The sequence below is a fragment of the Aotus nancymaae genome, unplaced genomic scaffold (assembly GCF_030222135.1).
Source record: "Aotus nancymaae isolate 86718 unplaced genomic scaffold, 86718_ANA_hifiasm-v0.15.2.pri h1tg000028l, whole genome shotgun sequence".
Classification (NCBI taxonomy): domain Eukaryota; kingdom Metazoa; phylum Chordata; class Mammalia; order Primates; family Aotidae; genus Aotus; species Aotus nancymaae.
In genome coordinates, this window is record NW_026988441.1 from 1,213,652 (window position 1) to 1,355,244 (window position 141,593).

The following is a 141,593-nucleotide window of genomic DNA, read 5'->3' on the forward strand; positions in this document are numbered from 1 at the left end:
AGCACATACGCACAATGGAGACCACTCCTCCATAAAAGCAATAACGTCCTGTCACTTCCAGACACATGGATGAACTGGAGGGCATTACAGAGATTGCCATTTCTCCCCCATATGCAGGAGCTAACAGGTGGACCTCGTGAGAATGGTGGCTACCAGAGGCCAGGAAGGGAACGGTGGAGGGTAACAACAGAAAGAATATGTTTGTTTGTTTCTCTATTTATTCATTTATTTAGAGACAGAGGCTCTCTCTGTTGCCCAGGCTGCAGTGTAGTGGCCTGATCTCGGCTCACTGTAACCTCCGCCTCCTGGGCTTAAGCAATTCTCCAGCCTCAGCCTCCCAAGTAGCTGGGATTACAGGCACGTGCCACCACGCCTGGCTGATTTTGTTCTGTTTTGTTTTAGTAAAGATGGGTTTTCCCATGTCGGCCACGGTGGTCTTGAGCACCTTATCTTAAATGATCCCCCGCCTCAGCCTCCCAAAGTGCTGAGATTATAGGCATGAGCCACCACACCTGGCATATAAAGGTATTTATGTCCACTAGATTTGACACTTAAAAATGGTAAAGGTGGGTCAGACACGGTGGCTTATGCCTGTAATCCCAGCACTTTGGAGGCTGAGTTGGGCGAATCACGAGGTCAAGAGATCAAGACCACCCTGGCCAACATGGTGAAGCCCCATCTCTACTAAAAATACAAAAATTAGCTGGGCATGGTGGTGTGCACCTGTAGTCCCAGCTACTTGGGAGGCTGAGGCAGGAGAATCGCTTCAACACAGGAGGCAGAGATTGAAGTGAGCCGAGATGGTGCCACTGCACTCCAGCCTGGCACCTGGCGACAGAGTGACACCCTGTCTCAAAAAAAAAAAAAAAACGGGTAAAGGTGGTAAATTATATAGGCATATTTAACCTTAATCAATATTTTATCAAACATAGAGAAAAGGGCATGGGGGTTGCTGCTGATGACGTCTCTCTGTGGGTGAGAGGCCAGGATGGGCTTCTGGGAAATGGGTGAGGTTGAGGGGCTGACGGAACCTCTGATCTCCCCAAACTGAGCCCCGTCTCCCCTCCTCTGGGCCTGTCCTGACGGCTTTCTCCATCTGCCTGGGTGCCCGGAGCCCTGAATGCAGGCCGTGGAGGAGGGCTTGGAGGTGCCCTGTCTGCCATCCTGTGCCCTGACCCTGCCCTCACACCCAGGCTTCATCTTCTCTCTGCATCTGTCCACGCTTCCCTCCATCATCAGCAGGAAGTTCCTCAGCTATGGCTCTGGGATCATCAGACATGGGACAGGTATGGGGTTTCCTCACCTGTGACAGAAACGGACAGTGGGTCACTCGGGGCTGACCAGCGGTAGGGAGAGTCACGGAAAGAGCCGAAGCATCTGTAGGTCCCTCCGTGGGTGGCAGGGCCCAGAGGGAAGTGGGCCTGGAATGTTCCACTGATGCTGGGCACTGCAGGGAGACTGAGTTCAGGGGCCTCCCCTTCCCTGGATAGATGGTACATGTCAAACCAGGTCCGGGAGTTGCAGGACAAGGTCATGTTCTCTCCTGGCTGAACCGTGGGGCTCGGCTGGGCTGAGAGAGAAGGTTTCCCGTATCGACCTGGAAGGAGAAGAGGCAGTTTGCTCAGGAGGCTCTTCCTTGTCACAGCTCCCTTCACACCTGAGCTGAGAACTCACTCCCTTGCTCCATGAGCTGATGCTCTCTCTCACCCTCCACCCCGTCTCTCTTCTGTCTGTTTTCTCCTTCTACCTTCCCTGTCTCTCCCCTCACTTCCCCACCCCGGGTAGGTTTTCTGTTTTTTGTATTGTTTTACTCTCTCTGACCTTACTTGGATTGGTTGATCTTTTTCCTTGAATTCTGAGTCTCTCACTTTGTGTCTTGTTCATAACTTTCTGCCTATTTCTAACTATTATGTATGTCTCTGTCTATTTCTGTATTTGGTGTCTACAAATGATCTATCATCTATATCTATGTATCGTCTATCTATGTCTCTATCAATTGTCTATCTTTCTATCCATCAATCATCTATCTATCATCTATATATATGTATCATCTCTATTATCTCTGTCTCCCTCTCTCTACATATTCATCTTCATTGTCTCTATGTATCATCTATCATTCAATCAATCATCATTTATATATATACAACCTCTCTATGATCTACCATCTACCTATTTATCATCTATCTATCTGTATCTCTCCATCTGTCATCTGTGTCTCCACCTCCTTGTCTTTCTCTGCTTCTCCATCTCTCTAGTTCTCTTTGGAATCTCTGCAATCCGGCCCACATTTCCATCTTTCTCTCTCCCTGTGCCCCTCCCACAGGGCCCTGATTTTAGGGCTTTTCTCTGCTCCCTTTTATCATTCTCTCCACTTCTCTGCCCTCTTTTCTCTCTCTTTATGTGTCTGTGAGTCTCTCAATCCCCTTTCTCTGGCTCATTCTGTGTGAGTTTATGTCTTTGCATTTTGATGTCCCTGATTTCTCTCTGTGTCTCTCAGTAATGCTACAGTATGTGGGATTAGTTGGAATATGAACCTCAGAATCCAGTCTGGGGACCCCAAGTACACACAGCACACTGGGGTGGCTGTTCTGGGGCCATGGTATCCTGGGACGATTACGGCTCCACTGCACGGAAGGCAGGGCCCAACTCAGGTCAGAAATCTGGGTGTCTTTGGGTTCTCCTGGTAGAGAACACTTTGTGGAGGAAATGCAGAAATAAAACCTCTACCCTGTTCCAGGTGTCTGAGCAAAGCCAGCATGGAAGGACACCTCTCTCTGGGACATGTCTGTCTGTCTGTGTGTCCCCTCTACCTCTTTCCCTCTTTTCTCACTCCCTGTATGGCCCCCGTGTCTGTCCTCTGTTATGACGTGTGGTCTGGACTTGTGTCTCCTGTTTCTCTGTCTCTGCTGGTACAGACCTCACCAAGTCAGTCTCTCTCCATAAGAACCCCACGCTCATCTTCCTCATGAGCACCTGGGGCTTCCAAGTCCTGGATCATTCACTCTGTGTCCCAGTGACAACGAGAAGAATGTCTGGACACTCTCACCTGTGATCACAATGCCCAGGGGGTCACTGGGAGCCGACCACTCATAGGGGGAGTGAGTGACAGAACCGTAGCATCTGTAGGTTCCTGCAAGGTGAGTTGTCATGGGACCTATGGAGAAGTTGGCCTGGGAGCCTCCATCACAGGACTCTCCAAGGAGGCACAAGAGGTCCTCAGTGACCCCTTCTCTGTGCAGAAGGAAGTGCTCAGACATGATATCTGACCAACACTGCAGGATGACCGTCTCTCCTGATTTCACCAGGGGAGCTGGGAGGGCCAGGAGGGAAGGTTTTCTGTGGATTCCTAAGAAAAGAGATTGTGAGTTTAGAAGGCATCTCCCTTTCTCATCCCATCCATGGGACCTGGAATGAGTGAGGCTTCCCCTCCCCAGTGTCTGACTCTCTCCTCCCTCTCTGTGTCTCCCTGCTCTTTTCTGTGCCCTTCACCCCTGGTGCAGATCCCTCCCTCTGTCTCCCTCCCTCTTCTCTGTCTCCATCTCTAGCAGCCCCTGACTCCCTTCCCACTGGGCTCAGCCTCATCCCTTGAGCTGTTTCTGTTTCCCACTAATCTGTTTCTTCCTGTCCATGTGAGGGTGGAAGAGGAGCCACGACAGGCTGCACGTCCAGGATCTGAACAGCCTGGTTCAATCTGTTTTGGATAAATTGGAATCCCTGGCAGGAGGTATGAACTGATGAGGAAGGCGGGCAGCAGTTTCCACTTACCCTGTTCCTGGTGGGGACTGGGAGCCTCTCCTGCCATGTCTGTGCTTCTCCATGCTCCCAGCTTCCATAGGGCAGACCCTGGTGCTGGTTCCAGGAGCATCGACCCCTCCCTATGTGGATCAAGCCTGGTGGTGGCCTCAGCATCCCCCGCTTGCTGATCTTGGGGTGGCCACCCTTCTCCTGGTGTGGTTTCTTGACTTGTCCTTGCCCTGGGTTCCTGTGTTGTGTCCTGTTGCTGCTGTAGAAAATTATCACAATATGGTGGCAGGAGAGAACACACTGAGCCCTTCCAGTTCTGGAGGCAGAAATCGGACCCAATCCTCTCTGGGCTAAAATCAGGGCATCTGCAGGGCTGCATTCCCTCTGGAGACTCGGGGGAGAATCAGTTCCTTTGACTTCTCCAGCCCTTAGAGGCCACCTGCATTCATGGCTCCTGGCCGGCCTCCACCTTCAGAGCCCGCAGTGGCTGGTGGAGTCTCCCTCCCACTACGCTGCTCTAATCCCCACTCCCCTCTTCCTCCTCCTCTCATGTGGGCACTTGCGATGACACTGAGCACCGCTGGACAATCCAGGCGGCCTCCCCATCTCAAGGTCAACTCATCAACAACCTGAGCTCCATCTTCCCCCTTCAGTCCCCTGCCCTGTAACATAAATAGTCACAGGCTCCAGGGATGGGAATGTGGCCATCACTGGGGACAGTTATTCTTCCTACCATGGCACCCACTTCCCTGTATTCAATCCCCTTTACCACAAATACAGTCAGGGCCTGGGTGATTGGACCCTGAGGGACACCCCACCAGAAGCTCTGGGATTCAGGAGGTGGGACAGTGAGAAGCCCAGACAGGAGCCCTCTGACCTGTGACTATGATCTTCAGGGGGTTGCTGGGTGCCGTCCGCCCAGTGGGGGAGTGCGGGTGAAAACCCTGACATCTGTATGTCCCTGCGTGTGCTGCAGTCACGGGGCCCATGAGGAAGCTCTCCTGGAATATAATGCTGTAGAGGATGGGAACGTGGAATCTGTTTTCTTTGTACAGGGTGAAGTTGTTAAACCCACCACCATAGTGACACCAAAGAGTCACGTGTCCTCCTGGAGACACCACAGCGCTGGGCCAGGCTGACAGGAAGGGCTCGTCCTGACCACCTGGGGGAGGAGGAGGAGTCGCCTTAGAGAGGTAGATGTGGAGCCGCCCCTCCTTCCCTGTTCTCAGAGTATTCTCCTCCTTTCCATGTTTCTAAGGCTCCTACCACACCTGGGTGCCCAGGAGGGACCCATCCCACATACACATGGCGTCTCCCTACAGGAAACGTGCCAGCTGAGAACTTTGAGTAAGTGCTGAGTAAGAGACTCCTACTAGATTTTAATACTACAAGATTATTTATATAAAATGACACAAAGTTGACACAGGTGGAGGGTGCGATCTTTGTGAATGGAATATTAGCTAATGCGTGAACTACAGTAAACAATTGAGCCTCCATTAGAAGATCTGGAATGTCAGGTCATGGCTGTGGTTCCTGCACGTCTTCTGGTAGAATGACAGCAGCCACACAGCAGCCCTACCATCATGGAAACGCTGGAAGGTGTGCGTTACCCTGTTGTCCTCAGAGCCCTGCAGCTCCTAGCGCGGCTTCCCTCCCCTCCTCTGCTGATGACACCACTTCCTCCCTGCACACCCCAGCTTGGAGCATCCCAGTCTTCTCCAGGTCCCCACAGACTCAGCCAAGAGAAAGAAATGCTGGGGAGGGCTGGGACAGGACTGTGGCCAAGCTTCCGTGAGCTTCCTTTTCCTTGTTCACAAGGATTTCCACAGGGTTTCCCATGGTCAGCCCATCAGTCAATACACTATGCTGCCTGCCTCCCACTTCAGGAAAATCATCTTATGTGACGAGATGACAACCTAAGAATTGAGAAGGGCTCACCCATGAGTGGCCAGGCCCTCTGAACCAAGAAGAAACCTGGAAAGAAAGATCACGATGGACAATTCATCTACACATCACCCCCAGCCCATATCCCACCTCCAACCTGTTTCTCCATCTCCAGGTCCTTATCTCCACCCCAGGACCATATCTCCACTTCAGGCCCATATCTCCACCCCAGGACCATATCTCCACCCCAGGACCATATCTCCACTTCAGGCCCATATCTCCACTCCATGCCCACATCTCCACCCCAGGACCATATCTCCACTTCAGGCCCATATCTCCACCCCAGGACCATATCTCCACCCCAGGACCATATCTCCACCCCGGGACCATATCTCCACTCCATGGCCATATCTCCACCCCAGGACCATATCTCCACCCCAGGACCATATCTCCACTTCAGGCCCATATCTCCACCCCAGGACCATATCTCCATCCCAGGACCATATCTCCACCCCAGGACCATATCTCCACTTCAGGCCCATATCTCCACCCCAGGACCATATCTCCACCCCAGGACCATATCTCCACCCCAGGACCATATCTCCACTTCAGGCCCATATCTCCACTCCATGCCCATATCTCCACCCCAGGACCATATCTCCACTTCAGGCCCATATCTCCACTTCAGGCCCATATCTCCACTCCATGCCCATATCTCCACCCCAGGAGCATATCTCCACTCCATGCCCATATCTCCACCCCAGGCCCATATCTCCACCCCAGGCCCGTATTGCCATTCCAGGCCCGTATCTCCACCCCAGGCCCATATCTCCATTCCAGACCCATATCTCCACCCCAGGCCCATATATCCCCACCCCAGTCCCATATCTCCACCCCATCGCTCCCCGCCTCGATTCCCTCCAGGACTCACCGACACACGCCATGCTGACGACCATAAGCGACATGGTGCTGCCTGTGCAGACCAGCGGCCGTGCCCCAGCTCCCTTCAGCAGCGCACAGGATGTTGTGAGGGGCCCAGCCCGTGCCATTTACATGCTGACCACATCATGGGACGGTGACGTACGCAGGCTCTTTCCACCTTGCATGAGGCCCAGGGGGTGTTCGGTCAAGAGAGGAACACGGCTTCCTGGAAATAGTTCTGACTTACAATCATCACCTTGCATCCTTCGCTATGATCAACTTTAAACATGTCTCAGATCCAATCTCTTGTACATGAGATGATTGAATTCTGTGCTGACGTTAAAGACTTTTGATGTATTTTGTTGTTGTTGTTGTTGTTGTTGTTGTTTTTATCTGAGATTCAGACTCTTCTTCATGTGTAATATACAAAATACCTAATAGGTATTAATATTACTAGAGTAATTGTAACAAGAATCATTAACAATTTTCATACTTGTATTTCTAGTATTACTGCAGAACCAGTTAAAATTATTTAAATTCCCAGTGAAGGATTATGCAATTATTTACAATCTTAGAATTCCACTTTATTAGCAAAAAACAAAACATGTAAATTCTGGATCTTGTAGTTTTACCTAGAATTCATCTCGTGACCCAAGAGTCCAGAATCTAAACTAATAATTAGCTCTCTCTCTCCCCTTCATTTTAAATTTCACAGAAATATCCAGTAACACAATGCTATGAAAATCAACTTTCCCACGGCTAATTTTGAGTGTCAGAAAGAAAACTCCAGAACATTTTTTTTAATTTTCAATATATTTTTTTAATTAACAAATAATTTTACATACTTATGGGGTACGTATTTTGATATGTACAATGTATAGTGATCAGACAAGGATAATTAGAACATTTTAAGAAAAAATAAACTGATAACATCCTCCAACTGGGATTCCAGATCACTGCAATAACCAAGTCACCACACCTCCCCATCTACTCTGCTGTCATTCTGATCCCTATGTGAACCCTACTTTTCTGAAATTTGTAAGAATTTTTTCATTATATGTTGTGAATTTGTAGAACCCATCATTTATCTTTAAGTCATGGGGCCTTGCGATGTTGCCCAGGCTGGTCTTTGACGTCAGAGTTAAAGCAATCCTCCAGGCCCAGCATTCCTAGCAGCTGGCACTACGTCACCGTCTGCCACACCCACGTCATAACTTCTATGAAAGAGTCTCCGTGTCCACTCTCATGAAGATGCAGTACTTTATGTAATTTTATAGAACCCCTTAAAATTTGTTAGCCTGAGTCCTCTAATTTTTTATTATAGGTTATTTGGTTTGCTTTCTTTTTCTTGAGACAGACTTGCTCTGTCACCCAGGCTGGAGTGCAGTGACGGGAGGTCTGCCCTCTGCAACCTCAGCTTCCCAGGTTCAAGCGATCCTCATGCCTCAGCCTCTTGAGTAGCTGGGAGTACACGTGCCGCCACCAGGCCCAGCTAACTTTTGTGTTTTTAGCAGAGACAGGGTTTCACCTGGTCTTGAAACCTGACCTGAAGTGATCCGCCGACCTCAATCTCCCAAAGTGCTAGGGAAAACTTGGTTTTTTATAGCATTATTACTGGATATTTCTGTAAATTTTTTTTTTTTTTTTGAGATGGAGTTTCGCTCTTGTTACCCAGGCTGGAGTGCAATGGCGTGATCTCGGCTCACCACAACCTCCGCCTCCTGGGTTCAGGCGATTCTCCTGCCTCAGCCTCCTGAGTAGCTGGGATTACAGGCACGCACCACCATGCCCAGCTAATTTTTGTATTTTTAGTAGAGATGGGGTTTCACCTTGTTGACCAGTATGGTCTCGATCTCTTGACCTTGTGATCCACCCGCCTCGGCCTCCCAAAGTGCTGGGATTACAGGTGTGAGCCACCACGCCCAGCCTGTAAAATTTTAAATGAGGCAAAGAGAGAGAGCCATTAGCTTGGACTCTGGACTCTTTGGTCATGAGACAAATTCTAGATAAAACTACAAGATCCGGAGTTTACATGTTGTGTTTTTTGCTAATAAAACAGGACTCTATGATTGTAAATAACTGTATAATTCTTCACTGGGAATTTAAATCATTTTAACTGCTTCTGGCTTAATAATAGAAATTCAACCATGAAAAATTATAATGACTTTTTGTCACAATTACTCTGATAATGTTAATAATACCTGTTAGATATTTTGCATATTACACGTAAAGAAGAAGAGTTTGAATCTCAGACAAAAACAACAAAAATACATCAAAAGTATTTCACATAAGCACAGATTTTAATCATCTCATGTATGAGCAATTGGATCTGAGATGTGTTTTGAGTTGGTCATAGTGAAGGATGCAACGTGATGATTGTTGCTATCAAGGAACACTTGAGCCTGGGTAACTTCTAAAGAAAACAGATGTGTTTGGCTCACAGTTCTGCAGGCTGTACTAGAAGCATGGCACCAGCATCTCTTTCTTGTGGCGACCTCAAGCTGCTCCCACTCTGGCAGAAGGATGGGGGCCTGTGTGTGCAGAGACCACAGAGATCACAGGGCAAAAGAGGGAATGGGATGAGGCGGTAGAGCCTCCAAGCTCTTTTTAGCAACCAGCTCTCAGGGAACTAATAGAAAACTTGCTAACCCCGTCTCATGGGGGCAGCAGTAAACCATTCTTGATGGATCCACCCCCATAATGGAAACACCTCACAAAAGGCCCAAACTCCCACACTGTGAGTTAAATATCAATGTGAGGTTTGGAGGAGGTCAGACTTTCAAACTGTAGCTGTGATATCTCCAGCACATTCTCTGATTATTTTGAGAACTATAGCTGAGAAAGTAGGAGAAATCTGGGTCTCCTGCCACTTGGGTGCTGGTTCTAAAGAGACGTTGAGTGTGGTTACCTGGCAGTGAAGAGATGAGAGACGATCCCTGAAGAGGAACTGCCGTGGTCAGCTTCTTACTGGGTTCCCATCTTCCTCCAGGTAACCCCAGATACCTGCACGTTCTGATTGGGTCCTCAGTGGTCATCATCCTCTTCATCATCCTCCTCTTCCTTCTCATTCATCACTGGTGGTCCAACAAAAAGAGTAAGTCTCATGAAGCAGAGGCCGGAGACCTCAGGGCCGTGTGCGGAAGCGGGATGGGACCACGCGGGTGTGTGTTCCTCATCGGCGGGGTGGTCTCTGGCCCAAGGCAGGAGCTGCAGACGCAGGGCTTTCTAGAGAGAGCACCAGACACCCTATCCCTGCCTTCAGCTCAGAATCAGTGGGATGGAAATTGAGAGCTCTTCATGGGAGGGGTCCTTGTACCCAGAGAGATAGAATGTGTGAGTCAGGCTGTTGGCAGCTGAGGGGCCTCAGGCACCCATGGCCTCCCCCTGTGTGTTGGTGTCTGCACATGAAATGAGGACACAGAAGGGCCCTCCCAGGTGTTTTGATGACTTCTGTCTCCTACAGATGCTGCTGTAATGAACCAAGAACCTGGGGAGGACAGAAGAGTGAACAGGGAGGTAGGTCCTCCTCGGCCCAGCCTTGGGGATGGAGTCTTATTCCCTAATAGTCACATAGAATGTGAGCCCCTCCCTCACTCAACATTTCCCTCTCCAGGACTCTGAAGAACAAGACCCTCAGGAGGTGACATATGCACAGCTGGATCACTGCGTTTTCACACAGAGAAAAATCACTCGCCCTTCTCAGAGGTCCAAGAGAGCCCCAACAGAAACCAGTGTGTACACAGAACTCCCAAATGCTGAGCCCGGATTGCTGTCTTCTGTCCATGAGCACCATAGACAGGCCTTGAGGGGTCCTCTAGGGAGACAATGGCCCTGTCTCAAACCCGGCTTACCAGCTCCAATGTAACAGCACCTCGGACCTGAAGGCATGAGTCTGCATCTTAGGAGATCACTCTTCCTCACACCATGAATCTGAACGTGGCTCTCTCTTGATTACAAGTGTCTGCGGTCCTCACTGTCTGCTGGACAGAAAACACACTCGTTTGCTTAACCCACAATTCTCCATTTCACTTGACCCCTGCCCACCTCTCCAACCTAACTGGCTTACTTCCTGGTCCTACCTGAGACTGCAGTCACACTGAGGAACTCACAAGTCCAGACATACAAGAGGCTCCCTCTTAACACAGCACTTAGACACGTGCTGTTCCACCTTCCCTCATGCTGTTCCACCTTCCCTCCGACTATCTTTCACCCTTCTGTCATCAGTAAAACATAAAATTTTTTTATAATTTCAATGTAGGTCTCTCCTCTTTAAATAAACATGTCTGCCCTCATGCTTTAGGTAATGTGACTCTTTTTTTGCCTGAAGTTTCCCATGTTATCATTACTACGTCTATATAACCATGCATGTTCTCCAGATAAGAACAGCAAAAATACCTCAAAAGTCTTTAATATCATCACAGAATTCAGTCATCTCATGTACAAGAGACTGGATTGGAGACATGTTTTGAATTGCTCATAGTGAATGACACAAGGTGACAATTGTAATCAAAACGATTTCCAGGAAGCCATGTTCCTCTCTTGACCAAACACCCCCTGGGCCTCATGCAAGGTGGAAAGAGCCTGCGTACGTCACCATCCCATGATGTGGTCAGCATGTGAACTGCATGGGCAGGGCCCCTCACAACATCCTGTGCGCTGTTGAAGGGAGCTGGGGCGCGGCCGCTGGTCTGCACAGGCAGCACCATGTCGCTCATGGTCATCAGCATGGCATGTGTCGGTGAGTCCTGGAGAGAATCGAGGGTGGGAGTGCTGGGGTGGGGATCCCAGCCTGGAGCGGAGATATGAGCCTGGAGTGGAGATACGGGCCTGGAAGTGTAGACCTGGGCCTGGAGGCTGGGTCTCTGCACAGCCAAGAGCCCTGTTCCCTGCTGTCAGGTGGGCAATGAGGCTGAGTTTACCTTTAGCCCATCAAGGGCCTAGCTGCCAATGCGCACAGCCCTAACAGGACAGCAGGGGAGGCCTGGTTTGTGTGCAGATGAATCATCCATCATGATCTCTCTTTCCAGGGTTCTTCTTGGTCCAGAGGGCCTGGACACATGAGGGTAAGTCCTTCCCTAAACTTTAGGGTGTCATCACCCCACATAAGAGGATTTTCCTGAAACAGGAGGGAAGCCCTGTGGGGGAGTCTCTCATAAACTAGGAAGAGGGGACCCTGGGATGTTCGGCCTACAGTTCTGACCTAGCCCTTCCCAGCCTTTCCTTCCCTTGGCTGAGTCAAGCTCTGTGGGGACCGGGGTGAGACTGGGGTACTCCAAGCTGGGGTGTGCAGGGAGGAAGTCATGTCACTGGCAGAGGAAGGGAGGGAAGCAGTGCTAGGAAAGGCCGACACTCTGAGGACAAAGGTGTAACTCACACCCTCCAGCGTTTCCATGACAGTAGGGGCTGCTGTGTGGCTGCTGTCATTCTACCAGGAGAGGTGGGGGAACCGCAGCCATGAGCTTCTCATTCTAAATCCTCTGATGGGGGCTCAGTTGTTTATTGCGGTTCACACAGTGGCTGATACTCCATTTACAAAGGACCTGCCCCCACCCAATGTTTTCCTTGTGTTGTTTTATGTAAGCAATTTTGCAGATTTAAAATCTAGTAGGAGTCCCTCATTCAGAACTTACTCAAAGTTCTCAGTTGACACGTTTGTTGTAGGGAGACGCCATGTCTGTGCAGGATGGGTCCTTCCTGTAGCTCTGGGCACCCAGGTGTCGTAGGAGCCTTAGAAATGTGGAAAAAGGGAGAATCTTCTGAGCACAGGGAGGAAGGGGCCGCTCCACATCTTCCTCTCTAAGGCAACGCCTCCTGCTCCCCCAGGTGGTCCGGACAAGCCCTTCCTGTCTGCCTGGCCCAGCCCTATGGTGCTTCAAGGAGGACATGTGACTCTTCAGTGTTACTATCGTCTTGGGTTTAACAAGTTCATGTTGTACGAGGAAGACCGAATCAACGTTCCCATCCTCCAGGGCAGAATATTCCAGGAGAGCTTTCTCATGGGCCCTGTGACCCCAGCACACGCAGGGACCTACAGATGCCGGGCTTCTCACCCCCACTCGCCTACTCCGTGGTCGGCACTCAGTAACCCCCTGGTGATCAGGGTCACAGGTCAGAGGGCTCCTGCCTGGGCTTCTCACTGTCCCACCTCCTGAATCGCAGAGCTTCCAGGCCCTGACTGTATTTGGGGTAAAGGGGATTGAATACAGGGAAGTGAGTGCCGTGGTGGGAAGAATAACTGTCTCCAATGATGGCCACATTCTCATCCCTGGAGCCTGTGACTCTTTATGTTACAGGGCAGGGGACTGAAGGGGGAAGATGGACATCAGGTTGTTGATGAGTTGACCTTGAGATGGGGAGGCCACCTGGACTGTCCAGCTGGGCTCAGTGTCATCACAAGTGCCCACATGAGATGAGGAGGAAGAGGGGAGTGGGGATTAGAGCAGCGTAGTGGGAGGGAGACTCCACCAGCCACTGCGGTCTCTGAAGGTGGAGGACGGCCAGGAGCCATGAATGCAGGTGGCCTCTAAGGGCTGGAGAAGTCAAAGGAACTGATTCTCCCCCGAGTCTCCAGATGGAATGCAGCCCTCCAGATGCCCTGATTTTAGCCCAGAGAGAATTGGGTCCGATTTCTGTCTCCAGAAGTGAAAGGGCTCAGTGTGTTCTCTTCTGCTGCCATATTGTGATAATTTTCTACAGCAGCAACAGGAAACAACACAGGAACCCACGGCAAGGACAAGTCAAGAAACTGACAGGGTGGCCACCCCGAGATCAGCAAGGGGGGGGATGCTGAGGCCACCATCAGGCTCGATCCACAGAGGGAGGTGTGGATGCTCCTGGAACCAGCACCAGGGGCTGCCTATGGAAGCTGGGACCATGGAGAAGCACAGACATGGCAGGAGAGGCTCCCAGTCCCCACCAGGAACAGGGTGTGTGGACACTGCTGCCCGCCTTCCTCATCAGTTCATACCTCCTGCCAGGGATTCTGATTTGTCCTAAACAGATTGAACCAAGGCTCCAAAAGAGATTGGACCTCAAGGCTAAGAGCCTAGAAATGCAGCCTGTTGTGGTCCCTCTTCTACCCCCACATGGACAGCAGGAAAGAAATTTGTGGGAAAGAGGAACAACAGCCAAAGAAATGAGGCTGAGCCCAGTGGGAAGGGAGTCAGGGTCTGCTAGAGACAGAGACAGAGAATAGGGAGGGAGACAGAGGGAGGGACCTGCACCAGGGGTGACGGGCACAGAAAAGAGCACGGAGACACAGGGAGGGAGGAGAGAGTCAGACACCGGGGAGGGGAAGCCTCACTCATTCCAGGTCCCATGGATGGGATGAGAAAGGGAGATGCCTTCTGAACTCACAACTTCTCTTCCTAGGAGTGCACAGAAAACCTTCCCTTCTGGCCCTCCCAGGTCCCCTGGTGAAATCAGGAGAGATGGTCATCCTGCAATGCTGGTCAGATGTCATGTGTGAGCACTTCCTTCTGCACAGAGAGGGGATCACTGTGGCCTCCTGGAGCCTCGTTGGAGAGCCCCGTGATGGTGGCTCCCAGGTCAATTTCTCCATGGAACCCATGACGCCTGCCCTTGCAGGGACCTACAGATGCTACGGTTCTGTTACTGACTCTCTCTATGAGTGGTCGGCTCCCAGTGACCCCCTGGACATCGTGATCACAGGTGACAGTATCCAGACATTCTTCTCATTGTCAATAAGACACAGAGTGAATGATCCAGGACTTGGAAGCCCCAGGTGCTCATGAGGAAGATGAGCGTGGGGTTCTTATGGAGAGAGACTGACTTGGTGAGGTCTGTACCAGCAGACACAGAGAAACAGGAGACACAAGTCCAGACCACACGTCATAACAGAGGACAGACACGGGGGCCATACAGGGAGTGAGAAAAGAGGGAAGGAGGTAGAGGGGACACACAGACAGACAGACATGTCCCAGAGAGAGGTGTCCTTCCATGCTGGCTTTGTTCAGACACCTGGCACAGGGTAGAAGTTTTATTTCTGCATTACCTCCACAAAGTGTTCTGTACCAGGAGAATCCAAAGAAACACGTATTTCTGGCCTGAGTTGGACCCTGTGGCCTCAGGCCTTGTGGCACCTACAGATGCCGTGTTCATTATGACACCTCTGCCTTCCGTGCAGTGGAGCCATAATCGTCCCAGGATATCATGGACCCAGAACACCAACCCCTGTGTGTTGTGTGTATTTGGGGTCCCCAGACTGGATTCTGAGGCTCATATTCCAACTAATCTCACATATTGTGGCATTACTGAGAGACACAGAGAGAAATCAGGGACATCAAAATGCAAAGACATAAACACACACAGAATGAGTCAGGGGAAGGGGATTGAGGGACTCACAGACACATAAAGAGAGAGAAAAGAGGGCAGAGAAGTGCAGGGAATGATGGACAGGAGCAGAGAAAAGCACTAAAATCAGGGCCCTGAGGGAGGGGCACAGGGAGAGAGAAAGATGGGGATGTGGGACGGATTGCAGAGATTCCAAAGAGAACTAGAGAGACGAGAGGCAGAGAAAGACAAGGAGGTGGAGACACAGATGACAGATGGAGAGATAGAGATAGATAGATGATAAATAGGTAGATGGTAGATCATAGAGAGGTTATAGATACATGATGATTGATTGACAGATGACACATAGAGATGATGATGATTATGATGATAGATGATACAAAGGTAGAGAGGTAGACAGAGAGATAATAGAGTGATAGATGATGCACCGATATAGATAATAGATAGACAACCTGTGGATGGAACCAAATAGATAGATAGATCAATAGATAATAGATAGAAATATGCAGTTATGAACTGGACAGTGAGAGACTGAGAATTAAAGAAAAAGGAAGATCAAGTCAACCAATTCAAGGAGGGTCAGAGAGAATAAAACAAAAATGGAAAACATACCCGGGGTGGGGAAGTGAGTGGAGAGACAGGGAAGGTAGAAGGAGAAAACAGACAGAAGAGAGACCGGGTGGAGGGTGAGAGAGAGCATCAGCTCATGGAGCAGGGGAGTGAGTTCTCAGCTCAGCTGTGAAGGGAGCTGTGACAAGGAAGAGCCTCCTGAGCAAACTGCCTCTTCTCCTTCCAGGTCTATATGAGAAACCTTCTCTCTCAGCCCAGCCGGGCCCTACGGTTCAGGCAGGAGAGAACGTGACCTTGTTCTGCAGCTCCCGGAACTGGTTCGACATGTACCATCTAACTAGGGAGGGGGAGGCCCCTGAACTCAGGCTCCCTGCAGTGCCCAGCATCAATGGAACATTCCAGGCCCACTTCCCTCTGGGCCCTGCCACCCACGGAGGGTCCTACAGATGCTTCGGCTCTTTCCGTGACTCTCCCTATGAGTGGTCAGCCCCGAGTGACCCACTGTCCGTTTCTGTCACAGGTGAGGAAACCCCATACCTGTCCCATGTCTGATGATCCCAGAGCCATAGCTGAGGAACTTCCTGCTGATGATGGAGGGAAGCGTGGACAGATGCAGAGAGAAGACGAAGCCTGGGTGTGAGGGCGGGGTCAGGGCACAGGATGGCAGACAGGGCACCTCCAGGCCCTCCTCCACGGCCTGCATGGAGGCCCGCGTTCAGGGCTCCGGGCACCCAGGCAGATGGAGAAACGGTCAGGACAGGCCCAGAGGAGGGGAGACGGGGCTCAGTTTGGGGAGATCAGAGGCTCCCTCAGCCCCTTATCCTCACCCATTTCCCAGAAGCCCATCCTGGCCTCTCACCCACAGAGAGATGTCATCATCAGCAACCCCCATGTCCTTTTCTTTTCATTTTCAAAAATATTTACTAAGGTTACATAATTTACCACCTGTACCATCATTTTTAAGTGTAAAGTCCAGTGGTCATAAATACATTGATAAGGTTGGCGCGGTGGCTCACGCCTGTAATCCGAGCACTTTGAGAGGCCAAGACAGGTGGATCATTTGAGATCCGGGGTTCAAAACCACCCTCGCCAACATGGGGGAAATCACATCTTTACTAAAAATACGAAAAAAAAATTAACCAGGAATGGTGGCATGTGCCTATAGTCTCAGCTACTTGGGAGGCTGAGGCATGAGAACTGTGTAAGCCAGGAGACAGAGGTTACAGTGATCCGAAATCATACCACTGTTCTGTAGCCTGGGTGACAGACAGAGACACTGTCTCAGCAAATAAATAAATAAATATTTTTATATTCTTTTTTTCGTTGTTACCCTCCACCATTCCCTTCCTGGCCTCTGAGAGCCACCATTCTCTCTACCTTCCTGAGGTCCACCTGTTACCTCCTGCATATGGGTGAGAAATGGCAATCTCTGTAATGCCCTCCAGTTCCATCCATGTGTCTGGAAGTGACAGGACGTTATTGCTTTTATGGAGGAGTGGTCTCCATTGTGCGTATGTGCTACATTCTCTCTATCCGCTCATCCACTGATGGGCAGGTAGGTTGATGCCGCACCTTGGCTACTGTGAACAGTGTTGGGACAGTCGTGGGAGTGCAGATAACGCTTCAATACAGTGATGTCCTTTCCTTTGGGTTTACACCAGTAGTGGAATTGCAAGATCCTATGGAAATTCTCTTTTTAGGTTTTGTTTTGTGTTTCTTGTATTTTTGAGCCAGAGTTTCACTCTTGTTGCCCAGGATGGAGTGCAGTGGCACCATCTGGGCTCACTGCAACCTCCATCTCCTGGATTCCTGCGATTCTCCTGCCTCAGCCTCCCAAGTAGCTGGGATAACTGGCACCCACCACCATGCGCAGCCAGTTTTATTAGAGACTGGGTTTTGCCATGTTGGCCAGGCTGGTCTCAAACTCCTGACCTCAGGTGATCTACCCACCTTGGCCTCCCAAATTGCTGGGATTACAGGGGTGAGCCATGGCTACCGAACTTTTTATTGTATTTATTTATTTTATTTTATTTTTTAATTTTTTTTCTGTTCTCCAATTGTGGATAATTTTTCTGAGGCTTCAGATAATTCTGTTTATAATTATGTTTCTCTAACTTTGTGCAGAATTACTACAAAGGATATGAACACATAATGTGTCCACCAGGCTTCATTCTCTTTTTTTAAATTAATTTATTTTATTTAATATAACAATTAATAATTATTATTATATCAATATATTAATATTATTAATAATATATTATTTTAGAGACGGCATTTCTCCATGTTGGTCAGGCTGGTCTTGAACCCCCGACCGCAGGTGATCCACCCGCCTCTGCCTCCCAAAGTGCTGGGACTACAGGCGTGAGCCACCGCGCCCGGCAAACTTTTTGTTTTTTGAGGAACTTCCATACTCTTCTCCTTTGTAATGGCTGTACTAATTTACATTCCTATCGACAGTGTACCAGGGTCCTCCCTTCTCTACCACCTCGCCAGCATTCATTTTGTCTTTCAGATAAAAGCCAGTGTAATGGGGTGAGAAGATGGCTCACTGTGATTTCAGTTCGCATTTCTCTGATGACTACCGATACTGAGCACTTTTTCATACACGTGTTGGCCATTTGAATGTTCTGTTCGCTAAGTGTCTGTTCAGGTCTTTCACTAATTGTTAAAGTAACTGTTTCATTTCATTGAGCTTTATGTGTACTCTAGCTATTAATCCCCTCTCAGTCGCACACTCTGCAAATATTTCCTCCCATCGTCTGGGTTGTCTCTTCACTTCTTTGGTTGCTTCATTTGAGGTTCAGAAGCTGCTTAGTTGGATGTAATCCCAATGGTCTATTTTTGTTTTGATTTCTTGTGTTTTTGACGTTTTAAAAAAATATCTTCTCTGGCCGGGTGAGGTGGCTCACACCTGTAATCCCAGCACCGTGGGAGGCTGAAGCGGGCAGATCATGAGGTCAAGAGATAGAGACCATCCTGGAAAACATGGTGAAGCCCCCTCTCTACTAAAAATGCAAAAAATTAGCTGGGCATGGTGGTGGGCGCCTGTAGTTCCGGCTACTCGGGAGGCTGACGCAGGAGGATCACTTGCACCCAGGAGGCGCAGGTTGCAGTGAGCCGGGATGGCACCACTGCATTCCAGCCTGGCAACAGAGCAAGACTCTGTCTCAAAAAAAAAAAAAAAATGTCTTTCCTCAGATAAATGTCCTGGAGCATTTTCCCAGTGTTTCCTTTTACGCATTGTATGGGTTCAGGCTTATGTCTTTCACCCGTTTTCATTTGGTTTTTGTCTATGCTGAGAGGCAGAGGTTTCAGTTTCATCTCTCTGCATGTAGATATTCAGCTTTCCCTGCTCCATTTATTGAAAATGTTGTCCTTTCCTGATTGTAGGTGCTTTGCCCTTACAATCATCAAAGTTCATTGGATGTAAATGCATGGATTACGTCTATGTTCTTCCCTCTGCTCCATTGTTCTATGAGCCTTTCTTTATGCCAGTATCATGCTGTTTAGCTTACTACAGCTTTGTAACATATTTTTAAGTGGGAGAGTGTCATGCATCCAGCACCTGTTTTGTATTTATACCTCAAAATCTTACGACATGGGCATCGCTTTTGATGATTGTGGAGAAGGGGGTGCCAGGGCCCATTAAATAACAGTATTGGCCATTAGTTAACCTCAAAGATTTCCAATGAGTGGAGGATAGGCACCCTTATTTCCACACCTCTCTCCTGTCCGTTGTTCTGGAAATCCTTTAAGTAGCTGGCCTTCACCCACAGAACCAAGCTCCAAAAATGGTGAGAAAAGGATTCCTCTTATCTCTGCTTTTGGAAACCTGGGGAGGTTGGTACCTTGGATTCAAGCGTTGGCTCAGTGCCTCCTAGCCCAGTGATTGTGGGGTGGTCTTCTAACATCTCTAACCCTAAGACACTGCAACAGTGAAAGGTATCTGGGGTTAGCAAAGGGCTCACTGAAGTCTCCTCATTTTGAATTTCCACAGCTGAGACCTCCTTCAAGCTAAATGGATGAGTACAAATCTGACATCCTTCTCAGGGATAATGTGGTGGTTTTTATGCCTGCATTTCAAACTGGAGGACAAATTCATGGGGGCTTGTGAGAGGGAAGGGAAGGGAACATCTGATGAGCGCAGGGTGTTTCTGCAGGATTCCACTTACCATGGAATAAGCTCCTGTTGCTCATGATGCAACCCTGGCTGACTCAGCAGAGCAACAGTCTTGCAGTAAGAGAGAACGTAGGTCATCCACAGATATGAGGCTTCCACTCACTCGCTCGTTCAGCCCCTGCGCCGCGCTCTTACTGTGCAGTGTGGAACCCGTTCCTGTTGTTGCTGTAATAAATTTCCACAAACTTGATGGATGACAACAACACAGCTTTCCAAACTATCTTACAGTGTTATAGCTAGGAAATATGAAATGCATCTCACGGCGCTAAAATCAAGGTGACAGCGAGGCTGCCTTCCCTCTGAAGGTTTGAGGCGAGAATCTGCCTCCCACATTTCCCACCTCCTAGAGGCTCCCACATTCCTCGGCTCCTGGTCCCCTTCCTCCCTCTTAAAAGCACCCAAAGACTGGTCACGTCTCTCACACGGCATCACTCAACCCTTCTTCCTTACCACACCTCTTTCTCTGAATGTTACTCGCCTTCTTCCTCATCTTTCAAGGACTTTGGGATTCTATTGAGTATGCCGAGATAATCCATCATAATCTCCCTAAAATCATCGAGGATAACCTCCTTTTAAATTCAGCTGATCAGCATCTTCATTGCTCCTTTTCATGTAAAATAACATGTTCACAAGATATGGGGGCTAGGACACGGACATTTTCAGGGTAGGGCGGCATTCCTCTGCCTTCCACAAATGGTAAACAGGATGCATTTGTCCTTTGCTCTTAGGACACTGATATTGCAGGTGGTTAAATGGGAGGGCAGAACATGAACGCACAGGTGGGGCAATAATGAATGATCCATTGTGAAGCTACTGTGCACAAAATGTATTAATTTGTCTATTTATTTACTTATTTGAGGTGAAGTCATGCCCCGTTTCCAGGCTGTAATTCAGTGACATGATCTCGGCTCACTGCAACCTCCACTTTCCAGGTTCAAGAGATTCTCCTGACTCAGCCTCCCAAGTAGCTGGGTTTACAATCCCCTCCAGCACACTCAGCTAATTTTCTCTTATATTTTTTAGTAGAGATGGGGTTTCTCCGTGTTTTACAGGCTCTCTTGAACTCCCAACCTTAACTGATCTCACTGCCTCAGCCTCCCAAACGGCTGGGACTCCAGACGTGAGCCACAGCACCCAGCTGAAATTTAAAATAAATAATAGATAATGCTAAGCGTAAAATGTCAGAAGACAGAGTAGGTTCATTGATCGACAATATTTGTGACCTTAATGAAAAAAATGATTTCAACTCTTGGAAGATAGGTGAAAGGATTTTTCATGCAGAGTTGTCAGCTGTGAAGACACAAAGGTGCAAACAATCTTGTGTTGAAGGAAGAGGCTGTGCCTGACATGCTGGGAATGAGATGGGGAGAATTACAGGATGACTGTAGAGACGGGGAGCACGCTGGGTACACAGGAAAATAAGAGGGAAAAGGAGTGTGTGTTTTCTACTCACAGCCATTGGAATTCACCAGGGGCGAACTAGGAATCCCTACATGATTAACAGTGACACTCATTCCAGGGAGACAGAACACACACACAATGAATTACAGAAAGCAGGTTCATTACTAACAGACAAGCAGCAAGTGACAACAGGAGCTACGCTTCAGGGTGAGCCAGTCCCCTAAGGCTCAGAAAAGCTGCCCGGGACACACGGAGTCACCCCATATGCAGTGTAGCTGTGGGAACCGAAAAGCAGCCCCACCTGGGCTTTGCACCCTGGAGCCACAGGAAGCGCTGAGCTAAAGCCCTGCCTCACACCCTCCTCTAGGAAGAGCAGAAGAGAGCCCAGGCTGTTCTGGGACGTTCCTCCTGATCTCAGGACGTTGCTGTCTTAGTCCATTTTTGTTGCTATCAGGGAACACCTGAGCCTGGGTAACTTCTAAAGAAAACAGATGTGTTTGGCTCACAGTTCTGCAGGCTGTACTAGAAGCATGGCACCAGCATCTATTTCCTGTGATGACCTGAGGCCGCTTTCACTCTGGCAGAAGGAAGGGGGCCCTTGTGTGCAGACACCACAGAGATCACAGGGCAAAAGAGCGAGTGAGGTCGGGCCATGGAGCCTCCAGGCTCTTTTTAGCAACCAGCTCTCAGGGAACTAACAGAAAACTTGCTAACCCCGTCTCATGGGGACAGCATTAATCTATTCATGATGGATCCACCCCCATGACCGAAACACATCTCAATAGGCGCAAACTCCCACACTGCAAGTTAAATATCTAGGTTTGGAGGAGCCAGACATTCAAACTGTAGCAGTGGTATCTCCAGCACATTCTCTGATTACTGAGAACTATAGCTGAGAAAGCAGGAGAAATCTGGGTCTCCTGCCACTGGGGTGCTGGTTCTAAAGAGACGTTGTGTGTGGTTACCTGGCAGTGAAGAGATGAGAGACGATCCCTGAAGAGGAACTGCTGTGGTCAACTTCTTACTGGGTTCCCATCTTCCTCCAGGTTTCCCCAGACACCTGCACCTTCTCATTCGGTGCTCAGTGGTCATCATCCCCTTCACCATCCTCCTCTTCTTTCTCATTCGTCGCTGGTGGTCCAACAAAAGGAGTAAGTCTCATGAAGCAGAGGCCGGAGACCTCAGGGCCGTGTGTGGAAGCGGGATGGGACCACGCGGGTGTGTGTTCCTCATCGGCGGGATGGTCTCTGGCCCAAGGCAGGAGCTGCAGAGGCAGGGCTTTCTAGAGAGAGCACCAGACACCCTGCCCCTGCCTTCAGCTCAGAAGCAATGGGATGGAAATTGAGAGCTCTTCATGGGAGGGGTCCTTGTACCCAGAGAGACAGAATGTGTGAGTCAGGCTGTAGGCAGCTGAGGGACCTCAGGCACTCATGGCCTCCCCTTGTGTGTTGGTGTCTGCACATCAAATGAGGACACAGAAGGGCCCTCCCAGGTGCTTTGATGACTTCTGTCTCCTACAGATGCTGCTGTAATGAACCAAGAACCTGGGGAGGACAGAAGAGTGAACAGGGAGGTAGGTCCTCCTCGGCCCAGCCTCGGGGATGGAGTCTTATTCCCTAATAGTCACGTAGAATGTGAGCCCCTCCCTCACTCAACATTTCCCTCTCTCCAGGACTCTGAAGAACAAGACCCTCAGGAGGTGACATAGGCACAGATGGATCACTGCGTTTTCACACAGAGAAAAATCACTCAGCCTTCTCAGAGGCCCAAGAGAGCCCCAACAGAAACCAGTGTGTACATGGAACTTCTAAATGCTGAGCCTGGATTGCTGTCTCCTGTCTGTGAACATCATGCACAGGCCTTGAGGGGTCCTCTAGGGAGACAATGGCCCTGTCTCAAACCCTGCTTACCAGCTCCAATGTAACAGCACCTGGGACCTGAAGGTGTGAGTCTGCATCTTAGGGGATCGCTCTTCCTCACACCATGAATCTGAACGTGGCTCTCTCTCGCTTACAATGTCTGTGGTCCCCACTGCCTGCTGGACAGGAAACATACTCGTTTGCTTCACACACAATTCTCCATTTCACTTGACCCTGCCCACCTCTCCAACCTAACTGGCTTACTTCCTGTTCCTACCTGAGGCTGCAGTCACACTGAGGAACTCACAAGTCCAGACTAGAAGAGGCTCCCTCTTAACACAGCACTTAGACACGTGCTGTTCCACCTCCCCTCCTGCTGTTCCACCTTCCCTCTGACTATCTTTCAGCCTTCTGTCATCAGTAAAACTTAAAATTTTTTTTTTAATTTCAATGTAGGTCTTTCCTCTTTAAATAAACCCATCTGCCCTCATGAGTTAGGTAATGTGACTCTTTTTTTGCCTTAACTTTTGGTGTTATCATTACTATGTCCACATAACCCCACATGTTCTCCACTGGGTTCTCACCCCTGGACTGGGAGCTTCTGGAAGCAGGTGGAGTCTGATTTGTCCCTGGGACTCCAATTTCCATCCAAAGATGCAGCATATAGGAGGTTCCAAGGATCGTGAATCAGATAGACAAGTGCTGTTCCTACTCTCCGCAGACCTGGAAAGCTTGCAGGGTAATTCCAACATGAAACATTTGCAGGGTCATCGCCCTTGTTAGTCTCATCTCCACAAGGACACTTATCAAAACATCATCTTTCACATGATAAATACACAGTCGGTCCTCCATATCTGCAGGGTTTACAGCTGTTCGTGTAACAAAATATAAATCAAAAATATTCAGAGAAAAAAAATCCCCAATATTTCAAAAAGCATGAGTATGTTGAATGGACCCGAGTGAAGCTGTGCGTAGCCTGTATCAGGAATGCTAAGTAATCTGGAGAGGATCTGACATACACAGGAGGACGTGCAGGGTTATATGCACTCACTAAGCCATTTCATGTCAGAGGCTGGAGCATCTGCAGATTCTCACATCTCAGTGAGGATCCTGGAACCAGTCACCCAGGAATAGTGATGGGTGACTCCATATAATTTTACTTGTCAATTTAAGAAATGTATCATAAAAAATTTATGATGAGTCAGACCACAGTGCAATCAAGTTAGAACTCAGAATTCAGAAGCCAACCCAGAACCGCACAGCCTCATGGAAATTGAGCAACTTTCTCCTGAATGTTGACTGGATAAACACTGAAATGAAGGCAGAAATAAAGACATTCTTCAAAACCAACGAGAACGAAGACACCACATACCAGAATCTCTGGGACACATTTAAAGCAGTTTCTAGAGGAAAATATATAGCAATAAGTGCCCACATGAGAAAAAAGGAGAGATCTAAATTTGACACCCTATCGTCAAAATTGAAAGAGCTAGAGGAGCAAAATCAAAAAAACTCAAAACCTAGCAGAAGACAAGAAATAACTAAGATCAGAGCAGAACTGAAGGAGATAGAGACACGAAAAACCCTTCAAAAAATCAATAAATCTAGGAGCTGGTTTTTTGAAAAGATCAACAAAATAGACAGACCACTAGCCAGACTAATAAAAAAGAAAAGAGAGAATAACCAAATAGATGCAATAAAAAACGATAAAGGGGATATCACCACAGATTGCACAGAAATTCAAACCATCATCAGAGACTATTACAAACAACTCTATGCACATAAACTAGAAAAACCTGGAAGAAATGGATAAATTCCTGGACACTTGCCTCCTCCCAAGCCTAAACCAGGAAGAAGTCGAAACCCTGAATAGACCAATAACAAGGTCTGAAGTTGAGGCAGCAATTAACAGCCTACCACCCAAAAAAAGCCCAGGTCCAGATGGGTTCACAGCCGAATTCTACCAGACATACAAAGAGGAGCTGGTACCATTCCTTCTGAAACTATTCCAAATAAACCAAAAAGAGGGAATCCTTCCCAAATCATTTTATGAGACCAACATCATCCTGATACCAAAACCTGGCAGAGACTCAACAAGAAAAGAAAACTACAGGCCAATATCCATGATAGACATAGATGCAAAAATCTTCAATAAAATACTGGCAAGCCGATTGCAACAGCACATCAAAAAGCTTATCCACCACGATCAAGTAGGATTCATCCCGGGGATGCAAGGCTGGTTCAATATACACAAGTCTCTAAACGTAATTCACCACATAAACAGAACCAAAGACAAAAACCACATGATTATCTCAATTGATGCAGAGAAGGCCTTCGACAAAATTCAAAGGCCCTTTATGCTAAAAACTCTCCATAAACTAGGTATCGACGGAACGTACCTCAAATTAATAAAAGCTATTTATGACAAACCAACAGCCAATATCATACTGAATGGGCAAAAACTGGAAGCATTCCCTTTGAAATCTGGCACTAGACAAGGATGCCCTCTCTCACCACTCCTATTCAATATAGTACTGGAAGTTCTAGCCAGAGCAATCAGACAAGAAAAAGAAATAAAGGGTATTCAATTAGGAAAGGAGGAAGTCAAATTGTCTCTATTTGCAGACGACATGATTGTATATCTAGAAGACCCTATCATCTCAGCCCAAAATCTCCTGAAACTGATAAGCAACTTCAGCAAAGTCTCAGGATACAAAATCAATGTGCAAAAATCACAAGCATTCCTATACACCAATAACAGACTTAAAGAGAGCCAAATCAAGAACAAACTGCCATTCACAATTGCTACAAAGAGAATAAAATACCTAGGAATACAACTAACAAGGAACGTAAAGGACCTCTTCAAGGAGAACTACAAACCACTGCTCAACGAAATAAGAGAGGACACAAACAGATGGAGAAACATTCCATGTTCATGGTTAGGAAGAATCAATATCTTGAAAATGGCCATACTGCCCAAAGTAATTTACAGATTCAACGCTATCCCCATCAAGCTACCAATGACCTTCTTCACAGAACTGGAAAAAAACACCTTAAACTTCATATGGAACCAAAAGAGAGCCCGCATAGCCAAGTCAATCCTAAGCAAAAAGAACAAAGCGGGAGGCATCACACTACCGGACATCAAACTCTACTACAAGGCTACAGTAATCAAAACAGCATGGTACTGGTACCAAAACAGAGATATAGACCAATGGAACAGAACAGAGGCGTCGGAGGTGACACAACATATCTACAACCACCCGATCTTTGACAAACCTGATAAAAACAAGCAATGGGGAAAGGATTCCCTGTTCAATAAGTGGTGTTGGGAAAACTGGCTAGCCATATGCAGAAAGCAGAAATTCGACCCCTTCCTGACACCTTACACTAAAATTGACTCCAGATGGATTAAAGACTTAAACATAAGACCTAACACCATAAAAATACTAGAAGGAAACCTAGGCAAAACCATTCAGAACATAGGAGTAGGCAAGGACTTTATGACCAAAACACCAAAAGCAATGGCAACAAAAGCCAAAATAGACAAATGGGACCTAATCAAACTCCACAGCTTCTGCACGGCAAAAGAAACAGTCAATAGAGTGAATTGGCAACCAACAGAATGGGAAAAAATTTTTGCAGCCTACCTGTCTGACAAAGGGCTGATATCCAGAATTTACAACGAGCTAAAAAAGATATACAAGAAAAAAACAAACAAGTCCATTCAAAAATGGGCGAAGGATATGAACAGATACTTTACAAAAGAAGACATACATGAGGCCAACAAACATATGAAAAAATGCTCATCATCACTGGTCATTAGAGAAATGCAAATCAAAACTACATTGAGATACCATCTCACGCCAGTTAGAATGGTGATCATTAAAAAAACTGGAGACAACAGATGCTGGAGAGGATGTGGAGAAATAGGAACACTTTTACACTGTTGGTGGGAGTGTAAATTAGTTCAACCACTGTGGAACACAGTGTGGTGATTCCTCAAGGACCTAGATATAGAAATTCCATTTGACCCAGCAATCCCATTACTGGGCATATATCCAAAGGATTATCAATCGTTCTACTATAAGGACACATGCACACGAATGTTCATTGCAGCACAGTTTACAATAGCAAAGTCCTGGAACCAACCGAAATGCCCATCGATGATAGACTGGACAGGAAAAATGTGGGACATATACACCATGGAATATTATGCAGCCATAAAAAACGAGGAGGAGTTCGCGTCCTTTGTAGGGACATGGATGAACCTGGAAACCATCATTCTCAGCAAACTGACACAAGAACACAAAATCAAACACCACATGTTCTCACTCATAGGTGGGTGTTGAATAAGGAGAACACATGGACACAGGGAGGGGAGCACTATACACGGAGGTCTGTTGGTGGGGAGTGGGGTGTCAGCGGGGGGGTGGGGAGTTGGAGAGGGATAGCATGGGGAGAAATGCCAGATATAGGTGAAGGGGAGGGAGGCAGCAAATCACACCGCCACGTATGCACCTATGCAACAACCTTGCAGGTTTTTCACATGTACCCCAAAACCTAAAATGCAATAAAAAAAAAAAAAGAAACAACACTGTTATCACATCCAAACAAAAACAAAAACAAACAAACAAAAAAAAATTTACGATGAGAAGATAAAAAATAAGCAGTGTTTTTATAGTGTCAGAATACATTTACATGTATTTTTTCAGACAAATAACTCTTTGGTCCAGTGTTGTTTATTGAGAAGACATTCTATTCCACCTTAATCCACACGGCAGCTGTTGTCAACTATACAGGGACTGTGTGTACACAGATGTGTTTTACACACTGTTTTCTGCTCACTGACTGTGTCCACTCTCGTGAGGATGCTACACTTTATGTAACTTTATACAACCCCTTAAAATTTGGTAGCCTGAGTCCTCTAATTTCTTATTAGAGGCCATTTGCTTTCCTTCCCCCTCCCCCGCCTTTTTTTTTTTTGAGACAGACTCTCGCTCTCTCACTCAGGCCAGAGTGCAGTGGTGCGATCTCGGCTCACTGCCACCTCTGCCTCCTAGGTCCAAGTGACTCTTGTGCCTCGGCCTCCCAACTAGCAGGAATTACAGGCGCCTGCCACCATGCCTGGCTACCTTTGTTTTATTTTTAGTAGAGACGGGGTTTCACCATGTTGTCCAGGCTTGTCTCGAACTCCTGACCTCAGGAAATCCGCCCACCTCATCGTCAAAGTGCTGCTGGGGGAAACTTGATTTTCTATAGCATTAAGTTACTGGATAGTCCTGAAATATTTAAAATAAGGGAAAGAGAGAGAGAGAACAAACCATTAGTTTGGACTCTGGACTCTTGGGTCATCAAACTATAAAATCCAGATTTACATGTTGTGTTTTGCTAATAAAGTACAATTCTAAAATATGTAAATAACTGGAAAATCCTTCAATGAGAATTTAAGTAATTTGAACTGCTTCTGGCTTAGTACAAGAAATACGAGCAAGAAAAATCCTAGTGAATTTTTGTCACAATTACTCTAATAATGTTAATAGTACCAATTCGATATATTGTATACTACACATGAAGAAGAGCTTGAATCTCAGATAAGAACAGCAAAAATACCTCAAAAGTCTTTAATATCATCACAGAATTCAGTCATCTCATGTACAAGAGATTGGATTGGAGACATGTTTTGAATTGCTCATAGTGAATGACACAAGGTGACAATTCTAGTCAGAACAATTTCCAGGAAGCCATGTTCCTCTCTTGACCGAACCCCCCCTGGGCCTCATGCAAGGTGGAAAGAGCCTGTGTACGTCACCGTCCCATGATGTGGTCAGCATGTAAATGGCACGGGCTGGGCCCCTCACAACATCCTGTGCGCTGCTGAAGGGAGCTGGGGTGCGGCCGCCGGTCTGCACAGGCAGCACCATGTCGCCCATGGTCGTCAGCATGGCGTGTGTCGGTGAGTCCCGGAGGGAATCGAGGGAGGGAGTGCTGGGGTGGGGATATGGGACTGGAGTGGAGATACGGGCCTGGAAGTGTAGACCTGGGCCTGGAGGCTGGGTCTCTGCACAGCCGAGAGCCCTGTTCCCTGGCGTCAGGTGGGCAACAAGGCTGAGTTTAACTTTAGCCCATCAAGGGCCTGGCTGCCAATGTGCACAGCCCCACCAGGACAGCAGGGGAGGCCTGGTTTGTGTGCAGATGAATCATCCATCATGATCTCTCTTTCCAGGGTTCTTCTTGGTCCAGAGGGCCTGGACACATGAGGGTAAGTCCTTCCCTAAACTTTAGGGTGTCATCTCCCCACATAAGAGGATTTTCCTGAAACAGGAGGGAAGCCCTGTGGGGGAGTCTCTCATAAACTAGGAAGAGGGGACCCTGGGATGCTCGGCCCACAGTTCTGACCTAGCCCTTCCCAGCCTTTCCTTCCCTTGGCTGAGTCAAGCTCTGTGGGGACCGGGGTGAGACTAGGGTGCTCCAAGCTGGGGTGTGTGGGGAGGAAGCGGTGTCATCAGCAGAGGAAGGGAGGGAAGCAGTGCTAGGAAAGGCCGACCCTCTGAGGACAAAGTTGTAACTCACACACTCCAGCGTTTCCATGACGGTAGGGGCTGCCGTGTGGCTGCTGACATTCTACCAGAAGAGGTGGGGGGACCACAGACATGACCTGACATTTCAAATCCTCTGATGGGGGCTCAGTTGTTTATTGTGGTTCATGCAGTGGCTGATACTCCATTCACAAAGGACCTGCCCCCACCCCGTGTCTACCTTGTGTTTTTTTATGAAAGCAATTTTGCCGTATTAAAATCTAGTAGGAGTCCATCATTCAGCACTTACTCAAAGTTCTCAGCTGACACGTTTGTTGTAGGGAGACGCCATGTCTGTGCAGGATGGGTCCTTCCTGTAGCCTTGAGCACCCAGGTGTCGTAGGAGCCTTAGAAATGTGGAAAAAGGGAGAATCTTCTGAGCACAGGGAGGGAGGGGCCGCTCCACATCTTCCTCTCTAAGGCAACGCCTCCTGCTCCCCCAGGTGGTCGGGACAAGCCCTTCCTGTCTGCCTGGCCCAGCGCTGTGGTGCTTCAAGGCAGAAATGTGACTCTTCAGTGCTACTATCGTCTTGGGTTTAACAAGTTCATGTTGTACGAGGAAGACCGAATCAACGTTCCCATCCTCCAGGGCAGAATATTCCAGGAGAGCTTTCTCATGGGCCCTGTGACCCCAGCACACGCAGGGACCTACAGATGCCGGGCTTCTCACCCCCACTCGCCTACTCCATGGTCGGCACTCAGTAACCCCCTGGTGATCAGGGTCACAGGTCAGAGGGCTCCTGTCTGGGCTTCTCACTGTCCCACCTCCTGAATCCCAGAGCTTCCAGGCCCTGACTGTATTTGGGGCAAAGGGGGATTGAATACAGGGAAGTGGGTGCTGTGGTGGGAAGAATAACTGTCCCCAATGATGGCCACATTCTCATCCCTGGAACCTGTGACTGTTTATGTTACAGGGCAGGGGACAGAAGGGGGAAGATGGAGCTCAGGTTGTTGATGAGTTGACCTTGAGATGGGGAGGCCGCCTGGACTGTCCAGCTGTGCTCAGTGTCATCACAAGTGCCCACATGAGAGGAGGAGGAAGAGGGCAGTGGGGATTAGAGCAGCGTAGTGGGAGGGAGACTCCAGCAGCCACTGCGGGCTCTGAGGGTGGAGGACGGCCAGGAGCCATGAATGCAGGTGGCCTCTAAGGGCTGGAGAAGTCAAGGGAACTGATTCTCCCCCAAGTCTCCAGACGGAATGCAGCCCTGCAGATGCCCTGATTTTAGCCCAGGGAGAACTGGGCCCGATTTCTGTCTCCAGAAGTGGAAGGGCTCAGTGTGTTCTCTCCTGCCGTCATGTTTTGACAATTTTCTACAGCAGCAACAGGAAACAACACAGGAACCCACGGCAAGGACAAGTCAAGAAACCACACCAGGAGAAGGGTGGCCACCCCGAGATCAGCAAGGGGGGGATGCTGAGGCCACCACCAGGCTCGATCCACATAGGGAGGGGTGGATGCTTCTGGAAACAGCACCAGGGGCCGCCTATGGAAGCCGGGACCATGGAGAAGCACAGACATGGCAGGAGAGGTTCCCAGTCCCCACCAGGAACAGGGACACTGCTGCCCGCCTTCCTCATCAGTTCATACCTCCTGCCAGGGATTCCAATTTGTCCTAAACAGATTGAACCAAGGCTCCAAAAGAGATTGGACCTCAAGGCTAAGAGCCTAGAAATGCAGCTTGTTGTGGTCCCTCTTCTACCCCCACATGGACAGCAGGAAAGAAATTTGTGGGAAAGAGGAACAACAGCCAAAGAAATGAGGCTGAGCCCAGTGGGAAGGGAGTCAGGGGTTGCTAGAGACAGAGACAGAGAAGAGGGAGGGAGACAGAGGGAGGGACCTGCACCAGGGGTGATGGGCACAGAAAAGAGCAGAGAGACACAGGGAGGGAGGAGAGAGTCAGACACCGGGGAGGGGAAGCCTCACTCATTCCAGGTCCCATGGGTGGGAAGACAAAGGGAGATGCCTTCTGAACTCACAACTTCTCTTCCTAGGAGTGCACAGAAAACCTTCCCTCCTGGCCCTCCCAGGTCCCCTGGTGAAATCGGGAGAGATGGTCATCCTGCAATGCTGGTCAGATGTCATGTTTGAGCACTTCCTTCTGCACAGAGAGGGGATCGCTGAGGCCTCCTGGAGCCTCGTTGGAGAGCCCCGTGGTGGCGGCTCCCAGGCCAACTTCTCCATAGGTCCCATGGTGCCTGCCCTTGCAGGGACCTACAGATGCTACGGTTCTGTTACTGACTCTCTCTATGAGTTGTCGGCTCCCAGTGACCCCCTGGACATCGTGATCACAGGTGACAGTATCCAGATATTCTTCTCATTGTCAATAAGACACAGAGTGAATGATTCAGGACTTGGAAGCCCCAGGTGCTCATGAGGAAAATGAGCGTGGGGTTCTTATGGAGAGAGACTGACTTGGTGAGGTCTGTACCAGCAGACACAGAGAAACAGGAGACACAAGTCCAGACCACACATCATAACAGAGGACAGACACGGGAGCCATACTGGGAGAAAAGAGGGAAGGAGGTAGAAGGGACACACAGACAGACAGACATGTCCCAGACAGAGGCGTCCTTCCATGCTGGCTTTGTTCAGACACCTGGCACAGGGTAGAAGTTTTATTTCTGTATTTCCTCCACAAAGTGTTCTGTACCAGGAGAACCCAAAGACACCCAGATTTCTGACCTGAGTTGGGCCCTGTGGCTTCAGGCCTTGGGGCACCTACAGATGCCGTGTTGATTCTGACACCTCTGCCTTCCGTGCAGTGGAGCCATAATCGTCCCAGGATATCATGGCCCCAGAACACCAACTCCAGTGTGCTGTGTGTACTTGGGGTTCCCAGACTGGATTCTGAGGCTCATATTCCAACTAATCCCACATACTGTAGCATTACTGAGAGACACAGAGAGAAATCAGGGACATCAAAATGCAAAGACATAAACACACACAGAAAGAATCAGGGGAAGGGGATGAGAGACTCACAGACACATAAAGAGAGAGAAAAGAGGGAGGAGAAGTGGAGAGAATGATGGAAGGGAGCAGAGAAAAGCCCTAAAATCAGGGCCCTGCGGGAGGGGCACAGGGAGAGAGAAAGATGGAGATGTGGGACAGACTGCAGAGATTCCAAAGAGACTAGAGAGACCGAGAGGCAGAGAAAGACAGGGAGGCAGAGACACAGATGACAGATGGAGAGATAGAGATAGATAGATGATAAATAGGTAGATGGCAGATCATAGAGAGGTTATAGATACATGATGATTGACAGATGATACACAGAGATGATGATGATTATGATGATAGATGATACATAGGTACAGAGGTAGACAGAAAGATAATAGAGTGATAGATGATGCACAGATATAGATAATAGATAGACAACCTGTGGATGGAACCAAATAGATAGATAGATCAATAGATAATAGATAGAAATATGCAGACAGTTATGAACTAGACAGTGAGAGACTGAGAATTAAAGAAAAAGGAAGATCAAGTCAACCAATTCAAGGAGGGTCAGAGAGAATAAAACAAAAATGGAAAACATACCCGGGGTGGGGAAGTGAGTGGAGAGACAGGGAAGGTAGAAGGAGAAAACAGACAGAAGAGAGACCGGGTGGAGGGTGAGAGAGAGCATCAGCTCATGGAGCAGGGGAGTGAGTTCTCAGCTCAGGTGTGAAGGGAGCTGTGACAAGGAAGAGCCTCCTGAACAAACTGCCTCTTCTCCTTCCAGGTCGATATGAGAAACCTTCTCTCTCAGCCCAGCCGGGCCCCACGGTTCAGGCAGGAGAGAACGTGACCTTGTCCTGCAGCTCCCGGAACTGGTTCGACATGTACCATCTAACTAGGGAGGGGGAGGCCCCTGAACTCAGGCTCCCTGCAGTGCCCAGCATCAATGGAACATTCCAGGCCCACTTCCCTCTGGGCCCTGCCACCCACGGAGGGTCCTACAGATGCTTCGGCTCTTTCCGTGACTCTCCCTACGAGTGGTCAGCCCCGAGTGACCCACTGTCCGTTTCTGTCACAGGTGAGGAAACCCCATACCTGTCCCATGTCTGATGATCCCAGAGTCATAGCTGAGGAACTTCCTGCTGATGATGGAGGGAAGCGTGGACAGATGCAGAGAGAAGACGAAGCCTGGGTGTGAGGGCGGGGTCAGGGCACAGGATGGCAGACAGGGCACCTCCAGGCCCTCCTCCACGGCCTGCATGGAGGCCCGCGTTCAGGGCTCTGGGCACCCAGGCAGATGAAGAAAGCGGTCAGGACAGGCCCAGAGGAGGGGAGATGGGGCTCAGTTTGGGGAGATCAGAGGTTCCCTCAGCCCCTCAACCTCACCCATTTCCCAGAAGCCCATCCTGGCCTCTCACCCACAGAGAGATGTCATCATCAGCAACCCCCGTGTCCTTTTCTTTTCATTTTCAAAAATATTTACTAAGGTTACATAATTTACCACCTGTACCATCATTTTTAAGTGTAAAGTCCAGTGGTAATAAATACATTGATAAGGTTGGCACAGTGGCTCACACCTGTAATCCCAGCACTTTGAGAGGCCAAGACAGGTGGATCATTTGAGATCAGGGGCTCAATACCACCCTCGCCAACATGGGGGAAATCACATCTTTACTAAAAATACGAAAAAAAAATTAACCAGGAATGGTGGCATGTGCCTATAGTCTCAGCTACTTGGGAGGCTGAGGCATGAGAACTGTGTAAGCCCAGGAGACGGAGGTTACAGTGATCCGAAATCATACCACTGTTCTGTAGCCTGGGTGACAGACAGAGACACTGTCTCAGCAAATAAATAAATAAATATTTTTATATTCTTTTTTTCGTTGTTACCCTCCACCATTCCCTTCCTGGCCTCTGAGAGCCACCATTCTCTCTACCTTCATGAGGTCCACCTGTTAGCTCCTGCATATGGGTGAGAAATGGCAATCTCTGTAATGCCCTCCAGTTCATCCATGTGTCTGGAAGTGACAGGACGTTATTGCTTTTATGGAGGAGTGGTCTCCATTGTGCGTATGTGCTACATTCTCTCTATCCGCTCATCCACTGATGGGCAGGTAGGTTGATGCCACGCCTTGGCTACTGTGAACAGTGTTGGGACAGTCGTGGGAGTGCAGATAACGCTTCAATACAGTGATGTCCTTTCCTTTGGGTTTACACCAGTAGTGGAATTGCAAGATCCTATGGAAATTCTCTTTTTAGGTTTTGTTTTGTGTTTCTTGTATTTTTGAGCCAGAGTTTCACTCTTGTTGCCCAGGATGGAGTGCAGTGGCACCATCTGGGCTCACTGCAACCTCCATCTCCTGGATTCCTGCGATTCTCCTGCCTCAGCCTCCCAAGTAGCTGGGATAACTGGCACCCACCACCATGCGCAGCCAGTTTTATTAGAGACTGGGTTTTGCCATGTTGGCCAGGCTGGTCTCAAACTCCTGACCTCAGGTGATCTACCACCTTGGCCTCCCCAATTGCTGGGATTACAGGGGTGAGCCACGGCTACCGAACTTTTTATTGTATTTATTTATTTAATTTTATTTTTTAATTTTTTTTCTGTTCTCCAATTGTGGATAATTTTTCTGAGGCTTCAGATAATTCTGTTTATAATTATGTTTCTCTAACTTCGTGCAGAATTACTACAAAGGATATGAACACATAATGTGTCCACCAGGCTTCATTCTCTTTTTTAAATTAATTTATTTTATTTAATATAACAATTAATAATTATTATTATATCAATATATTAATATTATTAATAATATATTATTTTAGAGACGGCATTTCTCCATGTTGGTCAGGCTGGTCTTGAACCCCCGACCGCAGGTGATCCACCCGCCTCTGCCTCCCAAAGTGCTGGGACTACAGGCGTGAGCCACCGCGCCCGGCAAACTTTTTGTTTTTTGAGGAACTTCCATACTCTTCTCCTTTGTAATGGCTGTACTAATTTACATTCCTATCGACAGTGTACCAGGGTCCTCCCTTCTCTACCACCTCGCCAGCATTCATTTTGTCTTTCAGATAAAAGCCAGTGTAATGGGGTGAGAAGATGGCTCACTGTGATTTCAGTTCGCATTTCTCTGATGACTACCGATACTGAGCACTTTTTCATACACGTGTTGGCCATTTGAATGTTTTGTTCGCTAAGTGTCTGTTCAGGTCTTTCACTAATTGTTAAAGTAACTGTTTCATTTCATTGAGCTTTATGTACACTCTAGTTATTAATCCCCGCTCAGTCGCACACTCTGCAAATATTTCCTCCCATCGTCTGGGTTGTCTCTTCACTTCTTTGGTTGCTTCATTTGAGGTTCAGAAGCTGCTTAGTTGGATGTAATCCCAATGGTCTATTTTTGTTTTAATTTCTTGTGTTTTTGACGTTTTAAAAAAATATCTTCTCTGGCCGGGTGAGGTGGCTCACACCTGTAATCCCAGCACCGTGGGAGGCTGAAGTGGGCAGATCACGAGGTCAAGAGATAGAGACCATCCTGGAAAACATGGTGAAGCCCCCTCTCTACTAAAAATGCAAAAAATTAGCTGGGCATGGTGGTGGGCGCCTGTAGTCCCGGCTACTCGGGAGGCTGACGCAGGAGGATCACTTGAACCCAGGAGGCGCAGGTTGCAGTGAGCCGGGATGGCACCACTGCATTCCAGCCTGGCAACAGAGCAAGACTCTGTCTCAAAAAAAAAAAAAAAATGTCTTTCCTCAGATAAATGTCCTGGAGCATTTCCCCAGTGTTTCCTTTTAGGCATTGTATGGGTTCAGGCTTCCGTCTTTCACCCGTTTTCATTTGGTTTTTGTCTATGCTGAGAGGTAGAGGTTTCAGTTTCATCTCTCTGCATGTAGATATTCAGCTTTCCCTGCTCCATTTATTGAAAATGTTGTCCTTTCCTGATTGTAGGTTCTTTGCCCTTACAATCATCAAAGTTCATTGGATGTAAATGCATGGATTACGTCTGTGTTCTTCCCTCTGCTCTATTGTGCTATGAGCCTTTCTTTATGCCAGTATCATGCTGTTTAGCTTACTACAGCTTTGTAACATATTTTTAAGTGGGAGAGTGTCATGCATCCAGCACCTGTTTTGTATTTATACCTCAAAATCTTAGGACATGGGCATCGCTTTTGATGATTATGGAGAAGGGGGTGCCAGGGCCCATTAGATAACAGTATTGGCCATTAGTTAACCTCAAAGATTTCCAATGAGTGGAGGATAGGCACCCTCATTTCCACACCTCTCTCCTGTCTGTTGTTCTGGAAATCCTTTAAGTAGCTGGCCTTCACCCACAGAACCAAGCTCCAAAAATGGTGAGAAAAGGATTCCTCTTATCTCTGCCTTTGGAAACCTGGGGAGGTTGGTACCTTGGATTCAAGCGTTGGCTCAGTGCCTCCTAGCCCAGTGATTGTGGGGTGGTCTTCTAACATCTCTGACCCTAAGACATTACAACAGTGAAACGTATCCGGGGTTAGCAAAGGGCTCACTGAAGTCTCTTCATTTCAAATTTCCACAGCTGAGACCTCCTTCAGGCTAAATGGATGAGTACAAATCTGACATCCTTCTCAGGGATAATGTGGTGGTTTTTATGCCTGCATTTCAAACTGGAGGACAAATTCATGGGGGCTTGTGAGAGGGAAGGGAAGGGAACATCTGATGAGCGCAGGGTGTTTCTGCAGGATTCCACTTACCATGGAATAAGCTCCTGTTGCTCATGACGCAACCCTGGCTGACTCAGCAGAGCAACAGTCTTGCAGTAAGAGAGAACGTAGGTCATCCACAGATATGAGGCTTCCACTCACTCGCTCGTTCAGCCCCTGCGCCGCGCTCTTACTGTGCAGTGTGGAACCCGTTCCTGTTGTTGCTGTAATAAATTTCCACAAACTTGATGGATGACAACAACACAGCTTCCAAAACTATCTTACAGTGTTATAGCTAGGAAATATGAAATGCATCTCACGGCGCTAAAATCAAGGTGACAGCGAGGCTGCCTTCCCTCTGAAGGTTTGAGGCGAGAATCTGCCTCCCACATTTCCCACCTCCTAGAGGCTCCCACATTCCTCGGCTCCTGGTCCCCTTCCTCCCTCTTAAAAGCACCCAAAGACTGGTCACGTCTCTCACACGGCATCACTCAACCCTTCTTCCTTACCACACCTCTTTCTCTGAATGTTACTTGCCTTCTTCCTCATCTTTCAAGGACTTTGGGATTCTATTGAGTATGCCGAGATAATCCATCATAATCTCCCTAAAATCATCGAGGATAACCTCCTTTTAAATTCAGCTGATCAGCATCTTCATTGCTCCTTTTCATGTAAAATAACATGTTCACAAGATATGGGGGCTAGGACACGGACATTTTCAGGTAGGGCGGCATTCCTCTGCCTTCCACAAATGGTAAACAGGATGCATTTGTCCTTTGCTCTTAGGACACTGATATTGCAGGTGGTTAAATGGGAGGGCAGAACATGAACGCACAGGTGGGGCAATAATGAATGATCCATTGTGAAGCTACTGTGCACAAAATGTATTAATTTGTCTATTTATTTACTTATTTGAGGTGAAGTCATGCCCCGTTTCCAGGCTGTAATTCAGTGACATGATCTCGGCTCACTGCAACCTCCACTTTCCAGGTTCAAGAGATTCTCCTGACTCAGCCTCCCGAGTAGCTGGGTTTACAATCCCCTCCAGCACACTCAGCTAATTTTCTCTTATATTTTTTAGTAGAGATGGGGTTTCTCCGTGTTTTACAGGCTGTCTTGAACTCCCAACCTTAACTGATCTGACTGCCTCAGCCTCCGAAACATCTGGGACTCCAGGCGTGAGCCACAGCACCCAGCCGAAATTTAAAATAAATAGATAATGCTAAGCATAAAATGTCAGAAGACAGAGTAGGTTCATTGATCGACAATATTTGTGACCTTAATGAAAAAAAATGGTTTCAACTCTTGGAAGATAGGTGAAAGGATTTTTCATGCAGAGCTGTCAGCTGTGAAGACACAAAGGTGCAAACAATCTTGTGTTGAAGGAAGAGGCTGTACCTGACATGCTGGGAATGAGATGGGGAGAATTACAGGATGACTGTAGAGATGAGGAGTATGCTGGGTACACAGGAAAATAAGAGGGAAAAGGAGTGTGTGTTTTCTATTCACAGCCATTGGAATTCATCGGGGGCGAACTAGGAATCCCTACATGATTAGCAGTGACACTCATTCCAGGGAGACAGAACACACACACAATGAATTACAGAAAGCAGGTTCATTACTAACAGACAAGCAGCAAGTGACAACAGGAGCTACGCTTCAGGGCGAGCCAGTCCCCTAAGGCTCAGAAAAGCTGCCCGGGACACACGGAGTCACCCCATATGCAGTGTAGCTGTGGGAACCGAAAAGCAGCCCCACCTGGGCTTTGCACCCTGGAGCCACAGGAAGCGCTGAGCTAAAGCCCTGCCTCACACCCTCCTCTAGGAAGAGCAGGCGAGAGCCCAGGCTGTTCTGGGATGTTCCTCCTGATCTCAGGACGTTGCTGTCTTATTCCGTTTTTGTTGCTATCAGGGAACACCTGAGCCTGGGTAACTTCTAAAGAAAACAGATGTGTTTGGCTCACGGTTCTGCAGGCTGTACTAGAAGCATGGCACCAGCATCTATTTCTTTTGATGACCTGAGGCCGCTTTCACTCTGGCAGAAGGAAGGGGGCCTGTGGGTGCAGACACCACAGAGATCACAGGGCAAAAGAGCGAGTGAGGTCGGGCCATGGAGCCTCCAAGCTCTTTTTAGCAACCAGCTCTCAGGGAACTAATAGAAAACTTGCTAACCCCGTCTCATGGGGGCAGCATTAATCTATTCCTGATGGATCCACCCCCATGACCGAAGCACGTCTCAATAGGCGCAAACTCCCACACTGCAAGTTAAATATCTAGGTTTGGAGGAGCCAGACATTCAAACTGTGTAGCAGTAGTATCTCAAGCACATTCTCTGATTATTGAGAACTATAGCTGAGAAAGCAGGAGAAATCTGGGTCTCCCGCCATGAGGTGCTGGTTCTAAAGAGATGTTGTGTGTGGTTACCTGGCAATGAAGAGATGAGAGAGGATCCCTGAAGAGGAACTGCTGTGGTCAGCTGCTTACTGGGTTCCCATCTTCCTCCAGGTAACCCCAGACACCTGCGCGTTCTGATTGGGTCCTCAGTGGTCATCATCCCCTTCACCATCCTCCTCTTCTTTCTCATTCGTCGCTGGTGGTCCAACAAAAAGAGTAAGCCTCATGAAGCAGAGGCCGGAGACCTCAGGGCCGTGCGGAAGCGGGATGGGACCACGCGGGTGTGTGTTCCTCATCGGCGGGATGGTCTCTGGCCCAAGACAGGAGCTGCAGATGCAGGGCTTTCTAGAGAGAGCACCAGACACCCTGTCCCTGCCTTCAGCTCACAGACCTTTGCCTGATTCTGAACTGTATCCTCACATCCCTGCAGCCACTGACATCCAGGAGAAGGTTCCATGACAGGCAGAAAGTGGGAGACAGAATCAGTGGGATGGAAATTGAGAGCTCTTCATGGGAGGGGTCCTTGTACTCAGAGAGACAGAATGTGTGAGTCAGGCTGTTGGCAGCTGAGGGGCCTCAGGCACCCATGGCCTCCCCCTGTGTGTTGGTGTCTGCACATGAAATGAGGACACAGAAGGGCCCTCCCAGGTGCTTTGATGACTTCCGTCTCCTACAGATGCTGCTGTAATGAACCAAGAGCCTGGGGAGGACAGAACAGTGAACAGGGAGGTAGGTCCTCCTCGGCCCAGCCTTGGGGATGGAGTCTTATTCTCTAATAGTCCCGAAGAATGTGAGCCCCTCCCTCACTCAACATTTCCCTCTCTCCAGGACTCTGATGAACAAGACCCTCAGGAGGTGAAATACACACAGTTGAATCATGGCGTTTTCACACAGAGAAAAATCACTCGCCCTTCTCAGAGGCCCAGGAGACTCCCAACAGATACCAGTGTGTACATGGAACTCCCAAATGCGGAGCCCGGATTGAAAGTTGTCTCCTGTCCGTGAACATCATGAACAGGGCTTGAGGGGTCCTCTAGGGAGACAATGGCCCTGTCTCAAACCCTGCTTGCCAGCTCCAATGTAACAGCACCTGGGACCTGAAGGCGTGAGTCTGCATCTTAGGGGATCGCTCTTCCTCACACCATGAATCTGAACGTGGCTCTCTCGCTTACAAATGTCTGCGGTCCCCACTGCCTGCTGGACAGAAAACACACTCGTTTGCTTAACACACAATTCTCCATTTCACTTGACCCCTGCCCACCTCTCCAACCTAACTGGCTTACTTCCTGTTCCTACCTGAGGCTGCAGTCACACTGAGAAACTCACAAGTCCAGACTAGAAGAGGCTCCCTCTTAACACAGCACTTAGACACGTGCTGTTCCACCTTCCCTCCTGCTGTTCCACCTTCCCTCTGACTATCTTTCAGGCTTCTGTCATCAGTAAAACTTATTAAATTCTTAAAAATAATGTCAATGTAGTACTCTCCTCTTCAAATGAACATGTCTCACACCTCATGCTTTGGGTAATGTGACTCTTTTTTTTTTTGCCTAAAGTTTCAAGTGTTATCATTACTTGTCCACATAACCCCACATGTTCTCCACTGGGTTCTCACCCCTGGACTGGGAGCTTCTAGGAGCAGGTGGAGCCCGGTTTGTCCCTGGGACTCCAATTTCCATCCAAAGATGCAGCACATAGGAGGTTCCAAGGATCGTGAATCAGATGAGCAAGTGCTGTTCCTACTCTCTGCAGACCTGGAAAGCTTGCAGGGTAATTCCAAGATGAAACATTTGCAGGGTCATCACCCTTGTTAGTCTCATCTCCACGAGGACACTTATCAAAACATCATGTTTCACACTATAAATACAGTCTGTCCTCCATACCTGTGGGGTTTACAGCTGTGTATCAAACCAACTATAAATCAAAAATATTCAGAGAAGAAAATCCACAAAGTTCCAAAAAGCAAAACTATGTTGAATGGACACAAGTGAAGTGGTGCATAGGCGGTATCAGGAATGATAAGTAATCAGGAGAGGATCTGATGTATACAGGAGGACGTGCAGGGCTATATGCACTCACTAAGCCATTTCATGTCAGAGTCTGAAGCATCTGCAGATTTTGGCATCTGAGTGAGGATCCTGGATCCAGTCACCCAGGAATAGTGATGGGTGACTGTGTATAACTTTTATTTCTCAATTTTAAATATAAATCATAAAAATTTACAATAACAAGATAAAAAACAAGAAGTGTTTATATAGTGTCTGAGTAAGTTTACATTTATTTTTTTCTACATGAACCCTTTGGGGTCCAGTGTTATTTATTGAGAAGACATTCTATTCCACCTTAAAGCACATGGCAGCCTTTGTCATCTATACAGGGACTGTGTGTGCATAGATGTGTTTTACACACTGTTGTCTGCTCAGTGGCTGTGTCCACTCTCTTGAGGATGCTGCACTTCATGTAACCTCATAACATCCCTTAAAATTTGGTAGCCTGAGCCCTCTAATTTGTTATTATAGGCTATTTGCTATGCTTTCTGTTTTTTCTTAAGGCGGAGTCTTGTTCTGTCACCCAGGCTGAACTATAGTGGTGCAATCTCGGCTCACTGCAACCTCCAACTCCCAAGTTCAAGAGATTCTTGTGCCTCAGCCTCTTGAGCAGCTGGCATTACAGGTGCCCGCCACCAGACCCAGTTAATTTTTGTATTTTTAGCAGAGACATGGTTTCACCATGTTGGCCAGGCTGGTGTCAAACTCCCGACATCAGTTGATCCACTCACCTCAGCTTCCCAAAGTGCTGGGGGGGACTTCATTTTCTATAGCATTATGTTACTGGATAGTTCTGTAAAATTTAAAATGAGGGAGGGAGAAAGAGAGAGAGCAAACCATTAGTTTACACTCTGAACTCTTGGGTCATGAGACAAATTCTAGATAAAACTACAAAATCCAGAATTTACATGTTGTTGTCTTTGTTGATAAAATACAATTCTAAGATTGTAAATAACTCCATAATCGTCCACAGGGAATTTAAATTATTTTAATTGCTTCTGGCTTAATACTAGAAACAGAAGCATAAAAAAATTTTAAGGGTTTTTTGTCACAATTACTCTGAAAATGTTAATAATAATAATACCTATTAGATATTTTGCATACTACACATGAAGAAAAGCTTGAATCTCAGATCAAAACAACAAAAATGCATCAAAAGTCTTTAATGTCAGCACAGAATTCAATCATCTCATGAATGAGAGATTGATTGTAAGACGTGTTCTGAGTCTGGTCATAGTGAAGGATGCAATGTGACGATTCTAGTCAGAACAATTTCCAGGAAGCCATGTTCCTCTCTCGACCAAACACCCACTGGGCCTCATGCAAGGTGGAAAGAGTCTGCGTACGTCACCGTCCCATGATGTGGTCAGCATGTAAACTGCATGGGCAGGGCCCCTCACAACATCCTGTGCACTGCTGAAGGGAGCTGGGGTGTGACCGCCTGTCTGCACAGGCAGTACCATGTCACTCATGGTCGTCAGCATGGTGTGTGTCGGTGAGTCCTGGAGGGAATCGAGGGAGGGAGCGATGGGGTGGGGATCTGGGCTTGGAGGTAAAGATACCAGCCTAGAGTGGAGATGTGAACCTAGAGGTGGAGATCTGGGCCTGGAGTCTGAGTCTCTGCAGAGCCGAGAGCCCTGTTCTTAACTGTGGGCAACCAGGATGAGTTTACCTTCAGCCCAGCAAGGGCCTGGCTGCCAAGGTGCACGGACCATTCAGGGCAGCTGGGGAGGCCTGGTTTGTGTGCAGATGAATTGTCCATCATGATCTCTCTTTCCAGGGTTCTCCTTGGTCCAGAGGGCCTGGACACATGAGGGTGAGTCCTTCCCTAAACCTTAGAGTGTTACCTCTGCACATAAGAGGATTTTCCTGAAACAGGAGGGAAGTCACGTGGGGGGGTCTCTCAGAAACCAGGAAGAGGGGACCCTGGGATGCTCCGCCCACAGTTCTGACCTAGTCCTCCTCACCTTTCTTACCTTTGCCATAGTCAAGCTCTGTAGGGACCAGGGTGAGACTGGGGAGCTCCAAGCTGGGGTGTGCGGGGAGGAAAGGGTGTCACCAGCAGAGGAGGGGAGGGAAGCAGTGCTAGGAAAGGCCGACCCTCTGAGGACAAAGGTGTAACTCACACCCTCCAGCATTTCCATGACGGTAGAGGCTGCCCTGCGGCTGCTGTCATTCTACCAGAAGAGGTGGGGGAACCACAGCCATGAGCTTCATATTCTAAATCCTTTGATGGATGCTCAGTTGTTTATTGTGGTTTACGTATTGGCTGATATTCCATTTACAAAGAACATGCCCTCACCCCGTGTCTACCTTGTGTTGGTTTATGAAAGCAATTTTGCCATATTAAAATATAGCAGGAGTCCCTCATTCAGCACTTGCTCAAAGTTCTCAGCTGACACGTTTGTTGTAGGGAGACGCCATGTCTGTATGGGATGGGTCCTTCCTGTAGCTCTGGGCACCCAGGTGTGGTAGGAGCCTTAGGAACGTGGAAGCAGGGAGAATCTTCTGAGCACAGGGAGGGAGGGGCCGCTCCACATCTTCCTCTCTAAGGCAACGCCTCCTCCTCCCCTAGGTGGTCAGGACGAGCCCTCCCTATCTATCTGGCCCAGCGCTGTGGTGCCTCAAGGAGAAAGCATGATTCTTCAGTGTCACTATGGTGGTGGGTTTAACAACTTCAGTCTGTACAAGGAAGATGGGATGCCTGCCCCTGAGCTCTACAAAAGAATATTCTAAGGGAAGATCCAAGATGGCTGGTTAGGAGCAGCTCAGGATTGCAGCTCCCAGTGAAAGCGCAGAGGGTGAGTGGACGCCACATTTCCAGACGGATTTTTATTGCCCACAGACCAGGAGATTCCCAGGCGGAGGAGCCCCACAGGTCACCAGCGAGGCTGTTTTGGCCGGCATGGCTGTTTTGCCGGCACCCCAGCACGACGGTTCCTGGTGCAGAGTAAACGGGACTGGGTCCCCTGTTAGCCAGCAAAGGGAGCTCTGGGAAGCTCCGGGAAGGCAGAGTCACTAATTCATCTGATTAAAAAAAAAAGGGTTGGGGGGACTGAAACAGGGAGACAGGCCAGGAGATTCCCGGGCAAAAAAGCACCACGAATCTCAGCGCCGCTGTTTCAGCCGGCACAGTGGGTCGTTGCACAGGAAATCACACAGATCCTGGCGCCTTTTCAACAGGCAACCAGAATGCCTGTGAGATAGCCAACCATTCAACTAAAAAAAAAAAGAGGCTCTGAGCCAGAGAGCCAGGTGATCAGGCCCGGCTGGTCCCAGCCACCCGCACACAAAAAAAACAGCAACTGGAAACGCTCTGGGCTGAGAGTTTCAGAGCAAGCACAGCTGAACCCGGGACGGTCCAGCTCTGTGGGGGAGGGGCGTCTGCCATTACCAAGGCAGTCCACCACTACAGAGGCAGTCCGCCATTGCTGAGGCAGACTGCCGTTGCCGAGGCAACCCGCCATTACAGAGAGAGTCCGTCATTACAGAGGCAGGCCACCATTGCTGAGGCAGTTCTAACTACATCCATATAAACAGGACTGCAGGGAAGTTCATATGGCAGCTGGGCGGAGCCCACAGCAGCTCAGAGAAGCCTCTGCAGGCAGACAGTGACTAGGCTGCCTCCTTGCTGGGCAGGGCAGCCCTGAAAAAAAAAATAGGCAGCAGCACAGCGGAAACTCATAAATAAAGCCCTAACTCCCCGGGACAGAACACCTGGGAAAAAAAGGGGTTTATGAGTTCTGCTGCAGCAGACTTAAATGTACCTGCCCAGCAGCTCTGAATGAACAACAGAGCTCACAGCTCAGCACTTGAGCTATGATAAAGGACAGACTGTCTCCTCAAGCAGCTCCCTGACCCCCGTATATCCAAAGAGTCACCTCATAAAGGAGAGCTCAGACTGACATTTGGCGGGTATCCTGGGACAAAGCAGAAGAAGAAACCGGTAGCAACCTTTACTGTTCTGCAGCTGCTGCAAGTGATCCCCAGGCAAGCAGGGCCTGGAGTGGACCTCAGCAGTCCTATAGCAGAGGGGCCAGACTGTTAGAAGAAAAACTAAGAAACAGAAATAACTTCATCATCAACAAACAGGATGTCCACTCAGAGACCCAATCAGAAAGTCAGCAACTACAAAGACAACAGGTGGATAAATCCACAAAGATGGGAAGAAACCAGAGCAAAAAGGATGAAAACACCTGAAACCAGAACACCTCTCCTCCTACAAGGGATCACAACTCCTCACCAGCAAGGGAACAAGACTGGATGGAGAATGAGTGTGATGAAATGACAGAATCAGGCTTCAGAAGGTGGGTAATAAGAAACTTCCGTGAGCTAAAAGAACATATTCTAACCCAATGCAAAGAAACTAAGAACTTTGAAAAAAGATTTGACAAAATGCTAACGAGAATGGACAACTTAGAGAGGAATATAAGTGAATTGATAGAGCTGAAAAATACAACACGAGAACTTTGTGAAGCATGAACAAGTTTCAAGAGCTGAACCAACAAAGCAGAAGAAAGGATATCAGAGGTCGAAGATCAACTCAATGAAATAAAACGAGAAGGCAAGATTAGAGAAAACAGGGTAAAAAGGAATGAACAAAGTCAACAAGAAATATGGGACTATGTGAAAAGACCTAATCTATGTTTGATAGGTGTACCTGAATGTGACGAAGAGAATGAATCCAAGCTGGAAAAATACTCTTCAGGATATTATCCAGGAAAACTTCCCCAACCTAGCAAGGCAGGCCAATATTAAGTCCAGGAAATACAGAGAACACCACAAAGATATTCCTCAAGAAGAGCAACCCCAAGGCACATAATTGTCAGATTCACCAGGGTTGAAATGAAAGAGAAAATGCTAAGGGCAGCCAGAGAGAAAGGTCAGGTTACCCACAAAGGGAAGCCCATCAGACTCATAGCAGATCTCTCAGCAGAAACCCTACAAGCCAGAAGAGAGTGGGGGCCAATATTCAACATCCTTAAAGAACTTTCAACCCAAAATTTCATATCCAGCCAAACTAAGCTTCATAAGTGAAGGAAAAATAAAATCCTTTGTGAACAAGCAAGTACTCAGAGATTTCATCACCACCAGGCCTGTTACAAGAGCTCCTGAAAGAGGCACTACACATAGAAAAGAACAACCAGTACCAGCCACTCCAAAAACATACCAAATGGCAAAGAGCATCAACACAATGAAGAAACTGCATTAACTAACAGGCAAAATAGCCAGCTAGCATCAACTGGCAGTATCAAATTCACACATAACAATATTAACCCTAAATGTAAATGGACTAAATGCCCCAATCAAAAGACACAGACTGGCAAATTGGATAAAAAGCCAAAACCCATCGGTGTGCTGTATCCAGGAAACACATCTCACATGCAAGGATACACAAAGGCTCAAAATAAAGGGATGAAGGAAGATTTACCAAGCAAATGGAGAGCAAAAAAAAAAGCAGGAGTTGCAATTCTCATCTCTGATAAAATAGACTTTAAAGCAGCAAAGATCAAAAGAGACAAAGAAGGACATTACATAATGGTAAAAGGATCAATGCAACAAGAAGAGCTAACGATCCTAAGTATATATGCACCTAATACAGGAGCACCCAGATACATAAGGCAAGTTCTTAATGACTTACAAAGAGACTTAGATTCCCACACAATAATAGTGGGAGACTTTAACACCCCATTGTCAATATTAGACAGATCAATGAGACAGAAAATTAACAAGGATATCCAGGACTTGAACTCAGACCTGGACCAAGCAAACCTAATAGACATTTACAGAACTCTCCACCCCAAATCCACAGAACATACATTCTTCTCAGCACCACATCACACCTACTCTAAAATTGACCACATAATTGGAAGTAAATCACTCCTCAGCAAATGCAAAAGAATGGAAACCATAACAAACAGTCTCTCAGACCACAGTGCAATCAAGTTAGAACTCAGAATTCAGAAACCAACCCAGAACCACACAGTTTCATGGAAACTGAACAACTTTCTCTTGAATATTGACTGGATAAACAATGAAATGAAGGCAGAGATAAAGATGTTCTTCAAAACCAACAAGAACGAAGACACAACATACCAGAATCTCTGGGACACATTTAAAGCAGTCTCTAGAGGAAAATATACAGCAATAAGTGCCCACATGCGAAGCAAGGAGAGATCAAAATTGACACCCTATCGTCAAAATTGAAAGAGCTAGAGGAGCAAAATCAAAAAAACTCAAAACCTAGCAGAAGACAAGAAATAACTAAGATCAGAGCAGAACGGAAGGAGACAGAGACACAAAAACCCTTCAAAAAATCAATAAATCCAGGAGCTGGTTTTTTGAAAAGATCAACAAAACAGACCACTAGCCAGATTAATAAAAAAGAAAAGAAAGAATAACCAAATAGATGCAATAAAAAACGATAAAGGGGATATCACCACAGATTCCACAGAAATTCAAACCATCATCAGAGATCATTACAAACAACTCTATGCACATAAACTAGAAAACCTGGAAGAAATGGATAAATTCCTGGACACTTGCCTCCTCCCAAGCCTAAACCAGGAAGAAGTCGAAACCCTGAATAGACCAATAACAAGGTCTGAAGTTGAGGCAGCAATTAACAGCCTACCACCCAAAAAAAGCCCAGGTCCAGATGGGTTCACAGCTGAATTCTACCAGACATACAAAGAGGAACTGGTACCATTCCTACTGAAACTATTCCAAATAATCCAAAACGAGGGAATCCTTCCCAAATCATTTTATGAGACCAACATCATCCTGATACCAAAACCCGGCAGAGACTCAACAAGAAAAGAAAACTACAGGCCAATATCCATGATAGACATAGATGCAAAAATCTTCAATAAAATACTGGCAAGCCGATTGCAACAGCACATCAAAAAGCTTATCCACCATGATCAAGTAGGATTCATCCCGGGGATACAAGGCTGGTTCAACATATGCAAGTCTATAAACGTAATTCACCACATAAACAGAACCAAAGACAAAAACCACATGATTAGCTCAATTGATGCAGAGAAGGCCTTTGACAAAATTCAACACCCCTTTATGCTAAAAACCCTCAATAAACTAGGTATTGACGGAACGTATCTCAAAATAATAAAAGCTATTTATGACAAACTGACAGCCAATATCATACTGAATGGGCAAAAACTGGAAGCATTCCCTTTGAAATCTGGCACTAGACAAGGATGCCCTCTCTCACCACTCCTATTCAATATAGTACTGGAAGTTCTAGCCAGAGCAATCAGGCAAGAAAAAGAAATAAAGGGTATTCAAATAGGAAAGGAGGAAGTCAAATTGTCTCTATTTGCAGACAACATGATTGTATATCTAGAAGACCCCCTCATCTCAGCCCAAAATCTCCTGAAACTGATAAGCAACTTCAGCAAAGTCTCAGGACACAAAATCAATGTGCAAAAATCACAGCATTCCTACACACCAATAACAGACTTAAAGAGAGCCAAATCAAGAATGAACTGCCATTCACAATTGCTACAAAGAGAATAAAATACCTAGGAATACAACTAACAAGGAACGTAAAGGACCTCTTCAGGGAGAACTACAAACCACTGCTCAACGAAATAAGAGAGGACACAAACAGATGGAGAAACATTCCATGTTCATGGTTAGGAAGAATTAATATCGTGAAAATGGCCATACTGCCCAAAGTAATTTACAGATTCAACGCTATCCCCATCAAGCTACCAATGACCTTCTTCACAGAACTGGAAAAAAACACCTTAAACTTCATATGGAACCAAAAGAGAGCCCGCATAGCCAAATCAATTCTAAGCAAAAAGAACAAAACAGGAGGCATCACACTACCGGACATCAAACTCTACTACAAGGCTACAGTAATCAAAACAGCATGGTACTGGTACCAAAACAGAGATATAGACCAATGGAACAGAACAGAGGCCTTGGAGGCAACACAATATATCTACAACCATCCGATCTTTGACAAACCTGACAGAAACAAGCAATGGGGAAAGGATTCCCTGTTTAATAAGTGGTGTTGGGAAAACTGGCTAGCCATATGCAGAAAGCAGAAACTGGACCCCTTCCTGACACCTTACATTAAAATTAACTCCAGATGGATTAAAGACTTAAACATAAGACCTAACACCATAAAAACCATAGAAGAAAATCTAGGCAAAACCATTCAGGACATAGGCATAGGCAAGGACTTCACGACCAAAACACCAAAAGCATTGGCAACAAAAGCCAAAATAGACAAATGGGACCTAATCAAACTCCACAGCTTCTGCATGGCAAAAGAAACAGTCATTAGAGTGAATCGGCAACCAACAGAATGGGAAAAAATTTTTGCAGCTTACCCATCTGACAAAGGGTTGATATCCAGAATTTACAAAGAACTAAAACAGATTAGGCCAGGCGTGGTGGCTCATGCCTGTAATCCTAGCACTTTGGGAGGCCGAGGTGGGTGGATCACCTGAGGTCAGGAGTTCAAGTCTAGCCTGGCCATCATGGTGAAACTCCATCTGGAAAAAAAAAAAAGAAAAAAGAACTAAAACAGATTTACAAGAAAAAAACAAACAAGCCCATTCAAAAGTAGGCAAAGGATATGAACAGATACTTTACAAAAGAAGACATACATGAGGCCAACAAACATATGAAAAAATGCTCATCATCACTGGTCATTAGAGAAATGCAAATCAAAACTACATTGAGATACCATCTCACTCCAGCTGGAATGGCAATCATTAAAAAATCCGGAGACAGATGCTGGAGAGGATGTGGAGAAACAGGAACACTTTTACACTGCTGGTGGGAGTGTAAATTAGTTCAACCATTGTGGAAGACAGTGTGGTGATTCCTCAAGGACCTAGAAATAGAAATTCCATTTGACCCAGCAATCCCATTACTGGGTATATATCCACAGGATTATAAATCGTTCTACTATAAGGACACATGCACACAAATGTTCATTGCAGCACAGTTTACAATAGCAAAGACCTGGAACCAACTCAAATGCCCATCGATGATAGACTAGACAGGGAAAATGTGGCATATATACACCATGGAATATTATGCAGCCATCAAAAACGATGAGTTCGCATCCTTTGTAGGGACATAGATGAACCTAGAAACCATCATTCTCAGCAAACTGACACAAGGAAACAAAATCAAACACCACATGTTCTCACTCTTAGGTAGGTGTTGAACAATGAGAACACATGGACACAGGGAGGGGAGCATTACACACTGGGGTCTGTTGGGGGGAAATAGGGGAGGGACAGCGGGAGGTGGGGAGTTGGGGAGAGATAGCTTGGGGAGAAATGCCAGATATAGGTGAAGGGGAGGAAGGCAGCAAATCACACTGCCACGTATGCACCTATGCAACAATGTTGCATGTTCTTCACACGTACCCCAAAACCTAAAATGCAATAAAAAAAAAAAGTAAAAAAAAAAAAAAAAGAATATTCTAGAAAATTTTCATCATGGGACGCATGACCCCAGCACACGCAGGGACCTACAGATGACTGGGTTTTCACCCGTACTCCCGCATTCAATGGACGGCACCCAGCAACCCCCTGGTGATCGTAGTCACAGGTCAGAGGGCTCCTGTCTGGGTTTCTCACTGTCCCACCTCCTGAATTCCCAGAGCTCCTGGTGGGGTGTCCATCAGGTTCTGATTATTCAGGCCCTGATGATATTTGGGGTAAAGGGGAATTGAATACAGAGAAATAGGTGCTGGAGGAAGAATAACTGTCCCCAGTGATGGCCACATTCTCATCCCAGGAGCCTGTGACTATTTATGTTACAGGGCAGGGGACTGAAGGGGGAAGATGGAGCTCAGGTTGTTGATGAGTTGACCTTGAGATGGGGAGGTTGCCTGGACTGTCCAGCTGGGCTCAGTGTCATCACAAGTGCCCACATGAGAGGAGGAGGAAGAGGGGAGTGGGGATTAGAGCAGCGTAGTGGGAGGGAGACTCCACCAGCCACTTTGGGCTCTAAAGGTGGAGGAAGGCCAGGAGCCATGAATGCAGGTGGCCTCTAGGGGCTGGAGAAGAAAAGGGAATTGATTCTCCCCCGAGTCTCCAGAGGCGACGCAGCCCTGCAGACGCCTTGATTTTAGCCCAGGGAGAACTGGGTCCGATTTCTGTCTCCAGAAGTGGAAGGGGTCAGTGTGTTCTCTTCTGCTGCCGTATTGTGATAATTTTCTACAGCAGCAACAGGAAACAACACAGGAATCCAGGGCAAGGACAAGTCAAGAAACCACACCAGGAGAAGGGTGGCCACCCCGAGATCAGCAAGGGGGGGATGCTGAGGCCACCACCAGGCTCGATCCACATAGGGAGGGGTGGATGCTCCTGGAACCAGCACCAGGGGCCGCCTATGGAAGCTGTGACCATGGAGAAGCACAGACATGGCAGGAGAGGTTCCCAGTCCCCACCAGGAACAGGGTGTGTGGACACTGCTGCCCGCCTTCCTCATCAGTTCACACCTCCTGCCAGGGATTCCAATTTGTCCAAAACACATTGAACCAGGCTGTTCAGAGCCTGGACGTGCAGCCTGTCGTGGCTCCTCTTCCACCCTCACATGGACAGGAAGAAACAGATTAGTGGGAAACAGAAACAGCTCAAGGGATGAGGCTGAGCCCAGTGGGAAGGGAGTCAGGGGCTGCTAGAGATGGAGACAGAGAAGAGGGAGGGGGACAGAGGGAGGGACCTGCACCAAGGGTGACGGGCACAGAAAGGAGCAGGGAGACACAGAGAGGGAGGAGAGAGTCAGACACCAGGGAGGGGAAGCCTCACTCATTCCAGGTCCCATGGATGGGAAGACAAAGGGAGACGCCTTCTAAACTCACAATCTCTTTTCCTAAGATTCCACAGAAAACCTTCCCTTCTGGCCCTCCCAGCTCCCCTGGTGAAATTAGGAGAGATGGTCATCCTGCAATGTTGGTCAGATACCGTGTTTGACCACTTCCTTCTGCACAGAGTGGGGATCACTGAGGACCTCTTGTGCCTCATTGGAGAGCCCCGTGATGGTGGCTCCCAGACCAACTTCTCCATAGGTCCCATGACGCCTGCCCTTGCAGGGACCTACAGATGCTACGGTTCTGTCACTCACTCCCCCTATGAGTGATCGGCTCCCAGTGACCCCTTGGACATCGGGATCACAGGAGAGCATCCAGACATTCTTCTCATTGTCATTGGGACACAGAGTGAATGATCCACGATTTGGAAGCCCCAGGTGCTCATGAGGAAGTGAGCATTCTTATACTGACTTGGTGAGGTCTGTACCAGCAGAGACAGAGAAATAGGAGACACAAGTCCAGACCACACGTCATAACAGAGGACAGACACGGGGGCCATACAGGGAGTGAGAAAAGAGAGAAAGGGTAAAGGAGACACAGAGAAAGGCACATGTCCCAGAGAGAGGTGTCCTTCCATGCTGGCTTTGTTCAGAGACATGGCACAGGTTAGAAGTTTTGTTTCTGTTTTATTTCCACAAATTGTTCTCTACGAGGAGAACCCAAAGTCACACATGAATCTGGCCTGAGTTGGGTCCCGTGACCTCGTAGCACCTACAGATGCCGTGTTTATTCTGATGCCTCTGCCTTCTGCGCATAATCATCCCAGGATACCATGGCCCCAGAACACCAGCCTGTGTGCTGTGTGTACTTGGGGTCCCCAGACTGGATTCTGAGGCTCATATTCCAAATAACTCCACATAGTGTAAGATTACTGAGAAGAAAACCCCATAGAGAGACACAGAGAGAAATCAGTGACATCAAAAAGTAAAGACACGAACACAGACATACAGAATGAGCCATAGGAAGGGAATTGAGAGACTCACAGACATATAAAGAGAGAGAAAAGAGGGCAGAGAAGCAGAGAGAATGATGGAAGGGAGCAGAGAAAAGCCCTAAAATCAGGGACCAGCAGGAGGGGCATAAGGAGAGAGAAAGATGGGGATGTGGGATGGATTGCAGAGATTCCAAAGAGAACTAGAGAGACCGAGAGGCAGAGAAAGACAAGGAGATGGAGACACAGATAATAGATGGATAGATATAGATAGATGATAAATAGGTAGACGATAGGTTATAGATATATAGATAAGTTACAGATGTATACATGAGTGATTGACAGATAAATGATACATAAAGATGATGATGATGAAGATAGACAGATGATACATAGCTATAGATAGCTGATAGATTGAGAGAGAATTGAAAGATAGATAGATGTTACATTGATTAGATGACAGAGAGAAAATCTGTAGATAGATACCAAATAGAAAACTAGATAGATTGATAAATAATAGAAATATGCAGAAAGTTATAAACAAGACAGAAAGTGAGAGACTCAGAATGAAGGAAAAAGGAAGATCAAGTCAACCACTCCAAGGAACATCAGAGAGAATAAAACAATATAAAAAGGGAAAACATACCTGGGATAGGGAAGTGAGGTCAGAGACCTAGAGAGACAGGGAAGGTAGAAGGAGAAAACGGACAGAAGAGAGACGGGGTGGAGGGTGAGAGAGAGCATCAGCTCATGGAGCAGGGGAGTGAGTTCTCAGCTCAGGTGTGAAGGGAGCTGTGACAAAGAAGAGCCTCCTGAGCAAACTGCCTCTTCTCCTTCCAGGTCTATACGACAAACCTTCTCTCTCAGCCCAGCCGGGCCCCACGCTTCAGGCAGGAGAGAATGTGACCTTGTCCTGCAGCTCCTGGAGCTGGTTCGACCTGTACCATCTATCCAGGGAGGGGGAGGCCCCTGAACGTAGGCTCCTTGCAGTGCTGAATGTCAGTGGAACATTCCAGGCTGACTTCCCTGTGGACCCTGCCACCCACAGAGGGACCTACAGATGCTTCGGCTCTTTCCATGACACTCCCTATGAGTGGTCAGCCCCAAGTGACCCACTGCCCATTTCTGTCACAAGTGAGGAAGCCAATCTCTTCCCCAAATAGTGGGACTCAGTTGGACTACAATGGCCATATCAGGGGAGCCTCAGATGGCCATGGGGGTGTCAGCCAGAGATGCTGATAGAAGAGACCTAGAGAAAACAGAGAAAGAGACACAGACAGACAAGACAGAGAGCTCACATCAGGGGTTTGGGTGGTAACTGCAACTCTACATGAAGCTTGCAGATAGAGCCCAGGCCACAAAAGCCACTTCCCACTCATTGTACAGAGGCCCGCAGGGGATACATCTAAGCAGCATCAGCTCTGACTTGGGAACATGAAAGGCCAGGCTCAGGTTGGAAAGACTCGAGGTAGCACTAGCCACCCGCCATGACCCATTTCCAGAAGCCCCCGAGCTCTCATCACAGAGCGATTTCAAGCCTCCATCATCTGTCATTCCATACTCTACATTCACATGGACACATTACTCACCTCCCAGCGAGTGAGAAGACGTGGTATTTGTCTTTCTGAGTTGTTTTATATAAAATAATGGCCTCCAGTTTCATCCATGTTGCTGCAAAAGACATGATTTCATTTTTTTTTTTTTGTGGCTGAATAGTATTTCATTGTGTATACATGCCACATTTTCTTAATCCAGTGACTCATTAACAGACTCTTAGATTGATTTCATACCTTTGCCATTGTGAACAGTGCTGCAATAAACATAAAGGTACACATATTTTTTTTTGACATAATTATTTCTTCTCCTTTGGGTAGATACCCAGTAGTGGGACCTCGAGATCAACTGGTGTTTCTATTTTTGGTTCTCTGACAAATCTACATCCTGTCTTCCGTAGAAGCTATACTCATTTACATACTGACCAACAGCCTGTAAGAGTTTCCTTTTCTCTGCATCCTTGCCAACATCTGTCATATGCTTTACACTTTTAAAAATAGCCATTCTGGTTACTATAAGATAATATCTCATTGTGGTTTCCATTTGCATCTCTCTGGTGATTAGTGATGCCGGACATATGTTCATCTGCTTTTTGGCCATTTGTATGCCTTCTTTTGAAAAATGTCTATGCATATCCTGTTGCCCGTACGTAATACCTTTGAATGGTTTTGAAAACGAATAAGCATAATGAGATTGGCTGGGGTGTCACTGGACAAAGTTAGGGAAAGAAGAGGGTGGGTTCAACGATCTGAATTTTCAGTTCAAGTACAAACATAAATGACCTAAGGTTTCTATGTCCACCCTAAAAGATACTCATTGTTTGTAGCCACAGGGCTGAGGATTTTGAAAAATCAAACCCAGAAACTCATCCTTCAAATGCTGAATTACAATGCAAATGGAATTCCCAGCCTCAAAGGGCATCTACTTTGAGGGCATTGATTGGGAAGGTATGGAATCTTCAGATTTGGAATAGGGATGTGTGAAAGACCCTAAAGAGGGTAAAGACAGTGAGCTCCTTAATTCTGTTCTTTGACAATGGAAGCATTCCCTCCACCTGCCTCTCAGAATATTAACCCTGCACTGTCTGAGGAAACAATAATGCCCCCCTCAGGCAGTTGCCATGCAAGACAGTGCTAATTTTCCTCAGGATCCACCCCCACTACCCATCTTTGCTTCTAAGCCATAGGTTGAGTGTGTGATCCATGAGGAAATGTGCTACACTGCAAAGTGACTACTAAGTTTTTCTGATTTATAAACATACAAATCTAGAGAACATGTGTGCAAATGGACATTAAGGGTTTTGGATAATGGCGAAAGGAAGATAAGGATGAGCCAGGTCAATGTTATTGATATGGACCTACTAAGAAGAGATCCTGCATTTAATGCTGCATCTCAGTGAGCCAGACATGGCTCTAACAGTCTGTCTGGTTTATTGACTAAAACATGGAACAAAAGTTGGCCCACAGTAAATGGAGCCACATTGCACTCATAATGTACACTCCTAAAGAAATAGATAGATACATAGACAGATAGATAGGTATATACATAAATAAACAGCTTGTTGGTTCCATTTCTCTGAAGAACCTTGCAAAAACAGATTTTAGTCTAAGGGATAATCATACTCAAACCTTATTCCACTCATAATATACACTCATAAGCGATTTGAGTGTAAGGAAAGTCAGTATTCTGTATGACCAAGGAAGTTCCAGGATGCTTCCATCTTGGCTTCCTCTCTGCCTACCCTGGTGTAGAGTAGAAAAATAATTGCCTATCCAGATAGCAACATTCCATGGTCCAACTAGACGTCATCTACCTCTTCAGCTTCTCCACATCCTGTTCAGTTGTGGCTCCTACTCAGGGTCTCCAACACACCTGGCTCTGTATCTAGACACCCTTCCTATTTCCTCTATCGGGACCCAGTCCCAGGAGAGTGGCTCTTGTGGTCGCTGTCCATGGTGCTGACTGGGATGTTGCCAGGAACTGTAGTTTCAGCACCATGGTCAGAGTCTAGGAGCCAACACTGCTTCCACCGTTTTCTTTCTCCTCTTCCTCCTCCTACTTTTTCTCTTCCTCCTCCTCCTCCTCCTTCTCCTCTTCCTCCTCCTTCTACTCTTTATTTATTATTTATTTATTTTACTTTAAGTTCTGGGGTACATGTGCAGAACGTGCAAGTTTGTTATGTAGGCATACGCATGCCATGGTGGTTTGCTGCATCCACCACCCCATCATCTACATTAGGTATTTCTCCTAATGCTATCCCTCCCCAATCCCCCCACTCCGTGCTATCCCTCCCCTTGCTCCCCACTCCCTGACAGGCCCCGAAGTGTGATGTTCCCCTCCCTGTGTTCATGTGTTCAACATTGTCTCATTGTTCAACACCCACTTATGAGTGAGAACATGCGGTGTTTGGTTTTCTGTTCTTACGTCAGTTTGCTGAGAATGGTGGTTTCCACGTATGTTTATTGCGGCACTGATCACAATAGCAAAGACTTGGAACCAACTCAAATGCCCATCAATGATAGACTGGATACAAAATGTGGCAGATATACACCACGGAATACTGTGTAGCCATAAAAAAGGATGAGCTCATGTCCTTTGCAGGGACATGGATAATGCCTCCACCATTTTCTGTTGTGTTAGTTGATACATGTCTACAAGCTGGGGCCCCTCTTTGAGACTCCCAAATAGAGATTCCCTGAAGGAACCTAATAAATATTTAGTGAGTGTGTCAGAATAAATTAAAAAAAGATACATCCACTCCATGGATTCTGAACAGGAATGGAGTTCAGAAGCTCACCCAGCAGGATGACCACTAGCATGGCCCAGGGTGGCATCTGGAGGTGGTTCTTCCTCATCCATCTCAGGTCACCTCTTTCCAGGCTCAGGAAATCAGTTATAGGGTATTGACTAAAAAGCAACAGGCTTGGAGTTACATCAGTACTTTCAAAACCTACAGCTGCCTCTTGCTATCTCTTTCTCTTTTTGTGTCTCTTTGTAAGGATATTTGGTAGGCTGGCAATCAGAGATTGTTGCCCTGAGAGATGCAGGTATTTGTTTATTCCTAGTCACTTTGCCTCTCTGAGGCTCACTTTGCATTCCTATAAAATTGCAGTAACAAAAGTGTCTTCTTTATAAGGATATAGGGTGGGTTGACAATCAGAGATTATTACATTCTTCTACTTCTCATAGGAAGCAAGCAGTTGAACTAATAAGGAACACTCTGGATCCAGGAAGCCTGAGATTTGATCATAGCTCTGCCCCTTTTAACTATGTGACTTAGGGAAGGTTACCCACATTATTATTGTGTCATATATAAACTTAGAATAGTGCTGGTATCTACCTTATATGGTTTTGGTAGGGAACTACATAGTTAATATATGTGATGTACAAAGTGAAATGCTACCATGTTCTTAGCAGTCACGCAATAATGTAGGCTATTTTTTTCTATTATTATTTTCATTATATGCCTAGAAATAACCTGATAAACTATACTCCGTAATGACAGCTGCTTTATGAATAATTTCTGGGATTGCTGTGAAGGTCCTTAGACATCTGACACATTCCCTGGTTTATGTTCTAATGTTCCAGACTCTCCATATGAGGTTTTAGACTATATCAGCCCTGAGGGATCCTGGTATTTGTTTATTCCTAGATTCATTCAGAAAACATCTCCTGGGTCTCTGATGTGCTACATCCCATGCAGGAAATGGGTGGTGTGGAAATGAGTTACACTCTGTCACTGCCTTTAACAGACTCTGAATCTGAAAACAAACACAACCTAATAATAGAATGATGCTACCGGAAGATTAGGTGGTGATGAAACACAAAGGAGGAACCACTGTTTTCCCTAAGAATTGGGGGTAGCCTTCTTGGGGAAATGGAAAGCTCTCAGGTGATACCTGAAGAAGCAGCATCTGACCCAGCAAAGAAGGAAGAAGTAGGAGAAGGTAGAGCGCAATCCCCAATGAAAGGGAACTCAGTATACTCAGGAAGCACCAGGTAGTTATGAATGCTTGGAACTTCAGACGACAGAAATAGGAGAAATGCAATTTCCTCGATTGTTAGAGTGATCCACCCCGTCTCTACCAAAAACACAAAAATTAGCTGGGCGTGGTGGCCTGCGCCTGTAGTCCCAGCTACTTGGGAGGCTGTGGCAGGAGAATCGCTTGAACCTAGGAGGTGGAGGTTGCAGTGAGATGAGATTGTGCCACTGCAGTCCAGCCTGAGAAACAGAGCAAGACTCCTTCTTAAAAAAAAAAAAAAAAAAAAAAAAAAAAAAAAAAAAAAAGATCACCATTGTTAGTGGGGGCCCTATAGACAGTAACTGACATAACTAACATAACAGGTGTTAACCTGTTACACCAATAGACTGCAATACAGGTTTGCCTCCACTAGATGTTGCTGTCCATCGCCAGAAACGTTACTGTAAAAGCAACTTTTACCGAGAGAAAAGCATGCATTTCCCCCTAAATTTGCCATTAGATAATAACTTTAGGTTTAGGCCATTTTTACAACTTGAAATATGATTGGGAGAAATATGTTATTGGGTGGTTAAAACAACCTTAGCGTTAATTTTGGTATTTTTTTACTATTAAATTTCTTTATGACTTTCACAGACCCTCTTACAACATACTTAAACTTTTTGATTTGTCCTAAATATTCTTCCTTTAAACAACCATGTATTTCCTTTTAGGACAGTATTTACCATACGAAATCCTTCTTTATATAAATTTTTTATAACCTTTTTATAGCTTAGAATGTATTATATTATGAACCTTTAGTAAAAAGTTTTACTAAACTTAATAATAGTTTAGTTAAAAAAAGTTTTACTAAACTTAATGACAGTAAAACTTTATGCTTGCTTCTTATTCATTACTATTACTTCTGCTATAAGCATAACCACCTTGACTAGTTTTTTTCTGCAATTATTAATTTTGTTATAAGGATGATAATCAGGCAAAATATTACAGCAATTAGAATTTTACAACCAGAATTCTACCTTGTGGGTGCCACCGTGTATAGTTCTATAGCAAATAGTAGCATGACTACAACAGTTTTCATAAGAGTGGCATAGCAAATAATTTTGTTTAAAACAACCCAAATGCCCATCGATGATAGAGTGGACAGGGAAAATGTGGCACATATACACCATGGAATACTATGCAGTCATAAAAAATAAGTTTGTATCCTTTGTAGGGACATGGATGAACCCAGAAACCATCATTCTCAGCAAACTGACACAAGAACAGAAAACCAAACACCGCATGTCCTCACTCATAGGCGGGTGTTGAACAATGAGAACACATGGACACAAGGAGAGGAGCATCACACACTGGGGTCTGTGGCGGGGGGACTAGGGGAGAGACAGTGGGGGGTAGAGAGTTGGGGAGGGATAACATGGGGAGAAATGCTAGACATGGGTGATGGGGAGTAAGGCAGCAAACCACATTGCCATGTATGTACCTATGCAACAATCCTGCATGTTCTTCACATGTACCCCAGAACCTAAAACACAATTATATATATATGTATATGTGTATATGTATATAAAACTTTACTTGCCAAGACATTTTCCTTTGGGGAGTTATAAAGTTACAAATGCGATTCTATGAATAATTAAACTTCCCTGCAAATATGCATTAAAAAGAAGTTTTACTATGTGGCAGTCAACTTTGTGAGGAAAGGTTAGAAATAATGAAAACTATTTGGTGAGGTATGAGTGGGACTGAGCAAGAGGAGTGGCCCATAGTTACCTATTTTTTATAATTTTTAGCTTAAGATTTTCTATTTTTTACTTTGCTATTTAGGATTTCTTTTCGGGGGGGCTGTTAAGGGTTGCTTTTTTAGCTTTCTGGGCTTTGACTTGAGCGTGATGCATTCGGAAGTGGATTCCTATAACTTTTTTTTTTTTTTTTGAGACGGAGTTTCGCTCTTGTTACCCAGGCTGGAGTGCAATGGCATGATCTCGGCTCACTGCAACCTCCGCCTCCTGGGTTCAGGCAATTCTCCTGCCTCAGCCTCCTGAGTAGCTGGGATTACAGGCACGCGCCATCGTGCCCAGCTAATTTTTTGTATTTTTAGTAGAGACGGGGTTTCACCATGTTGACCAGGATGGTCTCGATCTCTTGACCTCATGATCCACCCGCCTCGGCCTCCCAAAGTGCTGGGATTACAGGCGTGAGTCACTGTGCCCGGCCGGATTCCTATAACTTTTGCTGCCAAGGGGATTGAAAGAACAGTGCAGGGCCCTTTTTAGCTTGGCTTAGGGAAGGCAACAGAGATGAGAGTTTTTACTAATACCAAATTTCCTGGGTTAGATAAAGGTGGTTTTATTTCCTGAAGATGGGCTTCTGCTAGTTTTGCTAATTTTTGCTGGAAGTGAGCTAGAGAGGTTACATGCTTAAGCAAGTCAGAGGTTTCCTGCCTGAAAACAATTCTTGAGCACACTGATAAGTTTTACCGTTTCCCAAGTCAAAAGCGTGGTGAAGGATTTTAAGGACTTTCTTTTGGCTGGGGCCTGGCAAATAGAGTTTGCCATCCTGACTGTAGCCATTCTGAGGACTGAAAAGTATGCCATCGAGAAGTGGCTTATTCTATTTTTTTAAGGGGAATACTGAGGTTTAATTTCTCTTGTGGAGCCTTTTTAGATTAGAAGGAGCTTCAAGTGTGTTACTGCCTTGAAGCCAATTAGCTGCCTGATTGGCTAATTTATTTCTTTCAGCTAGCTTACTTATTTATTTTTTTGATGTTTCTTACAATGCATCCCTGCTACTTTTTTGTGGAAGAAAACCTGAGGATAATAACCTGCTAATTTTTTGGTGATTTTTTTTTTTTTTTTTTTTTGAGACGGAGTTTTACTCTTGTTGCCCAAGCTGGAGTGCAATAGTGTGCTCTTGGCTCACTGTAACCTCTGCCTTCCAGGCACAAGCGATTCTCCTGCCTCCGCCACCCTCCCCACCACCCCCCCCCCCCCCCCCCCGCGCCGCCCGAGTAGCTGGGATTACAAATGTGTGTCACCACATCTGGCCAATTTTTGGTTTTTTTTTTTTTTTTTTGGTACTTTTAGTACTAACGGGGTTTCACCATATTAGCCAGGCTGGTCTTGAACTCCTGACCTCAGGTGAGCCGCCCACCTGGGCCTCCGAGGCCAGGTGGAATGCTGAGACTACAGGCGTGAGCCACTGTGCCCGCCCATTTGGTGATATTTTTATAGGAGATTTATTAACAGCAAGAAAAAACAATTTTGTTTTAAACGGCAGCATGAGCATGGAGAACCAAGAAAGCATACTCGGAGTTAGTGGGAACGTTAGCTACCTTTTCCTTGCTTAACTTAAGTGCTATTGTAAGAGCTGTTAGCTCAGCTGATTGAGTGCTTGGCCTGGGGAGAGCGACTACTGCTGCTTCTGCCTTACTTTTTGCTTTACCGCCTGTTTATCAGCTAAGAGCTCCCCCTAGAGGACAGTGATCCTGCCCCATTATGTGAATTGTAAGCAGAAAAATAATTTTCTGGGGTTAACTTGGGCTTTTCTGACTAGTAGAGCTATCACGACAATGGCTTGAAAGCATGTGTTAACTAAGGCTGAGAAAATATTGGATTAGACTTTTTCCCGAGATGCCCCTTACGGTTGTGCTATGGGAATAAGGGAGGCCTGGGTTAGAGAAAAGAGAGACTGGCTTTAGTGTTTAGAAGGAGGTCTAATTTCCTTAAATTTTTTTCCCAGAATTATTCAGGGCTCTTGTGCTATAAGGGCAGCTTGAGCCACTGGAGCCAAGGTTCAAGCCCCAGGAGCTACCAGTTTTGCTGGACCATCTGTGAGGCTGGTTTTTGAACTCAGTGGCCTCCACTTCTGGGAGAAGTTCTGTTTTCGGTGGTTTTGGCCACAGGCTGAACAGGGTCGAGGTTGTTTCATTTTGCTCCCTGGACATTTCTTTTTAAAATGCCCTGGCCTGCCACACTGATAGCAACTAGAGGATGCACCTTGGTGGTCCTGGACTTCGCAGGCCTGCAAACCTGCTGCTAGAGGCTTTGTCCTCCTCCTGGTACCTATTATGAAAGACCAAAGTGGCCACATTCAGGAGGTTTTTAAAGGTGCTATTTGGCCCTACAGCTTGCTTTTGTAGTTTTTTTTTTTTTTTTTTTTAATATTAGGAGATGTCTGTGTAATAAATTTGTCCTTCAGGATGAGCTGTTCCTTAACTGAACTAGGGAATAAGGAGGTGCACTTTATTAGTGCCTCTTTTAGCCTTTTTATAAAGGCTACAGGATTTTTATTTGGCTTTTGGTCCATTATAGACAGTTTAGAGTGATTGAGAGGTTTGGCCCAGGTTTTCCATAGGCCTTTTTAAATGCACATTAAAAAGTGCCTCTTGCCATTTATTTTCTGAGCTATGGGGTTTTAGTTACGGTTGTTTACCTGACCTGCTTTCCTCCCTATTGGAAATGCTATTCTGCTATTTCTTAGCTTTTCCTATCTGTTTTCCCCCCTTTTAGTGTATGATAGAAGATACACTGCTTATTTCAAAAATTATTTGCTTTTTGCAGAGTTACCTGCTTTTTAGCTGCTCTTAGGGTTTGGTTTAGGAGCAAAATAACATCCCTCCATGAGTTAAACACCTGAGTTAAATCTTGGAAAGTTTTATATACCTATCAGGGTTTTTAGAAAATTGGCCTTTTATTTGCCCAAGCTTCTGTAATGAGAAGGGAACTTGAGGGGGCTTCAGATAAGGGGGGTTATTCAATGGTTCCCCTGAAAGTTGCTCTTCTAATTTGGAGAACTATTTCCCTGGACCCGCCTGATATGATTGGTAAAATAGCTGGGTTGATTTCACAACAGTTGCAAAGGTTTAGGAAAGACGCCATGCCCTTGTGCATAAGAAAATGAGTCCCTTCTTTTTAAAGTTTTGAGGTTAAGAAAGTTCCAGGGTTTAGAGTGCGTTACAGAGGGGTGCAAGCTGAAGATAATTTGTTACCCGTTTAGAAAAAGAAGTGAGAATGGGGTGGCGGGGGGTGCCAAGATGGCAGAGAAGCCAGCACCAGAATGCAGCTCCCCCCGAATGAGACTCAGAGGGCTAGGGGACTTCACAATTCCAAACAAGGTGATAGGTTCGTTTCTCTGGGACTGATAGGGCCCTAAAATAGGCCCAGAGAAGGAGCCGCAGGGCGACAGCTGCCCAGGGGGGCAAATCAAGATGGCGCGGGGGCCACGTCCCCACCTGAAATGTGCAGCTGGCTCGGAGTGTTGGGGGACTTAACCCCCTAGGCGCTCCGTTTCGGATCCTGTGCTTACGTCATCCCTCCTGCAGCCCACGGTCCAGGAGAGCCGCGCCAGACGCTGGGGAGCTGTGGGTAGTCCATGCAAATCTGAGCAGCAGCTACCTCGGGGCGACGCAAGTCGTTGCAGGGACCTGGGCGGAGTTTGGACTAACGCCAGCAGGACTGAGCTTCCCACAGAGGGAGGCGGAGTGAAAGCAGAGAAACAGACCCTAAGGCCTGGCAGGCCGCACCTCCACAGAACTCAGACTGAAGCCCTGGCTGGAGAGCTCGGCAGCAAATACACCAGCTTGACCCAACCAGGAAGACCGAGCTCTGAGAGAGACGCCGTTGGGAAGGCGGGGCCACTCTCACCTGCAAACAATCTCCAGGGAAGGACCACCCACCCAGCAACCTGACGCAACGCGAGAGCCCAGCAGCGCCCTCTACAGGCCAGAAAAGATACAGCTCCAATCTCAACAGAAAAAAACGTCGCTCAGAGACTCCTCCTGAAATCACCAACTTCAAAGACTAAACGGAACGCTTGTAATCCCAGCACTTTAGGAGGCTGAGGCGGGCGGATCATGAGGTCAACAGATCGAGACCATCTTGGCCAACATGGTGAAACCCGTCTCTACTAAAAAAAAAAATACAAAAATTAGCTGGGCATGGGTGAGCCAAGATCGCGCCACTGCACTCCAGCATGGCACCTCGTGACAAAGCAAGACTCTGTCTCAAAAAAAAAAAAAAAAAAAAAGGCTGGGCGCAGTGGCACTTTGGGAGGCCCAGGACTTTGGGAGGCCGAGGTGGGCGGATCACGAGGTCAAGAGATCGAGACCATCCTGGTCAACATGGTGAAACCCCGTCTCTACTAAAAATACAAAAATTAGCTGGGCATGGTGGCACGTGCCTGTAATCCCAGCTACTCAGGAGGCTGAGGCAGGAGAATTGCTTGAACCCAGGAGGCGGAGGTTGTAGTGAGCCGCCTGGCGATGGAGCAAGACTCTGTCTAAAAAAAAAAAAAAAAAAAAAATTAAAGGGAGATAAATCCACGAAGATGGGAAAAAAACAGTGGAAAAAGGATGAAACCATCAAAGAACAGAACACCTCTTCTCCTCCCAGGGATCACAACTCCTCATCATCAAGGGAACAAAAAAAGACAGAGAATGGATCTGAAGAATTGACAGAAGCAGGCTTCAGAAGGTGGATAATAACAAACTTCTCTGAGTTAAAAGACCACGTTCTAACCCAATGCAAAGAAACTAAGAACTTTGAAAAAAGGTTAGAAGAAATGCAAACTAGAATAACCAGCTTAGAGAAGAACCTTAACAACTTGGTGGAGCTGAAAAACACAGCACAAGAACTTCACGAGGCATACACAAGTGTCAACAGCCGAAAGGATATCAGAGGTAGAAGATCAAATCAATGAAAGAAAACGAGAAGTCAAGATTAGAGAAAAAAGAGTGAAAAGAAATGAACAAAGCCTCTGAGATCTATGGGATTATGTGAAAAAAAATCTAATCTATGCTTGATCGGTGTATCTGAATGTGACGGGGGGGGGAATGAATCCAAATTGGAAAACACTCTTCAGGATATTATCCAAGAGAACTTTCCCAACTAAACAAGGCAGGCCAACATTCAAATCCAGGAAATACAGAGAACACCACAAAGATATTCCTCAAGAAGAGCAACCCCGAGGCACATAGTTGTCAGATTCACCAGGGTTGAATTAAAGGAAAAAAAATCCTAAGGGCAGCCAGAGATAAAGATCAAGTCACCCACAAAGGAAAGACCATCAGACTCTTGGCAGAAAACCTGCAAGCTAGAAGGGAGTGGGGCCAATATTCAATATCCTTAAAGAAAAGAAGCTTCAACCCAGAATTTCATATCCAGCCAAACTAAACTTCATAAGTAAAGGAGAAATAAAATCTTTTACAGACAAGCAACTGCTGAGAGATTTCATTGCTACAAGACCTGCCTTACAGGAACTACTGGAGGAAGTGCTAAACAGGGAAAGGAACAACCAGAACCAGCCACCACAAAAATGTATCAAATGGTAAAGAATAATGACACAATGAAGGAGCCATGCCAATTAACGGGCAAAACAACCAGCCAGTAACAAAATTGTTGACAAAATTAAACAGCCCTTTATGCTAAACTCTCAATAAACTAGGTATAGTTGGAATGTATCTCAAAACAATAAAAGATATTTATGACACACCCACAGCCAATATCATACTGAATGGGCAAAAATTAGAAGCATTCCCTTTAAAAACTGGCACTAGACAAGGATGCCCTCTGTCACCACTCCTATTCAATATAGTAAGGGAAGTTCTAGCCAGAGCAATTAGGAAAAAAAAGAAATAAAGGGCATTCAATTAGGAAAAGAAGAAGTCAAATTGTCCCTATTTGCAGATGACATGATCGTATATTTAGAAGGCCCCATCATCTCAGCCCAAAAACCTCCTTAAGCTGATAAGCAACTTTGGCAAAGTCTCAGGATACAAAATCAATGTGCAGAAATCACAAGCATTCCTATACACCAATAACAGACGATCATGAGTGAACTCCCATTTACAATTGCTACAAAGAGAATAAAATACCTAGAAGTACAACTAACAAAGGACGTAAAAGATCTCTTCAAGGAGAACTACAAACCACTGATCAAGGAAATAAGAGAGGACACAAACAGATGGGAAAACATTTCATGCTCATGGTTAGGAAGAATAAGTATCGTGAAAATGGCCATACTGCCCAAAGTAATTTATAGATTCAACGCTATCCCAATCAAGCTACCAATGACCTTCTTCACAGAACTGGAAAAAACCACTTTAAACTTCATATGGAACCAAAAGAGAGGCTGCATAGCCAAGACAATCCTAAGCAAAAAGAACAAAGCTGGAGGCATCATGCTACCTGGCTTCAAGCTATACTACGATGCCACAGTAATCAAAACAGCATGGTACTGGTACCAAAACAGAGATATAGGCCAATGGAACAGAACAGAGCCCTCGGAAGCAATGCCACACATCTACAACCATCTGATCTTTGACAAACCAGACAAAAACAAGCAATGGGGAAAGGATTCCCTGTTTAATAAATGGTGTTGGGAAAACTGGCTAGCCATATGCAGGAAGCTGAAACTGGACCCCTTCCTTACACCTTATTCAAAAACTAACTCCAGATGGATTAAAGATTTAAACGTAAGAACTAACACCGTAGAAACCCTAGAAGAAAACCTAGGCAAAATCATTCAGGACATAGGCACAGGCAAGGACTTCATGACTAAAACACCAAAAGCATTGGCAACAAAAGCCAAAATAGACAAATGGGACCTAATTAAACTTAAGAGCTTCTGCACAGCAAAAGAAACAATCATTAGAGTGAACCAGCAACCAACAGAATGGGAAAAAAATTTCACAGTCTACCCATCAAACAAAGGGCTAATATCCAGAATCTACAAAGAACTAAAGCAGATTTACAGGAAAAAAGCAAACAAACCCATTTAAAAGTGGGCAAAGGATATGAACAGATACTTTACAAAAGAAGGCAAATATGCAGCTAACAAACATATGAAAAAATGCTCATCATCACTGGTCATTAGAGAAATGCAAATCAAAACCACATTGAGATACCATCTGACACCAGTTAGAATGGCGATCATTAAAATATCTGGAGACAACAGATGCTGGAGAGGATGTGGAGAGAAAGGAACACTTTTACACTGTTGGTGGGAGTGTAAATTAGTTCAACCATTGTGGAAGACAGTGTGGCAATTCCTCAAGGATCTAGAAATAGAACTTCCTTTGACCCTGAAATCCCATTACTGGGTGTATACCCACAGGATTATAAATTATTCTATCATAAAAGACACATGCACATGTATGTTCATTGTGGTGCTGTTTATGATAGCAAAGACCTGGAACCAACCCAAATGCCCATTGATGATAGACTGGACAAAAAAAATGTGGCACATATACACTGTGGAATACTATGCGGCCATTAAAAACGATGAGTTCGTGTCCTTTGTAGAGACATGGATGAACCTGGAAACCATCATTCTTAGCAAACTGCCACAAGAACAGAAAACCAAACACCACATGTTTTCACTCATAGGTGGGTGTTGAACAATGAGAACACTTGGGCACAGGGAAGGGAACAACACTCACAGAGGTGGGGCGTGGGGGGAAAACAACAGGGGGGAGCCGGGAGGAGGGGGAGGAATAACACCAGCAGAAATGCCTGATGTAGGCAACAGTGGGAGGGGGGATGGAGACAGCAAACCACCATGGCATGTATGTACTTATGCAAAATCCTGCAGGATGCAGGACGTGCACGTGTACCCTGGAGCCCAAATACAATTTTTTAAAAATGGTAACAATCATCTGGAAAAAAAAAAAAAAAAGAAGTGAGAATAAAAGCATTCTTTTAGTTTCCTTCCTTTCCATACGACCCAGAGTGGAGGAGAAGACAGGGAGTGTCCTCTAACTGTTTCCCCTTCCTGGTTTCTGGATCCTGGCACCATTTTAAATGTGCCACCCATGGTCGAAGGCATGGTTCTGCAAGCTGTGGAAACAGATGAGCTAAGTGATGGGACTAACCACTCTTACTCATGCAACCTTAGCCCATTTGCCTTGCGTGATTTTCTTTTGGCTTTCTCAACCTGCTCGATTTGCCTGGCTTCCTGAAAAATGAATTTCTGGAGAGATGGTGTTGCCTTTCGTCAAGACTCCTTTGACGAAGGCAGTGAGCTAGACTGCCTGTTATTATGGCCCTTGCTGAAGAATCTACCCTTAGAAAAATGGTTTTGGTTGACTTTCGAACTAAAAATTCCTTTACTAATCAAGAACTGTCTTAATTGAAGACAGAATACATGCCTTAAAAGAATGTAGAAACTGAATGGCTGTTTTTCTACAGGTGGGAAAATATTGGGACTAAAATTTAGCTGCAGAAAACATTTTAATCCCAACTCTTGAAAGCAGAGCTCTCCCATTTACACAGGTAACTTAGAGCTTGTTTTTTAGTGGTGTGAAAGGAGACTTCGGTGTACAGCAAAGGACCAACAATGTGTCTTACGAAGAGGATTTCCATTTCTACTAGGTACCACTGTTGGTTTAGAAATATCGTGTTCTCGCCAGAGAATAGAGAGAGACATTTAATGAGTTACTTCCTGCTGCAATCTGCAATTTTTTTTTACAGTCCAGGAAAACAGGTCTGTTTTAGTCTCACCCCTTCTATTCAGCATAATAATAGAAGTCCTAGACAGAGCAATTAAGCAATAAAATACACAAAACCACCCAAATCAGATAAAAAGTGATATTATCTCTGCTTGCTGACATGATTTTACATATAAAAATCCCTAAAGGCTCAACCAAACAACTTTTAGAACTAACCCACGAATTACGTGGAGTTGCAGGATACAAAATCAACATGCAAAAATCGGTGACATCTGTATACACTAAAAACAAACTATCCAGAAAGAAATCAAAAGAAAAATTCCACTTATAATAGCTAAAAAAATTTAGAATTAAATTTAACCGAGAAGGTTGAATATCTCTGCATGGAAAACTTCACAATATTGATGAATTAAATAGAAGAAGACCTATATAAATCAGAAGGTAGCTTATGTTCATGGTCTGCAAGAATTAATATTGTTAAAATGTTTATATTACAATGAGAATACATGGACACAGGGAGGGGAACCACACACTTGGGGCCTGTGGGGAAAGAGTGGGGAATGAAGGGAGGGAGAGCATTAGGAAAAAGAGCTAATGCATGCTGGGCTTAATACCTAGGTGATGGGTTGATAGGTGCAGCAAACTACCATGGCACATGCCCACCTATGTAACAAACCCGCACGTCCTGTACATGTGACCTGGAACTTAAAAAAATTTATACCTGCAGACTCAATGCAATCCCTATCAAAATTCCAAGGTCATTTTCCACAGAAGCAGAAAAAAATCCTAAAATTTGAATGGGACTACAAAAGGACCCCCAACAGCCAAAACAATCTGGAGCAAAGGGAAAGAGGAGGGATCACACTGTGGAATCCCCAAATATCTTACAAAGCTACAACAATCAACGCAGCATGGAACTGGCGTAGAAACGGGTACAGCGATCAGTGCAACGGGGATGAAAACAAAGAATGAAACACACACGTTTATGATGAGTTGATTCTCAACAAGGGTTCCAAGAACATGTAATAGAGAGAGGGTAGTCATTTTGAATAAATGGTCCTGGGAGAAGTGAGTCTCCATGGAGTGTGGCGGTCTGGATCCTCCCTGGGCAGGTGGATGGTCAGAGCAGCATACAGGCTCGGCTCAGCTCCTTCCTGGCAGGAAGGAGGCTTCATTATTTCCTGTTTGAGGGTCAAGCTGTGCAGCTGGGCACAGGTCACATCCTGGAATATTCATATGAAGAAAAATGAAATTGAACCCTTATCTTAGCCCATATACAAAACAGGCGGAAGAAAAGCTTCAAAAAGTTGGTTTGGGCAAGGTTTTTTGGATATGACCCTGAAAACACAAGCAACAAAAGCAAAAATAGACAAAGCGTGTGGCTTCAAACTAAACAGCTTCTGCACAGCAAACAACAGAATAAAGAGACAGTGCAGAAATGGGAGAAAATATTTCACACTCTATACCTGATAAAGGGTTAATATTCAAAAATATACGAGGAACTAAAACAACGAAACAGCAAGAAACCAAAAACTACTTGAAATACAGGCAAAGGAGCTTAACAGGCATTTCTCAAAAGAAGACATACAAATGGTCAGCATGTATATGAAAAACTGCTAAGACAAAAGCTTTGTCTATTGAGTTGATAAGTTTTGTTAATTTTGTTAAAATATTGAATTACATTGATTGAGTTTTTTTATTATACTTTAAGTTCTGGGGTACATGTGCAGATCTTGCAGGATTGTTACATAGGTATACACATGCCATGGTGGTTTGCTGCCTCCATCCCCCGTCACCTACATTAGGTATTTCTCCTAATGTTATCCTTCCACAACCTCCCCACCCCCTGCTATCCCTCCCAACCTCCCCACCCCCTGCTATCCCTCCCCGACCTCCCCACCCCCTGCTATCCCTCCCCAACCTCCCCACCCCCTGCTATCCCTCCCAACCTCCCCACCCCCTGCTATCCCTCCCCGACCTCCCCACCCCCTGCTATCCCTCCCCGACCTCCCCACCCCCTGCTATCCCTCCCCGACCTCCCCACCCCCTGCTATCCCTCCCCAACCTCCCCACACCCTGCTATCCCTCCCCGACCTCCCCACCCCCTGCTATCCCTCCCCGACCTCCCCACCCCCTGCTATCCCTCCCCGACCTCCCCACCCCCTGCTATCCCTCCCCGACCTCCCCACCCCCTGCTATCCCTCCCCGACCTCCCCACCCCCTGCTATCCCTCCCTGACCTCCCCACCCCCTGCTATCCCTCCCCTGAGCTACCCTTGCTTTTCATAAACAAAATAATAAAAACCAGTGTGGTCATGATATATTGTCTATTTTATAGAGACGTGAATCTCACTTGCTAATATTTGTTAAGGGATTTAAACTTCTTTGAAAGATCTTCTATGACTATCCCATTTTGTAGTTTTCTTGTCAGGTTATGGTATCAATTTGTTCCTAGTCTGATAAAATTTATTTGTGTAAATCTATACAAAATATTCTCAGGGAAAATTTATGCAAGTTTGGGGTTTGGTGTGTGCGTGTGTGTGTGTGTGTGTGTGTGTGTGTGTGTGTCTTAGTGCATAAGAGTTTGGAAAAGCAACCAACAAACCTTCCTGAAGTGACATTTACTTTGTGGGAACATTTTTGATTACAGGATTAATACATTTTATGTATGTTTACATATGATGATTCAGATTTTCTATTTATCCTTAAGTTCATTAAATAAACTGTAGTTTTGAGTATTTCATCCATCTCATCCGCATTTTCTGTTATGTCAGTGCAGAATTGTTCAGTTTTCTTTCACCTTTGTAAAGCTGCGTGTGGGGTCTGTAGCGCTGCCTCCTGTTTTGTTCCTGTATGGAAATGTGTACCTGCTCTCTCTTTTTTTCCTCATTGTGGCCAAGATTCATGTATCATTAATGTTTTCAAGAATAAACCTTTTGACTTTATTACTTTTTCTCTATTTTTTGTTTGTCCCCATTAGAAGCTCCTATTTTCCCAAGTCATTGGTTTGATGTGTAATATTTACATGATCAATCAATTTGAAAACATTTTCAGACTTCTGTTTTGTTTTACCAGTTAACTCATTGTGAACTGAGAGGCCTGCTTCTTTATTTTGATAATACAGGGATACTATTTATCTTTGCAGAATCAGGTGACTCCCAAAGTTCCCAGAATCTTCTGGTGGTCTATGTTAGGGGGTCAGGCTGGCTGGGGTTCAATGGTGCCCACTGGGGGCAGCTTCCATGCCTTCTGGGGTCCTGAGTCTTCATGGTGTGTAGAGTCTGGGTCCCCCTGGACTAGTGGACTGCCAAAGTGGCGTAGATGCTGTGTTCAGCTGGAGGTTCCCCTGCCTGGGACGAAGGAGGCTCAGTTGCCTTCCGTCTGAGGGTCAAGGTGTCCAGCTGGGCGTAGGTCACATCCTGGGGGGCTTCAGATGCAGCAGCCTGCAGTGAGAGGAGAGTGAGAGGGAAGGAACATGCTGGAAGGTGGGTGAGGCCTGGGGGCCTGGAGAGGAAAGTATCTACCTGACTGTCCATCTGCCTGTCCTCTTCTGCCTGTTTGTGATTTGTGTCCAGGAATTTCCTGGACAGTGGAGAAGCAAGGGAGGCCATTTCTCTCTTAGGTCTGGAATGTTTCACCTCAGCATAGGTCTCTGCCTGGGGGTCTTCATCATATGGGCTCTGCTCGAGAGAGACAGAGATTGGAGGGTGTCGTTGAGTCCCCCTGACCCCCTGGAGTCAATTTTTCCCACTGTTCCCAGAGTGATCCATGTACATCCCTTTCCTGATGGAATCTCAGGGACGCGCTAAGGCCGTGGAGGGTCTGGCTGCTCCCTCCCTGCGGTTCTGGCCTCTCCTCCTCACTCTGACCTTGCTCATTTGGCTGCAGCCTCACGCCCGCCTTCCCACAAGAGCTCACTGCGGCCTCGGGGCCTTTGCACTGCTGCTTCCTCTGCCTGCAGGGGCTCGTCCATCAGAGGCTGGTGTGGCCCTCTCGGTCCAGGCTTCTCAGATGACAGCTGACCAGACAGCCCTCCCCTTACCATCCAGACTGGCCCCACTTGCCCGCACTCTGCCCTTTCCCTGGTTTATTTTCCTTACAGCACGTCGCACTCCCGGACACTGTGCGTTTATTTGCATTTTGTCTCCCACCACGAGGTGAGCTTAGAAGGGCGGGGGTGGCTTTGCTCCCTGCTGTGTCTGCAGCTCCCACGGGGAGCCCCGGCCACAGTGAGCTCCTGGGAACACTCTCTGGCTGAATGAAAGAAGGGGAGCCCAGGGCACCGGGGTGGTTCATTCCTCATCCTCCTGAGGCCTGAGGAGCCCTCTAACAACCAGACGGCCAAACAGAGGACGAGGAGCATGAAGGGGACCCGGGAGGAGGCCCACGAGGTCCCAGGACACCAGGAGAGAGTGAAGTCACAGCAAGCGGGAAGCAGTGTGCTGGACATGGAGGGTCTACCCTAGACGGTACTGAGAGCTGGGGAAGGAGGACACAGAAGTCCTGCTGTGTTAGATCCGGCACCAGGAGGCCTTTGGTGCCCAGGACAGGGGCGGGGTCTCACCCAAGTGTCCAGCTCCACCTCGTCCTCAGGCTGTGTGTCCTTCACGGCAGCATCTGCTGGGGCAGAGCATCTGCTGGTTCATCTCCTGGGAAGGTTCCCTGGGACCTCTCAGCCCCACCAGCCCCTGCCCAGCTCCCAGACGGAGCCACTGAGATCCAGGGAGGGGCTGTGATGTCCCGAGGTCCCACAGTGTGGGGTGAGATCCTGTCACCCTGAGCCCCAGACCCCTTCCAGCCTGTGCCCTTTTCCCATTGCTACGGAAACTGTGGGCCCCCATCTCCCTCCTGGCTGGGGTCACCTCTTCCTCTCACTCACAAAGGGTTTCTTCCTGGGTGTCGGCAGCTGGGCTGGACCTACAAGAGGACACGGGAGCTTTAGGGGCAGTGTATGGGCCGGGGTGGGTGGGAGTCTGGGGTCTTCGGGCAGAATTACCTCCTCTGCAGGCCTCTGCCTGTGGGTTCTGGCTCCACAGCCCCTGCAGGATGTTGTAAATCAGCCTCTTTCTGGGCTGCGTGAAGAAGGACAGAGTCTCAGCCCTGGGAACACCTACCCTGCACATGCAGCTCGAAGGTAAGGAAGGAAACCTGGAAACACTCCTGCTTCCATGCTCCAAATGTCTCAAAAGATGGAGAGAGCCCGAAGGACACTTTACATTTGTACATGAGAACTGACATTAAGTGCTTTCTCAATTCGCCTGGTGAGAAATGCTAGAACAGTTTCTCAAAGCTGCATTTTCCCAGCGGTTTGGATTCCCTCTGGCTGGTGCCCTGAGCCCACCCTTGGTTGGCCCACAGGATCTGCCCCTTCCCTACTCACCTGATGTCCAGCGTTTGCCCTGACGCTGATGTCGGAGGATGAGGGAGAGGAGGAGGAGGAAGAGCAGCAGGATGAAGGCCACTGAGACCCCGGTCACAACCCCCAGGTTCCTTCCCAGACCTTGAGCATGATGATGTCAGGAATGGGGTGATGTCATTGAATTGAGAGCCTACTGTGTGCAGGTGACTGCTGGCTCTCTTATTCATCTCCTCCAACCCCCACAATAGTCGAGCACCATGGAATTGACACATCCATCCCACCTACTTTACAGATGAAAAACTGAGGCTCAGAGAGGGGAGCTGCCTGCCCCAGGCCCCCCAGCTAGGCAGCGGCAAAGCTAGGAAGGGAACCCAGGAGTCTGACCTGCAGCCCTTGTTCCCTGCACCTGAGCTGAGCCTAGGAGCTCCAGGGAAAGAGCCTGACCTCCTGAACCATGGCCCTGCTCCCCTCCCCTGCCCCATGTCACCATCACTGTCACTGCTGCAGGTGGGACAGGACAGGCCCCTGAGGAAATTGGGTCTGGGAGGCTTCCCTGGGAGTCCTCCTCTCCAGGAGGTCACAGCTGGGAGTCAGAGCTGAAAGGAACTTTCCCACCCTGCAGGCCTCTCTCCTTTATACTTGGAGAAACTGAGGCCCAGGTGGGGGAGGGGCCTGTCCCCGTCACCATCTCCAGAGGAACCTTAATCCAATGACAGAACCCAGCCCCGCCTCCCCTGGACCCTGCCCACCTGCCACTCAGAGACCCTCACTCACCACTTTGGGGATCTGAATCCGGGGGAGTGACAAGCTGGTCCCCAGGGCCTCCTGGGTCAGGACGCAGAAGTGAGGCCTGGGGCTGTCCTCACCATGTCAGCCCGGCTGCTCCTCCCCCAGGCTGGGCCCCAACCCCTCAGCGGCCCAGCCTCAGAGCCCCTGGAAGCCTGTACCCCCATCTGTCTCTATCCAGCTCCTGGAGGAGGCCTGGGCTGAGTCCTTGAGGGGAAGGGGATCCTCTGGGAGACTTGGGACTGCCCTGGGGGAGGCCGCACTCCCTCCCAGACAACCGGCCTCAGTTACTCACCAGGTGTGGGGATGGGACTGGGGGGTGGAGGGCTGGGTTCCCTGGAGGGTCCTGGGTAAAGAATGAGAGGAGGCGGAGGAGCTGGGTCTTGCCTGAAGCCTCCACCTCAAACCAAATTTCTCTACATCCACCCTGTGGCCCTCCAGTCCCCTCCCCAACCCACCTCTCCTCTTCATGATGCTGGCGATGCCGCTGAGGGTGGGTATGCCTGGGAGGGCCCCATTGTCCTCCTTCCCTCTGAGGGCTGAGGCCCCTCTGGCTGAGCCTCCTTCAGACCCCCCTCCCTCCATCCCAGCCCAGAGCTCTCCTGGGGGCAGGGCCTGAGCTGAGCCTTTGAGCTCAGAGAGGACAGGTTCAGGGCCCTCACCTGAGACCAGGAGCTCCAGGGGGTCACTGGGGTGAGACAGCAGGTAGGGGTTGGAGCTGTATGAGCCGTAGCACCTGTAAGTCCCCTCGTGGGCTGAGGTCACAGGACTCATGGGGAATTCAGCCTGGTACTTATCAGATTGGTATTTTGATCTTAGACACAGGGGGGCATCAGCTGCCCCCTCCTTGGTCAGAAGGAAAGTGTCCATCCACCCCTGTGACTGACACAGCAGGGTCACATTCTCTCCTGAGGCCACCGTGGGGCCCGGCTGCACTGAGAGGGAGGGTCTGGCACGGATCTGTCCTGGAGAGAAGGATGGTGAGGGGCTGGCCCGCCTTGTTCTGAGCTGAGACCCCAGGCCTCCCTCTGGGACCCTCAGTCTCTGTCTCTGTTTTCTCTGAGTCTCCCCCTCCCCACCCATCTGCTGTCTCTCTCTTTCTCTCTCTCTCTCTCTCTCTCTCTCTCTCTCTGTCTCTCCCTCCCTTGGGACCCCCACCTCTCATCCCAGCCATCACCACCTGGGCTCCCCAGCAGGGCCTGTGCAGAGCCTGGGTCCCTGACTGAACCCGCTGGGCTCCTCACCTGCGATCAGGATGTCCAGGGGGTCACTGGGGGCCGACCACTCGGAGGAGAGGTTGTGGGCACCGGAGCATCTGTACTGGCCCCCGTGGAAATGGCTCGCAGGGCTCAGGGTGAAGTTGGCCTGGGAGACCCCGGCCTGGAGCTGCCGGCCAGGGCGCTGGAGGAGGTCAGGTCCCCAATCCTTGTACAGAGCGAACCTGTCGTAGCTGACATCAGAGCCACACTGGAGGGTCAGGCTCTCCCCAGGGGCCACGACAGGACCCGGCTGCACTGAGAGTGATGGCTTCTCAGAAACACCTGGGAAAGGTGGGCATGGTCTCCAGGAGCCGACCCTCAGGCTCCCCACAAATCCTCCCTCTCCCCCCGCCTCACCACTGCTGATTTTCCTGTGTCTCTGGCCCAGGAGCCCTGAGCCCTCTCACCCCAACTCATCCCACCTGGAGCTGTCCTGAGACGCGGCTCCTCCTCACCTGCCCGGAGACTCAGGGATCTCCAGGCAATGCTGTGAATTTCTCACCTGGGACCAGGAGCTCCAGGAGATCACTGGGTGACGACCACACATAGGGATTGTCAGAGTCATAACCATAGCACCTGTACATCCACCTGCGACTCGGGCTCACGGGGCCCACGGAGAAGACGGCCCGGGATGACCAACGTGCATGGGGCTGGGAGTTCAGGCGTTGTGGGTGTTCATCTTCTCCTTCATTGTGCAGAGCAAACCCATCAAATGCCAGCTGTGACCCACACTGGAGGGTCACGTTCCCTCCCGGCGTCACCACAGGGCTGGGCAGGGCTGAGAGGGTGGGTTTGCTGTAATATCCTAGAAGAGAAGGAGGCACCGTGTTAAGGCTCACACCTCCCACATCATCCTCAGGGCTGTGCTGTGAGAAGGGAAATATTCCTGAGAGCAGAGCCCCTCAGAGTCTGGGGCTGGGACCCCTGAGTGTCCTCTCACCTGTCATTACCAGCTCCAGGGGGTCACTGGGCTCTGACCAGCTAGTGTGTCCATGATACTGACAGCGATACCGCCCTGTGTGTTCCCGAGCAATGGACTGGATGGGGAACTGGCCCTTCTTCACAAGCTCCTGTGGGATCTGCCTAATCCAGGATGCTGCTTTTTTTTCTCGATATAGACGGTACTCCCGGGCTTGCAGGCTCGCCTGACACCTGAGGGTCACGGGACTCTCCTGGGTGATCACAGAGCCTGGATCAGCCCAAAGCATGGGCTTGGGGAGGGTCCCTGGCAGGAAAGCAGAGGTCAGATTCTAAGTCATTTCCACCCAACCCAACAGATGTCAGCTCTCAGCCACAGGACCCTCCAGACCCCCATCAGTCAGCCCAGTACTGCTATTCCCCTCCCCAGCTGCACGGGGGTGGGCCTTGTCCCCAGTGAGGAGGAGGACCTGGGCCAGCTGGGGACAGACTCACCTGCCTGCACGTGGGTCCTGGGGCCCAGATTCAGCCCTGGAAGAGAGTTCCCTGTGAGAGATTTGCCCCTGAAGCCTGAGCAGGTCCTCCCCTCCCTGGGATCTTTGTGAGCCCTGGGGTCTCCTCATGGACCAGAGTTTGGCTGTGGGGTGAGGTCCCTCCTAGGTTAGAATCTCCCCTCCCTCTTCAAATCTCACCAAGACAGATCAGGACCATGAGGATGGGGGTCATGGCGTCTCCTCCCACTGCCCTGCTCTGCGGATGGATGAGCCCTCAGTGCTGGCAGGACAGAGAGACACAGAGTGTGGACATTTGGCGGCTGGGTCGTTCTTGTCATGGGGTTGTGTAATCTGCAGCCACACAGGAAGCAGAACTGCCTTCAGGAGCCTGGCTCTCATTCCTTTAGGGCTGAGGTTGGGGTGGGCCCAATGCCTCTGCAGACATTTCAGACTGTAATGGGGTCTTTCCTGACCCCCAACCACTGTCTGGTTTGTTTTAATCTCACTGGGAGCTGGGATATAGCAGCAAATAGAACTGGTGCTTTTCTGCATCTGCTTTTCCAGATGAGGGTGAGTGAAGGCTTCCCCTTCCTTCTCACTGCCTCCCCATGGGGTTTCCCTCCCTCCTTCACCACATCCGTCAGCACAGCAGTGCAGGGTCATTACCATAGCTGTCATCTCTCCAGCCCTGGAGATGCTTCAGGGAAGATGCAGGTCCATGCTGCAGGCAGGCTCAGATCAGCAGAGATGCATCTCACATCTGTCTGTGCGGTCCAGGCTGAGCTGCCTGTGGCCGTGAGCACAGAAGAGAAATGCAAGGAAACAGGGGAAGGAAAGTTGACTTCTTTCTTGGCACTGGATTGTGGGTTTTCTTTCAACCAAATAGTTCCCTTCTCGACTTCCCCTTTTTAAAAATGAATCATCTCATCCCACATCTGTGACTTTTCTATTGGGTGTCTGCAGTAAAGGGATTGGGTAATGAAGTTTAACCTGAGAATTTCAGGAGTTTGGTTCAGGGCAGGGCTTGTTTCTACATCATTAGCAAAAGGGTTAATTTTTCAGTGTTTTCTAGAAATAACCTAAGGTGCTTTATCAGTAGCTGGGAATGTTCAAGACCTCAGCTTGAGTTTAAGTCTGCAGGTGAAACATGCATCAGTCCAGCTCACAGGGCAGTCAAAGTGGAGGAAACCGTGGGGCCCTAGGGAGACCGTGGCTCCCCCTCGTCTGTGTTTGTGGGCAGAATCTGGGTCAGCTCAGCTCAGTGACCCGGGCCACATTCAGCACTGAGCCACCTCCCCCGGGTGCACGTGACACAGAAGTGCTTTATCGTTGTTGGACCGGGCATCTCTCGCACATGAGTGTGAGGCTCACAACGGCCCTGCTGTGCCGGGCACGTCACGGAGCTGATTCTAAGCTTGGGAGCGTGGACACTGCAGGGCAGGAGCAGCTACAGCAATACCCTCATCATTTTTCATTCCTGAGTCAGCCCTGAAAAACCCTAAGGAAGATCAGGTGTGTGAGAGGAAAACCACCCCAGAGGAATGAAAATCAAACAGTTCATTAGAGAAGATACAGGCAACTATAGAAATGAATTAGGAAACTATACTGATGTGAAAAATAGTAAATTCTATCAACACATTTAGAAATAATATCATCCAGAACAAGACACAGCTAAAATGATAAACATCATATTGGTGTAGAATATTATTAAAATTTTCAGAAGTCATCAGAGAAATCTTAGAAATGAAAAAAATAGAAAAGATAATGCACACAAGAAATAGAATGAGAAGAGTGAATTGATATCTCTGTATGTGTCACACTTTCAGAATGAAGGAAATAAGGAGTATGTTAGTCAGTAAATACCTGCGAAGAAAATAGTTGACATTTTTACAGAAATGAAGAAAGAACATAAGCTTAACGTGCACAAATTTATAAATGAAATTAATGTCTTAACTATGGTAGAGTGAAGGATATTTAGAATAAATAAAAAGTAATTTTAAAACTACTAGAGAAAATAAAAATTATTGTGAAATGAATGACAAGCACATTGGGACTGGATTTCCCAAAGTAAAAAGTGGTGGAAAAAATGACTGGGGGTTCAGGTTCAAGTTGGCTGAACGGAAACAGCTAGCATGTGCCTCTCTCGTTAAGAGGAATCAAAATGGTGAGTAAATACCAAACTACCAAGTGGATCTTCTAAGAGAGCTCACTGGAGCTCACCGGAGAATGAGGACATGGAAAGCAGAGGGAAGAAAAGCTGAGAGCCAGGAGAGGTTCCTAACATGGAGAAGTGGTAAGTGAGTGACAGATTCCCCAACATGAGGAAGGGGTGAGTGGGTGAGAGGCTCTGTAACACTAGGAAGGGTTGAGTGAGTGAGAGGCTCCCTAACAAAGGGAAGAGGTGAGTGAGTGAGAGGCTCCCTAACAGTGGGAAGGGGTGAGTGAGTGAGAGACTCCCTAACACTGGGAAGGGGTGAGTGGGTGAGAGGCTCCCTAACACTGGGAAGGGGTGAGTGGGTGAGAGGCTCTCTAACACTGGGAAGGGGTGAGTGAGTGAGAGGCTCCCTAACACTGGGAAGGGGTGAGTGGGTGAGAGGCTCCCTAACACTGGGAAGGGGTGAGTGAGTGAGAGGCTCCCTAACAAAAGGAAGAGGTGAGTGAGTGAGAGGCTCCCTAACACTGGGAAGGGGCGAGTGGGTGAGAGGCTCCCTAACACTGGGAAGAGGTGAGTGAGTGAGCGGCTCCCTAACAAAGGGAAGAGGTGAGTGAGTGAGAGGCTCTCTAACACTGGGAAGGGGTGAGTGAGTGAGAGACTCCCTAACACTGGGAAGGGGTGAGTGAGTGAGAGACTCCCTAACACTGGGAAGGGGTGAGTGGGTGAGAGGCTCTCTAACACTGGGAAGGGGTGAGTGAGTGAGAGGCTCCCTAACACTGGGATGGGGTGAGTGGGTGAGAGGCTCCCTAACACTGGGAAGGGGTGAGTGAGTGAGAGGCTCCCTAACAAAAGGAAGAGGTGAGTGAGTGAGAGGCTCCCTAACACTGGGAAGGGGCGAGTGGGTGAGAGGCTCCCTAACAAAAGGAAGAGGTGAGTGAGTGAGCAGCTCCCTAACAAAGGGAAGAGGTGAGTGGGTGAGAGGCTCTCTAACACTGGGAAGGGGTGAGTGAGTGAGAGACTCCCTAACACTGGGAAGGGGTGAGTGGGTGAGAGGCTCCCTAACACTGGGAAGGGGTGAGTGGGTGAGAGGCTCCCTAACAAAGGGAAGAGGTGAGTGGGTGAGAGGCTCCCTAACACTGGGAAGGGGCGAGTGGGTGAGAGGCTCCCTAACAAAAGGAAGAGGTGAGTGAGTGAGCGGCTCCCTAACAAAGGGAAGAGGTGAGTGAGTGAGACGCTCCCTAACAAAGGGAAGAGGTGAGTGGGTGAGAGGCTCCCTAACAAAGGGAAGAGGTGAGTGAGTGAGAGGCTCCCTAACACTGGGAAGGGGCAAGTGGGTGAGAGGCTCCCTAACAAAAGGAAGAGGTGAGTGAGTGAGAGGCTCCCTAACACTGGGAAGGGGTGAGTGAGTGAGAGGCTCCCTAACACTGGGAAGAGGTGAATGGGTGAGAGGCTCCCTAACACTGGGAAGGTGTGAGTGAGTGAGAGGCTCCCTAACAAAAGGAAGAGGTGAGTGAGTGAGAGGCTCCCTAACACTGGGAAGGGGTGAGTGGGTGAGAGGCTCCCTAACACTGGGAAGGGGTGAGTGGGTGAGAGGCTCCCTAACACTGGGAAGAGGTGAGTGGGTGAGAGGCTCCCTAACACTGGGAAGGGGCGAGTGGGTGAGAGGCTCCCTAACAAAAGGAAGAGGTGAGTGAGTGAGAGACTCCCTAACAAAGGGAAGAGGTGAGTGAGTGAGAGGCTCCCTAACAAAGGGAAGAGGTGAGTGAGTGAGAGGCTCCCTAACACTGGGAACGGGTGAGTGGGTGAGAGGCTCCCTAACACTGGGAAGGGGTGAGTGAGTGAGAGGCTCCCTAACAAAGGGAAGGGGTCAGTGGGTGAGAGGCTTCCTAACACTGGGAATGGATGAATGGGTGAGAGGCTCCCTAACACTGGGAAGGGGTGAGTGGGTGAGAGGCTCCCTAACACTGGGAAGGGGTGAGTGGGTGAGAGGCTCCCTAACATTGGGAAGGGGTGAGTGGGTGAGAGGCCCCCGGGATCCACACCCTTGTCTTGGCCCTTTACAATCCTGCTCACAGAAGAGCCCCGACCCCGCTTGGCCTACACAGACACACAAGGAGTTCCTGGAGATTTGGCAGAGGTGCCTCCAGAGTCCACATGGAATCCCACAGGCTTCTGATCGCTGAGCAGACAGGGTCCAGCTGCCGCTGCCTTAGCAGGGAGGGAGGAGGCCAGGCATCTCTGTGGGCCCCCAGAATAAATATGACAGCTGGGGCACAGGAGCAGCCAAGCTGAGCACCCCATGGCTCCCTCACTTCTGTTGCTTCCAGCTAAATGGGGCTTCCTTCCTGCTAAATGGGCTTCCTTCCTGCTAAATGGGGCTTCCTTCCTGCTAAATGGGGCTTCCTTCCTGCTAAATTGGGCTTCTTTCCAGCTAAACAGGGCTTCCTTCCAGCTAAATGGGGCTTCCTTCCTGCTAGATGGGGCTTGCCAGCTTCAGGGCACCAGTGCACCCATCCTGTCCCCACGTGAACACTGTGGCCTTGGCTGGGTGCCCTCTGAAAGCCCAATGTTCAGAGGATCCTGACAAGCCCTATGCAGTCACTGCCACCTCTGCCTCGGCCCCTGCTGCCCCAGGCCCAGGGAAAGTATGGGGAGACCTGGCACTTTTATGTGTCCCCAGAGCAAAACTGAGCACCACTTCTTCAGGAGGGAAGTGTGAACGGGCCCTGTGCCCACACCTGCCAGTCTCCAGTGCCTCAGCCGAGGGGCCCTGCCCTCCCCAGGGACAGGCCCACAGCACAGCTGCCCTGCCCCCACCTGGACATTTCAGCCGCAGCCCCCTTCTGATAACCCAGTCCCCACAGGCCTGTGATCTGCCCCCAGGCTCTACCACCTGAGCGTTCTGCCTGCCCCACCTGAGAGCTCTGCCGGTGACCTGGGGACCGGCCCATCCCTCCTCATCACAGCCGGCACCTGAAACCCGGCACAGCCAAATCCCAGTCCGGGCCCTTTAGGACTCACACGCACTGTCCAGCTGGCCACCTAGAGGCCTGTGATCCGGGGAACTGCCAGCCCTTTCCCACTCTGCTGGCACCTGACCACTCACCCCAGGGCCTGAGGTCAGGTCCCCCCAGCCAGCAACACCACAACTGACATCCACTTGTCCAGCCAGAAAGGCAGAAGCCCCACATCCCAGCTACATGAAGCAGCAGTGTGACGACGTCAGACACAGGCAGCCGCTGAGGGGTCTGCACTGTGCTGAGTGAGGAGGTTCTACCTTGGGATGATTCCTGCAGAGAGTGGCAGGCAGGTGTTTCCCATGGCTCTCAGCCACACAGTGGCCTGGGGAGAGACAACAGTCTGAATTGAGACTCATGAGCCCTGGAGCAGGGGTGTGATAGGGAAACAGATAATGTTCCTCCCTATTGAGGAATGGAAATAGATGTAGGTCCTTCACCCCCACCCCACAGAGACCTCAGGGCATTTCACCAGGAGTTGCCCCAGCCACACCCATCAGAACCGGTGCCTGCACTCATCATTGGGATATCTGTGGGCAAACCAGGGGTTCCGGCTCTGCCCAGCTGTGTTTCCTCACCCCGTGGAACAGGAAGTTCAGGGCTCCAGACGCTCCACAGTCCAGCCCTTCACCTGAAACAACAGACAGCACCTCACAGGAAGCAGACAGGTCCATACCCACCTGCTTGTGCAGAGGCTGGCTCTTCCCCTTAAGCACCAGCTCCCGGCCTGCAATTTGAACTGCACAGCCCGACACAAACCCTGCTGCAGAAGCGCCCAAGACTATGGAAAAATGCTGAAAGACCCTTCCCAGCATGCTCTACAGTCACACTCCCTGCGGGGCTGGGGGAATGTGCAAAGAAACCCCATCCCAGTGAAAATAAATCCAAAGAGAATGAGCGGCAGCCTCTCCAGATGAGAAGGAATCAGTGTGAGGATTCGGATGTGTGAAAAATCTGAATATTGTGGCACCACCAAAGGATCACATTCACTCTCTAGCAATAGACCCTGAAAAAAAAAAAGGAAACTCCGAAAGGATAGAAAAAGAATGAGATTGAGACGAAAATATTGCAAAGAATTAATGAAATAAAAAGTTGGGTTTTTGAAAGTATAAATAATATCGACAGATGGCTGACTACACTAACCAAAAAAGGAGATGATTTAAATAAGCACAATCAGAAATGATAAAGTTGACATTATAACCCACACCACAGAAATACAAAAGATCACCAGAGACGACTGTGAACACCTTTATGTATATAAACTAGAAAGCCTAGAGAAAATGGATGAATTCCTACACATACAACTTCCCAAGATTGCACAGGAAAAAATAGAAACCTACACAGACCAACAACAAGCAATGAGAAAGAATCAGTACCAAAACTTCTTCCAGCAATAAAGCCCAGCAGTAGATGGATTCACAGACAAACTTTGCCACATATACAAAAAGGAGCTGACACCGCTCTTACTGAAACTATTCCCAAAAAATCGAGGACGGGGATTCTTTCCTAACTCATTATGTGAAACCACTATCACCCTGATAGGAAAGTCAGACAAGGACTCAACAGAAAGATAAAACCACAGGCCAAGAGACCTGAGGAACACAGATGCAAAAATCCTCAAGAAAATATTAACAAACAGAATCTAAAGTGTATCAAAAACATAATTCATCATGATCAAGTTGTCTTTATTCCAGGGATGAAAGGATGGTTCCATATATGCAAGTCAACAAAGGTGACTCATGATATCAACTTGAACTAAGAACAAAAAGCATTTTATCATCTCAACAGATGCAGATAAACTATTCAATAGAGTTCAACATCCCTTCATGTTAAAATCCCTCAACACACTAGGCATAAAAGAAACACAGCCCAAAATAATAAGAGCCCTGCATGACAAACACACAGCCAACATCAAATTGAAGGGGGAGAAGTGAAAGTTTTTCCCAAGAAACAGAACAAGACAAGGATATCCGCTCTCACCACTCCTATTCAACACAAATCTAGAAGTCCTCACCAGAGCACTCAGGCAAAGAAGGAAGCACATCCAAACTGGAAAAGAGGAAGTGCAATCATCTGTGTGTGCTGATGACATGATCATATACCTAGAAAATCCTGAAGATTCTTCCAGAAGTCTTGTAGACTTGGTAAGTGACTTCAGTAAAGTCTCTGTATACAAAATCAAGGTATGAAAATCAGTAGCCTTTCTATACATCAGTACCATTCAAGCTGAGAACCAAATTAAGAACACACAAACACACACACACACTGAGAAGTCTATTTAACCAAGCAGGCGAAAGACCTCTACAGAGAATGACAAAACGCTGATGAAAGGAACTGTAGACAACACAACCAAATAGAAAAACATCCCTTGCTCACAAATTGGAAGAATCAATATTGTTAAAATGAGTATATTGCCCAAAGCGTACTATAGATTCAACACAATTCCTATCAAATTACAAATGTCATTTCTTTTTTTTTTTTTTTTTTTTTGAGACAGAGTTTCGCTCTTGTTACCCAGGCTGGAGTGCAATGGCGCGATCTCGGCTCACCGCAACCTCCGCCTCCCGGGTTCAGGCAATTCTCCTGCCTCAGCCTCCTGAGTAGCTGGGATTACAGGCACGCGCCATCATGCCCAGCTAATTTTTGCATTTTTTAGTAGAGATGGGGTTTCACCATGTTGACCAGGATGGTCTTGATCTCTTGACCTCGTGATCCACCCGCCTCGGCCTCCCAAAGTGCTGGGATTATAGGCGTGAGCCACCGCGCCCAGCCTACAAATGTCATTTCTTTAACAGAATGAGAAAAAGCAATTTTTAAATTCATTTGGAACCAAAAATTAGCCTGAACACCTAAAGCAATTCTATGCAAGAAAGACAAACCGGGAAGCATCACACTGTCTGATTTCAAATTATACTACAAGGCCATAGTAACTAAAACAGCATTTAGTAGTACAACAATGTACAGAGATGCCAAGGAAACAGAATAGAGAAGCTAGAAATAAAGCTACATGCCTACAACACACTGAGCTTTGCTAAAGACAACAAAAATAAACAATGGAGAAAGACACCCTATTCAGTAAAGGATGCTGGGAAAACAGGGTAGCTGTCCGCAAAAGAATAAAACTGGACCCCATCTCCCACCATGTAGAAAAATTAACTCGAGAAAAATTAAAGACCTCAATGTGGGCCCCTGAAACTATGTAAATCCTAAAACGAAATTTAGGAAAAACTCTTCTGAACATTGGCGCAGTCAAAGAACTTATGGTAAAGGCTCTTTAAAAATGCAACAAAACCCCAAATATACAAATGAGACATGATGAAAATTAAAAGCTTCTGCACAGCAAAAGAAACAATCAACAGAATGAACAGACAGACTACACAACGGAAGTAAATATTTGCCAATTATGCCTCCAACAAAAGACTAGTGTCAGAATCTACAAGTAAGTCAAAGAATTCAACCTGAAAAAAACCACAAACAACTTCATGAACGTGAAAAATCACATGGAAAAGAACCATAAACAGATTTATAGAAAACTGAGTAAAGAACACCAGCATCAACAGACATTTCTCAAAAGAAGAAATAGAAGTGGCCGACAAACACATTAAAAAATGCTCAACATGATTAATCATCAGAGAAAATCAACTTAAAACCACACTGAGTATCAACTTACACCAGTCAGAATGGTGACTCTTAAGAAGTCAAAACCTACAGATGTTAGCAAGGATACATTGTCGGTAGGAATGTAAATGAGTTTATCTTTCACAGAAAACAGTAGGGAGCTATCTCAAAGAACTAAAAATAAAACTACCATTTCACTTTGCAATCCCATTACATGGTATCCAGCTTTAAAAAAAAGTCATTATATAAAAAAGACACCGGCCCTCATTATGTTTGCTGCAGCACGATTTACAACAGCGTAGTCACGAAACCAACTTAAGTGTTCACCAGCGGTTGACTGGTTTTAGTAGTTACTCGGTTCACATGCTTCATACGCCAGCCCCACATGGCTCACATGCAAAGCATATTAACTACTTCATCTGGGGCTGCGCTTGGCGCTTTATAGGGAGAGTTGGCTAGTCCCTTCTCAGGGTAAACAGACCTTTAAGTGGCATTTATCTGGTCCACTAAGCATAACCTCCTGTGCCTTTGGATCACATATACTCATTAGCGATTATTTAATAGCGAGCTGCTGGTCCTGCATCAACCCAAACAAGCTCTTAAATTCCGAAGCATTTAAAATTAAGAATTTTGCCCTTAAAGTGGTTATTTTTGACAATCTACTACATAGATTGTTTAAGAAACTGATGATCCCTCTGCTTTTAATAGTATTTAATAGTTATTTGTTTTGCCTTTCCTCCATATCAACTATCTTCTTGGTAATCACAGGGCTCAGAGTTAACTTCTGTTGTCCTGGCTAAATTGTTCTTTTTATATAGTTTTATCTGTGTATTTTTTCCTTTATTTTAAAGCAACTCTTAAATAGTTTCTTAACTAGGAAAAAACCTACCTTTGTTTTGCAAAACCCATATCCTTATATTTTATAAACTTCACTTAAAACATTTTTATGTTCCTATTATTTTAATTTAGTAACTCAAATTTCAAGCAAAAATTTTTTTAAAAAACGAGGTTTACCATAACATGGCTTTAATATTTTAAATTACCGGAGAGAGTTTTGAGATTAAATTTGCTAAATTAATCTTACTAAATATTAATGTTATGTGAATTAAAGGCATCTGAGCTGTTTTCTGCTAATCTAATAAGCACTTACTTTTTTTTTTAAGGGAATTGATCAGCTCTTTCATGTAGTTTGGAAGTGAAACATCACTTCCAAATAACACATACAAAGATAAAGATAGAGATATAACAGGCATAAAGAATAAAAAGCACTGGTCTAAAAGGTATTTTATTTTTCTGTTTTTAAATAAAAATTCCTCTCTTACGTTAGATAATTAATAAAAGTTACAGAAGCCAACACAAGAGGGAGAGAGCTATCATCCAAGGCCTTTTCAAAAGAGAAAGAGTCAAACTTTGATATATGAATCACAGGAATTTTAAAAAGACACATTTTAGAATTTAAACATTAAAAACTTTTTGCATGAATAATAAGTTAATATTTTAGTAAAAGCTTGTTTTAATCAATTATTTAGTTTTATATTCTTGTGTATTTTTTAAATATCAAAGACCCGTCTGTAGAATGACTATTATAATTTTTTTCTCAATGATAACCAACTGCATTACACAACCTTTTTTTTTTTGCACAACCTTTTTTTAAAAAGAAAGTTTCTTCTTTTACTAACCTTACTGTGACTAACGGAGACCATTTAGAATATGCTTAAATACCTGTTTTGTCCTAAATATCTCTCTTTCTTGAACAACCAGTTATTTTATTTTAGGACAGAATTTCACTACATAAGATACTTTCTTGTGTAAAATTACTTCCTTTTCATCTTCTTTGCCAACAACTCCTCTTTATATTTATAACTTGCTTTACAGCTCTTATTTCCAGTTTCCTTTTACCTTGTTTTATACATAACCTTTAAATAAGCTTTGAATTAGACAGATATTTGTCTTTTAATAAGAATTGTTCTTAAAATATATTTTCCTATAATTTTAAAATTGTAAATTACCCAGCTAGCCAATTAATACCTATTATTTAATATAACTTTAGATTCTAAATTATGTAACAAGTTTGTTTACAAGCATTTATTCCATTACATTTATTCGACTAATTTAATAATTTACCTAGATTATTTATGAAAACTGTGACAGTCAGCACTGAAAATTAATTCCCTGTTAACCAATGTTATAAACTATGAATTTCAGGTGTTTAGCTAAGTAAGGAAACTTATGGTTAAATATAAGGGTTTTTTTTTAACCAATAACTCAGTAGTTACCTGTTTTCATTTAACCAACAATGTTACATGGCTTATTTATTTAAAAATACACAAGCAAAAATTATTCTGTTTTCGGCTGGGTCTATAGTATTATAACCCTTATGGCAAATCTCATAGTATTCAGCAGGGATAAACACAAAACCACTTACTCAATAAATGCAAACAAAAATGCTAACAATTTTTAAGACATTTCTAATCTTATTTTACCAATAATTGTAAAGCCAGCTTATTTATTAAAGATTTTACTTAAGTCAGGTGAACTTGAAGAAGCATTTTCTACTGATAAACTATTTAAGTGCTTTTATTTTCTCTAAGTCAATTAATTAGAGCTCTTTCGTATATTTTTAGTAATGAAACTTTATGTACACAACACACAGATACATGGACAAATTAGGACTGCTGATAGAAGTAGATCTTATAGATTCATAAAAACTCTTTTTTTTCTATCTTAAAATTTTAAACTTTTTCTTTTTTTGAGGCAGGGTCTCACTCTGTCAACCAGAGTGCAGTGGCATGATCTTGGCTGACTGCAACCTCCAGCTCCTATGCTCAAGCGATTCTCCTGCCTCAGTCTCCCAAGTAGCCGAGATTACAGGTGTGTGTCACTACCACCTGGCTAATTTTTGCATTTTAGTAGAAATGGAGGTTCACCATGTTGGCCAGCCTGGTTTTGGCCTCCTGACCTCAAATGATCCACCCACCTCAGTCTCCCAAAGTACTGGGAATACAAGCGTGAGCTACCATGCCCGGCACTTTCAAACTCTTCAAAATCAGAGAGCAAAACTTACATCTCAAAGTACAGAGGAAGAAGTCTGGTATGTTAGAGGGAAATTAAAATGGATTTAATTGCCAATTAAACATAAAATATAGAAATCTACTGTAAAGGCTTTTAAACATCCACACCCACACACCCCCCCACCCCCACACATGCAAGCATCCTATAGCTTTTACTTCAAATCTGTAGCCACAAGACGTTAATATAAATTTACCAGCTTGCAAAAACATATTTGGATCTAAACAGTGGTTTTTATCTCAGTAGAAAAGTAACAGCAGATGTAAAGCAGGCAGAAAAGAAAATAGAGAAAGGGAGAATTAGGAACTCCATGGTTTGCAGGTCGACCTTAGGGCTCTCTTACCTTGATGTAAATGTGCACGAAGACCGTGTATTTTTGTTTTACACAAACTCCAGCAAGTAGAGGCGCCACAAAACCAATGGAGTGCCTGCAAGGGGGTCATTCTTCTTGTTTTCCCCTCATTCTTAGCTTATTTGTTTCCCACCTGTTCTCTCTTTTTTTTAAAGGAGGATGTGAGCTGTGGCCTAGGGGGTTGTGCAGTGCATCACGGCGTGCTGAGTGTGGGTGGGACGCCACAGCATCTCACCACTGATTCATCTCTTCCCTCTCATGTGTCTCGGTTTCTCTCTCCAAAGGTCTAAACACTTCAAGGAGGGCTCAAAATGCAAGTGACCAGCTCCCACATGTGCTTCCTGGACAAACCTTTTTGAAACTAATTTTGTTGGGGATTCCCTGTAGGCCACTCAAATCATAGTGGGTCCACCCCCAAGGCACTCCCATAAGCCCTCCTCATGACCTCCTACCTTTCAGCTGGAAGGAGCAATACCCTTTCTCTCTCTCTCTCTTTTTTTTTTTTTTTTGAGATGGAGTCTTGCTCTGTCACCAGGCTGGAGTGCAGTGGTATGAACTTGGCTCACTGAAACCTCTACCACCTGAATTCCAGTGATTCCCCTGCCTCAGCCTCCAAAGTAGATGGGACTACAGGTGCTCGCCACCAAGCCTGGCTAATTTTTGTATTTTTAGTAGAGACGGGGTTTCATCATGTTGGCCAGGCTAGTCTCGAACTCCTGACCTCACATGATCTGCCCGCCTTGGCCTCCCAAAGTGCTGGGATTACGGGCATGAGCCACCGCGCCTGGCCTGGGTGATGTGCTTTTTTACCTGCATCCACAAACTATTACAGATCATCACAGGTGGCTGGAGACCATTTGTAATTTCCTTTGGTTCAGACAATGGCTTGTCCTGGGAAAAACTGAAACCTGGTACTTGCTCAATGTGAACTAGGAATAGTTTCACTTCATGGGGAATTGCAACCTACTTATTTTAGAAAATTGAGTGATATTTGAGTATCACATCCGTATGTACTTCTCCATGGGGTGCGGAAAAGAGACCAAAAGGGGTTTGTGTGATGCTCATGAGATTTGAGCTTTTAAAAAGATGCATACACACATGTGTATATGTATCTTTTATAAATATATAATGTATATATCTTTATAAAAGATATTGTGCTGTGGTCAAAGAGATAATTTGTTATGATTTCAATTGTATTGTATTTGCTTAGGAGTGTTTTACTTCCAATTATGTGATTGATTTTAGAGTATGTGCCATGTGGTGATGAGAAGAACGTAAATTCTGGTTTGGGGGCATGGAGTGTTCTGTAGACATCTATCAGGTCCGTTAGATCCAGTGCTGAGTTCAGTTCCTGACTGTCTTTCTTGATGATCTGTCTATTATCGTAAGTGAGGTGTTAGCCTCCTGAGTAGCTACTCTCTCTCTCTCTGTGTGTGTGTGTGTGTGTGTGTGTGTGTGTGTGTGTGTGTGTGTGTTGCAGCAGAAACGCATACTTCTCCCCCTCATACACTGAGATCCAGGGTCCTCTCCTTCTCAGACCAGTAATGAGTCTCCACTCCCCACCTGTCGTTCTGCAGGGGAAGACCAATTGCCTGTATATGCAATCACATTTACAGCTGTTTTAAATTTCAAAATCTCTAAGCTTTTGCCTCATCCATTTTGTACTGGCGTTTGTATTGCTAAGACACATGCCTATTAATTTTTAGTTCATATTACTATTCTTATTTTCAACTTTTATTTTAGAATGCGGGCGTATATAATTCAAGTTTGTTAGAAAAATATATTGTGTGACGCTGAGGTTTTGAGAATAAATGAATCCGTAAACTCAGGTTGTGAGGATAGCACCCAAAAGGCAGTTTTTCAGCCCTTGCCTTCCTCCACCTCTCCCCACTCTAAACATCTCCCATGCCTGTTGTTTCTTAATCTATATCCGTGTGTTCTCAACGTTTAGCTCCTATTTAAGAGTGAGAACGTGTGACATCTGGCTTTGTGTTTCTTCATTACGTCACTTAGGCTAATGACCTCTAGCTCCATCCACGCTGCTGCAAAAGACACGATTTCCTTTTTCACGCTGTGTAGTATTCTATGGTACATATATCCAATCCGTTGTTGTTGGACACCTGGATTTATTCCACGTCTTTGTTATGGTGAACGGTGCTGCAATTAACATATAAATGCATCTGTCTTTTTGGTAGGATGATTTATTTTCCTTTGGGCGTGTACCTACCAGCGGGTGTGCTGGGTCGAATGGTAGTTCAACTCTTAGTTGTTGAGATACCTTCCAACTGCTCTCCGCGGTGGCTGAACTAATTTACGTTTTCACCAACACTTGTTCCGTTGTCTTCACAGCCTTGCCAGCATCTGTTATTTTTTGACTTTTTAATAATAACCATTCTGAGGGATGTGTCTCATTGTGGTTTTAATTTGCATTTCCCTAAAGATCAGTCATAGTAAAGATTTTTTCATACGCTTCTTGGCCATATACGTGTCTTCTTTAGAGAAGTGTCTGTTTATGTCCTTTGCCCAGCTTTCAATGGGGCCATTTGCTTTTTTGCTTGTTCATTTGTGTAAGTCGCTTATAGATTCTGAATATTAGACCTACACTGGGTCTGTAGGTTAATTAGGTCCCACTCACCAATTTTTGTTTTCATTGAATTGCCTTTGAGAACTTAGCTGTAAACACTTTGCCAATGCCTATATCAAGGAGGATGTTTCCTATGGGTTTCTTTTTTTTTTTTTCCTTTGAGCCAGAGTCTGGCTCTGCTGCCCATGCTGGAGGGCAATGGCGCAATCTCGGCTCACTGCAACCTCTGTCTCCTGGGTTCAAGGGGTTCTCCTGCCTCAGCCTCCCAAGCTGGGATTATAGACACCTGCCACCACACCCAGCTAATTTTTTTTTTTTTTTTTTGTATTTTTAGTAGAGACGGGTTTCACCATATTTTCTTTGATTACCCGTTACTTAGCTCCCAATTATAAGTGAGAACATATGGTATTTGGTTTTCCATTGCTGCGTTAGTTCACTTAGCGTCATAGCCCCCAGCTTCATCCAAGTTGCTGTAAAAGACAATAGTTCATTTTCTTCAAGGGCTGGATAGTATTTTGTTGTGTTTATGTACCACATTCACTCATCGGTTGATGGGCACTTAGGCTGATTCCACGTCTTTGCCATTATGAATTTGGCTGCAATAAATATTTGTATGCAAGTGTGGTTTTGATGGACTGATGTCTTTTCCTTTGGGACGTACACATTTGTAGGCTGCAGTGGGATGCTGGTGGGTGCAGGGGTGCTGGTCACCACGTCGGTGTTCAATGCAGTGGTGTCAGCAAGGCTGGGTGGCGCGGGCAGGGGCCCCACAGGTGTTCGTGTGTGCATTTGCACGGTGGTGCTGTGCTGGCCTCACAGGACTGTGTACACCCTCTGTGCGCACTTTCACGCAGGTGGCAGCTGCTGCTGGGGGTGTCGGTGGGTGCACTGGTCTCCTTGTGCAGCTTTGCTCAGGCAGCGCGGTTGGCGTGAGGGCGGGCACTGGCGAGAGTGGGGACTGTGTGCATCCTCTGTGGGTGAGTTCGCACGGGTGGCAGCTGCTGCTTGAGATGGGGGTGGATTTGCTGGTCTCCCTGTGTGTGTACACGCCAGTGGCAGTATTGGTACGGGGAGGGTGGAGGGCTGGTGGGCACTGGACGGGGGATCTCTGTGCCCACGAATGCTCTGACAGCAATGCCAGTGCTCAGGGGCTGACACCAGAGGGCCACGGGGCTCCCCTAGGTTAGTACAGAGTCTGGTTCAGCCCTGAGCACGGCTTTGGAAAGGGTCCCTGGAAGGAAATCAGAGACTGGGTCCTGTCACTTACCACCCGTCACATCCCAGCTCTCAGCCCAGGATCCTCCTGTCACCCACCTCAGTCAGCCCAGAGCTGCTGTTCTGCAGCCCCAGCTGCCCAGGGAGGGGGTGACCCTGTCCCCAGTGAGGAGGAGGGACCTGGGACAGCTGGGGACACACTCACCTGCCTGCATGCGGGTCCTGAAGCCCACGCTCAGCCCTGAAAATGAGTTCCCTGTGAGAGATTTGCCCCTGAAGCCTGAGCAGGTGCTCTCCTCCCTGGGATCCTCCCTAACCCCCTGGGGTCTCCTAATGGACCAGGGCCTGCCTGAGGGTCAGGGCTCCCCTCAGGCTAGAATCTCCCGTGCCCCTTGTCAAATCTCAGTGTAGTGGACCATCACCATGGGGGTAAGAGTCATGGCATCTCCTACTACTGAGCCCGGCTGTGCAGATGGATAAGATCATGGTGCCCAGAGGACAGAGATACACAGGCCATGGCCACACAGAAACAGTGTTCTCCCCGTTACAGGATTTTCCCGTCAGCATCTCCATGGTAGTGAACTGGCCCCGGCCCCGCCATGGGCCTGGCTTTTGTTTTCCCAGGGCTTGGGCTGAGACAGGCACCAGGTTTACTGCTGATATTTCAGACAAACATGGATCTCCCCTCATCTCCTTCTGCTCTCTGCCTGAGCTGTCCTCATCTCATTGAGGGTCAGGATGTGGCTGCAAATGGACGTGGTGCCTTCCCGAGTCAGTCCCTTACCGGTGAAGGCAATGGAGGACTCTTCCTTCCTCTCAGCGCCTTCCCATGGGGTCTCCCTCCTCCTTCAGCTCATCCTGGGGTCCCTACCACGGTCAGTCTTCTCATCAGCCCTGGGGAGGCTTCAGGGAAGATGCAAATTCAGGCTGCAGGGCAGACTGGAATCAGCAGAGACTCATCTCACACCTGGCTGTGACGTTCCAGGTAAGCTTCATTGTGGCATTGAGCAGAAAGGGGAAATACAGGGAAATGAGGGAAAAGTCATGAATGACCCCTTTCCCAGAACTGCAGAGTGGGTTTTCTTTATGCAAAAAAGTTCCCTTCACGAACTTCTCCTTAGTCATCGCCACAGCCTCCACCCCCATCTCCCTGGAAACAACATTGACCTGATTCTGCCTTCTTGGAGCCCCCATTTTCTTTCAAACACCCCTGTTCCCATCTGTGCTCCAGTGTTCAAGGTTTTGGAACAGTACATGGGGTTAGCTCTCTGATTTGAAGGGAAATCTCATATTTATTTAAATATTCATATATCAACCCCTGCCCGTGTGACCTTGGACAGTAACTTCCCATCTCCGAGCCTCAGTTTCCTCTTTTGGAGCCTGTCACGAACCTCATTCATCACAGGGGAGCTGGGTCATTGGAGCCTGGGAGCTGCACAGGGATAACCCATGGGTGATTTCCAGAGCAGGTGGAGACATGAGGGGTGGGGGCATGAGGAGATGCTGGCGTCCACGATCAAGGCCTGTGACTGATGCTTCCAATCAGGAGCACCCCTTTGCTCCTACCCTTGAGAGATGCTTTTCTTAATATTTCATCAACAAGCACCTCGGTTATCACAGTCACGTATAGAAAGTGGGAAATAAAAGCTTATCAGAAGAGGAAGGGTGCACATGAAGAGGAAATGGAAACAGAAAGGACGTGTGTGTCTGGCCCCGTTAGGGGTCATTAGGGAGCAGGTTTCCATTTCTGTGTGGAACAGATAAAGGGCCCAGGGTCCTCAACAGGCAGGGAGGGGCCGGGGCTCTGGGCAAGGCTGGACGCTGTAATGGAACATGTCTGCTTACTGACCCAGGCCCATGGCCACCACTGAGCCAACTCCCCTGTGTGTGTGTGACGCAAATTCATTCACTGCAGTGTTCTTTCACGTGGGCATCAGTGTCATATGTGAGTGTGGGTTTCACATGGATTTTTTTTCCTCCTGAGAGCAGCCTGAGCAGACACTATGTTCGGGAAATCAATGTTATGTGTCATGAGTAGTTGGAACAATCCCCCGTTTTCAGACCCGGATTACTAAAACGGCCTTGAGAGGACCCTTCCGTGGTAGCTCAGAGGTGTGGGAGGTGAGTGTCCAACAAAAATAGACAACCAAGAACCATCCTTCTAATGACAAAAGTGTTATGGTCATCAGTCTACACGCTTGTTGATAAGGATTGCTATGTCCAAAGAAATAGAATTCTAGGAATGCATGCGACCCCTTTTCACTTAAACATGTTTAAATATCTGAAAAAAAGAGGAAATTAAATTTTTGAGACAAAAATACGAATTATCCTGGTGATAAATGGGCATCAGAGAAATGAGTAAGAAATCCTAGAGGTGAAAATTTCTGTTGACGAATACAATCAAAATATTTATTCTATCAGGGTCGAGATACAGTTGAAGAGACATTTATTAAATTGGAAAACAAAACTGAGAGAATTTTCCAGAATGCACCATGGAGGCACCGAAAGTGGAAATTCACCATACTTGGGGGAATATTGTGAGGAGGGAGGACCTCATATCTACTGCACATGTCAGAAGGTAAGAAGGGAGAATGACGTCTGGCAACAACTCACGAATTACAGAGTTGAACATTCAACAGAGACGAGGGAAGACTAATTAAGTGCTAGGGTGCACGTGCAAATCTTGACCTACCACGATACGTTGAAAAATATCAAGAGTAGATTAAAAAGTATATATGCTAGACTCAAGTTGTCTGGCGTAAATCGTATAGTTTAAAACGCATGTTTGTGTCCTGTGATTTTTCAACTCAACCTGTTAGTAGAGTAGCAGGTGCACTGGGATTGGACTTCCCAACAGAAAAACAAAAGGCCAGGAGATGTTGGAAAACTACCCTACAAGTCAGTCACGTAGAAGGCAGAGGTCAGTGTGTTCACAGGATTCGTACCCGAGAGTCACGAGACACACGTGGGATCCATGGGAAAGGCGGGTGGCCAGGTATGCCTGGAAGGTAATCAGTGACAGATGCCAGAGTCTCCTGCTTGATATCGCTGAAATCTGGCTCAGATTTTTGGCCTGGCACAATCAAACTAAGACTTGGAAGACATTCTCACTCAAATATTAGCATGTATGCAATATTATGCTTTACCTATAAGCATAATATTGTAATCATTCATATTCTGTTGAATCTTTGAAAATGTCCCTAATGTAACGTATTTATTCTACATGGTAAATGGAGAATGGCTGTTCCCTTTATCCTAGAAAGTTCAGGGTTATCTGGTCCCTCAGGATCCTTCCCCCAACCATTCCATCCTATGAGGCGGTTTTACATCCTTCAAACACAGTGGTCTTTGACCTAGGAATGTTTAATGCTTTAATGCTGGGACTCAAGTCCTCTTGCTGTTTGGGAGAAGTCAGAGAAGAATCAGTCCCAGTCATTTTTGCATGTTTCTATCTGACTGTCACAAGTGAGTAGAAACAGCTCAACTCCTTGACAAGATTCATTGGCCTGAGGTCTTGTCTTCAGCTGGATGTCTCTCCTACTTCCGTGATTTTCCTTCCATGGATCTCCAACACACTGTAAATGCCTATCATTGTTTTGACATGGTGTACTTCCGTTCTGCCTAGAAAGGCGGGACGTCTTGAAGTGAGGAGCTCACAGGTCATAGGCGGATTGAAATGTTTTCAGCCAGAATATGCAAATCCGTACAGACAGAAAGCACACTCGTGGTTACCAGGTGCTGGAGGGAGAGGAAATGGGAGTGACTGCTGAGTGGGTGTCAGGTGATGACGATGGTGTGCAACAGGATGGCAGTGATGATCACACAGTGATCTGAGAGGAAGTCACACAGATAGCATCTGAGAAAGAGGGAAGGGCTCGTAGGGTCCGGAGAGGGTGTTAGGGAATCAGGGTGGATTCATCTTTTCCTGGTTGAAATCTGATGCTCTCCCATTGATTTATTTACTGAAGCACATTTGGAACTCTGAACTGAAGAGATGGAGGCTCAGTAAATCTCACTAGGGAGTGTGGCAATGAGGAATAAGGAAGACTGTGTTACACGCCATGGACCAGAGCACACAGGTGTGCAGAGGGGCGGACCCAGTGCTGCCACGTGGGATGGAGCCTCACGTCTGGGGGAGGGAAAAGAAGGGGACCCAGGTCCTCCATGGATCACCCCGGAAAATGTCTCTGCACTTGAACTCTGATTTCCTCCCTCTAGAAATGAGCAGCAGACAGCCCAGATAGCATCAGCCCTAAATTGTCTCCAGAACCTGCTGGGATCATCAGATCTGTTCCTGAGGCTCTGCCACTCTGAAGGGTGCACTGTCTCTGCTGTTCACCTCCTGGCTGCATCTTGGGGGCTTCTCTGGCTGTGCTGAGCCTCAAATAGCAGAATGCCGAGGACCACCAGGACTAAGCCAGCCACGCCCATGCGGATGAGATTCCCCACTGTGTAATCCTGGGGGTGTGAGGCTGGGGATAGTGGACAAAGAGGTCACAGAGGTCAGGGAGGATCAGCATCACCCAGGACCTCTGGATGTCCACCCAGGGCACCCACCTCCCCTTGACAGGACCCGACCCTCTGTGCCAGCCCCATGACCTCAAGCGTCTTCTCACTCACCAGCCTTGGAGTCAGACTTGTTTTGTGGTGGGCTGAGGGTCTCAGCTGCTCCTGAGACTCAAAACCGGGGAGGAGAGACATATTCAGATGTAAGTTATATAACATATAACAGGTTGTATATAAGGTTTTATGTAACTTATATAAACTCCTCCTCTGTCTCTGCCCAGCTCCTGGAGGGAAGCCCATGCTTGAGTTCTTGAGGGGAACAGAATCTTCTGGGAGACTCAGAACTGCCTTGGGGAATTGAAACATCCACCCCACCCACTTTACAGATGAAAACCTCAGGCTCAGAGAGGGGAATCACCTGCCCCAGGACCCCCAGCCAGGAAGCGGCAGAGCTGGGAAGGGGACCCAGGAGTCTGACCTGCAGCCCTTGTTCCCTGCACTGAGCCGAGCCCCGGAGCTGCAGGGAAAGAGCCTGACCTCCTGAACCACGGCCCTGCTCCCCTCCCCTGCCCCACGTCACCATCACTGTCACTGCTGCAGGTGGGACAGGACAGGCCCCTGTGGAATCGGGTCTGGAGGCTTCCCTGGGAGGCCTCCTCCCCGAGGAGGTCACAGCTGGGAGTCAGAGCTGAAAGGAACTTTCCCACCCTGCAGGCCTCTCTCCTTTACACTTGGAGAAACTGAGGCCCAGGTGGGGGAGGGGCCTGTCCCCGTCACCATCTCCAGAGGAGCCTGAACCTAGGACAGAACCCAGCCCCGCCTCCCCTGGACCCTGCCCACCTCCCTGCCCGCCTCCCTCTCAGAGCCCGTCACTCGCCACTCAGGGGATCTGACTCCATGGGAGGGACAAGCTGGTCCTCGGGGCCTGCTGGGTTGGGATGGGGAGCTGAGGGCTGGGGCCGTCCTACTCCCCACTTCAGCCTGGCTGCTCCTCCCCCAGGCTGGGCCCCAAGATCTCCTTCTGCCTCAACCCCACCCCTCACCAGCCCAGCCTCAGAGCCCCTGGGAGCCTGTGGCCCTCGCTCTGTCTCTGCCCAGCAACCTAGAGGGAAGCCCGTGCTGGGTCCTTGAGAGGAACGGGATCCTCTGGGAGCCTCAGGACTGTCCTGGGGGAGGCCGCGCTCCAGGTCCCTCCCTCCACCTACCTCTCCTCTTCGTGATGCTGGCAATGCCGCTGAGGATGGGTATGCCTGGGAGGGCCCCATTGTCCTCCTTCCCTCTGAGGGCTGAGGCCCCTCTGGCTGAGCCTCCTTCAGACCCCCCTCCCTCCATCCCAGCCCAGAGCTCTCCTGGGGGCAGGGCCTGAGCTGAGCCTTTGAGCTCAGAGAGGACTGGGTCAGGGCCCTCACCTGAGACCAGGAGCTCCAGGGGGTCACTGGGGTGAGACAGCAGGTAGGGGTTGGAGCTGTATGAGCCGTAGCACCTGTAAGTCCCCACATGGGCTGAGGTCACAGGACTCATGGGGAACTCAGCCTGGTACTTATGAGCTTGGTATTTTGATCTCAGACGCTGGGGGAGATGGGCTGCCCCCTCCTTGGTCAGAAGGAAAGTGTCCATCGGACTCCGTGACTGACACAGCAGGGACACGTTCTCTCCTGAGGCCACCGTGGGTCCCGGCTGCACTGAGAGGGAGGGTCTGTCAGGGAACCATCCTGGAGAGAAGAAGGATGGGTGAGAGGCTGCCCTGCCTTGTTCTGAGCTGAGACCTCCCCAGGCCTCTCTCTGGGACCCTCAGTCTCTGTCTCTGTTTTCTCTAAGTCTCCCCCTCCCCTCCCATCCCCTGTCTCTCTCTTTCTCTCTCTCTCTCTCTCTCTCTCTCTCTCTCTCTCTCTCTGTCTCTCCCTCCCTGGGGACCCCCACCTCTCATCCCAGCCATCACCACCTGGGCTCCCCAGCAGGGCCTGTGCAGAGCCTGGGTCCCTGACTGAACCCGCTGGGCTCCTCACCTGCGATCAGGATGTCCAGGGGGTCACTGAGGGCCGACCACTCGGAGGAGAGGTTGTGGGCACCGGAGCATCTGTACTGGCCCCCGTGGGAGTGGCTCAAAGAGCTCAGGGTGAAGTTGGCCTGGGAGACTCCGGCCTGGAGCTGCCGGCCAGGGCGCTGGAGGAGGTCAGGTCCCCAATCCTTGTACAGAGCGAACCTGTCGTAGCCGACATCAGAGCCACACTGGAGGGTCAGAGTCTCCCCAGGGGCCACGACAGGACCCGGCTGCACTGAGAGTGATGGCTTCTCAGAAACACCTGGGAAAGGTGGGCATGGTCTCCAGGAGCCAACCCTCAGGCTCCCCACAAATCCTCCCTCTCCCCCGGCCTCACCACTGCTGATGTTCCTGTGTCTCTGGCCCAGGAGCCCTGAGCCCTCTCACCCCAACATCATCCCACCTGGAGCTGTCCTGAGACGCGGCTCCTCCGCACCTGCCCGGAGACTCAGGGACCTCCAGGCAATGCTGTGAATTTCTCACCTGGGACCCGGAGCTCCAGGAGATCACTGGGTGACGACCACACATAGGGATTGTCAGAGTCATAACCATAGCACCTGTACATCCACCTGCGACTCGGGCTCATGGGGCCCACGGAGAAGACGGCCCGGGACGACCAACGTGCATGGGGCTGGGAGTTCAGGCGTTGTGGGTGTTCATCTTCTCCTTCATTGTGCAGAGCAAACCCATCAAATGCCAGCTGTGACCCACACTGGAGGGTCACGTTCCCTCCCGGCGTCACCACAGGGCTGGGCAGGGCTGAGAGGGTGGGTTTGCTGTAGACTCCTAGAAGAGAAGGAGGCACCATGTTAAGTGGGGCTCACACCTCCCACATCATCGCCAGGGCTGGGCTGTGAGAGGGGAAACACCCCCTGAGTGCAGAGCCCCTTCCTGAGGGCAGAGCCTGGGGCTGGGACCCCTGAGTGTCCTCTCACCTGTCACCACCAGCCCCAGGGGGTCACTGGGCTCTGACCAGCTAGTGCGTTTGTAATACAGACAGCGATACCGCCCTGCGTGTTGCCAGGAGATGGACTGGATGGGGAACTGGCCCTTCTTCCTACGCTCCTGTGGGATCCACGTCATCCAGGATGCTGATGTATTTTTTCGATATAGACGATACTCCTGGGCTTCCAGGTTCCCCTGACACCTGAGGGTCACGGGACTCCCCTGGGTGATCACAGAGCCTGGCTCAGCCCAAAGCATGGGCTTGGGGAGGGTCCCTGGCAGGAAAGCAGAGGTCAGATTCTAAGTCATTCCACCCAACCCAACAGATGTCAGCTCTCAGCCACAGGACCCTCCAGACCCCCATCAGTCAGCCCAGAACTGCTATTCCCCTCCCCAGCTGCACGGGGGTGGACCTTGTCCCAGTGAGGAGAAGGACCTGGGCCAGCTGAGGACAGACTCACCTGCCTGCACATGGGTCCTGGGGCCCAGACTCAGCCCTGGAAGAGAGTTCCCTGTGAGAGCTTTGCCCCTGAAGCCTGAGCAGGTCCTCCCCTCCCTGGGATCTTTGTGAGCCCTGGGGTCTCCTCACGGACCAGAGTTTGGCTGTGGGGTGAGGTCCCTTCTAGGTTAGAATCTCCCCTCCCTCTTCAAATCTCACCGACATAGATCAGGACCATGAGGATGGGGGTCATGGCGTCTCCTCCCACTGCCCTGCTCTGGGGATGGATGAGCCCTCGGTGCTGGCAGGACAGAGAGACACAGGGTGTGGACACCTGGAGGCTAGGTCGTTCTTGTCATGGGGTTGTGTCATCTGCAGCCACACAGGAAGCAGAACTGCCCTCAGCAGGAGTCTGGCTCTCATTCCTTTAGGGCTGAGGTGGGGGTGGGCCCAACCCCTCTGCAGACATTCCAGACTGTAATGGGGTCTTTCCTGACCCCCAACCACTGTTTATCTGGTTTGTCCTCATCTCACTGAGAGCCGGGATGTAGCAGCCAATAGCCCCGATACCTTCCTGAGTCAGCCCCTTTCAGGCGAGGGTGACAGTGGGCTCCTCCTCCCTCTCAGAGCCTCCCCAAGGGGTCTCCCTCCCTCCTTCACCTCGTCCGTCAGCACAACATTGCTGGGTCCTCACCATGGCCATCGTCTCTCCAGCCCTGGAGATGCTTCAGGGAAGACGTAGTCCATGCTGCAGGCAGGCTCAGGTCAGCAGAGATACACCTGACACCTGGCTGTGCAGTCCAGGCTGAGCTGTGTGTGGCCGTGAGCACAGAGGAGAAATGCAGGCCCTACTGTGGTGGCTCCCGCCTGGAATCCCAGCACCTCAGGAGGCTGAGGCAGGAGGATGGCTTGAGGCCAGGAGCTTCGTATTACCCTGGGCCACATAACGAGACCTTGTCTGTCCAAAGAAGCAAAAACATAGCCGGGCATGGAGGCTCACACCTGTAGTCCCAGCTACTCAGGAGGCTGAGGTGAGAGGATCACTTGGGCCTGGGAGGCAGAGGCTGCAGGGAGCTATGATCACTTCTCAGGATTCCAGCCTGGGTGACAGAGTGAGACCTTGTCTCAAAAGGGGAAATGCAGGGAATAAAGAGAACAAAACGTGTTTTTTCTGTCCCTAGAGTGTGTGTTTCCTTCCTACACAGCGGCCCCTCTCTTATGCTTCCCCTTTTTGCTTTGCTGCAGTATCATCCACCCCCACCCTGGGGATGAGCCTCTGAGTCGACGCCACCTCCTCAGTGCCCATGTGTCCTTGGCTGTCCCTCTGCCCCTCCGTCCACGTTCAGGGTTTTCAGAACAATTCGTTAGGTCTGTGATCTGATTCTGGGGGAGGGGAGCTGATTTTTATTTAATTCCTGATTATCATTCATGGTTTATGTGACCTTGGAGATTAATGTCACCTCTGAGCCTGTTGTCATGAGCCCCACTCATCACAGCAGCTGTGGGGGTCAGTGGTGCCCAGGACATGGGAGGGGCTCAGCCGTGGGTAATTTCCAGACCAGTTAAGACGAGAGGGTTGGGATGTGACAGGACCCTGGTGTTGGCTCCACAGTCGAGGAGGATGATCGATGCACCCACTCCAGAACCCGCGTCGGCTCCAAACACCGTGAAATGCTCCTTGTGATACGTCTGAAATATGCAGATCATCACAGCCACAGGCAGAGAAAGAGGAGGAAAAGTTCCTCCAATTGAGAAGCATCCACTTCAATGAACAGAGTTCACAGCTGAGTGGCCACAGGTGTGTGGGACCACCCAGGGGTCACTAGGGAGGAGGAGGTCCCACCTCCGTGTGGGACAGAAGAGGAATCCCAGGTCCTTCCAGGCAGGGAGTGGTCAGGGCTCTGGGTGAGGCTGGAAGCTGTGGCCCCTCCCCTGTGTGTGTGGACAGGCGCTGGGTGGGGTCTCTGCTCACTCACTGGAGTCCATGGTCAGCTCTGAGCCCCTCTCCCATGTGTGAGAAACAGATCGAATCCATGGTTGTCAGACACAGGCGTCTGCCCCACAGGGGAGTGTGAGGCTGGCGATGGTCCCATCCCTGCCAGGCACAATCCTGAGCGGACACTAAGCTTGGGAGAGTGGGGCAGGAGCAGCCTTCATCAGGCTGATGTCAGGACAGCCTTGGGGAAACTCTTTATGAGAGGCCAGGTGTGTGGGAGGAGAGCCACCCAACAGGAATGGGCAGCCAGGATACACGAGTAAAACACAGACACGTGTTGAAATGCATTAGACAGACACTGTGAAGGTGGAAAATAGTAAATTGAATTAATTTATATATTAATAGAAGAGCCCAAGCCCTTCTCAGCCTTTTCCCCTGCTGTCACTGCTCCTGAAACTTTGGGGTTTCTATCTCCACCCTCAGGTGTCCCTCTCTTCCTGTCACAGAGATTTTCTTCCTGGACATCAGCAGTTGGGTTGGGCCTGGAGAAGGACCTGGGAGTGTGAAGGGCAGTGAGGGGCTGTGGGGGTGGGTGGGCGTCTGCGCTCTCCAGGCAGAATTACCTCCTCTGCAGGCCTCTGTCCTTGTTCTCTGGCTCCGTAGCTCCCGCAGGACTTTGGAAATCAGCCTCCCTCTGGGCTGGGTGAAGAAGGACAGAGTCTGAGCCTTGGGATCATTACAACCACCTGCTCTGCACACAGAACTCAAGAGGAAAGAAGGAAACCTGAAAACACACTTGCAAAAATGTTTTAAATACATTGAAAGTTGAAAAAAAAAAAAAAAAGAAAAAGAGCAAGGTAGTCCATGCATGCTCACATTTATTCTCTTCTTTCCAGGTGTTCTCACTGGGAAATGCTGGAGCTGTTTTTCTGAGCTGACTTTTCCCATCTGGATTCTCTTTGGCTGGCTTCCTGAGCCCACCTTCAGTCAGTCCATGGGTCCCCCCATTTCCTACTCACCCAATGTCCTGTGTTTGCCCTGATGCCAGCGTCAGAGGAGGAGGAAGAGCAGTAGCCAAAGGCCACTGAGACCCTGATCACAACCCCCAGGTGCCTTCCCAGACCTTGAGGTAGGACAGTGAAGGTGTACTGATGCCCTTGCCAAATGAAATAAAATTATTCCTGGTGGTTCTTATTAACAGTGATGGAGAAAAAAAATTTCTTTAACAGATCAATGGCTGAATACTGGGTATCAGGGGATATATTAATTTGCGGAAACTACAAAACCACATCTGTTACAGCATCTGCAATTGGATCATCACCTGGGTAAGCTTACAGTAATCTAATATCGTTATCCAAGATCCCTGTGTTTTCTGTAGAGGCAAAACAGAAGAGTTGAAGGGCAAGGTTGTGGGAATCACTGTCTTTGCACCCTTCGAGTCCTGGATGGGGGTCCTGGTATATGGAATTTCTTCCAGGAATGCAAGACTGTTTTTGGTTTACAATTTAGCTGGGAAGAGGCAGTTCTAGTGGCTTCCACTGGGCACACTATAATAACCCTCACTCCACAAGTGAGGGAACCACTGTGGGGCTTGTGAAAGTTGCTAAATATGTCTATTCCAATGTTGCCTTGCGGAACTGGGGATATAGCCACTGGATGGGTTTAGGGACACACTGGATCCCCCATGGAACAGACGTGAGCTCAAACTCCATCAACCACCTTGCCTCTAGTAGATGCTACTCTGACCGGAGGGTCATAGTGACGTTTTGGGTCTCCTGAAATTAATGTCAATTCATAGCCCATTTCCAGTAGTGCCCAAATTGTCTGATCATTTTCCCCCGATGTTCCATTGCCATCGTAAAAGGCCACAGGTCCCTTTAACAAAAGTGCAGGAGAAAGATCAAGAGTATAAATTCTTGGTAGTATACCAGGGGTAGTGCCCTCATGGGGACCCTGTCTTCCCTTTAAATCAAGGGATTCTGGCTCTGTGAACTGGCTCAATACTAGTCATTGATTGAGAGACTGTGGTTCTCTGCTTTCATGATTTGGGTTAGACTTTTCTTCACTTGACATAGAAATTTTCTCAAGTGAGTCTTTAGTAGGCTTCCTGTCTGTCTCCCTTGTTAGAATACCATGATCAGCTAACCAACACCATAACTCTGCAAGACGATTCTGATTGCTGGTTTGACTTTGCTGTCCATCGTGGTAACCACACCCACCTTGCCTTTGGTGGTCGAGTTTCTGCACTTGGCCCCTGTCTCTCTGGGGTCCAAGAGGTAGGGGCCAAATTACTCCCAATACATTTAGATTTTTTTTTTAATTCGGCAATTCCACTGTAAGTTCCAGCTTCCAAAGAAGAGCAACCACAGAGCTCCTCAAGGATGCCAGAGTTCCCCTCATGATATTGTTGAAAGATCCATCTTCTGATTCTTCTAGTGTGGTCTTACACGGTTTGATAAATCCATGCAAACACATCTTCTGATTCTTCTAGTGTGGTCTTACACGGTTTGATAAATCCATGCAAACATCACAATCTTCCTAAGCCTTTAAATCAGTTCCTCTACGGCAAACCAAGGTATGCCTGGCGTTTTGAGTTTATTTACTGAGGGCCAGCTTTTGATCCATGTTTCAGCCAATCAACCAGATAAACTTGTAGAACCATTTCTAGTCCTCCAAGATGTAACATTAACTGCAATCTCTGTTTAATGAGCTTATATCAATAAATTTGGTCTGATGCAACTTTATCTTCTTTTCACCATTATCCCAAACCCTTAATATCCACTCCAACGTGTGCTCCTCAGACTTCTGTATGTATAAATTTTTTTTTAAAGTTACTTTGGAGAATAGCACATCTTCTCATGCACCATACTTTGTATAACACTTTTAGGGGCCTATAAGACTTGAATCTAGTTACAGATCTAGAAGCAAAGAGGGGTGGTCAGGATGTGTCCTGAGGAGAATCAGCAGAGCCTTGCATGGCAACTGCCTCAGGGGAGGCCAGTGCCTTTCCTCAGACAATGCAGGGTTAATCTCCTTGCATGCAGGTAGAGAGGATGCTTCTATTGGCAAAGAAGGCTCATTCAAAGTTAAGGGCTCCATATCCTCAGCTGTATCAAGGTCTTAACACACATCCTCGTTCCAACTTTTAAGACCTCCCCATTCCTAACCAATGCCATTACTTGAACGGTAGATACCTGCGGGGCTGAGGATTCCATTTGCATTGTAATACAGCCACTTCAACCATGAGATTCCGGGTTTGATTTTCAACAATCTCACCCCTACAGCTACAGATGATACGAGTCTGTTTCAGGGCAGACATAGAAACCTCAGATATTTATATAGAGGTGCTAGAACTGGAAATTCTAATCTCTGGACTCACATTTTTCTTTACCTCTTTATCCAGTGACAAAACAGCCAAACTTATTATACTTATTAGCTTGACAACAATCTTCAAAGGTATATGCAAGGCCACCCAGATTCTCGTCCCTTATAAATGTACGATGAGGAGCATCCAGTGGTGTACCCCTAATACCACACCCTGCCGTGGATTATCAGTGCTCTTTTTACAAGTGGAAATAGAGTCATTAATGCCTTTAAATCTGATCAGAGAGCCAGTTCCAGAAACCTCAGAGACAGTATAGAAAACGTATTAAGATTCGGTTCTTCTACAGTCATTCCTATGACCAAATTATGTACTCGTAAGTGTTCTCCAGAGAATCAGAACCAATATGTGTGCATATGCATATATCTGTATCTACCTGTCTTTCTATCTAAAAATGGGTTCACGTGATTGTTGGCACTTGGTGAGTCCAAAATCTGCAGGACAAACAGCCTAAGGACTCGGGGAAGAGTTTCCGCTCCAGTCAGCCACACAATCTGCTGGCAATATTTTTTATTGTTCTGTGGAGCACATTAGCCCTTTTCCTTCTCACAACGCACTTATTATCTTACAACGTAATGCATACTCTGTTTATTATTTATTGTTGTGTAATGTCCACTTTTCTTGACTGCAATATTGACTTAACACAGGCAGGTTCTTCGGAAGTTTTCCTGTCCTTCTTTCTGATACATCTTATATACCACGTTTGACACAGATTAGATGCTTCACATGTGCCTATGGAAACAGGGGGTAAGAGTTTCTCCACTCCCACCAAGTTCATCTCTAACACGGAGACAATTTGTTCCTACCTGATTCTTTTCTTCTCCCTTCCAGGCAGCGTTTTGTACAAAGTTCTCAGAACAGAAAAAGAATAACATTCAGGCGGCAAGACCCCAAGGTTGGCAAAAAACACATCCAGATTCCTTGCCTCCTCCTTTCTCTTAGTTCTTAGAACTCAGGGTCTTCATCTGTCTGATATCTTATTTCTGTGTGATTTTTCCAGCCACTTTAGAGATGTTTCTCTTTCTTTCTCTCTTTCCTTCCTTCTTTCTTTCCATTCCTTCCTTTTTTCTTTCTCTCTCTCTTTCTTTATTTTCCTTCCTTCCTTCCTTCCTTTTTTCTTCTTTCTTTTCCTTCTTTCTCTCTCTGTCTTTATGTCTCTCTGTCTCTATCATACAGTCTTTATCTTTTTTCTCTCTGTCTCTTTCTATCTCTGTTTCTGTCTCTTGCTCTCTTTCTCTCAATTGATTGGAACTAATCACTACTATTAGCTCTCAGTAATTTGAACATTTCAAAAATGTTTTTCTGAGATCATCTCAAATCCCCATGGGCACACTGTCACTGTACTTGCAGATGACATAATAATTACCTGTCAGCAAGGAGATGACCTCATGGTGTCCCAAACCTTTATCTCAGGGATAAGATGTCCCCTATTGCACAGGTGCTCAGACTGTGACCATCGCAGCTACTTCTCCAGCAAGAAACGGAATTTGGTAAGTGGACTTTCTTGTTAGACTGGGAGCCATATTCTCAGAGAATTGCAATGTTTGTTATAAAAAACTTGGTGAATACACAAAATTCTTGCTTAGTCCTAGGATTCAGAATAGACCATTAAAAAAAAGCCCTTAGGCCAGGCATGGTGGCCCACGCCTGAAATCTCAGCACTTTGGGAGGCTGAGAAGGATGGATCATGAGGTCAGAAGTTCAAGACCAGCCTGGTCAAGATGGTGAAACCCCATCTCTACTAAAAATACTGCGCCTGTTCACTGCAACCTCCACCTCCCGGGTTCAAGCAATTCTTCTGCCTCAGCCTCCCAAGTAGCTGGGAGTACCCAGTTTTAAAGGTTTTGATTTATTCTTTCAGTTTTAAAATGTAAAATACAAACACACACACACAAAAGCATAACAATATACTAGTTCTCTCTGGCTCTTTCTCAAAGAAAGCTAATTACTAATAATGTCCTGAGTGTCTGTCTTTTTCTTTTCTAACTCCCCACGTAGCTATGTGTCCCGGAGGGTCACCTGTCAAGAGAACTTCCCCGTGAAGTTCACAGCTGCCCAGTACGCTATTGAGGGGATGCATTGGGATTTATTCAGTTTCTCTTTGATCCAAGTAGGGTGGGTTACAGTTGTGGTGTTACAAATAACAATTCCATAAGAAATAACTTCAAACTCATAAAAGACTTGTTCTTATATTGGTATTTACTCCTAATAATGGGTTTTGTGGAAAAGGGCATTTTCTGGAAGCAAAAAAAAATACGACATCAACTTAATTTCTTTTTCAGTCTGTAGAGTCCTCAGATTCAAATGAACTCAAACTCTGACAACATCTCTAAGTGGATGGATTGGTATCTGTTAACTTAAATTGGGGCCTTGCCTTTCTCATTCAAACTGCTGCTGGAATCCTTGGGAATTCTTTGCTCTTTTACTTCTTTAGCTTTATTTTTATCACTACACAGATAGTGAGACCCAGAGACCTGATCCTCAGCCAGCTGGTCCTAGCAAACAACCTGGTTCTTTTCTCTAAAGGGATCCCTCAGACAATGGCAGCTTTTGGACTGAAATCCTTTCTGGATGATGCTGGATGTAAAGTTGTCTTCTGTCTACACAGAGTGGCCAGAGGGGTTTCCCTCAGCACCACCTGCCTTCTCAGCGGCTTCCAGGCCATTAAGCTTCGACCCAGTATCTCCAGGGGGATGGAACTCCAAATGAGGTCCCCAAAGTGCATTGTTTTCTGCTGTTTCCTCTGCTTGATCTTTCCTCTTGTGGCAAATGTCAATATCGCCACACACGTAACTGGACCAGTGAACAGCGTTAACTTAAGTATGGAAAAAGTGTACAGATACTGTTCATCACCCATCTCAGGGAGGTTGGTATTCTCAGTATCTGCAGTCATGTATAGCTTGGTGGATGGCGTGTGTTTGGCCCTCATGGTCTGCACCAGCGGCTCCATGGTCCTCGTCCTGCACAGGCACAAGCAGAGAGTCCAACACATTCGCAGCCGCAGGCTCTCCCCAAGAACTCCTCCTGAAACTAGAGCCATACACAGCATCCTCGTCCTGGTGAGCACGTTTGTCTGCTTTCACATTCTCGCTTCTGTTTTATCATTTGGGGTAACCCAGCTTCAGAACCCAAGCCACTGGCTGAGGAGCTTCTCTTTCCTGGTGTCTGCAGGATTCCCGACATTCAGCCCCTTTGTGTTCATTGTCACTGACACCCGCGTCTCACAATTCTACACTGCCTGCTGGACGAGGAAGTCAAATGCTCCAAGAATGGTCTCTGGGCTATAAGTTCCCTCCAGAATATTACATCATTTATTTAATCATTTCCCCCTTTCCAATATTTGTAGGTTCATATATTATGCCAGTTAATATGTAAGGACTTTGGGACTCGGTACTGAATAAAAATGATAATAACCATGGCCTCATCTTGCCTATCGGAGTGCCAAATATAAACATGATATAATCCAACTGTATGGCGATTCCTTCAAAAATTAAACATAGAATTGCAATGGAGTCTTGCAACTTTACTTCTGTGCATATATCCAAGGAAATTCTTGGTAATCATGGATGATAAACGCCCTAATAATTTTCATATAAATTTGCTGATCATTGCAGGAGGGGGAAGTCAATGTCTTCACGGGATCCAATTCTGAGAGTCATGAGACAGCTCTTTTAGAATGACTAGTGCCCAAGTATGCCTGAAACTAACGCGTGCTAGATGCCTTTTGCTTTGTTTGCGTGATTGACCCATGCTGCAAGCTGACTCATTTTTGGTTTGGAGACCCTGAAAGTAATATTTGGCATGTGTAGCGCACATAAAACACCATGTTGTCATGCTTCATCCCACGTGAAGTCTTTGAAAATGACTCTGATCAAGAAGATTGCTTTACTCTAGAAAGTAAGGGTAGAGTGGTTTCCTCCTTTGCCCTAGAAATTCCATAACTATTTGGACATTCATGTTTCTCAGTTTTATCTATTCACATATTTTATCGTATGCAACAGGGTTTTACATCCTTCCCAACAAGACACTGATCTTGCCATAGAAAAATTTAACTTTGCAATGCCGTGATTCAAGTTATGTTGTTGACTTTGGGGAAATTCAAAAAGAATCAGCTGCAGTCATCCATACACACTTTTCTCCAACTAACATAAATGAATGCAAAGGAAACATCTCAGCTCCTTGGCAAGATCCATTGATCTGAAGTCTGTTATTCAGCTTGATTGCTCCCTATTCTTCAGACTCTCTACCCTTGGACCTCAGTTAAGTGGTTTCTGTCCTCGCTTTTGAAAAAGGATTCAGGATTCAGTTTTTACCCTCATTTACCCACAAGAACTGATGCTGAGCACTCCAGTAGAATATAAAATGTCTAAATTTGCTACAAATGTAATTATAGTGCATGCAAGTAATTTAAGAAAATATATATATACCTATTGAATCTTCTACATAGAAACATATGTAAATCATAAATGCTGTATTTATTTTTTTGAGACAGAGTCTCACTCTGTTACCCAGGCTAGAGTGCATTGGCACAATCTTGGCTCACTGCAACCTCTACCTTCCCAGCTCAAACGATTCTCCCGCCTCAACCTCCCAAGTAGCTGGGACCACAGGCACATGCCACCACACCTGGCTAATTTTTGTATTTTTAGCAGAGATGGGATTCCACCACGTTGGCCAGCCTGGTCTCAAACTCCTGACCTCAAGTGATCTGCCCACCTCAGCCTCTCAAAGTACAGGCATGAGCCACTGTGCCCGGCCATAAATACCGTATTTTATGTCACATTCACAGGCCAATAGCTGGATTTACAGCTGGGCATTTCAGGGTGGAACTGTCCAAGACCCAGTGCTGAATTCATTGTTACAATCTGAGGATCCCCATACAAAGTGAGAGGCGGTAAGGTAGGCAGTGCTGATGCATGGCCCCATGGGTCTCCACAGGCATATCTCTGTTCACGGCTAGATCAGGTCCAGTTCAGTTCATCTTTTCTGCAAGTAGGAGAGATGTCCTGACTTTGGGATTCTAGGGTGACAATTTTGAAATATCTTGGCACTACCAAGTTGGCAATGTTTGTAAGTCAGGAGAAGTGCTAAACTCCCACCGGGCACTTTCATAGATGAGCTTTTGGTGAAGAATTTTTTAGTAAAGTGAAGCTCAATCGGCAATAGTGTCTCAAAGGTGGAGCATATATTTAAAAAATAAACATTAATGGCAAAGTTTCTGAAAAAATCTTGAGACAGAAATGAAAGAAAAATAAAAAATGTGTACTAATATAGACCACCCTCCTGACACTATTGTCTTGATGACTGGTTCAGAGTAATGATCAGACAGTTCAGAGGGTTAATATTATCACATGCTTCAGAGAATTCCAGGCTGAGGAATAACAATAAAAGCCAAGTTAATTTTTCCAATGACTTAACTAGCTTTATATCTGGACTGTAAGTGTCTTCATAAAATCAATTAATTAAAATTAATTAAATATAAATTAGAACAACATACACTTAAACTTTTAATTAAAACAATTAAATATATTCAACTTCACTGGAAACAGAATATGAAGCACCAGTTAAAAGCACTGTGTTGTATTCAATGTCGGATTCGTGATTATGATTCGCTTGAAAGACTATTCCCAGAGGCATTTGTACTAAATCATGCTATCTGTTTAATGCGTTACATAGCCTTTTTCTGAGTGGTAAATATGCTATTTACAATACACAAAGTTACTCTACCAAATTAATTTATAAGTGCATTAATATCACATATTATTTGTAGCATAATAAATTCAAAATATTTTTGCATTTCTGTCCTTTTTACCAGCAGCAAGATAACTTGAGTTACAGCACCAAGGAGTTAGATATTTCTATGTCAGAGTAAGTTTCATGGGAAGTATGTAAAACCTTGTTAAATAGGATGAAATGTGTGGATGGAAGAACCTGAGAATGAGAAATGCCAAATAGTTCTGAACCTTCCAGGACAAAAGAAGCAACTAGTCCACTTGTACTTTCTAAAATAAAGCAAATTTCTTGCAAAGTCTTCTGCGGCTGCACCAAAAAGTTACATACACCATTGGAATTCGACAGGATTAGCAGAGACCAACATATGAAAATTCTGGCTATAAAAACATTTTATAAAATTATCTTATGGATCAAAAGAAGATTTCTCTATACATCTGTTTTTAACGGTAATTACCTACGTTTTAGCTTATATATAAGTTGCCAGGAGATGATGGCTGGATCTACAATATAATTATGTATTTGACTAAATGACTCTTTAACCTGTGATTAGAACTTTTCAAAAATTAAAAAAATGCATGTTAGACATTAAAATGACCGCTCTGATTCCTAAGCTGAGTCATAAGGTTATTGAAAGAGAATTGGATGCAGGAGTCCCAGGACATCATAAGGAGAGGCTGTTGGAAAGACCCCCCACCCCTCCAGAGAAACACAGGAGGGAGGACCTGTTGGCAATGAAGAGCTTGTAATTGCAGATTTTGCTTACAGGTATGGAAAGATGTTTATGGGTGTGTTTGCTTGTTTGTTTTGCCTGAAAAATTGAGTCATGGTAGTTTATATATTTAGGGATTTATTTTTTAACTGTGTGAAGTAAAAACTTACAACTTCCAGAATGACAGAGTTGGGGCATGGGATAAACCAATCCCCAGTAACAACTGAGAAGCTAGGCTAAATGCTCCAACACATCCATCTCAGGAATCCCAGGACTCACACAAGCTGAGAAGCGTCTGCCCACGAACACAGCCAGACTTCGGCATTGAGAGTGTGCCCGTGGCATTGCTGCTGGTGAACTCTGACAGAGCGACAGTGGCCCTGCCCCCACGGGGGGTTCTGCCCTGGCTGTAGGCGCTCTTCACCTGGAGTGCTGTCTCTAAACGTGGCCAGGGCAGGGGAATATTGCAGTTGCAGCCATGCAGGCTTTGCAGCCAGGTGCATGGCCACACTGGAATCGTAACCACACTCTTCACAAAACGCCGAGTCTGGGAGTCCGACCTCGGTAGGTGGAGGCTCGATGATCTCAACTTTAAAAGCTGGGTTGTTCCCCACCTCTAAGGTGTGCTGTGAGGATGCGCTTAGAAGATTCAGGATAATGAGTGCTTATCATGTTTTGGTTTTTTGTTTTTGTTTTATTTTGTTTTGAGACAGAGTCTCACTCTGTTGCCCAAGTTGCAGTGCAGTGGCACAATCTCGGCTCACCGAACCTCCACCTCCCGGGTTCAAGCGATTCTCCTGCCTCAGCCTCCAGAGTACCTGGGATTACAGGCATGTGCCACCATGCCCAGCTAATTTCTGTATTTTTAGTAGAGATGGGGTTTCACTATGTGGGCCAGGCTGGTCTTGATCTCCTGGCCTCAGGTGATCCACCCGCCTTGGCCTCCCAAAGTGCTGGGATTACAGGCGTGAGCCACCACACCTGGCCAAACATTTTGTAAACGAAAAATAGAACAGAATCTCAGGACTCCCAAATTCCTAAAGCGAAATGGGAGGTCAGCCTGGAGGCTGAGTCAGCAGCACCCTCTTCCAATTGGACAGCAGTTGCTGGCATTCAGCATCAGCCAGATCCCCCACAGGAGGGAAGAGGCCCCAGGCAGCCACAGAGGCCCCCACACGTCATTCATAAGGAATTTCCTTGCTGGCCTCCAGGTGTACAATCTAAAGGCTAGCTCCTAAAACTCAGGTGTGTTTTATTCCACACTGATAATATCAATTACAAGCTTACCTTGCCAGGTGCAGAACAAAGCCAAGATGAGATCAGTGATTCCTCCACCTACCCAGCGACGTCCGCATAACTGATTCTTCCTTTGCGCCCCTTTTCTCTCCAAACATGCACCTTATCTTTGGTAAAAGGTAGATTTACTGGGAACTCTCTGGAACCATTCATCCCACCGTCTACCTGGCCCTCGGCCTCCATGCCTGTCTCTTTAAGGAAATGAGTAGAGTAAATCTTCGGAAAACCTCTCAGAAAAAGCAGACACAAACGTGTCTGTGGCTTGCATTTTTCCCGGCTGTGCCTTAAAGCTGGCTTAGTGATTATTAGCCTCCATGAATTGAGACTTTTGCCTCGGTCACTCATTCCGGCTGTCAGTGTGATGACGCTCCCGATTCCGCTGTGTCCACATCCCCAGCTCAGGCTCTACTGAGAGATACCTCCCACCCGCGTTCTGCCTCTGAGGAACAGGGGCCAGGTCTGCAGGGAGCGGGGAGCAGAGGGTCCGTGGTCTTATGTAGGGCCATCCCATCCTCCACAGGACCAGTATGGCCTTTAAAGGACTACAGCTGTGGGGCATTACGTCAGTAGGACCCAGGATGAGGTGGAATTGGCCTTCCCGGTCTCTTCCCACCAATGGACATCATTTTTCCAGGCAGTCTGGGGTTGTATCCAAGGGTCTTGGCACTGCCACAGCTCAGGCTGCTTGGCCCTGGGCAGAGAGGGAGTGGGCAAGGTTTTACAGAATCTCAGATGCTGCTCCTGGCTGTCAGGGATCCCTCAACCCAGCATTTCCCCATCAACACAGTGACATGGTGGAAGAACCAGGCACCTCTCCTGACCATCTGTGCTATGCCATCTACACACACATGTACACACACAACATGCAGTCATACACAATCTCTCACACACACAAAACACGCAGTCATACACACACTGTCACACACACAACATACACACTCATACACAAATGTCATACACATACGCACACACGACATGCACATACACACTCATACACTCACGTACACACACTCACACATGTGCAAATAAACCCACACAGAGAAACGCTCAAACTCACACACAATCACACACACACAATCTCACACACACACATATGCACACACAACACACATTTACATTCACTCACACACATACATATACCCTCACACACTCACATGGATGCAAATAAACCCACACAGAGATAAACAAACACACACACCTACACACACCTCTCCTCACACACACACACTTACATGTGTGCAAATAAAACTAGAGAAACACACACACAAATTCAAACACGTGCAAACAAAAACACACAAATATACACAGACACAAAAATACAAACATGCAAACATATACACACCCAAACACATACAACCACACACGAAAAAGCGCACACAGAAACACCCCCACAAATGCACACACAGCTGTGCACAGAACTTGGAAACTTGCCTGAACCCACTGGGCTCCAACCTGCAGTCAGGATGTCCAGGGGGTCACTGTGCCTGACCACTCGGACCCAGCATCTGTACTGGCCCCGGTGGGAGACGCTCACAGGGCTCAGGGGGAAATCAGCCTGGGAGAACCCAGCCTGAGGCTGCAGGCCAGGGTGCTGGAGGAAGTCACATCCCCTCCTAGTGCACAGCGAATCTGTCGTAGCCAACATCAGAGCCACACTGGAGGGTCAGGCTGTCTCCACAGCCCATGACACGGCCCTGTGGGGTTGGGAGGGAGGGCTTCCTAGGCACGCCTGGAGGGAACGAGCACTGAAACTGGATAAGGTGGCTCCTCACACACACCTCAGGGTCTCCTCGGGACTTCCCATCCCATTGTCTCTCACGGCTCATGGGAAAATGAGCTATTTTTGAGGTCCTTCATGGTATAAAGTAGGTTTGGCAAGGATCTCTCCAACGCTCTGAAAGAATGTATTATATCTCTTTTAGGTCTTCAGATTCTAAGACACTTTTGAGGCTGTTTGTTAAAAATATTTTTGCTGATGATGTTAAAAACCTGTTAAAAGGTAATTCTTAGGAGAGATGAAGAAGTGGGTCTCTATGTTCAAATGACCCGGAGAACCCCCAAGAGGATGGTTATTAATTAAAGTGGCATGTATTTAGCATAATGCCATTGAACCTGACTATATCTAGAAGACACACACAGACACACATCACAAGTTCAACCCTATGCACAATTAGTAACCAGCAAGATCACCTTTTATGTGGTTTTACACTTTAATGCAGATACAGAGGTGTTTGTGGAGGGTTCTCTGTGGGTTTCCTGTGAGTGCAGAGAAGGAACAGCTGTGTGTGTGTAATGGGCACTGTAATTTCTAAAAGTATAGCTCGTTGTAGGCAAGGTATTTGAGAACACAGTCATTACAAAATGCTCCCAAATCTGCCTCTGATCATTGAAAATTACTAAACTCCTAGATGTGTGCACACTTTCCTGATGCTCGCACATCACGCAGCCTGGGATGGCCTCACAGTGCGTGGTGGGCACGAGACCACGCTCAGGTATCTGAGCAGACTCAAGTTAGGAACTTTGTCATTCTTGCACAGGAAACTATGGTTTGGATGTGCAAATATTCTACGTCGAAGAAAAAATGGAAAAATCATCGTGATATTTTTAAAAGTTAAAAATATCAACTCATTTTCTTTTTTTTTTTTTTTTTTTTTTTTTGAGACGGAGTTTCGCTCTTGATACCCAGGCTGGAGCGCAATGGCGCGATCTCGGCTCACCGCAATCTCCACCTCCTGGGTTCAGGCAATTCTCCTGCCTCAGCCTCCTGAGTAGCTGGGATTACAGGCACGCGCCACCGTGCCCGGCCCTCATTTTCTTTTTTTAAAAAAAAAATGCAAGCTAGTAAACCACAAAACGTTCAATATAAAATAAAGGCAACTGTCCTGACTTTTCTTTACTGAGTTGGTGGATGTTGGAAATAGACGCTCGGCTGCATCACAGGCCTCCACCTGTGACCCAGTGGTCTTGAGTGGCCGCTCCTCAGCGTGGGAAATGCTCTGCGCGTCCCCCTGGCAGGGAAGGGCTTGGGTGCACCAGGCCCGTGGTCACCTCTGTCATGCTCTGAATCCCTTATGCTCCAGACTGGACGCACCGGAAGAGACGCCGACAGAGAATCCCTGGATCACAGAGCAGCGTGGTGACCAGGAACAGAACAGGAGACTCGTCTGTCCTGTGAAGTGATTCAAACGCAGACTGTGCCCTATCCCACGCCCACGACCCAGAGACAGAATGAGAGGCTCGCCTGCGGGATGAATGTCCGAGGGGCTGCTCGGGGAGGGCGCTGAGGCTGTCCTGAGAAACAAGTGAGGCCCCAATGCACTCAGATCTCCACGTGTGGCTTCTCACGTGACGGGATAGAAGCTGATTGGTGCTGCTGCCCCGAGCTTGTCAGTGCCCTCGACTGGAGGACAAGCACCAACCACGTCATCCCTGAATGGACACGCAGGTATGAAGATGTCAGGTGTGCAGCAGGAAGCATCTGCAGTTCACCTGGTTCAACAACCCCAGTTGTCCCACAGTTGAGAACCAGCCTGGGATGCCGGGCAGGTGTATCACCTGAGGCCAGGAGTTCGAGACCAACCTGGCCAACAGGGTGAGACCCCATATCTACTCATGGGTCTTGCAGGTGACCAAGCCTTAAAAAATGTTAAAACTGAAGCTGGAAGCCATCATTCTCAGCAAAGTAACACAGGAACAGAAAAGCAAACACCGCATGTTCTCATTCATAAGTGGGAGTTGAACAATGAGAACACATAAACACAGGGACATCACACACCAGGGCCTGTTGTGGGGGTGGGGAGTGAGGGGGAGGAACTTACAGGATGGGTCAATATGTGCAGCGAATAGCCAGGCTGGGAGTGTGCCTGCCATTCCCCCTCACACCCACTAACCAGCATTTGTCCCTTAGTCCACATATCCCAGACAGTGGAGGAAGCACAATCCCCTCTGACCCAGGGAGACAGAGAAACTGTTTCTGGGTAACATTAGCGGATCTCTGATGTTTGCTCCATGCTCTGCTCTCTGGAAGGGTTGGGTGTCCTCATCACTCACCAGACCGGAGTTGCCGATACCTCCTATGGGCAGGATCCTTGGAAGGTGGCTTGAGTCCCAGAGGTTAATCAGACTCAGTCCTGCCTCCAAAAGTTCACAGTCCACACATAAAAGACCAGTGGGGATCAGACAATAAAAACTCACCCTACTGGGCACAGACACTGTGGGTTGATCAGCCTCTTTGCTTAGCCTATGAGATAAAGACGTGTGTACGAAGGTGAACGTCTGCACTGAGATGCTCAAGAAATGGAGAGGATTCCCAGGTGAGGGAGCAGCATGCATCAATTCGCTAACTACAGCTCGTCGCAGGCAGCAGTTTGTGAATTGCTCTGGGCAGGTGCCAATTCAGGTAGAAAGGAACAGAATAAAGGCTCAGATATAGAGGTCATCAGAAAGCAGCTTCCAGACAATATTCTGTGCCGAGAAAGGACGCGTGCTTTCTCTCCACGTGAAACCAGGGGACGAGGAAAGGGGCAAACAGGAGGCGACCTTCTCAGAGTTTGGGAGAAAATCTCTCTGGCAGAAATTTGCACAAAGATAAGAGGTGATAAGACACTCCTGGAGAGAATTCTCAGCATTTCATTAGATAAAGACGTCTCACAATAGATGTTAAATATTATCATTTTGTTACACTAGGGCTCTTCCAGGAGGCTGCACTCCATGAGAAAATACACTCTGCATCTTCAAGTTTGAACCTTTCATCTGTAACAGCTAGAACTTCCTCCGACAAAGAAAACATTCTGAATTCATGCTCTTCTGACAGCCAGCAGCCACACGTGGCTCTGAGAACTCAAGTTGTGGCCCTGTGGCTGAGGGTTGAATTTTAAACGTCATGTAATTTGATCTATTCTAAGTTAAAAAGCCATATTTCACAAGTGGCTACCATATTAGATGACTCAGATGTAGAATACACTTCATCTCTGCAACGTTTTATTGAGTAATAGCAAAGACATGGAATCAACCCAAATGCCCATTGATGTTAGACTGGATAAAGACAACGTGGTGTACGCACGCCACTGAATACTACGCAGTCATGAAAAGGAATGAAATCATGTCATTTGCAGAGACACGGAAACCAGTGCAGGAACGAAAAACCAGACACTGCATGTTTTCACTTAGAAGTGGGAGCTGACCCGTGAGATCACATGGACACAGGGAGGGGCACGATGCTCACTAGGGCCTGTCAGAGGAGGGCAGGGGGTGCAGAGAGCATTAGAGAAGAGAACTAATGCATGCTGGGCTTCATACCTAGGTGATGGATTGATAAATGCAGCAAACCACCACGGCACGCATTTGCCTTAACAAACCTGCACATCCTGCACACGTACCCCGGAACTAATGCCTGATGTAGGTGGAGGGGGGACGGAGGCAGCAAACAACCATGGCCTGTGTGTACCTATGCAACAATCCTGCAAGACACGCACATGTACCCCAGAATTCACAGTACAATAAAAAAAAGCATTTGATAACATAATCCAAAAAATCACATTGCAATAAAAGCAGTAAAAACTTCCAAAAGAAATTTAAAATAAACTTACTGAGTAATTTAGAGACTAAACTGGCTGAGGATATGCATCAGCTTTCTAGAAGCAAGTCTGTGGAGTTTCAGAATAAGTCAGGTGACATTAGTGAGATGTCCAGAATGAGTGGGTGGGTAGAGTCAAATCACCTTAAATGGCTGGATGCTCAAAATAGAATCATAGAATGGCTAGTTGTCTGCGAAGCAGTGCTGGAATTTTGACATAATCCCACAGGCATTCAGACTCTGCTGTTGCCAGCTTGGAGGTGTCAAGATAGTGCCAGAAGGAGGAGGAATGTCCATGGAAAAAAATCCTCCTAGGAAAAGATCCAGGTCCTTGTGCATGAATGCCCCTTGTGCTGAAAGACTGGGGCAGCTGTGGCCTCCGCCTAGGCTTGGTGGACAGCCATGTAGATACTGGGGTTCTCCGAGAGGTACTCGGGACGCGGGAGGGTGGGAGTGACTCCTCTCCGAGAGAGGGCATGCTGGTCTAACTGGGCATACACCATATTCTGTGCTGCTTCTGCTGCAGGGTCCTGGGGGGGTGAAGGTGAAAAGAGGGGCATCTTTAGTAACTAAAGGCAGGGCCATGGACGTCTGAGAGGACAGAGCTGTGGCGATGGTTTGGGCTGGGAGAACTCACCTCTTCATCCATCTGTTGGCCTTCCACAGGCTCTGTGTTTGCCATGGGGGTGTCTGTGGGGTGAAAAAGAAAGTCTTCCAGATCTTCACATCAGAGGTGGCGAGGGTGTGCCTGAGGTTGCAGTGTGATCCAGCCTCCCCCACTAAATCAGAACCACCCGTCAACAACCCAGGACAATCGTGACTGCCCCAGGACCCCTCCAATCGATGGCCCCCATCCTTCTGCCTCGCTCATGGACCCTCTCCTGCAGGTCAGTGGCCTGCCCAGAGATGAGGTGGAGCAGGGGACGGGGAGGGGTGATTGGTTAGTCAAGGAAAGGGGCAGGGTTCCTCCCTCAAGAACCTCAATGGAGACACAGATCAACCCACAGGATGTGAACAGTCCCCTCTGTGCCTCGGTCACATCCCCACGAGGCTCACATGATGCTGTCCTCTCTTCCCTGAGACTTACGATATTTTATGGAACGCCAGTAACCAATTAAAGTAGAGAGGCAAATGCCAATGGAGATGACGGCTACTGAGAGCCCAATGAGGATATCCAGGTTGCTGGATTGTCCCTGAGGAAGGTGTGTGTCTGTCAAGAAGCAAATGATAAACCCTCTCATTCACTGCTTGCCTATCTTGCGCCAACACATACTGAATGCATGACACGCTTTATCTGAAATTCTTCCGAGATCCCTACACCCGAACAGCTACTTTCTCCATTTTCCATCACGTACAAAAAATTCCAAGAGAAGTGAAGACTCATGTCAAATCAAAGAGCCCGCAAAAGAGACGTGAAGGCCGGGTGTGGTGGCTCACACCTGTAATCCCAGCACTTTGGAAGTCCGAGCGGATGGATCACCTGAGGTCAGGAGTTCGAGACCCGCCTGGCCAACATGGCAAAACCCTGTCTCTACTAAAAATACAAAAATTAGCCAGGCCTGATGGTACATGCCTGTAATCCCAGCTACTTGGGAGGCTGAGGCAAGAGAATCGCTTGAACTCAGGAGGCGGAGGTTGCAGTGAGCAGAGATCATGCCACTGCACTCCAGCCTGGGTGACAGAGCAAGACTCCATCTCAAAAAAAAAAAAAAAAGGAGAAAGTTGGAGGTCTGAACCCAGGCCTGTCAGGCTCCAGTGTGACTCCCCTGACTCTTCCTCATGAGGAAAAGACAGTTTGTTTCTGCATAACAAAGGAACCCTCTGCATTTACCGTAGCCAATCACCGTCTCCCCTGTCCCTCCTCAGCCCAGCACAAATGCGCTTTCTGAGAATGGAGATAGAGGTGGCCAGAGGATGCCTCTCATGCCAGTTTCTAAGAACTGAACTTGCTCCAGAGAATGTCTGTGCTTTTCTGAGTAATGAGTAAGAGTGGGTGGGTGGAGGGTTCAGGAGAGAAAACGGGAAGTGGGCACCAGGATATGTCACATAGGAGCACATCCTCTGTACCAGGACCCATGCTGGGGGGTGGGAGGACTCCCGCATGTGTGGGCACGTCTCATCCTCCTCCTCTTAGCCATGATACACTCCTTGAAAGAGAAAAGACTGTAGTCAGTCGCAGTCTTGGGCTCGATGGACGTGTCTGCTGCTTCTAGTCATTCATCTTGGGAAGCTTTACTTTCTTCTCTTCCCCACCATTTTTTTTTTTTTTTCATAAGGAAGGAGGCATCATTAGCCCAATATTCTATCCAAGTACTTGGATGCTTTAGCCAGATGCTCTAATTAGTGGCTCACGCCTGTAATGCCAGCACTTTGGGAGGCTGAGGCGGGTGGATCACCGGAGTTCAGGAGTTCGAGACCAGCCTGACTAATATAGTGAAACCCATCTCTACTAAAAATACAAAAATTAGCTGGGTGTGGTGGTGGGCACCTGTAGTTCCAGCTACTCAGGAAGCTGAGGCAGGAGAATCACTTGAACCCAGGAGGTGTACACTGCAGTGAGCCAATTTCATCCCACTGCACAGGGAGAGACTCTGTCTCAAAAGGAAGGAAGGGAAGGGAAGGGAAGGGGAGGGGAGGGGAGGGGAGGGGAGGTGAAGGGAGGTGAAGGGAGGGGAGGGGAAGGGAGGGGAAGGGAGGGGAGGGGAAGGGAGGGGAGGGGAGGGGAGGGGAGGGGAGGGGAAGGGAGGGGAGGGGAGGGGAGGTGAAGGGAGGGGAGGGGAGGTGAGGGGAGAGGAAGGGAGGGGAAGGAAGGGGAGGGGAGGGGAGGGAAAGGGAGGGGAAGGGAGGGGAGGGGAGGTGAAGGGAGGGGAGGGGAGGGGAGGTGAAGGGAGGGGAGGGGAGGTGAGGGGAGAGGAAGGGAGGGGAAGGAAGGGGAGGGGAGGGGAGGGGAGGGGAGGGAAAGGGAGGGGAAGGGAGGGGAGGGGAGGTGAAGGGAGGGGAGGGGAGGGGAGGTGAAGGGAGGGGAGGGGAAGGGAGGGGAGGGGAGGGGAGGAAGAAAAGACGGAAAACAGATGGTTCCCAAGATGAGTGACCATAACCAGCAGAACCATCCATTGAGCCCAAGTGTCTGATTATAGTCTTTCAAGGACTATGACACGTTACCCCATAAGGCTCCCTGCTGAGCTGCCCCTTCTCTGATAGCCCAAGTATGAGTTTCCATCAGCGGAAACAGAGGCTCAGAGAGAAATGAGTGTGCCCAGGGTCACGCACTGAGGAATACCAGAACAAGGTTCTGAACTCTCCCTCTTAGTGAGTCCAGCTCTGAGCCTGCCCTGAATCCACCCGCTCAACTCCTTATCCAGTCCCAGCCTGTCTAAGCCCCATGAGTGTCCTCCACCAGGATGTCACACCCCACCAGGCTCATGGCTTCCACTCCTGCTTCCCTGCAATAAACACTGTTTACATCGACCGACTGCTATCTCTAAAATAGAATGTGGATCATGACACGTTTCTGACTAAAACCTTTGTCTTCAGCCAGGTGCGGTGGCTTGTGCCTGTAATCCCAGCACTTTAGGAGGCCAAGATGGGCGGATCACCTGAGGTCAGGAGTTCAAGACCAGCCTGGCCAACGTGGTGAAACCCCATCTCCACTAAAAATACAAAAATTAGCCTGGTGTGGTGGCAGGCACCTGTAATCGCATCTACTCTCGAGGTTCAGGCAGGAGAATCACTTGAACCCCAGAGACGGAGGTTGCAGTGAGCCAGGATCGTGCTACTGCACTCCAACCTGGGTAACAGAGAAAAACTCTGTCTCAAAAACAAAAACCAAAAAATAACAAGATAGACAATAAATATTTCATATGGTCCTCTAAATTCTTCTCATCTCCTAGCATTTTCATGTTCACAGATCTCCTTGGAGGAATGATAAGCATTGCTTCTCAGCAAGATTCAGGTCACTCTGACCTCTTCCTCCCTGTGGACGAGGCCTCAGTCCCAAAGCCGCAGAGGCTGAAAGGCCTTACAGACCACAGTTTCAGATGCAGATGAGGAATCTGGGGACCTGGGAGGGGCTGCCTAGCCCAAAGTCACAGAGCTGGGAGGTGGCACAGCCTTCACTCACACAGGAGCCTTCCATCTCCCCAGGGACCCAGACACTAGGATAAGAGTTATTTGCTTACCAGATTCAGGGGTGGATTCCATGACCAACAGATGATTACTCTTAGGGTCTCCTAGGGGAAAAACAGCAGACGAAGAGTGAGCAAGAGTCATTGATTGCCCCATTAAAGTAGGACCATTTTCTTTTTTCTTTATTTTTATTTTTTGAGATGGAGTCTCACTCTGTCGCCAAGGCTCGAGTGCAGTGGTGCAATCTCATCTCACTGCAACCTCCATCTCCAGGGTTCAAGCGATTCTCCTGTCTCAGCACCCCCAGCAGTGGAACCATTTTCTTTAGAGGGTTTCTCCCTGTCTACCTTCTACCCTGTCATCCACCTAAAGACTAATGGGGGTCCTGGGGTTCCTTCCTTGGAATCTCTGGGGGGCGATTCCTTCCCTGAGATGGGGAGGTGACTAGGAGATGCATGATGATGTCAGCAGACATTTCTCCCATTGGGACAATACATATCCACGTTCCCCGACAGGGAAGTCTCTCTGTGGTGAGGGGCTTCGGAGAAAATGGAAAAGGGCGGGGGGCTGAGGCAACCTCTGATCTCCACAAACTCCATCTGGCCTCAGCTCTGCCTGTGTTTGACCTGACTTCTTGCTTCATGTGGAGCTGCCCAGTCTACACCCTGCGCCCTGACAGCCCCATCCCGCTCAGCCTCTTCACTCCCGTCTGTATTTTTCACTGCTTCATTTTGTCCAGAATACCTAATGCCCCTGTGTGCCCAATGGGATGCCCCTCTGGTATGGCTCTGGGACTTAGTGGGCAGCAGGGCAGGCAGCAGGCGTGGGCTCCTCACCTGTGACGGAAAGGTTCAGGGGGTCACTGGGGGCCGACCACTCATAGGGGGAGGCATTGAAAGAACCGTAGCATCTATAGGTCCCGCCAAGGGCTGGCGTTGCGAGGCCCATGGAAAAGTTGGCCTGGAACGCTCCCCTGTGTCCCTGCCCTCCACTGAGCCACTGGCCATGAGGAGACCCCTCTCTCCACAGATGGTACTGGTCAAATGAGATTTCGGAGATGCAGAAAAACGTCACATTCTCTCCCAGCCCCATCACGGGGTCCACCTGGGTGGAGAGAGAAGGCTTTTTGTGTTTTCCTGGAAGAAAAAGAGGCCGATTGTAGAACACACTCCTGAGCGCATGAAGAAAGTCATCTCTCTCCCTGCTCTTATCTTGGGGCAGATTCCGAACGTCGGCTGGTGCCTCTGTCCATCTCATCTTCCTCTCTACGGTCCTGACCTGGCCTGCGTCTGTCTTTTCACTTCCTCTGCATTTCGTAGATTCCCCGTTGCTTTTGACTGTGTCTCTGTGGCTTACTGCCCCGTGAAGCCATATGAGGTGTGGGGTTCTCCTGGAAAATGGGAGTTACTTTGTGCTTTGAGAGGCTTCAGAAAACAGAGTTCTGGCCTTGGGTTCCCTGACATGGGACTACAGGGTTATGAGAGTCACTATATTTCAAGTCTGCGTGTTGAAAAATACAAGAGTCTCTGGAGGAGCAGAAGGAACTTCACGGACTCCCACCGCAGGGAAGAACTGGCCTTGTCCCCAAACCCAAGGAGTTAGACGTGACAACTTGTTGGGGAGGGTGAAAGTGACCCCTCCTCCCTCGTTAAGCACTAAGACATGTTGAACCCTTTTGCTGAGCTCCTCCTCACAGTCTCTGTTCCTTTATTTTTCTTCCTCTCCTGAGGTTTGATTAACAACCCCATCGCCCCATGAAGCTCCCAGGGCACCAGCGGAGCAGGATTCCAGCCACACTCACCTGTGACCACAATCTCTAGGGCGTCACTGGGAGCCGAGCACTCATAGCGGGAGTGACTGAAAGAACCACAGCATCTGTAGGCTCCTGCATGGGCCGGCGTTACAGGACCCAAGCGAAAGACAGCCTCGACGTAGTGAGTCCCAGCCTCCATCCCCTCGTAAAGCTCCTCAGAATGCTGTGTGTGCTCCTCTTTGTATAAGATAAATTCATCAAATGCCAGCTCCGAGTGACAGCGCAGGGTCACCTTGGCTCCTGCAGCCACCAGGGAGCTTGGGTGCGCTGAGATGGAGGGTTTTGTGAACACACCTGGGAGCAAAGACAGAGGAGTTCACGTGGGTCTCCTTCCTCACCCCTCGCCTGGGACCTCAGGGTGAAGCTCTCCTTCGTCACCGCCAAAGCCCGTCCGTGTCCTTCCTGTCTGTGTGTGTACGTGTTCTCTCTGCACGGATCCCCATGCTCTGCCTTGAGGCCATATGAGACATGCGGTGCTCCTGGAAAGTGGGAATTGCTCTGTGCTTTGAGAACCTTCAGAAACACAGTGCTGGCCTGGGGATCCCTGACGTGGGACTATGAGGTTGTGAGCCTCAGTATTTTTCAACTCTGTGTGTTGAAAAATACAAGAATCTTCAGAGGATCAGAAGAAACCTCACAGGCTCCCACTGCTGGAAACATCTGGTTTTGCCCCCAAACCCAAGAGGTTATACGTGACTACTTGGAGGGGAAGGTGGCAGTGACTCTTTTTCCTGCTTAGGCAGAAGGACACGGCAGACTCCTTTGCTGAGCAACTCCTCACAGTCTCCAGCCCCCATCCAGATCCTCCAGGAGCTTTCGTAGCCTGGATCTCCCTGCCTCACCCCGACCTGCTTTCCTCCCTTGTCTTGCTTGAAAGACTCAACCTCTTGTCTGTTCCACCTGAGCTCATTGAATGTGAGACTCACTCCACACTCTCCCTTCCCTGCTTTATAGGATGGGCAGGGGCCACTCTACAGGATGAGTTTCTAACTTTCTGTGGGACATTCTGCACATCCATCAGAGAGAAGGGATGAATGTCAGGAGACGGAGAAAGAGAAGGAGGGACGAATGGGTGCCTTTCCCAATCATGTCCCACTGAGCCACCGGACACATCTCCGGAGGGAACTGTGACTTCCCCAAGGCTCTGGCTCCTTCGAGGCAGGGAAACTACTTCCCTGGGGAGACACTGGAGCTGGGGTCAGGTGACATCGCTCCTCCCTGGATCCGCCCTGCTGGAGTTGGAACCAGCACCCTGCACCTGCTGCTTCCCAGGGAGATTGTCCTGCTGCTCGGCTTCCTCCCTCCTCCTCCACCAGGGAAGCTGGTTCCTCACATGAAATGCCCTGTCTTTAAATTCTCAGGATGGCTTCTGTGTCCACAGTGAGTACGTGACCAGGAATCCCACAGTGACTCTCTGGCTTCACTGCGTGTAGACTCTGGGAAGGACTAATTTCATTGGGGTATACTTAGGCTTTACTTTTTCTTCACAGTAGCCACGACAGTTTAAATTCTGATGAACCCTCATCGTTAACAGGAATGAGCTCCTTCCCCAGTACTAACATGGAAGCAGCAGCTCGAGTCCTGCCCATCTCTCATCTTTAATCGGTGGAGGGAAGTCAACACACCCCACCAAACCTCCAGTTTCTTCTGCCCATTGGACAATTTCTTCTACAGTTTTGCCGTCTTGGAGGAAGGCAAAATGCACACACAAAATAGCCTCTCCCACTGGGAGCTCCGTGAGCTATGGTCACCGTGCTGTATATTAGATCTCTAGAACACTGTCATCCTCCAACTCTGGAAAGGACACCTAGTGGGCACGGGATGGGCTGGACTTCTCCTACCTGTGACCACGAGCATCAGGGAGTTGCTGTGAGCTGACCACTGTGAGGTGTGGCTGTAAAATGCAGAACATCTGTAGGTCCCTGCGTGTCCTGGGGTCACAGGGCTGATGGTGAAGTAGTTGGAGCGGCCAGTGTGCAACTCACGGTCCCGGGTCCCAGACGTTTTGTATATTTTGAATGTGACAAACCGACGATGAGAATCGCAGCAGAGCGTCACACGTCCTCCCAGGGGAACCACAGGGCTCGGCAGGGCTGACAGGGAGAGCTTGTGGGGAGCACCTGGAAGAGGAGGCGCAGCCTGGAGAGGGAAGTGTGGAGCCCCCCCCCGTGCTTGGGGGCTAGAGAGGGAAGTGTGGAGCCCCCCCCCCCACTGTCCTTGGGGGCTAGAGAGGGAAGTGTGGAGCCCCCCCACTGTCCTTGGGGGCTAGAGAGGGAAGTGTGGAGCACCCCCACACTGTCCTTGGGGGCTAGAGAGGGAAGTGTGGAGCCCACCCCCACTGTCCTTGGGGGCTAGAGAGGGAAGTGTGGGGCCCCCTCCACTGTCCTTGAGGGCTTTCCTTCTTCACATCGTTCTGCTTTGCCCTGTGACGTGGGTCCCCTGATGCCCTGGGTACCTGGTGGTGGGACAGGGACACAGCCCACCCCAGAGTGGACATGGAAGGTCTTCCCAGAACAGCGTTCTACTGGGCATGATGATACAACATTGAGCCGAGTTGCTCCTAACTTTTGTCTACAACAACAGACATCTGTGCGCGGAAGAGAAGGAGGAAACCGACCAGATTCAAGCAGTACAAAAACACATCAACGCATTTAATCAATTCCCAACACAAGTGCCCGGCACTGCGTCCCTGCCTCCTGACAGAGAGTGCCCCAACCCACCCCCAGACACCTGGATTCTGAACACCACACCCTCCCTGCCTGGAGAACACTGTGTTTGGCCAACACGGCGTCCCAGGACTGCGACAGGACTCACCCGCCTGTGTGCACATCTTCTGGCCCAGGCACAATCCTGGGGAAGAAACAGAACGTAACAAAACAGCAACAACAAGCAACGGCGTGTCTGCACGAGAATCCTGCCCTCCTCGTAACGCTTTGCCAGCTCAGCCTGGACTCAGATAGTGGATGATCCTGGCTTCCCACGCCCAGTCCCGGGTTGTGGAGAGGCCGGGTCTTCAAGAGAGCATTTTCCATCCCAGCCCTGCCCTCCTTTCCCTTCCAGGACTCACCCAGACACAGGACGGCGATGAGTTTGGGGGCCATGGCGCCTCTTCTATTGGGCCGGACACAGGGGTTGAGCTAAATTGGAAAATGAACAGGATGTGGCAGCCATGGTTTCGCAGTTTGCAGAGCTTAGAGGTTGCCCCCCACACAGGAAGATGACCAGCCTCATCTAAACACAGGGGGTGACACAGACAGTATTCTCGGTTCAGCAGAGCCCCTAGCAAAGCCGTGACTTGAATCCCAACACTGATCAACCCACTAATATCTAAATTTCAAGTTTAACTTTTCTACGTGCAAAATTGTAGAACGGTGTCTTAGTATCTTATCACCTTTTTGAGAACTATGCATGATTCGATTTCTGTTATGCACATTTTCCTGCCAAATGAAAATACATTTATTGTCAGTGTTGTAAAATGATTGTACAATAAAACTGAAATATTTATTCTGTTATGTTCAAAGTTGCAAATTAATTACTTGCAAATTGGGTACTATTTCCAAGTTCTTAACGTTTTCTTCCGTGCTTCAGTAAGTTAACAACAACAAAAATTGATTTTGTGTTATTAACACAGAACCAAGCGTGCAAATCCTGGTTCTTGATGCTTTCTCTGAAATCCTTCCTTGACTCGTGGTTGAAGACACAGATCTCTATATTTCTCTTCCAGAAAACTCAGCTCTTTCTCTTTTTATATATATATTTACGTACATGTATAAAAAATGAATAACACAAACATATGTGCATATAATGCTGAAGGTTCTCCCCAAAAGCCAGCTCATATTACTAAAAAATTAGTAAGATTATAACGAGAAAAAAAGCCCTGTGAAATCACCACTGGAAAAAAACGGGGCATTTTCACAGGAATAGGATCAACTCATGCTTTGCCTCTCACCTGTCCCAGAACTTCTCAAAGCACACACACACAATTTTGAATGTTTTCTGTGTTGTTTTTGTAAATATGTGTCTTCCATATCATAGCTACCATCCGGTAATATTTGCGTGTGTGTATGTATATGTTTACATTTTAAATACAGAACAAAGGACACTTTGTTTTGTGTTTCTGATTGTAAAATGACACCGCTATGCTCGTAACGCTCTGCATACCTCCTTTAAATTTACCAACAAGCCGGGCGCGGTGGCTCACGCCTGTAATCCCAGCACTTTGGGGGGCCGAGGCAGGTGGATCACGAGGTCAAGAGATCGAGACCATCCTGGTCAACATGGTGAAACCGTGTCTCTACTAAAAATACAAAAAATTAGCTGGGCATGGTGGCACGTGCCTGTAATCCCAGCTACTCAGGAGGCTGAGGCAGGAGAATTGCCTGAACCCAAGAGGCGGAGGTTGCGGTGAGCCGAGATCGCGCCATTGCGCTCCAGCCTGGGTAACAAAAGCGAAACTCCATCTCAAAAAAAATAAAATAAAATAAAATAAAAAATAAATTTACCGCAGACAGACTGCAGTCAGCGGCTTGCATATTCCTCAATGACTCTGTCCTTTTCGGCTTACATGATGTATGTTTTCACCAGGCATTTTGTTTTTTGAACAAAGGTTGCCCTGAACATTCTTGCCTGTGTGTCCTGGATTGTATGAGTGGGCTTCCCTGAGTTCACACCCCAGGGTGGAATGCAGGACACGGGGAATGTCAAGGTAAAAATAAACTAGATGAGAACACACTTTTTTTTCCAGAGTGATGACCCCGTAACTCCCAGCAATGGTTGTCAGATTCTGTTGTGTTTTCCACTTACAGAAAATACCTAATTACATATGACAGAGGATGAATTTGATGTCAACATTTAATTAAATATATTCTACAATAGAAAAATATATCAAATAAATGCTGTGATACACTTATCTGTACCTGTAAGCAAATGTATCACCCATGAGAAAGATTTTTTACCAATCAATGATGCCAAATATTAAACACTGCTCTATGATTCATAAAATGTGTTATAATTTATTGACTTGGAAGTGACATTTGTAAAGTTCAAGACTTCAGTAGAGGACAGTCACCCTCCAAGCAAAACATGAGGCAGGTACCCACTTGAAAATATAAAGCATGCATTGGTTAAGAGTGAGGAGAACGTGTCGATCCGACATCGCTTGCATGCACTTGACGGTGTTTGTGGGTTTCTTGCCAGGAAGGCAGCTCAGTAGCGTTTACACGTTGGAATGAGGCCAACAACTTTGTGAAGTCAACGGTTTTAATCCAATGCAATTTTTATTTAATATAAATTAAAGATCTAAGAAGTAAGCGTACACTGGGACGTGACAAGACACAGCGTAATGACACATAAATTATATGTTTTGTGTTAATAACACAAAATCAGCTTTTGTTGTTCTTAACTTATTGAAGCACGGAGGAAAAATTTAAGAACTTGAAAATCGTTCTCAATTTGCAAAAATTTGAAGCTAACAGAATAAACATTTCCGTTTTATTGCACAGCCATTTTACAACACTGACAGCACATCTATTCTCATTTGTCAGGAGAACATGGCGTAACAGAAATCAAATCATGCACAGTTCTCAGAAAAGGCAACAAGATATTAAGATACCATTCTACAATTTTGCATGTAGAAAAGTTAACTTTGAAATTGAGACTCACGCCTGTAATCCCAGCACTTTGGGAGGCTGAGGCAGGCGGATCAGGAGGTCAAGAGATCGAGACCATCCTGGCCAACATGGTGAACTCCTATCTCTACTAAAAATAAATACAAAAATTAGCCGGATGCAGTGACATGCACCTGTAGTCCCAGCTACTCGGGAGGCTGAGGCAGAAGAATTGCCTGAACCCGGGAGCCAGAGGTTGCAGTCAGCTTAGATCGCGCTACTGCACTCCAGCCTGGCGGCAGAGCAAGATTCTGTCTCAAAGAAAAAAGGAAGACATTATGGATTGTTCAGTGTGGGGATTCAAGTCAGGGCTTTGCTAGGGGCTCTGCTGAACCGAGAATACTGTCTGTGTCACCCCCTGTGTTTAGACTGAGGCTGGTCATCTTCCTGTGTGGGGGGCAACCTCTAAGCTCTGCAAACTGCGAAACCATGGCTGCCACATCCTGTTCATTTTCCAATTTAGCTCAACCCCTGTGTCCGGCCCAATAGAAGAGGCGCCATGGCCCCCAAACTCATCGCCGTCCTGTGTCTGGGTGAGTCCTGGAAGGGAAAGGAGGGCAGGGCTGGGATGGAAAACGCTCTCTTGAAGGCCCGGCCTCTCCACAACCCGGGACTGGGCGTGGGAGGCCAGGATCATCCACTATCTGAGTCCAGGCTGAGCTGGCAAAGCGTTACGAGGAGGGCAGGATTCTCGTGCAGACACGCCGTTGCTTGTTGTTGCTGTTTTGTTACGTTCTGTTTCTTCCCCAGGATTGTGCCTGGGCCAGAAGATCTGCACACAGGCGGGTGAGTCCTGTCGCAGTCCTGGGACACCGTGTTGGCCAAACACAGTGTTCTCCAGGCAGGGAGGGTGGACACGAAGTCAGGCCGACGCAGACGACGTGGGGAGGGCTTTGCCGTGAGCCCCAGAAACACAGGAAGCGGGGTCCTCGGGATACCCCAGGCTCCACCTTGTTCTGGAAACCCCCTGTAGGCAGCCCCTCGGGCTCATCCAGTCTCCTGACGGAACCTGTGGTGTTCAGAATCCAGGTGTCTGGGGGTGGGTTGGGGCACTCTCTGTCAGGAGGCAGGGACGCAGTGCCGGGCACTTGTGTTGGGAATTGATTAAATGCGTTGATGTGTTTTTGTACTGCTTGAATCTGGTCGGTTTCCTCCTTCTCTTCCGTGCACAGATGTCTGTTGTTGTAGACAAAAGTTAGGAGCAACTCGGCTCAATGTTGTATCATCATGCCCAGTAGAACGCTGTTCTGGGAAGACCTTCCATGTCCACTCTGGGGTGGGCTGTGTCCCTGTCCCACCACCAGGTACCCAGGGCATCAGGGGACCCACGTCACAGGGCAAAGCAGAACGATGTGAAGAAGGAAAGCCCTCAAGGACAGTGGGGGGGGGCCTCCACACTTCCCTCTCTAGCCCCCAAGGACAGTGTGGGGGTGCTCCACACTTCCCTCTCTAGCCCCCAAGGACACTGGGGGGGCTCCACACTTCCCTCTCCAGGCTGCGCCTCCTCTTCCAGGTGCTCCCCACAAGCTCTCCCTGTCAGCCCTGCCGAGCCCTGTGGTTCCCCTGGGAGGACGTGTGGCGCTCTGCTGCGATTCTCATCGTCGGTTTGTCACATTCAAAATATACAAAACGTCTGGGACCCGGGACCGTGAGTTGCACACTGGCCGCTCCAACTACGTCACCATCAGCCCTGTGACCCCAGGACACGCAGGGACCTACAGATGTTCTGGATCTTACAACCGCACCTCACAGTGGTCAGCTCACAGCAACTCCCTGATGCTCGTGGTCACAGGTAGGAGAAGTCCAGTCCATCCCGTGCCCACTAGGTGTCCCTCCCAGAGTTGGAGGATGACAGTGTTCTAGAGATCTAATATACAGCACGGTGACCATAGCTCACGGAGCTCCCAGTGGGAGAGGCTATTTTGTGTGTGCATTTTGCCTTCCTCCAAGACGGCAAAACTGCAGAAGAAATTGTCCAATGGGCAGAAGAAACTGGAGGTTTGGTGGGGTGTGTTGACTTCCCTCCACCGATTAAACATGAGAGATGAGCAAGACTCAAGCTGCTGCCTCCTTCATGTTAGTACTGGAGAAGGAGCTCATTCCTGTTAACGATGAGGGTTCATCAGAATTTAAACTGTCGTGGCTACTGTGAAGAAAAAGTAAAGCCTAAGTATACCCCAATGAAATTAGTCCTTCCCAGAGTCTACACGCAGTGAAGCCAGAGAGTCACTGTGGGATTCCTGGTCACGCACTCACTGTGGACACAGAAGCCATCCTGAGAATTTAAAGACAGGGCATTTCATGTGAGGAACCAGCTTCCCTGGTGGAGGAGGAGGGAGGAAGCCGAGCAGCAGGACAATCTCCCTGGGAAGCAGCAGGTGCAGGGTGCTGGTTCCAACTCCAGCAGGGTGCATCCAGGGAGGAGCGATGTCACCTGACCCCAGCTCCAGTGTCTCCCCAGGGAAGTAGTTTCCCTGCCTCGAAGGAGCCAGAGCCTTGGGGAAGTCACAGTTCCCTCCGGAGATGTGTCCGGTGGCTCAGTGGGACATGATTGGGAAAGGCACCCATTCGTCCCTCCTTCTCTTTCTCCGTCTCCTGACATTCATCCCTTCTCTCTGATGGATGTGCAGAATGTCCCACAGAAAGTTAGAAACTCATCCTGTAGAGTGGCCCCTGCCCATCCTATAAAGCAGGGAAGGGAGAGTGTGGAGTGAGTCTCACATTCAATGAGCTCAGGAGGAACAGACAAGAGGTTGAGTCTTTCAAGCAAGACAAGGGAGGAAAGCAGGTCGGGGTGAGGCAGGGAGATCCAGGCTACGAAAGCTCCTGGAGGATCTGGATGGGGGCTGGAGGCTGTGAGGAGTTGCTCAGCAAAGGAGTCTGCCGTGTCCTTCTGCCTAAGCAGGAAAAAGAGTCACTGCCACCTTCCCCTCCAAGTAGTCACGTATAACCTCTTGGGTTTGGGGGCAAAACCAGATGTTTCCAGCAGTGGGAGCCTGTGAGGTTTCTTCTGATCCTCTGAAGATTCTTGTATTTTTCAACACACAGAGTTGAAAAATACTGAGGCTCACAACCTCATAGTCCCACGTCAGGGATCCCCAGGCCAGCACTGTGTTTCTGAAGGTTCTCAAAGCACAGAGCAATTCCCACTTTCCAGGAGCACCGCATGTCTCATATGGCCTCAAGGCAGAGCATGGGGATCCGTGCAGAGAGAACACGCACACACACAGACAGGAAGGACACGGACGGGCTTTGGCGGTGACGAAGGAGAGCTTCACCCTGAGGTCCCAGGCGAGGGGTGAGGAAGGAGACCCACGTGAACTCCTCTGTCTTTGCTCCCAGGTGTGTTCACAAAACCCTCCATCTCAGCGCACCCAAGCTCCCCGGTGGCTGCGGGAGCCAAGGTGACCGTGAGCTGTCACTCGGAGCTGGCATTTGATGAATTTATCTTATACAAAGAGGAGCACACACAGCATTCTGAGGAGCTTTACGAGGGGATGGAGGCTGGGACTCACTACGTCGAGGCTGTCTTTCGCTTGGGTCCTGTAACGCCGGCCCATGCAGGAGCCTACAGATGCTGTGGTTCTTTCAGTCACTCCCGCTATGAGTGCTCGGCTCCCAGTGACCCCCTGGAGATTGTGGTCACAGGTGAGTGTGGCTGGAATCCTGCTCCGCTGGTGCCCTGGGAGCTTCATGGGGCGATGGGGTTGTTAATCAAACCTCAGGAGAGGAAGAAAAATAAAGGAACAGAGACTGTGAGGAGGAGCTCAGCAAAAGGGTTCAACATGTCTTAGTGCTTAACGAGGGAGGAGGGGTCACTTTCACCCTCCCCAACAAGTTGTCACGTCTAACTCCTTGGGTTTGGGGGCAAGGCCAGTTCTTCCCTGCGGTGGGAGTCCGTGAAGTTCCTTCTGCTCCTCCAGAGACTCTTGTATTTTTCAACACGCAGACTTGAAATATAGTGACTCTCACAACCCTGTAGTCCCATGTCAGGGAACCCAAGGCCAGAACTCTGTTTTCTGAAGCCTCTCAAAGCACAAAGTAACTCCCATTTTCCAGGAGAACCCCACACCTCATATGGCTTCACGGGGCAGTAAGCCACAGAGACACAGTCAAAAGCAACGGGGAATCTACGAAATGCAGAGGAAGTGAAAAGACAGACGCAGGCCAGGTCAGGACCGTAGAGAGGAAGATGAGATGGACAGAGGCACCAGCCGACGTTCGGAATCTGCCCCAAGATAAGAGCAGGGAGAGAGATGACTTTCTTCATGCACTCAGGAGTGTGTTCTAAAATCGGCCTCTTTTTCTTCCAGGAAAACACGAAAAGCCTTCTCTCTCCACCCAGGTGGACCCCGTGATGGGGCTGGGAGAGAACGTGACGTTTTTCTGCATCTCTGAAATCTCATTTGACCGGTACCATCTGTGGAGAGAGGGGTCTCCTCATGGCCAGTGGCTCAGTGGAGGGCAGGGACACAGGGGAGCGTTCCAGGCCAACTTTTCCGTGGGCCTCGCAACGCCAGCCCTTGGCGGGACCTATAGATGCTACGGTTCTTTCAATGCCTCCCCCTATGAGTGGTCGGCCCCCAGTGAACCCCTGCACCTCCCCGTCACCCCCCTGCACCTCCCCGTCACAGGTGAGGAGCCCACGCCTGCCGCCTGCCCTGCTGCCCACTGCATCCTGGAGTTAAATCTGAGGGGCATCCTGCTGGCGATCAGGAGATCTTAGGGGTTCTGGACAAAAGGAAGCCATGATAAATACAGAGAAAAAGAGAGGCTGAGAATGGCCAGTGCTGTCAGGGTGTAGGGTAGGAATCAGGGCACTTCCACACCCTTCTCCATGTCCTGTGTGGAGGACATGGAGAATCCAGGTGAATGAAGAACTGGGTCAGTCAAACACTGGAGGAGGGGAGGCCAGATCAAGATTGGGGAGATCAGGGGTTGCATCAGCCCCTCACCCTTATCTGTTTTCCAGGAGCTCCTCCTGACCTCTCAGACACAGAGAGATTTCCCATTTGGTGAATGTAGATATTTATTACCCCATTGTAGATAAGGTCTCTTGACATCACCAGGCATCTCTCAGCCCTCTCTCCTTTTTCACATCTCAGGGGAGGGAGTCTGTTCTCAAAGGATTCTGACAAGAGACCTCAGGACCCGTATTAGTCATTAGATGAATGACAGAGTAGGGGGTGGGCAGGGGACGGACACTCCATATAGAATGCTCTTACTTCAGTACGGCGAGGAATGACTCTTGGACACCCATTCTCTGTCTTTTTTCCTAGAAATCCCTCAGAGTACTTTCCTGTCAGCCGTGGAGCCAACCCCTGAAACTGGTGAGCAAAGAATTCTTCACCTAGCTTGTGAATCGCTGGGGAGACATCAGTCTCCTTCTCCACCTGCAATCTTTATGGAAGTGGTCATTTCCAGAGGAGCTTGAGGGGAACCTGGAATGACGAGAAGGGATTTAAGTCCCAAGCATTGCATTCATTGGGTGGTCGGTGAGAAAGGAAATTCTTGAAGGAACTGTCCCAGCTGAGGAAGGAGAGAAGAGCAAAGCCCACCTCTCGCCCCTGTCCAGGGCGCCGATCCTACAGGCTTCAAAAAGGCAACCCAGGAACCCATGGAATCAGCCCCACTATAGGAGTAGAGAGCTTTCTGGGCTCAAGATGGTTGAGGTATTCCCTGAGAATTATTAACTTTAGTAGAGCCGATCCAGACACTCTTTAGACTGAGCATATGCACACAATTCTATCCAAATTTGGGACTTCATTTTCTTGTGTATGAAAGGCATCCATCATTCCTGAACCTCTGTGCCAGTGTCTCTCTGGGAAAGGAGGTGCAGAAACGCACCCCTCTTGGAACATCAGCCCACCGGGGATATATTCAGTGGCCGTTGTAGGAGCAAACAAAGGGAGAAAAAGTTTGTCCCAATTTTCAGGAACGCCAAGTTCTGAGCCTGGTCCTGTCATTTTCCAAAACACCTTTTAAATGAACACGTGTGCAGTATTCTCTACTTTCTCTCCCAAAGAGCTGGCGTTCTGGTATTACTTTTGTAAAACTGATAGAGCGTATCTTATATATGTAGATATTTGCAAGCAATTACTTATACTAATCATAGTATTCTTGGACCCTAGAGACAAAACGCTTAATGCATTGCAGATCTTTTTCCATGTATTTGATTAAAGCAGGTTGATAGATAAATAAAAAGCAGGATGGAAATACATAATTCTGAGCCAGAGATAAGAAAGTAATATCTGGGGTGAAGCAAAGGAAAAGTAACTGGTAACTCCAGTCTTTTTTATTTTCCTGCTGGTCAGAAAACCTGCAGCTCCAAATTCTCTTCTCTGCATCTAAATCTTATGAATGGTGCGATACCGGACATGCTTTTCTCAAGTGTAGAGCTGATTTAAGAGACATACCGGGCTGGGCGCGGTGGCTCACACCTGTAATCCCAGCACTTTGGGAGGCCAAGGTGGGTGATCACGAGGTCAAGAGATCGAGACCATCCTGGTCAACATGGTGAAACCCCGTCTCTACTAAAAATACAAAAAATTAGCTGGGCATGGTGGTGCGTGCCTGTAATCCCAGCTACTCAGGAGGCTGAGGCAGGAGAATTGCCTGAACCCAGGAGGCGGAGGTTGCGGTGAGCCGAGATCATGCCATTGCACTCCAGCCTGGGCAACAAGAGCGAAACTCTGTCTCCACAAAAAAAAAAAAAAAAAGACATACTAAGCATCGCAGAATAACATAGTTAATCCCCCTAGGTTTCATCACATTCCCCCTCTCTCTGTGGCTCTCAGGGGCAGCTGATATCAGGAGATCATTACAAAACACCTCAGAATGCAAGGCTGCTGAATACAGAGGTGTTCTCAGTTATGGATCAGGCTGAAAGGTTATGACCGCGCAGGGGAATGTGGGTGACCTGCGTGCGCATTCAGGGACTTTAGGATGGTTTTGGCCTTCACTGCTTTGGTGACATCTTTGCCCACAATTCCTAGGCTCACATCCCCGGGATTACACAGAAGGGAATCTCATCAGGATGGGCATGGCTGCGTTGGTCCTTTTAGCCCTTGGAGTCCTCCTACTGGAGTCATGCACAGTCAGAGAAAAAGAAAAACACCCAAAATGCAGGAAGAAGAGGACAATGGTAGAAAACGATGCACCGTTTAGAACAACAGAAACTTGAAATCAAATCTCATAACCCCAGAAGGCTTGGGAAGGAAATCGTCATCGTATATTGGGTGAACTGTCTGCGGAGAATATGGACGGAAATAAATGTCACCGTGTTCGAGAGTTCTAGTTCAGAACTCTTCCTCGATTAAATTCTGATGTCTTCCCTTCCTACTGTTATTGACTTTCCTTGACTTCTGTCTCCGACTTGCTTACCTTATAAAATGAGGGTCCATCACCCACGGCAGGTGCAGACCCACACCAATATAAACTCCATGCTCTGGAATGCCTCGTCACTGACTTTTAGTTAAGATATTCCCTCATCTGTGCTATTGAGCTCTGTCTCTTCAGTTCAAGACACAGAATATGGTTTGCATGATGGAATAAATGGGTGAAAATAAGTTTGAGACTAAGAAGTCTATAATAATTTGCTAAAACCCTCTTGGGAATCCTCAAACTCTTCTCTCTCCATCAGATGACACTTGGAAGAAACGTATAGTATTGCTTCAGAAATACTGTACATTTGAATGTCAACACGCACTTAAAGTGCCAGCCTGCAGGTGTGCTAGTGACCCAGTTCCATGAAAAAATATTATTTAAAAGCTCTGTTGGCCGGGCGTGGTGGCTCAAGCCTGTAATCCCAGCACTTTGGGAGGCCGAGGCGGGTGGATCACGAGGTCAAGAGATCGAGACCATCCTGGTCAACATTGTGAAACCCCGTCTCTACTAATACAAAAAAAAATTAGCTGGGCATGGTGGCGCGTGCCTGTAATCCCAGCTACTCAGGAGGCTGAGGCAGGAGAATTGCCTGAACCCAGGAGGCGGAGGTTGCAGTGAGCCGAGATCGCGCCATTGCACTCCAGCCTGGGTAACAAGAGCGAAACTCCGTCTCAAAAAAAAAAAAAAAAAAAAAGCTCTGTCTTGCGGCATTTGCCTCTTTATTTGGCGTAAATACTCTCTTCATGGCCAGCTTCAAAGAGGCCGTGCCAGTGCCCTGAATGCTGATTTGGAACGTGGAGAATGCAATTGTCTTTTGCAAGTGAGTGTGAGCCAGCTGCAGTGCGCCTCACTGATAGCATCAATGTGCACATGTTCCTGATATTTAATGGCTCACAATACAATAATTTACCCTTCAGTGTGGCGCTACCATTTCAATGAAATTTGATAACAAATTCTAAATCACTTTCCCTAAAACAATGGCGATTATCAACTGTGGAAGAAATTTTAAGCATTTTAGAACTCCTGCAGACTAAGGATAGAAGTCCAGATTGCATTCGTCCATTTGAGCACTGTTTTAGAATTGCCTTTTTAAAGAAAGAGACACACCAGTCTGACCCGGAACTGTATGCCCTAGAGGAAAATGCGTGCATTTGCGTGAGGACATATTCACAGGAATCTTAATGGTGTTGTCATTCATGTAGACACATACATTAAAAGTCAATTTGACAAGTACTGAACGTGTACAATATGTCTGTATACATTAAGATTATGTAGCAACAAAACTGAACCAAGTAAACTATACACCATAATACCAGTCAACTGCAAATATGATTGTAAATAAATGAAGGGAAGCTTTAGATCTGTGGGGCAGAGATGTTCTATTACATTGAGGTCAACAAAGGCAATATCTATTATTTAGTCAATAATAACTGAGCTAAATCCGATACACAAAGAAATAGCATTGCATTCCATGTAATGTGTTATCATGGTAACGTAAGTGGTGACGTCGGAAGGTTTTCTTCAAGATGGAATACTCAGGGTCTTATGGGAATACTGGCAATAATTCTTGATTTTCCTGTGTTGACTCATAAGTCTGTTTGCTGTTATTGGTAAATGCATGTGTTTGTTTATAGCCTGTTTATTTTCCATACAACTTACTGAGGTGGGATTGAATTTGGGAAGAGACAGCCACACACCGCACGTGGGCTTCAGCTTCCAACAAAGTAGCTGTTGATGGGTGACAGCAGTTCCTCCCCGTGTTGGCCACGTGGCTCTTCAAACCACAATCACCACCTGCCTGTGCATCATCTCCTGAGTCCAATCTGACAAGAAGCCACTGCCCAAGTAGCACTGTGCCCACATCACAGGGCATGCAATGAAGAATTTAAGACCAGGGGTGGTAGCTCACGCTTGTAATCCCAGCACT

At 47.7% G+C, this 141,593-nt stretch overlaps 7 protein-coding genes and 1 pseudogene across 13 annotated transcripts; 4 read left to right on the plus strand and 4 right to left on the minus strand.

Annotated features, from left to right (window-relative positions):
* Positions 1–1,198: 1,198 nt before the first annotated feature.
* On the minus strand, positions 1,199–64,431 carry LOC105705738 (putative killer cell immunoglobulin-like receptor like protein KIR3DP1). Its single transcript, XM_064380843.1, has 17 exons — positions 64,076–64,431; positions 54,898–54,979; positions 42,239–42,300; positions 41,075–41,221; positions 39,493–40,659; positions 36,797–37,293; positions 33,487–33,672; positions 29,701–29,797; positions 11,139–11,294; positions 10,401–10,526; positions 9,458–9,623; positions 8,991–9,080; positions 6,560–6,775; positions 5,683–5,718; positions 4,622–4,906; positions 3,047–3,346; positions 1,199–1,597 (listed from the first exon to the last, which is right to left on the minus strand). The coding sequence occupies exons 13-17, from the start codon at positions 6,675–6,677 to the stop codon at positions 1,272–1,274; spliced, it is 1,065 nt and encodes a 354-aa protein (XP_064236913.1). The 5' UTR covers positions 6,678–6,775; positions 8,991–9,080; positions 9,458–9,623; positions 10,401–10,526; positions 11,139–11,294; positions 29,701–29,797; positions 33,487–33,672; positions 36,797–37,293; positions 39,493–40,659; positions 41,075–41,221; positions 42,239–42,300; positions 54,898–54,979; positions 64,076–64,431; the 3' UTR covers positions 1,199–1,271.
* Positions 11,231–40,960, plus strand: LOC105705730 (killer cell immunoglobulin-like receptor 3DL3). 2 transcript variants are annotated; one of them, XM_064380840.1, is made up of 8 exons: positions 11,231–11,287; positions 11,577–11,612; positions 12,373–12,657; positions 13,921–14,220; positions 15,659–15,952; positions 39,574–39,678; positions 40,139–40,191; positions 40,291–40,960. In XM_064380840.1, exons 1-8 carry the CDS (start codon positions 11,254–11,256, stop codon positions 40,465–40,467), a joined length of 1,284 nt encoding a protein of 427 aa, XP_064236910.1. In that variant the 5' UTR covers positions 11,231–11,253; the 3' UTR covers positions 40,468–40,960. The 2 variants fall into 2 exon arrangements, with proteins under 2 accessions (XP_064236910.1, XP_064236911.1); XM_064380841.1 differs by lacking the exons at positions 39,574–39,678; positions 40,139–40,191; positions 40,291–40,960 and adding an exon at positions 22,060–22,515.
* LOC135276702 (killer cell immunoglobulin-like receptor 3DL1) lies at positions 28,791–33,921 on the plus strand. The gene is made up of 5 exons (XM_064380848.1): positions 28,791–28,828; positions 29,099–29,134; positions 29,894–30,178; positions 31,443–31,742; positions 33,176–33,921. The coding sequence occupies exons 1-5, from the start codon at positions 28,795–28,797 to the stop codon at positions 33,499–33,501; spliced, it is 981 nt and encodes a 326-aa protein (XP_064236918.1). The 5' UTR covers positions 28,791–28,794; the 3' UTR covers positions 33,502–33,921.
* LOC105705732 (killer cell immunoglobulin-like receptor 2DS2) lies at positions 42,969–54,471 on the plus strand (annotated as a pseudogene).
* A 7,166-nt stretch (positions 64,432–71,597) lies between the features above and the next one.
* LOC105705733 (leukocyte immunoglobulin-like receptor subfamily A member 3) lies at positions 71,598–102,325 on the minus strand. Of its 6 annotated transcripts, none has more exons than XM_064380850.1 (19): positions 90,307–90,546; positions 83,855–83,907; positions 83,537–83,601; positions 78,771–78,891; positions 78,303–78,455; positions 78,106–78,141; positions 77,633–77,917; positions 77,195–77,497; positions 76,678–76,974; positions 76,096–76,398; positions 75,729–75,779; positions 75,422–75,472; positions 74,669–74,788; positions 74,403–74,498; positions 74,285–74,327; positions 74,168–74,205; positions 73,853–73,905; positions 72,813–72,968; positions 71,598–72,731 (listed from the first exon to the last, which is right to left on the minus strand). In XM_064380850.1, exons 5-19 carry the CDS (start codon positions 78,334–78,336, stop codon positions 72,585–72,587), a joined length of 2,013 nt encoding a protein of 670 aa, XP_064236920.1. In that variant the 5' UTR covers positions 78,337–78,455; positions 78,771–78,891; positions 83,537–83,601; positions 83,855–83,907; positions 90,307–90,546; the 3' UTR covers positions 71,598–72,584. The 6 variants fall into 6 exon arrangements, with proteins under 6 accessions (XP_064236920.1, XP_064236921.1, XP_064236924.1 ...); XM_064380851.1 differs by having other exon boundaries at positions 78,303–78,384; positions 90,307–90,545; XM_064380854.1 differs by lacking the exons at positions 78,106–78,141; positions 78,303–78,455; positions 78,771–78,891; ... (1 more) ...; positions 83,855–83,907; positions 90,307–90,546 and adding exons at positions 102,068–102,103; positions 102,265–102,325 and having other exon boundaries at positions 77,633–77,864.
* Positions 96,538–103,229, minus strand: LOC105705737 (leukocyte immunoglobulin-like receptor subfamily A member 3). The gene is given in 10 exon segments (XM_064380856.1): positions 96,538–98,476; positions 98,479–98,586; positions 98,735–98,785; positions 100,030–100,332; positions 100,627–100,923; positions 101,145–101,447; positions 101,597–101,881; positions 102,068–102,103; positions 102,265–102,346; positions 102,740–103,229. Coding segments are annotated over 10 exon segments (1,554 nt in total). The 5' UTR covers positions 102,749–103,229; the 3' UTR covers positions 96,538–98,396.
* A 12,209-nt stretch (positions 103,230–115,438) lies between these two features.
* On the minus strand, positions 115,439–129,715 carry LOC105705734 (putative killer cell immunoglobulin-like receptor-like protein KIR3DX1). The gene is given in 16 exon segments (XM_064380755.1): positions 115,439–115,560; positions 115,715–115,792; positions 116,554–116,611; positions 117,999–118,109; positions 118,193–118,217; positions 118,447–118,530; positions 119,152–119,174; positions 121,060–121,206; positions 121,314–121,366; positions 121,764–121,886; positions 124,855–124,905; positions 125,638–125,937; positions 126,603–126,908; positions 128,456–128,734; positions 129,429–129,464; positions 129,682–129,715. Coding segments are annotated over 16 exon segments (1,830 nt in total).
* Positions 129,716–132,779: 3,064 nt separating this feature from the next.
* On the plus strand, positions 132,780–137,006 carry LOC105705735 (putative killer cell immunoglobulin-like receptor-like protein KIR3DX1). The gene is made up of 6 exons (XM_064380756.1): positions 132,780–132,813; positions 133,031–133,066; positions 133,453–133,584; positions 133,794–134,072; positions 135,623–135,928; positions 136,594–137,006. The coding sequence occupies exons 1-6, from the start codon at positions 132,780–132,782 to the stop codon at positions 137,004–137,006; spliced, it is 1,200 nt and encodes a 399-aa protein (XP_064236826.1).
* Positions 137,007–141,593: the final 4,587 nt, after the last annotated feature.

Coding starts and splice junctions, on each gene's coding strand:
- LOC105705738 (XM_064380843.1), bottom strand. CDS start 6,677: ATGGCACGGGCTGGGCCCCTCACAACATCCTGTGCGCTGCTGAAGGGA. Junction 5,719..6,559: donor CGTCAGCATGGCGTGTGTCG/GTGAGTCCTGGA, acceptor CTTTCTTTCCAG/GTTTCTTCTTGGTTCAGAGG. Junction 4,907..5,682: donor GAGGGCCTGGCCACTCATGG/GTGAGCCCTTCT, acceptor CTCCTCCCCCAG/GTGGTCAGGACGAGCCCTTC.
- LOC105705730 (XM_064380840.1), top strand. CDS start 11,254: ATGTCGCTCATGGTCATCAGCATGGCATGTGTCG. Junction 12,658..13,920: donor CCTGGTGATCAGGGTCACAG/GTCAGAGGGCTC, acceptor TTCTCTTCCTAG/GAGTGCACAGAAAACCTTCC. Junction 40,192..40,290: donor ACAGAACAGTGAACAGGGAG/GTAGGTCCTCCT, acceptor CCCTCTCTCCAG/GACTCTGATGAACAAGACCC.
- LOC135276702 (XM_064380848.1), top strand. CDS start 28,795: ATGTCGCCCATGGTCGTCAGCATGGCGTGTGTCG. Junction 28,829..29,098: donor CGTCAGCATGGCGTGTGTCG/GTGAGTCCCGGA, acceptor CTCTCTTTCCAG/GGTTCTTCTTGGTCCAGAGG. Junction 30,179..31,442: donor CCTGGTGATCAGGGTCACAG/GTCAGAGGGCTC, acceptor TTCTCTTCCTAG/GAGTGCACAGAAAACCTTCC.
- LOC105705733 (XM_064380850.1), bottom strand. CDS start 78,336: ATGACCCCCATCCTCATGGTCCTGATCTGTCTTG. Junction 76,399..76,677: donor CCTGGACATCCTGATCGCAG/GTGAGGAGCCCA, acceptor CCTTCTCTCCAG/GACAGATCCGTGCCAGACCC. Junction 74,789..75,421: donor GGATTCAGATCCCCAAAGTG/GTGAGTGAGGGT, acceptor ATCATGCTCAAG/GTCTGGGAAGGAACCTGGGG.
- LOC105705735 (XM_064380756.1), top strand. CDS start 132,780: ATGGCCCCCAAACTCATCGCCGTCCTGTGTCTGG. Junction 132,814..133,030: donor CATCGCCGTCCTGTGTCTGG/GTGAGTCCTGGA, acceptor TTTCTTCCCCAG/GATTGTGCCTGGGCCAGAAG. Junction 133,067..133,452: donor GAAGATCTGCACACAGGCGG/GTGAGTCCTGTC, acceptor TTCCGTGCACAG/ATGTCTGTTGTTGTAGACAA.